General features: G+C 42.8%; 7 protein-coding genes and 1 long non-coding RNA gene across 12 annotated transcripts in view; 1 reads left to right on the plus strand and 7 right to left on the minus strand.

Moving 5' to 3' along the window:
* Positions 1–4,368, minus strand: part of alkbh3 (alkB homolog 3, alpha-ketoglutarate dependent dioxygenase) — a 20,702-nt gene extending 16,334 nt beyond the window's left edge. The window contains exons 1-6 of the mRNA XM_036951019.1: positions 4,243–4,368; positions 3,732–3,843; positions 3,367–3,470; positions 3,154–3,188; positions 2,983–3,030; positions 2,616–2,719 (exon numbers count right to left, since the gene is read on the minus strand). Of these exons, the coding sequence (XP_036806914.1) occupies positions 2,616–2,719; positions 2,983–3,030; positions 3,154–3,188; positions 3,367–3,470; positions 3,732–3,807 (367 nt within the window). The 5' untranslated portion in view covers positions 3,808–3,843; positions 4,243–4,368. The remainder of the gene's footprint in view (positions 1–2,615; positions 2,720–2,982; positions 3,031–3,153; positions 3,189–3,366; positions 3,471–3,731; positions 3,844–4,242) is intronic.
* Positions 4,369–16,700: 12,332 nt separating this feature from the next.
* hsd17b12a (hydroxysteroid (17-beta) dehydrogenase 12a) lies at positions 16,701–42,843 on the minus strand. The gene is made up of 11 exons (XM_021566111.2): positions 42,511–42,843; positions 28,282–28,328; positions 27,585–27,660; positions 25,701–25,808; positions 24,392–24,456; positions 24,027–24,071; positions 23,280–23,314; positions 22,386–22,467; positions 19,954–20,019; positions 19,404–19,553; positions 16,701–18,507 (listed from the first exon to the last, which is right to left on the minus strand). Exons 1-11 carry the CDS (start codon positions 42,686–42,688, stop codon positions 18,352–18,354), a joined length of 1,008 nt encoding a protein of 335 aa, XP_021421786.1. The 5' UTR covers positions 42,689–42,843; the 3' UTR covers positions 16,701–18,351.
* Positions 42,844–44,892: 2,049 nt separating this feature from the next.
* On the minus strand, positions 44,893–75,998 carry LOC110492101. 3 transcript variants are annotated; one of them, XR_002468951.2, is made up of 5 exons: positions 75,706–75,998; positions 74,091–74,165; positions 71,960–71,977; positions 63,463–63,638; positions 44,893–45,075 (listed from the first exon to the last, which is right to left on the minus strand). It is a non-coding gene; the product is annotated as an uncharacterized LOC110492101 (long non-coding RNA). The 3 variants fall into 3 exon arrangements; XR_002468953.2 differs by lacking the exons at positions 74,091–74,165; positions 75,706–75,998 and adding an exon at positions 72,227–72,432; XR_002468952.2 differs by lacking the exons at positions 71,960–71,977; positions 74,091–74,165; positions 75,706–75,998 and adding an exon at positions 68,905–69,065.
* A 20,335-nt stretch (positions 75,999–96,333) lies between these two features.
* On the minus strand, positions 96,334–110,953 carry LOC110492111 (apoptosis inhibitor 5). 2 transcript variants are annotated; one of them, XM_036951020.1, is made up of 14 exons: positions 110,608–110,953; positions 109,583–109,744; positions 109,277–109,370; positions 108,511–108,576; positions 107,956–108,107; positions 107,315–107,521; positions 106,669–106,773; positions 106,470–106,559; positions 105,875–106,059; positions 104,024–104,117; positions 103,790–103,846; positions 103,611–103,690; positions 103,068–103,177; positions 96,334–96,916 (listed from the first exon to the last, which is right to left on the minus strand). In XM_036951020.1, the coding sequence occupies exons 1-14, from the start codon at positions 110,680–110,682 to the stop codon at positions 96,837–96,839; spliced, it is 1,557 nt and encodes a 518-aa protein (XP_036806915.1). In that variant the 5' UTR covers positions 110,683–110,953; the 3' UTR covers positions 96,334–96,836. The 2 variants fall into 2 exon arrangements, with proteins under 2 accessions (XP_036806915.1, XP_021421816.1); XM_021566141.2 differs by having other exon boundaries at positions 103,032–103,177; positions 110,608–110,952.
* A 371-nt stretch (positions 110,954–111,324) lies between these two features.
* LOC110492118 (sorting and assembly machinery component 50 homolog A) lies at positions 111,325–124,337 on the minus strand. Its single transcript, XM_021566161.2, has 15 exons — positions 124,185–124,337; positions 121,392–121,502; positions 121,129–121,230; positions 120,938–121,025; positions 120,693–120,799; positions 120,301–120,431; positions 120,075–120,162; positions 119,688–119,816; positions 119,267–119,338; positions 119,070–119,156; positions 118,772–118,842; positions 115,748–115,815; positions 115,519–115,665; positions 111,936–112,077; positions 111,325–111,690 (listed from the first exon to the last, which is right to left on the minus strand). Exons 1-15 carry the CDS (start codon positions 124,266–124,268, stop codon positions 111,645–111,647), a joined length of 1,473 nt encoding a protein of 490 aa, XP_021421836.2. The 5' UTR covers positions 124,269–124,337; the 3' UTR covers positions 111,325–111,644.
* On the minus strand, positions 121,201–126,230 carry si:dkey-42p14.3 (EF-hand calcium-binding domain-containing protein 10). Its single transcript, XM_021566192.2, has 6 exons — positions 126,091–126,230; positions 125,290–125,454; positions 124,934–125,024; positions 124,185–124,804; positions 121,392–121,502; positions 121,201–121,230 (listed from the first exon to the last, which is right to left on the minus strand). The coding sequence occupies exons 1-4, from the start codon at positions 126,191–126,193 to the stop codon at positions 124,762–124,764; spliced, it is 402 nt and encodes a 133-aa protein (XP_021421867.1). The 5' UTR covers positions 126,194–126,230; the 3' UTR covers positions 121,201–121,230; positions 121,392–121,502; positions 124,185–124,761.
* An 85-nt stretch (positions 126,231–126,315) lies between these two features.
* Positions 126,316–128,420, minus strand: c2h12orf73 (chromosome 2 C12orf73 homolog). Its single transcript, XM_036951021.1, has 3 exons — positions 128,078–128,420; positions 127,498–127,637; positions 126,316–127,095 (listed from the first exon to the last, which is right to left on the minus strand). Exons 2-3 carry the CDS (start codon positions 127,603–127,605, stop codon positions 126,994–126,996), a joined length of 210 nt encoding a protein of 69 aa, XP_036806916.1. The 5' UTR covers positions 127,606–127,637; positions 128,078–128,420; the 3' UTR covers positions 126,316–126,993.
* Positions 128,421–128,456: 36 nt separating this feature from the next.
* On the plus strand, positions 128,457–138,869 carry LOC110492132 (G/T mismatch-specific thymine DNA glycosylase). Of its 2 annotated transcripts, XM_021566172.2 has the most exons (11): positions 128,457–128,598; positions 128,881–128,951; positions 129,739–129,962; positions 130,367–130,566; positions 130,819–130,888; positions 131,182–131,317; positions 131,506–131,588; positions 131,703–131,797; positions 132,061–132,235; positions 138,059–138,184; positions 138,406–138,869. In XM_021566172.2, the coding sequence occupies exons 2-11, from the start codon at positions 128,896–128,898 to the stop codon at positions 138,549–138,551; spliced, it is 1,311 nt and encodes a 436-aa protein (XP_021421847.2). In that variant the 5' UTR covers positions 128,457–128,598; positions 128,881–128,895; the 3' UTR covers positions 138,552–138,869. The 2 variants fall into 2 exon arrangements, with proteins under 2 accessions (XP_021421847.2, XP_021421855.2); XM_021566180.2 differs by lacking the exon at positions 128,881–128,951 and having other exon boundaries at positions 128,461–128,598.
* The last annotated feature ends 5,310 nt before the right edge of the window (positions 138,870–144,179 follow it).

Here is a 144,179-nt window from a genome sequence, read left to right on the forward strand (position 1 = left end):
GGGACGGAAGCAACATTGTTACATAAGGGCGAGACAACTAGAAGACAGTCACAGTAGGCAGAATAAATTCAACCACACGCTTGTTTCATCACAAAACCTGAGAGCAACATCTATCCGGTGAAGTCCACAAAGCAAATATTGAATGTAACAAACGGTTACATGACCTACAGCGTGGTCAACAATTGAATGTTTCCAACATTTTCGGACTACTAAACAACTATTGATTTAGAACCATTGCAGAATTACTGCAAGTCGCAAAAAAAAACAGGAGCTGCTGCCGCAAACGTCTTTCCTCACCATTTCAACATCATCCAATCACCTATGCTTAGTCTAATACCGTAACAACTTAAAGATACAAAAAACAAATTGTCTAATCAACTTAAAGTAATTATCATGTGGCTGTCCATAATACCGTTTTCAAATTAAATCTGTGTGCACGTGCATGTATGTATGTGTGTGTATGTATGTATGCATTCAAGTAGAAAAAAAAACATGTCACCCTACTTGTAGACTGAGGAACGCCAATGCCATTGTCCTCTCTTTCAAGTTAGCAAAACGGTCTATGACTCTGTATAGAGTAGCCTACACGAGTTTTGTTTTTGTTGACCTAGACTACGCTACTTAGCTAAAAGGCTTTGACAATGAGCCAGCTAGTTAATGTGAGCCTACAATGTACATCTCGCTACATTTTGAACTTCCATCCTCTCAGGGTAGGGGCAGATTTTAGCTAGCTAGCCACCGGAGGACAACACAACGAGATGCAACACTTCACGTTGTTTCTGTCAATGACGTTTTACTTTTGATGTGATTGGTGTGAAGCCAAATCCAAACTGACTTCCCTTGATACTTTCTTTTGGTGCACTCAGTTTTGAGCTTACTCAGTTCATCTCAACGCTGATTGGCTTTTCTTTTATATTTTGTTTTTATCAAGGGAGGCCAAATGCTCACTGGCTTCCATTGCTATTGCATTTAAAGCTATGGGCAGCAACAATGTCATACTCTTTTTGACCAGACAGCATCAGATAGATGGACTACACATACCGAGACATAAGGGCGCCGTTTCGCTCACTGAAGTTTTCTCCGGTGAGATACATTCAGCCACTTGCTCTGTGTTTCATAATTGTCCTTCAATTCGCAACTTAATAAATTATTTTATACATTATTTCTTGGTCAAATTTTGGGGAAAGCCTGGCTTCCCTTGGCATCCTAGCAAAAAGGCTTGCAGATGGCAAGAGTCATTTCCATCTTACCATCCAAAAGCATTGTATGCAGCCAGCAATACACTCGTATCCCAGTGGACCAATTCGTACCTTAAACATTTCCTCCTTAACTAGATTTAATGGCGAGAAGGCAGTTATAACAAACAGGGAAAATCTGCATAACTTTCTTTATGAAACACATTTTTCCACCACCACGGAAAATTCCATGGCAATTTCCACCAAAATGCCTTGGAGTGCTAGTACCGGATGTTGCTTATCACATTCAGCCAATCAAGTTGCAGCAGTCTGTTGTTTACCCCTGGCTGTACACAGGGCGCAACATCGGGATGTAGCATTAGCCACTAGCAAGGTGGCGGAAAATTGTGTTTCATAAAGAAAGTATGCATATTTTCCAAATTCTTCTCGCCATTAACTCTAGTTAAGGAGGAAATCGACACCTTGGCAGCCTGACTGGAGAATGTTTTAGGATACAAATGTATTGCCAGCTGCATACAATGTGTTTGGACGGTAAGACAAAACCCTCAATACCAGATCAATATCGCCATCTGCCAGCCTTTGGATTATTGGCATCCATGAATACACACCACTAAGGCTCTGGTCAAAAGTATTGCACTCTTTAGGGAATAGGGCGCTATTTGGAACGCCTATTTAGAGTCTTGCTTGAGTAGGAAAAAGTGAGTCAATGTGCAGAAAGTCTATAAAGAGGAGTGGGTGTATGTGTGTAGTATGTGTGTGCATATAGTGTGTGTGTGTGTGTAGTATGTGTGTGTGTGTGTGTGTGTGTATAGTGTGTGTGTGTATGTAACAGTAGCACCCCCTCTATTTCCTCTTGAACCTAGATGTCACAATTGCCTCGTGTTGACACAATGTGAGGGGCTTTCGCGTTGTTGTCATCTGCTACTGTGTCTTGCTCAATGATGGAACGTGGCTGGATTCAATCCAACAGAGAGACCAATAGGGAATCTGATGCAACTTCATTCAGGGCTGGGTTCCAATTCCACTTAAATGGTCCTTCCTTGTCTCTTTTCCTTCTGTGACCTATGGTTGGAGAAGACTTGTCCTGATCCAGTCCTTCCGTCATGTGGTGAAAATGGGAAGGAACGGTGGGTAAAGGCGGCTATGTAGATAACTATGGTTTTGGTAGGGCAATGAATAGCACGTTAGCTTGAGAATAGGACGTGTTGTCGAGATTGAATCCCGGATCAGCCCGTACAGGGACGGTCGATCTTACATTGATACCAAACGTTCCATGACAATAACATTCTAATTGAGAGAAACTTCCAATGCCAACATGGCACCCATAAAAATAAAAATAAATCAGTTTGCTCACATCTATGGGCTGAGTGTACAGTATTGGTCTGTGGTCTATCCTTGGGGACATGATTGTCGACCTACCTTGTCTGTAGTTAGTCTTTTGAGACCAAGGCAGCTCTGCTAGCAGTTTACTGAAGGCCCAGTCAGCCTCTTCTGGTGGTAGGAACCCATGGATCAGCCTCAGTCTGGGGGGGGGGGGGGGGTAGAGAATTGTTGAATGGGGAAGCATAAGGGAAGGCAGTAGCTGACTGAGATTCTGGATTGTGTTCAGTAGACACAAATGGAAGGAAACAGTTCGAAATGGAGAGTTATTGTCTGAACCAAAAATGTAAAAAAGCACATTTAGATTTTCCATTGTGAAGCGTTTTGCTACGGTGTTCCCCTGTTGTCATTTATATGGTTGACCCAATGTCTATTGGACGTCCTTATGCATTAGATTAGAACTCACCTTGACACTCCTGATGGACCATGGCTGATCTCATAATCACCCCCCATTCTGAGGAACAGGAGCATGTGTAAAGAATTGTTGTTATATTTCCACTAGGCGTAACCATTTTTCATTTGGGGTTGTTTTAATGACGTAGAGTAGAGAAGATGACTGTTTGATCAAGTTACTCACTCCATCACCTTCTCCGTAGGGACATCTCTGACTGGCTGAGCAAGGGAAAGAAAGAAAGAAGGGAAATGTATTAGTTGATCCTTGTCAGCCCAAGGCCGATTTAATCTCTCGTCAATGGCGACACCTCAAATCAAAAACGTCTCCTCTCGGAAAATATCTATTTATTAATACAATTAACACAATAAAGTCCAATACTCCTTTTTTATTTTTTACCTTAGCGGGCTGTTGATACTCAAACATCCGCTGTCCCACTCCCCAACCAGCAGGTGGTGGATTGGCACTTGGTATCACAACAGTGCTGGAATTGGGAATTGCTCCTGCCAAAGAAAATGTATATGCCTCCATATGACCATTTAAAAACATGTATATTACCATGGATGTAATTCTCAAATGACAGTAGGAGAGTTGGACTTGTTTTCACAAAGTGTCTCAGAGTAGGAGAGCCGCCCCACCACCCATATAATCTTTCTTAATCATTAACATCTGAAAGGTAAAAACTGATCCTAGACCAGCCTATTTCGAATCGCTTTGTGAATATGGGCCCTGGTCTAATTTAGTCTGCATGGCAGAGAGAAAACCTGTTGGACGTGGTTGTTTGGGCAGTGGTTTGGCCCAAGAGCCCTGGACCCTTGCACGCTGACGTTTATCCGACATCACATCGAGATGAGGACACCGATTGGAGGTCTGAAACTGGTTGAAACAAGCAGTCACATTTAGTTCGCATATACTGCCACACAGAGGCCAACTTCGTGTAACAACATCAAACTGCATGTTCTCTGAAGCCAGCAAGCTGGTTGTGCTTAAATGCATTTCAAAAGCCATGTAGAATTCTGTTCCAATAACACAATTTATAATAAAAAGGCATAGCATAAATGACATGATTTTATCAGCCACCAAGCTAACGTTACAATATAGCGAATAGCACGGTGGCTAGCATTGTGGCAACCCATTTGGAGTCCATAGCTTGGCAACGTTACTTATAGTGCTAATTTACAGCTTGAGTGAAATGTATCACTAGATCAGTACATGGACTATGGTCTCCAACATATTTTGGTATTAAATATCACCTTCTTGCTTGTTGTTACTTACCAACAGGATTAGAACAATTTAAAAGCTAGCTATCCACATATCAAATTTGACAGCTCTATCCTGTGTTACTCGAAAAAAAATCCCCCTGAAACTTCAACCAAATTTAAGGGTTCCTATTTAGTTATGCAATCCTAAACGGTCCAACAATTGTACAGTGTAGTCCCAAAATAAGTAGTATTATCTATTTCAAGCTGCAAATATTATATCATATATATCACATGTATATATTAGTGCAAATTTAACCCCATGTCTTGTGTCATCAACCTTTTCCCCATCTGAATGTGACGTTGCGAGGCTGTTGCTCAGTAGGTTGGTTCATATGTCCATCAGATAATGAAATGTCCCACTTGAAAGCCTGACTTGAACTAAAATATGTGCCGGTATTCAATTTGGGTGTCCGTACTGTTAATATTTAGGTAAAGGAGCTCCATTATACTTTTGAGATAATATTCTATAAGAGGATCAGGAGCTCAAGCAGTAGAACGTTTTAGGTGCCGGTACTCAGCTCCATTGAGCTCCTGCCCAAGTCAAGCACTTGGGCAGATGTCTCTCCAATCTGTCTCCACTCATATCTCAGGTTTCACTGAGCCTATTGACTTCAAATCAAATCAAATTGTATTTGTGACATGCTTCGTAAACAACAGGTGTAGACTAACAGTGAAATGCTTACTTACGGGCCCTTCCCAATAATTCAGATTAACCAAAACATTTAAATAGTATAAAAATAGAAAAATAATAACTCAAGGAATAAATAGACAATGAGTAATTATAACCTGGCTATATAATCAATCAATCAATCAAATTTATTTTATATAGCCCTTCGTACATCAGCTGATATCTCAAAGTGCTGTACAGAAACCCAGCCTAAAACCCCAAACAGCAAGCAATGCAGGTGAAGAAGCACGGTGGCTAGGAAAAACTCCCTAGAAAGGCCAAAACCTAGGAAGAAACCTAGAGAGGAACCAGGCTATGTGGGGTGGCCAGTCCTCTTCTGGCTGTGCCGGGTGGAGATTATAACAAAACATGGTCAAGATGTTCAAATGTTCATAAATGACCAGCATGGTCGAATAATAATAAGGCAGAATAGTTGAAACTGGAGCAGCAGCACAGTCAGGTGGACTGGGGACAGCAAGGAGTCATCATGTCAGGTATTCCTGGGGCATGGTCCTAGGGCTCAGGTCCTCCGAGAGAGAGAAAGAAAGAGAGAATTAGAGAGAGCATATGTGGGATGGCCAGTCCTCTTCTGGCTGTGCCGGGTGGAGATTATAACAGAACATGGCCAAGATGTTCAAATGTTCATAAATGATCAGCATGGTCGAATAATAATAAGGCAGAACAGTTGAAACTGGAGCAGCAGCACAGCCAGGTGGACTGGGGACAGCAAGGAGTCATCATGTCAGGTAGTCCTGGGGCATGGTCCTAGGGCTCAGGTCCTCCGAGAGAGAGAAAGAGAGAAGGAGAGAATTAGAGAACGCACACTTAGATTCACACAGGACACCGAATAGGACAGGAGAAGTACTCCAGATATAACAAACTGACCCTAGCCCCCCCGACACATAAACTACTGCAGCATAAATACTGGAGGCTGAGACACGGGGTACCGGTACTGAGTTGATGTGATTGGCTCTCAGGTACCTGAATACCCAGAGGTTTACTCTGAGTAACCAGAAAGCTATGCGGGTACAAAGACCTAATCAAATTCAATAGCTCGGAAAGTGAGGAAAAAAACATAAAAAAACACATAAAATCTGTCACGACAAGGTTATTGAAACACTCAGAACGTCAACTGACTATTTCATTGTTGATTCCCCCACCCCTTTTAATTTATGAAATACTTTTGAGTCAGGAAAGTTCACTTTTCCACAAATCCTATTGGCTTGTTTCTTATTTTACTGGAGGAGCCCTTTAAATGAAATAGTTTTGGGAACCTCTTCCCCATCAGAGTCATAAAGACCACTAGGCAAGCTACCCTGCTGCCTTAAAAGCAGCACAATCAGCCTTCATCTCTGCCATGATTGACAGTAACATACCATCAACCACCATTTCAACCCTGCAATCTCATGCTCTCCTGCAGCCTCATCTTTGCAGTGCAATGGTGTCTCAGATTTTTTCAAGAAAAAGATTGACACCATCAGTCACATGCAGCGTCCCGCAGGGGTCAGCCCTGGAGCCTATCTTGTTTTTAATTTACATGCTATGCTCCCTCTTGGGCAAATGCTCAGAGATTATGACATCAACATTTACTGCTACGTTGACGATACCCATGTTTAAATTAACAGTAAACCGGACACCATCTCCGGACACCCAAAGGTGTTAGATGGGGTTGAAGTCAGGGCCCTTTGCAGGCCAGTCATGTTCTTCCCCACCGATCTCGACAAACCGTTTCTGTATGGACCTCGCTTTGTGCACGTGGGCATTGTCATGCTGAAACAGGAAAAGGCCTTCCCCAAACTATTTCCACAAAGTTGGAAGCACAGAATTGTCTAGAATGTCATTGTATCCTGTAGCGTTAAGATTTCCTTTCACTGGAAATAAGGGGCCTAGCCCAAACCATGAAAAACAGCACCAGACCATTATTCTTCCTCCACCAAACTTTACAGTTGGCACTATGCATTCGGGCAGGTAGCGTTCTTCTGGCACCTGCCAAACCCAGATTTGTCTGTTGGCCTGCCAGATGATGAAGCGTGATTCATTACTCCAGAGAATGCATTTCCACTGCTCCAGAGTCCAATGGCAGTGAGATTTACACCACTCCCGCCGATGCTTGGCATTGCGTGTAGTGAACTTAGGCTTGTGTGCGGCTGCTAGGCCATGGGGACACATTTCATGAAGCTCCTGATGAACAGTTATTGTGCTGACGTTGCTTCCAGAGGCAGTTTGGAACTCGGTAGTGAGTGTTGCAACCGAGGACAGACAATTTTTACAGGCTACGCGTTTCAGCAGTCTGCGGTCCCGTTCTGTGAACTTGTGTGGCCTACCACTTCGCGGCTGAGTCGCTGTTGCTCCTAGATGTTTCCACTTCACAATAACAGCACTTACCGTTGACCGGGGCAGCTCTAGCAGGGCAGAGATTTGACGAACTGACTTGTTGGAAGGTTGGCATCCTATGACAGTGCCATGTTGAAAGTCACTGAGCTCTTCAGTAAGGCCATTCTACTGCAAGTGTTTGTCTATGGAGATTGCGTGGCTGGTTGCACGATTTTATACACCTGTCAGCAATGGGTGTGGCTGAAGTAGCTGACTCCACTCATTTGAAGCGGTGTCCTCATACTTTTGTCTAAGCAGTGTATCTGGACAAGAGGAACACATGTGAGAATGCTGTTTACTGACTACAGTTCAGCATTCAACATTATCGTTCCCTCCAAGCTCAGAGCCCTGGGTATGGACACCACCCTTTGCAACTCGACCCTGGACCTCCAGATGGGCACACCACAGGCTGTGAGGATTGGCAACACCCCCTCCACACTGACTTAACACAGGGGTATGTCCTCAGTCCTCTACTGTACTCCCTGTTCACCCACTCCATCAAGTTCTGACGACATCACGGTTGTAGGCCTGATAACCAACAACTACGAGTCAGCCTATAGGGAGTTGGTAAGTGAAATGGCATTGTGGTGTCATCACAACAACCGCTCCCTCAACGTCAGCAAAGCAAAGATATTGATTGTTGACTTCAGGAAGCAGAGAAGGTCACATGCTCCGATCCATATCAATGGGACTGTAGTAGGGGGAGTCACGAGTTAAGTTCCTCGGCATTCACATCACCGAGGACTTATCCTAGACCAACACCACCACTCTTGTATAGAGGGCGCAAAAGCGTCTCTACTTCTTAAAGGCGGCTGATGAAAACGTGGCATTCTGCCCTGGGACCTCTCCCAATACTACTGCTGAACCATGCATCGCGGCCTGGTACGGGAATTGCTCTATCCAAATCAAATCAAATCAAATCAAATGTATTTATATAGCCCTTCGTACATCAGCTGATATCTCAAAGTGCTGTACAGAAACCCAGCCTAAAACCCCAAACAGCAAGCAATGCAGGTGTAGAAGCACGGTGGCTAGGAAAAACTCCCTAGAAAGGCCAAAACCTAGGAAGAAACCTAGAGAGGAACCAGGCTATGTGGGGTGGCCAGTCCTCTTCTGGCTGTGCCGGGTGGAGATTATAACAAAACATGGTCAAGATGTTCAAATGTTCATAAATGACCAACATGGTCGAATAATAATAAGGCAGAATAGTTGAAACTGGAGCAGCAGCACAGTCAGGTGGACTGGGGACAGCAAGGAGTCATCATGTCAGGTATTCCTGGGGCATGGTCCTAGGGCTCAGGTCCTCCGAGAGAGAGAAAGAAAGAGAGAATTAGAGAGAGCATATGTGGGATGGCCAGTCCTCTTCTGGCTGTGCCGGGTGGAGATTATAACAGAACATGGCCAAGATGTTCAAATGTTCATAAATGACCAGCATGGTCGAATAATAATAAGGCAGAACAGTTGAAACTGGAGCAGCAGCACAGCCAGGTGGACTGGGGACAGCAAGGAGTCATCATGTCAGGTAGTCCTGGGGCATGGTCCTAGGGCTCAGGTCCTCCGAGAGAGAGAAAGAGAGAAGGAGAGAATTAGAGAACGCACACTTAGATTCACACAGGACACCAAATAGGACAGGAGAAGTACTCCAGATATAACAAACTGACCCTAGCCCCCCGACACATAAACTACTGCAGCATAAATACTGGAGGCTGAGACAGGAGGGGTCAGGAGACACTGTGGCCCACTCCGAGGACACCCCCGGACAGGGCCAAACAGGAAGGATATAACCCCACCCACTTTGCCAAAGCACAGCCCCCACACCACTAGAGGGATATCTTCAACCACCAACTTACCATCCTGAGACAAGGCTGAGTATAGCCCACAAAGACCTCCGCCACGGCACAACCCAAGGGGGGGGGGGGGGGGGGGGCAACCCAGACAGGATGACCACATCAGTGACTCAACCCACTCAGGTGACGCACCCCCTCCAGGGACGGCATGAGAGAGCCCCAGTAAAGCCAGTGACTCAGCCCCTGTAATAGGGTTAGAGGCAGAGAATCCCAGTGGAAAGAGGGGAACCGGCCAGGCAAAGACAGCAAGGGCGGTTCGTTGCTCCAGAGCCTTTCCGTTCACCTTCCCACTCCTGGGCCAGACTACACTCAATCATATGACCCACTGAAGAGATGAGTCTTCAGTAAAGACTTAAAGGTTGAGACCGAGTTTGCGTCTCTGACATGGGTAGGCAGACCGTTCCATAAAAATGGAGCTCTATAGGAGAAAGCCCTGCCTCCAGCTGTTTGCTTAAAAATTCTAGGGACAATTAGGAGGCCTGCGTCTTGTGACCGTAGCGTACGTGTAGGTATGTACGGCAGGACCAAATCAGAGAGATAGGTAGGAGCAAGCCCATGTAATTCTTTGTAGGTTAGCAATAAAACCTTGAAATCAGCCCTTGCTTTGACAGGAAGCCAGTGTAGGGAGGCTAGCACTGGAGTAATATGATCAAATTTTTTTTTTTTTTAATTTTTTTTTATCCACAACCACAAGACCCTCCAACAGCTGAATACGGCCCAGTAAATCACCGGGACCGTACTTCCACCCATCCAGGACAGCTACTAGAAACGGTGCCTGAGGAAGGCACACTGCATCAAGGACCCCCCATGCCCGAGCTGTTCTCTCCCTTACAAATCAGGCAGACTGTATCGGAGCATAAAGTCCGATACCAACAGGCTCAGAGACTCTCCACATGTTACTGCTGCAGCCAGACTCATTATACTGCTCAATTTACACTCAATTTACACTTGTCCCCCCACCCCTCCCCAAATATTGTACCTTTCTGTATTATACTACTGCAAAAATATTATATTCCACGCCGAGGTAAAGACAGTTTCAAGTTGGATATTCAACGGATATTTGCGCTTTCAAACCTCAATAGCTTTCAAACCACTTGAGCCACAGACTCCAAATAAGTGTCATTACGGTGGAAAAATTGCACAGGTCTTATTTTCACGATTTGAACATTCATTTGCTTTCCAAAGCTAATAAACATGTGGAAATGTGAGCAGCATTTTGTATTCCTAGTTGAATTAGTTAGGGAGCATAAACAGAGTACAAAGGTTTGTTTACATTCGAATTTCAATAGCTCCTTGGTCACTTGAATCAAACAAGGTCCAGAATGTCCACTGACTACCCTTCTATATTGCACACCCTTTAGTTTGTCCATTTTCGTCTCACAAGTTTTGACATTAATTTTTCTGAATGTAAAATTTCAACAGCTCCTTGGTCATGTGACCCACTGATCTCAAACAAGGTTCAGAATGTCCACGGACTATATCTTCATATCGCACACTCTGATCTACTTTCATATCATGCTATTAGACTTAAATCTGTAAGCTTTGCAGGCCTTCATTTCACATGGGTGTTGAAAAGAAATTGACGTTAACAAATGTTCCATCCTCGCAATAACTATCTTTCACATGGACACTGAAAAGATCCGCAAATGGCTGTATGTGGAATGGATCAAGGACAGGAGAGGTGTTCGAACAGAGGTGCTTAAAAGAAGGTGCACAGGTGCTCATGAAAAACAATGTTTCATAAGTTATTTTTAATCACAGTAATAGGCAGTGATTTGTAAGTCAGATTGAGCTTGATAAGGTGAAAGAATCCTTTTCATAGAATCACTTTCATATACTGTACATTAAGACAAATCCTTCTGCGTTGAGAATTAGAAAGCAGTTTCCATAACCTGATAATGACTTGATATTTGAGTGTGTTCACAACAAGCCACCTGCAGACAACTTGCAAAATGCAATATTGCATTTGAGGGTTTGTTTTTCTGATGAAAGTAGTTATTTGATGCATGGCCTACTATTTCTAACTGGGAAAATAAATTCCTACGTCTTTTGTGAGTAAAATCCTTTTTCCAAAATGTATTTAGGTGCATTTTTGTGAAGAGGTATGAGGGTTGTGATGTGGGTCATTTAATAGTGAAATCCTTTAAGGGATCAATACATTTCTATATTGCTTCCCCAGTATCTGCATGAACCATCAGGCCAAGTGTTTTTGGTGAAGGAGGAATCGGAACACGCTGCACTCAAATTCAGGTCTTAGTTATTCCATTGTACTGGATCTAATACATATTAGCATTTTACATACATTCATAAGTGTAATGATTTTTTATTACATACTGTGAAAATCTCTCTTGGCTGCTGGCTCTGTCACTTTCAGACATGCGCAGAGCAAACTGAAAGGGGAAGGGTAGCTCTTGACTTGAACCACAGGGGTTCTCTGTAAAGAGAGAGGAACCCAAAAGGCACAGACACACCCCTTGACTTTCAGTTGGCACCGTTGACCTGTATGTATTCTCTCCTGATTGGCTCTGTGGTGCACAGTCTGGCAGTCTGACTAAAGTGCCAGAGGTATGAGGAGAGACATCCTCCTTTGTATTTATGGGAACAAATATTTCCGAACACTTTGGATCCTATTCTTGGACAGTTAGAAGACACAATGCATCAATGCAAAACATAAATAAATACTAATTACTGTCCATGAGTAACCTCAACCTTGTGGTTCAGTGAGTGTTTGGGCCAATAAAGTGGCAACTCAATTCTACCATTGACTAGTCTCTCATGCCCCTATGAATGGGGACACAGGGCAATAATTTTTAATCTAAACCAGCCCTTTTTTACTGGAGGACACTAACCCCTAATTGGGGCTATTTTCTTGACACACAGTAGAAGTTTACCAGATAACATCCTGTATTACATCCTGTGCTGGCCCCATTGTCATATCCATTCTGAATTCGGAGTGGTAAAATCACAGCTGAAAAATGCCTCAATGTATGTGTATACATTCTCCGCCAAGACAGAACTGCCAAAGGGGGTGGAGTTGCAATCTACTGCAGAGACAGCCTGCAGAGTTCTGTCATGCTATCCAGGTTTGTCCCCAAACAGTTCGAGCTTCTACTTTTAAAAATCCACCTTTCCAGAAATAAATCCCTCACTGTTGCCGCTTGTTATAGACCCCCCTCAGCCCCCAGCTGCGCCATGGACACCATATGTCTTCAGAGTTTGTACTGTTAGGTGACCTAAACTGGGATATGCTTAACAACTACGCTAGATGCCCTCAATCTCACCCAAATTATCATGGAACCTACCAGGTACAATCCCAAATCCGTGAACTCGGGCACCCTCATAGATATCATCCTGACCAACCTGTCCCCTAAATACACCTCTGCTGTCTTCAACCAGGATCTCAGCGATCACTGCCTCATTGCCTGCATCCGTAACGGGTCTGTGGTCAAACGACCACCCCTCATCACAGTCAAACGCTCCCTAAAACACTTCAGCAAGTAGGCCTTTCTAATCAACCTGGCCCGGGTATCCTAGAAAGATATTGGCCTCATTCCGTCAGTAGAGGATGCCTGGTTATTCTTTAAAAGTGCTTTCCTCACCATCTTAAATAAGCATGCCCCATTCAAAAAAAATTTAACCAGGAACAGATATAGCCCTTGGTTCCCTCCAGACCTGACTGCCCTTGACCAGCACAAAAACACCCTGTGGCGTACCTCATTAGCATAGCATTGCTATTGCAAATAGCATTGCTATTGCAAATAGAAGTATTATGTTCAACAACTTTCAGATATTATTTTGACAAACACACTTTGTTGCTTACAATTCATTCTCTATTGTCATAGATTTGGTGGGCACTGTCATCTGTGATCTTTGTGATATGACTTTCTTTAAGCACGTACTGATGAACCTGTCACTTAATATGTTTTTCTTAAAGTCTACAAACGCTCTACATTTATTCACTCTGTGATAGGGTTGGATCCTATATGCTACTTTTATTATTGTCCTGTAATTGGTTCAGTGTCTATAATTTAGGCTGTGTGTAGAATGGGGCATGAAGGAAATTACCTCTACTACTAAATTACTACTTGATTATAGTGATAAGGAAAACAGCACACACATTTGGCCTGTGTATTCATTTGCCTATAACTAATCAGAATCCCATTATGTTTACATAAAAAAGAGAATACTTCAAAATGAGAAGATCCTGCCATGGAAAAGACGACTGGGTGGACATAAAGTGTAAAGGAGGGGAAATAACTCCCACCATGCAGCAGGACACCTTCAGCTGCGGGGTCTTTGTAATGCAGGTTTGATAGTTATATGTTCAATAATGAATGGTTAGCTGTTATGTGACAATTTAGGTAAAAAGCTCTATTTTATTTTTTTGGTGTAGATGGCCAAGGAAGTTGCACAGAACTTCCCCAACATCCTCTCCCAAACTGATATGGAACCTTCAAAAACACATGGAGCAACTGCGGAAAGAAATGGCTGAGGATATGCTAAAAATGTCTGGTATGTAATGACATTTAATTCAAAGTAAATGTAAATTCTTGATTTTTATGGAGTTGTGTCGGACAGCCATATGTTCAGAGAACTCAGCTTGATATGGTGATCAATCAGTTGTCTTGTTGGTAGCAGGTTCTCAGCTAAGTCAATGCCAGACTGGTTTATGATGATTTTGATTTTAAAAGTCTTGGGGGCATGGTTTTTGTAAATTCTTTATTTTTATGTAGTTGTGTGGGACAGCCATATGTTCAGTTCATGCCTATGATTTCAGAGTTCAACAAAGCCAACAACTGCTTCATGTGTGCCACTGATAAAGAACCTGGATGTGGCATCAAAGACTGACTGGGTTAATAACTTTAGTTAACATGTTTATCATCTTTTGACAACAGTGATGGCATGTAAGACAATTTACGTCATTCGTCATACTGCATTGATATTTGATATTATTTATAACGTGTTACGCTTTGTTTTGTTTTAGATTGACTGTTTTGCACTGTGCCTAGGAATGAAGACTAAAGAGTTCAACAGAGTAAAGAACACAAACTGGAAGTGCGGCCTTTGTTGTTGAAAATGTTATACCCCATTCACACTGAAGAGGCTCTGAAATGTACATCAACCAGGGATAAAGAGAAAGTTAACGCTGAAATGTTTCGTGCTTATTTGAAGTTAAGTGTCTGTTGACATGTTGAAAAATATTGAAGGTCTACAATTTCTGTTTAATTTGTCAATATTCCATTTTTATTCATTGATTTACTGGTCACCATTACTGTTGATATTAGGAACGAAAGGAGATATCTCTATTGTGTACCACTGTTATACTGTGGACAAACAAACAGGGAAAATAAGTACTTAGAACTACCAATTATTAGAAATATTAAATAAAAGGGTAAACACTGGACTGAACCCCCTAATTGTCAAACTAATATTAATGTTCAACAATATAGAAGATACATGACTAGAGGTTATGCAATATGGGTGTATATCCACTGCACACTTCTTGGGTGTGTAATTGACATGACCAAGGAGCTATTGAAATTTAAAACTATGAAAAAGGTATGTTACACTGCTTGATTTTACAGCACACAAACAAGAGTGTGCAATATAGAAGGGCACATTCTGCACCATGTTTGAAGTCAGTAACTATTGACATTTTACATATTGAAAAACTAATGTAAAGTCATGTGAGATGAAAATGGACAAACTAAAGGGTGTGCAATGTGTAGGGCCACTGAGTGGACATTCTGAACCTTGTTTGAAGTCACTAGGTCACATGACCACGGAGCTATTGAAATGTAAAAATGTAAATAAATAATTTAATAGTGTGAGATGTAAATCGACCAAAAATAAGTGCGCAATGTGTCTATACCATCTGGTTAGCTAGAACCAGTTTTGAAAATTTTAGGAGTAATGGTTAGATAGCTATTGAAATTCGATCCTTTTGATTTGTCACCATGTTGACGGTCCCCAATTGCTGTTGGTGAACGTAAGGAAGACTACAGGCGAATATCCGTCAAATATCCAACCTGAAACTGTTTTACCTCGGTCTATTCCACCGCCATTTACGTCAGTCATATAATTTATTTGTTGCTTTGAGAAGGAACCTGCAGGTAAGCATTTCTTTGGACGATTAATCCCATGCAGACAATTAATAAAACTTGGGTGGGGGTCTGAAATAGCACCCTGTTGGGATAAATCTTACCATTGTCTTTGGCTATGCCGGATTAAGTGATAAAACACGCTATTCTATAAATAATTTATCCGCAATTAATATTACATGATTGAGCTAATCATGTAAATGTAATTAACTAGAGTCGGGGCACCACAAAATAATATTTATAGAGCTGTTATCTTCAGAATAAACTCTTAAAGACCTAGTAATATTTTACACCAATAGCAATCAATATTAATCGTCATCTTAATTCAGTCTCATCTGAAAGTTGTAAATTCTTGGTTATCTGCACGAACCCTGGCTAACAAGTTGAATCAGCAATACAAAATTGGGTTTAATTATTTATTTACTAAATACCTAACTAATCACACAGAATAACATATACACATAATTAATCAAGTTGATTACAAATTACGCCATAAAGGAAAACGTCCCTAGCGGGCGGAACAGATATGACAGCTTGTTACACAAAAGAAAAGGGTCCGGGTTTAAGTGAAAGAGCTGGAAGATTGAGGAACAAAGGGCGAAGCTGTGCTATCGTAAATACAGTATCTTATGCATTCAAAATTACCACCCATTTGGAAAAGGAAAATGCAATAAATATTTACTCTGAGCTGCGCTTCAGTAGGTTGGTGGTAGATGGAAGGCCGTGTTGCCCAACCCTGGTCCTTTGAAGAATGTCTCTGGTTGTCATTTGGATACGTTGTAGTAACATTGCTGTGTGATAGACGGAATACTCTGTCTGTTCCTTCCTAACCCTCGTTTGCAGCGACTGTTGCTATCTCAACGGCTAGTAGGTATCACTTCTGTAGTGAATAAGAGTTCAACGTTCATACCATTCGCAACCAAAGCTCACACTGATGTTGGCGTCGTTCTGTAGTTCTGAACCATTCTGACAACGGACCGTCGTCCCCACATCCTCGGAACAGGAGGTTACATTGTCGTCAAGGCTTTATATAGGAAGGGAGAGGGCATGTTTGAACAGTTTTTTATAGCCCATGTCCCTTCACAGGGGCAGGCCACTAAGCAGAGCCCTAACTTAAGAAAACCCAAATCTCACATTTTAGAAGCTAAAAATCACATTTCATACCATCACGAATAATTTCATATTCAAACATTTAAATTGAACAATTCCATGTGAATCCAATGTGTAGACTTTCCACTCTAGTTTTTTTTCATTGATGAATGTCTCAGATGACATCATATTCATTAAGTACCACCGCATATGTTCAATTGGTTGGATTACCAGAATATAGTTCATTTCCCCCCACCTTCTGATGTTCCCAGAATCTCTATGTTAACCAAGGTTTTTGCAAATGTAACATCAGTAGGGTAGAGAGGAAAAGGGGTGGGTTTTTGACTGTCAAACCTACCCCCAGGCCAACGTCATGACACCATTAAGGAACAGCTGACATTGAATTCTCTTTATTTAATTTTTTTTAAACAGCATAGTTCTTGTTCATTAATATTCAGAAAGCAAGTCAGAGAGGAAATAAAACAGACCGCATTCTTTATTGTACAGAATTTCTCAAGTAGAAAGTTCAGATTAACTCGTACAGGTGCAAAGCAGCAAGAGTAACAGTACATTGCAATTCCAAAATTCCTGATAAACTGGTCTAGTTTCACACCTGAGAAATCTTCATAAGGCACCATGGTTAAAGTCTGGACATTGGTCAGAACAAGTCATACAGAGATCCAAGTCAAACATAGAACACCACCTAGACAAACAGAAAACAGTTGTGCATGTTGTTGAAGTCCCTCACCACTGCAAAGGCTATTGTGCACAATATATAGTATACAATCTTTGGCAGTAGTCTGAGCCTGTACGGCAATTGTATAGCATTAGCTTGCAATAGAACTACTATCATTTAGCGCATTCACAGCTCCATATAAAGCCTTCAATGTGCAAGACTCCCTCTCATTGGACGTGATCAATGCCAGCATGAGCTGGAAGGCATGTGGATAAGAATGACATTGAGAAAAACAGAAGAAAAAAAAACTTAAAGTTCAGACAACTGGAAAAAAGAGAAATAGATCAGTGCAACAAATCCCCATTTTTTTTTTTTTTTTTTAAATACACAAAAAACGTAAATAGAGTGATCGCTTGTAAACTTCAGGCACAGCCAATGCGTAAACTGCACTTCACTGTGCGAAGTACCTGAAGATGTGCCTGCGGCTTGGTTTTACGTACATGTATAAAAATATATATATATAAAAAAAAACTAAATTTGGCCCGCCACCATTCTGCTTACAACAGCAGAGTCAACGAAAATCACCCTGTTTAAAGGTCCAATGAAGATGTTTCTCAATATCAAATATGTTTTGGGTAACAAGTAAATTGTGATTGTTAATTAAAAAATGGTCAAAAATAACCAAAAATAGTATAGGGCAATTGCTCAAGCAAGGATTTTGCTAGGACTGTCTGGGAGTAGTCAGAGCGAGGAAGGGACTGAAAATTAGCGGTTATTGGCAGAAAGGTTTGGGATGCTTTCTTATTGGTCTATTAACTAATTTACTGCATGGTGACATAGAAGACCACAACTCCATACCACCAAATGATGCTGAAGTTCAGGCGGTCTTTTCAAACAGCATTTACACTAAAAGGGCATTTTCATTAACACAATTTCACAGTATTATTCCATCCTCAGTGTGGAAACGAATATAAAACAAGAAAAAAACCCACAAAAAAAACACATTTGACTGCACTTGGCCTTTCAAGGTTCTTCTCTACAATCATTTTTTGTCACATAGAAAAATAACTATTCCCTGTGCTGAGAGCAGAGTATGTATTTTTGTCGCAGCCACTGTTAGAGCTGCCGTTTTGGTTAGAGACGTTGTCGCTGAACCACTTCATTCAAAAGGACGTGTCATGTGGCGGCAATATGGGCTCCAAGGAAGAAATCCGTTAGCGTCAACATACAAAAAGATCCTCAAAAACACACCCGTGAATCATTCGACATTACTAACTAATGGACAGAGTCAGGGCTAGTCAGAGTGGTTGTATGGTAGTTCTATGGTCAGCTTCCGTTCTGTTATATGGGGGGGGGGGGGGGGGGGTTCTTATTCGCTCTTCAGCCTGTCACTCTTCCCGTTACTCTGGTTGGCCAGCTCCCTCAGCTTTCTCCTCTTCAGGTAGCCAGTACGCTGGGCTCGGTTCATCCTTGCCCCAAAGTAAATGACCAGGTTAATGGGCACCAGGACAGTGGTCAACCAGCCCTGAGGACACATGGACAAAAAGGTCAGAGGTTATTCACTATTCAGTGATGCGGAACTGGTCGCTTCTACATGACAAACAAAAATATATAAAATAGGTCAAGTCTACACACCACATTTCTAAAACGGAAAGTTCGGCACCAAACGGAGGAACAACGACTGAAAAGGGAGGGGCTACGTGGGGTGTACTCAGTTAGGGGTCTTACACACCAAATTGGTTTGATGTGGTTTTTCCAGAACTCTGGTGCGGTTACCCCCTTGGGTATGCAGTTCGCTGCAGGTGAGAACACAGTCCGGACCAAACATTGGTTATTTTCCCCGAGTTGCACATTTACCATTGGTTGTTTTGACGGCAAGCATTTGATGAAATGCATGCAGCGTCATAACTCGGGATCTCTGAAACATTGTGCGTAGCAGAACATTTATGAGCGCATCCGATGCAGATTAGGGGAGACGGGGACACGTCGCAGTTTTAACGGCTATTGCGCCGGTTTCTCCTGCATGTCGCTGGAAGACCAAAGCGAATATATGAAGTTTAGGACACAAGTGATCCTACTGTAAACCGATTTTTAACTTGATAACATTTGTCCAATAAACAAATGACCTGCATCGACACGTGGTTTTGATTACGCATTTCTCCCCCCCCCCCCCCCCCCCCTGTTTGAAGTCTAGCTTGGATTTGAATTGTGTGAAAACGCCCTTAGGAGATGAAGACCATCGCAAACAGTGGCAAAACGTTCTGTAACTTATTGGACAAATTCAGGTAAGTCCCTCCAGGTTTTGTTCCATTTGGTTTACCATTTACTTCCTAGTGAATACACCCCTGGATTTGTCCAACAAGACATTTTTGTTTTCAAAGTTATCAAACAAAAACCGGGAGATGAGCGGTGGAGCCGTACCATGACTGCGTGGGGGAAGTAGCCGTTGGTCTGGTCCTGCAGTCCGATGGTTGTCAGCTCAGCAGCCACATAGCGCTCCGGGGTGGGCTTGTCCAAGGTGGGCTTCCTGATACGGGTCATCTTGGTCGCCACAAAGAAGGGCAGCACGCTCTGGAGAACAGAAGTTTGTTTAATTTTTAAGCTATGTATAAAAACCACAGCAAATGTAGCCACGTTAAAGAGACGAGTGACACCGGTGTAAACAAAGAACAGCCTTGTAGCGTAAGCCACAAAAATAGAGGCATGACAGTACGGTTCTGTGCTGAAGAGCAGTCAGGAAGAAGCCATACTAGCTGACCTTTGTGGAACTGTCACGTGTCACACGAACTGGAAAGCAACTAGTAGCGAACAGGACCGTGTTCAGCACACAAAACATTGCTGAACTTCGCAGATAAAATGCCAGAGAAGCAGGTTCGTTTTTAAAATTTTATTTACATAATACAAGTATCAGAATGGTGGCCAACATTGTGTCCTGCTGAGTGTGGCCCAGGTGAACAGGATAAGTACTCACCTGGACAATGATTCCCTTTGCCTTATACTCCTCCTGAAGTCCCCGGGAGAAGAAGTCCACAAAAGCCTAAAAAGGAGCGAACAAGAAATACTGACCATTACCACCTACGAGAGAAAGTGCTTCCCCTACTGTAACTAAGACTGGGATTAAAAAAAATATATATATATATATTTTTTTTTTGGTTAACACAGCTTTGCCATCGTTTCTATATGTAACAAATCCTACTATGGAAAATAGGCCTGCAGTATGAGGATGGGCACCACAGGAGGTTGGTGGCACCTTAATTGGGGAGGACAGGCTTGTGGTAACAGCTGGAGCGGAATAGTATCAAATACGTCAAAACACATTGCTCCCGTGATTGATGCCATTCGCTCAGTTCTGGACATTATAAGCCGTCCTCCCCTCAGCAGCCTCCTGTGATGGGCACCAATAACACCATTTGTATTGTGCTTTTCTATACAAGTAACAAAGTGCTTCACATCATTAAATAAAAAAATAACAAAAGAGAGAAAAAACAAAAGGAGTAGTACCAATTAAAATCTATAGAAAACAGGGTGTTTCCAGGGCGGATTTGCACTAAAATGTGCAAGCCTGACCACCTCTGGGAGACCATTCCAAAGTCTAGGGACCCAAATGGAAAATGCCCGGTCTCCTTTTTGTTTTTAACCTAGACTTTGGAACGGTCAGTGCTTTTACCAGGGGACCTCAGGCTACGTTTTGGCTCCTACGGGAGAGAAGTTCAGCAATGTAGGTTGGGGCTAAACCAAATCTAGCCTTAAACTTCATTTTTATACAACACAAAAAAAAGAGAAAGTGACTGGCAGCCAGTGTAAAGCAGCTAAAAAAAATGTTATTATTTTTTTTAAGTGTGATGTCACATTTCCTGGTGCCAGATGAAAGCAGTACTGCAGCATTGTGAAATAACTGGGTGGAGGGATTTCTGACAGATGGGTACACAAAGATTTACAGTAATCTAGGCGTGAGGAAATAAAAACATGCATAACTTCCTCCAAATCAGTCAGACTTTACCTATATTTCTTAGAGGTTAAAAAGCAGGACCCGGACCAGTCTAGAGCAACACGAGAGAGTCACACCCACCTCTCCAGCTGGTCAACAAGGACGTTATGATCAATAATGTCAAACACAGCACAGAGATCCGAAAGAACTAGAAGAGAGCATCTACCGGCAGAGACGGGTCATTATTACGGACTTCCAATAAAGCCGTTTCCGTGCTAGGACGTGAGCGGAAGCCTGACTTCATACTCAAATTGCTTGAAAAACAACTAACATCTTGGATAAATAAGGAAGCTAAGAGAGGAGTCTATAATTATTCATGGAAGAGGGTGGGGGGGGAAACTGGGCATTTTAATTAAGGAGAGGTCGGACCAGAGCAGTTCTAAAATAGTCTGGAAAGGAGCCAGAGGTCAGGGAGCTATTTACAATAGACAGAATGCTGGGGACAAAAGTCATAACCTCTAGTGGTCTAGTAGTGATCACACCCAAGGGGCAGGTCTTCAGTATCAAGGAGGGACTCAACGGATATGCGCAAAGGAGCACAAAGGAAGCAGTAGACAGTCAGGGTAGTTGTCTCAAGTGCCTCCTGACCAGAAACACTATGGGGCCCAGCTACTGTCAATATAGGATCTTATCTTTTCTGTAAAGACTCAAAAACAGTTTGAAGAGATCCGGGGATGCAGGCATGTCATTGTTGTGTGTAAGACACAATCGTCTTCCACAGAATTGGATTTTGGAAGTACTCAGAGCAGGGCAGCGAAGTAGTTCACCCTTGCCTCTTCAACAGCAACAACGTAACTTCTCAGATCCTTAATTAGCTCAGAATACTTGGAAGTTAGCAGGTCTTCCATTTACATTCAGCGTTTCTGAGTTACTTTTTAAAGCACGAGCGTGGCCATTTAACCAGGGTGAGCCACAGGGAGACAATTTTTGGGGGGTGGGGGGTTATATCTGGTGCCTAGATAGCTAGTATTAGAGTTTGAGGTCAGGCTAGAGAGGAAGGCAGCCGGCGCATGGGAGAGAGAATCTGTAGAGTTCAAAAAGTACTGGCACTCAAAACCATTTAAAAAAAAAGGAATAACCTAAGGAGGCCCAAGATGCAAAAACAGGAACTGAATCCATCCTCGAAAGAGCGAAGTGCTATGTAAAAAATAAAAAATAAAATTTTTAAAGCATAAGTTTCAGCTTTGCCTTCATCAGTGCTGTACCATATCTGCTGCCACAGAGTCTGAAGTCAGCAGACATGTTACTGAAGCTGTTCCACCAAATCAGTGTGAAGACAAACTGAAATCAGTGGTAGGGGACAGAAAGGCATACTCAGACATTGACTAGCAGTTGTGCAGTTAAAGGATGCAATGTATACAAAGTGTGTGCATTTAAGGTGTAAACGTGTGTGGAGGTCTAAGACTGGCACTTGCCTTGGAAGAGGAGTACACAGTCAGAAGAGGGACAGGGTACATGCCACTGGCAGAGGAGATGTTGAGGACCACACCTTTGGACCTGAAACCACAAAAACCAAAAGGGAATTAGAAGTTGTTTTTTCCTGCCATGGAGTGCCAAAAGAGCCTCCTGTCCATCACAAGAGTACAAGCAGCCTAGTGCCACTGTAGACTGCCATACACACTAATCATAGTCGCTGTGCGGGTTGCCATGGCAGCGGCTTGCTTACGCATTTAGCACTCCGGTTGCTGCAGTGATGTAGTGAAAAAGGGGTTGGTTTGCCCCTCACGGCACCAAATGTGCCCCGCCTTCCCATTGGCGCAGAGAGCCCATGTGATTCGTCAGAGCCAATCGGAAGAGGGTGCACTTTGTGTGAATTGAAAAGCAGCTGGTCAGATCGGGGAACAAAGGGATAGAAAGAAGCAGGGTAGAAAGGCATCCTCTGTATAACACTGTTGAACTCATGTCCTGAACATTTGAAGCCCATGTCTTCATTTCATGGTCATTCTAAAAAATAAAAATGGAGAACATTTAGGCTTTTCTGATGTAAGTTCCAGCGTTAGGACAGCCTTGGTGCCGGCCTGTTCCTTTATGGAAAAGGAACAGCAAGCAGTGGGATGATAGCTGAACAGACTGGTACCCAAAATAAAATTGTCTACAAAGGATTTGATTTAGTGTTTGTAGTTTTACAGTGCAGCACAGCTTTGTCATGTGGATGAGCGTGTAAACCCCTTTTTTTATGATTTACATCCGAGACAACCTTTTTCGACCAGTCAGACACACTTGAACAGACTATCAATAGCATCAAAATGAATAAAAAGTTATTGTTCATTTATAATGTGGCAATAGCACTTAAAGAAAAACAAACTCACCTCTCCACCATTCTGGGTAGAACTAGACGAGTCATCTGAAAAGGGAGCAGGGAAAGAAAGGTGAACTCCTGAGCAAACAGTTCGATTACCTGACAAAACAGCATGGTCAGGAATCACACATGAAATAAGTCAAACAGGACACCATTATATGTAAATATTCAACTTCAAGACAAATTTCCATTTCGATAGATGCTAACACAACCTATACATTGTTTCATTTTTTAAAATAAAATACTGAAATGGCAAGGGAATGAAGTCACACAGGACCAGCGAGGAAGTTCACATTACCGCTACAGATTCCACCCAGCGGCATTATGGGAGATGTATAGCACACTGGTACATTTCAGCCGCGTAGGAAGCAAGGGCGAGCGAGAGAAGGAACGAGAGAAATCGGGGGAAGAAGTGGTGGTGCGTGGGTGGTGAACACAGACAGTGTTGGTGTAGTTCACCGTTGCTCTGGGAACCACAGGTAGCACGGCAGCAACAGTGGCAGAGAGGAAAGAGGATGAAGAGGAAGCGTGAAAGATGGACGCCCATCGACATGCCACCTGCGCCACTGTACGGTTGACACATTGTAACACTAAACTCCCTGAACTTTGCCGCAGACTGACAAGGTGCACACAACCTGTGCACTAAAAATAAAATAGCTGAAAAACTAGATGAATATCTATGGTATAGACATGCATAGCTGCCCCGTGGTATAGATTTATACACACAGAACTGCTACAGAAGCAAGAGAACTCTTACCTGGCAAACGGAGGTCATGTTGACATTGATCATGTTGGTGATGAACTAGAAGAAAAAGAACAAGGATCTTTGACACCTACTCTTCCCCTCTTAACTCCAAATGCAAGTGCTTGCTACACATAAAGTACAGCTAGGAACTTTAGCAATGTTAAACAGGCAGCCCTGTTTAATATTGATATTTTGCCCAATTACTGGTTAAAAGTAAAACGATGATCTAATTGTTCAAAAGAACAATTAGTAATTGTATTAATTACTGAATTTGGCTGCCTGTGTAAAACACAGCCTAATTGACACTCAATTGGTTTCGAAGAAGTCTCAAGTAACATGTCCCTCAACTACACAGAATTAACTCCAGAAAAACTCACATTGTCCAGGTCAGGAATATGCAGGAAGTACTCAGGGTAGGGATAGGATATCCCCACATTATTCACTGCAGAATAAAAAAAATAGAAGCCAACGAGGCCATTGTTACTGCAAATAAGAATTCTAACTGATGACGTTACACTTCCGAACCACCAGGTGGCAACAGGACCTCGGAGAGCCAGGCATTTCATTTAAAGAAATATACATTTTTTTTTTAACGGGGCATATAACCACACCTTAAAAACTGGAAGAGCAAGCCAAGCAGCACATGAACTTATATGCCCTCAAAGAATTACCTGAATGTGAGTCACACACCAAGAATGTGGACAGGCATCACTTTCTGTACGAACACATCCTAATAAAAACGCCTGAGGTAATTAAAATGACAGTAGTAGGCGGCTAATTGTAAATGACGACACTGCCCCAATTGCATACCACTCATACTGCTTTGGCTTCATGTCTCCTAGGTAACTCCAGGGTTAGAACTCAAGACTGACTATGGCATGTGTTGAGGTGTCAAGCAAAACGCTAACATGCATTCCACAACACGTTGTCAGTGTTCTGGAAATGTACTTTAAAAAAAAAAAAACTGACAGAATTTTACACACTTCTGCACGATTATGGACAAATAAAAGCTCAATGGCAATAGTGTGTACAAGCAAGTGTAGTTTCTCATTGTTGAGACCGATGACAGTATGGCCTTGGCAGGGGAAGGATGTCATTGTAAATAAGAATGTTCTTAACAGACTTGACTAGTTAAATAAATCATTTGTTTGTGGGTGAAATGTACAAAACATTAGGAACACCTGCTCTTTCCATGACAGACTGACCAGGTGAAAGCCATGATCCCTAATTGATGTCACCTGTTAAATCCACTTCAGTGTAGATAAAGGGGAGGAGACAGGCTAAATAAGGATTTCAAAGCCTTGAGACATGGATTGTGCATGTCTGCCATTCAGAGGGTGAATGTGCATGACAAAATATTTTATTGCCTTTGAACGGGGTATGGTACGCTCAGTTGGGGTATGGTACGCTCAGTTTCCTGTGTGTCAAGAACGGACCACCACCCAACTGTTGGAAGCATTGGAGTCAACATGGGCCAGCATACCTACGGAAAGCTTGAGACACCTTGTAGAGTCCATACCCGGACAAATTGAGGCTGTTCCGAGGGCAAAAGGGAAGTGCAACTCAATATTAGGAAGGTGTTCCTAATGTTTTGTACACTCAGTGTAAAGAGAGGATAGTGTAGTGTGGGGACAAGGGGTATACACAGCCACACGGCGACGAAGGCCAGACCAAAGGAACACCTACCCAGGACTCCGATCTCCAGTCCAGCCAGTCCAGCCTCGATCTTGGGGTAGATGTCCGATAGGCCAAAGTCCACGGCGATTGTCTTGGTCTCCACCTTGTACTGCGTCTCTGTGGACAGGAGGCAAATAAAAAGATAATCACACTCAGCAGTCACCCCATAAAAAACAGATGGTACCCTTTTCAACACCAAAAATTCCATTGAAAAATGAGCAGTAAAAAGACAACTTCTCAAACAGGAGAGGGCGCCGCGTACCCACTAATAAAACCTGAAAACGCCCGACGCTCTCCTTCCATCGATATGCCTGCTGCAATTAGCATGTATAAAACTTGTTTGTCTGATGGGCAACCCGGTAAGTTCCAAGAGGGGAAAAGAAATCCCAGGATGTGCCACTCGGAGGGATACGCAGGCAAGCGTTACCACTGCTGGATAGGGTTGAAATTTCCACAAGAGAGTAGAGAAGTCTAGTGGAGAGATACAAGGCTGGGCTGGAATGTCCCCATGAACCGACACACCCTATTCATGAAGCTATATTTAGCGCGTAACATTCTTTTTTTTCATATCCTGGACTAAGGGGGAAAAGAGTTGGAATTAGTCACAGGGTTTGTTATGGGGATTGAGACTGCCAGATTAAATAGGTTTGGGTTACCAGGTTCATTGTGAGCCAATTGAAGAAAAAAAGGTGACTAGAGGTACAGAAAAGGGATCGTTTGTTGGCACAGTGATTGGGGATGCCAGATTTGGGGGGGTGGGGTTAAGTTGCCAGGCTGATTGCTGATTGAGGGGGAGGAGTGCCAGCGGTTTGGAACCTTGAACCCTGCACGTGACAACCCATCAGCCCACTCTGAATCGTCAGCACGACAGGGGACATTGCACCCAAGGTGAAGGCTTAGGGGACCAGAATCCAGTCGCTTTTACGGTTGCATTATCGTAAGGCCAGAATGTCTAAGATTAGGGTGCCATTTTCCAAAATAAAAGGAGCATTCATTCAAACGCAGTGAGGAAACGAGACCACTGACTTACGCAACCAAACAATTTTGGTCATTTAAAATGAAATCTCGCCTTTAGTCAGTGTGCCGGTATCCTTTATACAGTTAATATACGGCACCTGAGAAACAAAATTGCACAGCACTGAGAATTTGAGGGTCTTCAGATCAACTAAATATACAGCCAACTTCACACCCCAAAAGGGAAGATAAGGGCTCCACCCAGCACAACCAAAAGAGGACTGGCCACCCCTCATAGCCTGGTTCCGCTCTAGGTTTCTTCCTAGGTTCCTGCCTTTCTAGGGAGTTTTTCCGAGCCGCCGTGCTTCTACACCTGCATTGCTTGCTGTTTGGGGTTTTAGGCTGGGTTTCTGTACAGCACTTTGAGATATCAGCTGATGTAAGAAGGGCTTTATAAATACATTTGATTGATGGATGAGTGAAGGGCTAAGGGAATGGGGACAGACATGAGTCAAGGCAGGCCTGCCCATATGGACATCCTCAACTTCCAGGCTTTCACGGAGGTGCGTGTGCACATCCCAGTGTCCTGTAATGACATACACAGGCTTGCCTTTTAGAGAGGGCTGGGGAAGCTTTTTACAGTGGCCATATTTGGTACATCAGCAGACGTAGAGAGTTGGCTGACGAGGCACACACTATACTCCATCAATTAGCATGTCCGACAGACAGAAAGGGTCACACCTTTTGCTTTTAACACCTTTATTTAACTAGGCAAGTCCGTTAAGAAAAAATATATATCGGCCTAGGAACAGTAGGTTAACTGCCTAGTTCAGGGGCAGAAATACAGATTTTTACCTTGTCAGCTCGGGGGTTTGAACTTGCAACCTTTCGTTTACGAGTCCCACGCACTAACCACTAGGCTACCTGCTGCCCACTTACCAAGCTGCCTGGCGACATCATCCAGCTTGTCCTGGGAGCGACTGATGAGAATCATGGCGAACCCTTTACGAGCGAGCTGAGAAAGGGGAGCAAAAAAGATGGGATGATTAGACGAACAGTACACCACAAATCACTGAAGACGATATTGAACCAGGGAACTCTACGATTCTTTTTTTTTAAAATGGAGACTAATTTGATTCCTATTGAACCATGTCACAGTTGCCTCGGCCAACTACGTTCTTGACCGAGCCTTCACTACTGCTCTGAACACATGCATGGCCCATTGACAAGGCTGCTCCAACTCAACAAGGAACGGCGTGAGGAGCTCAGTGGTAGCCTTGTTACCACCGCTCTTGTTCTTCCATCCTCGTGGAGACGGGAAATCCCTCAACGTCCCCACAAGGATAGTAAAACAAGAAATTATTCCCGGGTGGGAACATTTCCCAGAAGGACAAAGGCTATTTTTAGCTTAGGGGTTAGGTTTAGTGTGAGGGTTACAATTAAGGTCAGGTGTAAGGGAAAATAGGATTTGGACTGGAAATTTTAGGTCCCCACAAGGACAGAAAAAACAAGTGTGGGTGGTGCAAAAATCATTTTAAAACAATAGACCTGGAAGAGCCCTCCCTACCATGGCCTGTGCGTCACAAAGATTTTCCAATGGAGGAAATTAAATAAAGGGGTCATGCAGGAAACTCACCTCCTCCGCATAGACTTTACCGATGCCGTCTGTGGCTCCCGTCACAACTGAAGAAAAAAAAAATAATAATAATCAGTACTCATGGTTGCATGTTTCGTACAGTCGTTTTGGACCGATGCCTCGACTGAGCAGTCAACATACATCGTCAATGAGAGCTGATGAAGATGGTCCAAAGTGCATTACAGTGGTTTGGAAATACAATGCCATTCAAAAAAGAGGAAAACAAATTGATGTCACCAGATGACGTTAGCTAGCTAAGATTGAGGGGAGGCCACCAGATTTTAGCTAACCAATGTTAGCATTGCTAGCTATTTTTGACAAACTTTGCTAGCTAGTGACAACATTTCCATCAGTCTCAAGTAGAGTTCACATGCTGCTGGCAAAGTCGTTTCCTACTAAATATATGACTACTTTGGCAATGTCATCGTATTTCCAGGCACTATAGTGGAATTCAGACAGTTATTCTGGACAGAGGCGATCACCACTTTGGTGCCATCGAGGGCAGCTTGAGAAATTTCATAACGCAACAAAGTGACAGACGTGCAACCTATGAATAGGTTCCGTTTTTAAAAAAATTGCAGCCTAGCTCCAAGTCACTATATAACAGTGTATAACGCTAACATGTAGTGGGGAATATACAATATATTGGGGGTCCAACATAAACACACAAGTGTCAAGGCTTTCAAAGAAACTAATTGCAGAGAAAATTCTTGTCTTAACCGAAATTATGACACGCCTTCATTTCTGGTCAGACTGCTTCTTTGGGGGATGCAAACAGCAACAGTTTACATAGTACTGTAGCCTTCACGGGTGACCGGATAGCAAACAGTAAAAAATAAATGACAAAAACCAGCTGAGACGCACCCAACAACCTTGTTCGTCCATTATCATGTGGTACCGAATAAAAACATAAGTCTAAATGTAACCATTAAGCTAAAACTACATTTTTAAAACAAGGCCTCTCGACAATGCTCTTTTACAGTTGGCTGAAGAGAGTTCCATTCAAAGTGGTTGCAAGAGACTAGACAGTGGAGGTACAAGGAGTCCGGACAGATGTCCCTGTCATTCTCAGCTCACTTTGTCAAGACATACAGCTATTTTTAGCCAGCCTTCTGCCCATCACCCCTATTCCATGCCTGAACAATCGTCAGTCTCACACACACCCCTCTTGCTAACACTAACCAAAGCACCCAAATACAGGATTTTTAGGGTGGGAAGCTAAGTGGGCACCAATACGTACTATACCCCCAGCACAAACCATTGTGCACTATGAAATAGCACAGAGGAACCAACCCAGGGTTGATGAAAAGATTCAGACAGGTAGTAGCCATTCTCTGGCACAAAGCTGGAGGGGGAAACAAGGAGAGGGAGGGGAGGAATGATGACGAACAAGGAGCACAAGAGAAAGGAGGGGAGGGAGGACAGGGATCCTGGGGGTGGCTAAAAATAGAAACAGAGAGGAAAATAACGAGTGAAAGGAGGGAGAAGAAAGAGAGCGCAGTCAAAAGTGGAGAGAGAAGCAGATTGTTTTTTCCCCCCGCCCATCTTAAGAATGAAACGCTTCTTGGCAGAAAAGCCTCAATGGGCAACTGACTGTCGCATCAGGCTGAGACGGTACACTCCCCTGTACAAGGGGCTACATGCAGAGTATGGCCAGGCTAAAGATGACAGTATACCAACATCTCTCAAGAGATATGCCATAGTGAGCTTCTGTACATGAGCAACAGAGGAGCTGTATGCTAGATAGTGAACCACGCAGTTGGTCGTGAGATCTATGCCAGATTAGGAATACACCAGGAGAGTGCATGATGCCTACACAAATTGCACATGTAATTTCATCTGCGGTTTGTTAAATGGTCGCACATCGTTTTGTGAACGCAACCGCATTAGGTTCATTATGACAAGGGCAGTGTTGTCAGGACTGGAAGTTCCTGCACTCAAGGACTCCTTGAACTTCCTCCCCCGCCCTGCTTCACCTGAGACTTGACCCAAAGTTCAGAGCACATACACCCAACTCCGCAACACATTCTCTTTCGGGGAACAACGACCATACAGTCCCATGAATTGTTTGGATGAACCAACAAAACCAGATGGACAGAAAAAGAGAACGGAATGGGGGGGGGGGGGGGGGGTAGGAGCGGTTCTGAATCTGCACCGACCACATTCCACAGAGATATTAACATGTGGAACAAAGGGTATGCAACGCACTAGAAGTTAAATGCCTATGGAATCCCACAGGAACTGTAGGGCACATGTTTCTCTCTCCACCTGTCAGGGGATGAGTAGTGTATGTACACTCAAGTGCATTACCGCTTGCACTTTCGCCACTGCGGGTTTTCATGGTCGCCGGAATGTAGTGCCTTCATGTGGGACTAGAAGACACAGGGTGAGTGGGAGGGAGGAGGAAGTGCCATTGGTCGCATACCACGCCATCTGCCTACAAGAACAGTGAAGAGGAGAGAGGAGACGATGGGAATATGAATTGGGTTTTGAACCCCGATTCCACCTCCACAAAAAAAAAAGAATAATGTAAAAGACCATTGCTGATTCAAGTTAGTCCGATGGTTTTGCAGCTCAGAATGAAATGTAGCCGCTTCACGCCTCCCTTCTGTAACTCCTGAAGGGCTACACCGCTCCCTCATATCAGAAGAGAACCATGTACCCTCAAACTCATTTTGGCAAGGATGAGAGAAGGACAAATAACATTTTTTGGGCAAGTGGATATCGTAATTCATGGCACCCGCAGTGTATAGGTGGCACGTCAGGATCATTATTCCATATGAAGTGCACTACTTTTCGACCAGGGCCCAAAATAGGACTCAAACGTAGTTTACTATATAGGGAATATATCATATGCAGCCACAGACTTGACATCCCCGTCACCCCCATTGTGTTGTGCGCTACATCTACAATGGACAACCAATGTTAAGACTTGCATTTACTCATGCCAACCAAAATACTCTATGTAACAGAAACTAAATTAAATAGATTCAACTCAAATCTGTTAAGATCCTGGAAAATTTTTTTTTTAAATTATATAAACATATATATATATACACAGTGCCTTGCGAAAGTATTCGGCCCCCTTGAACTTTGCGACCTTTTGCCACATTTCAGGCTTCAAACAAAGATATAAAACTGTATTTTTTTTTGTGAAGAATCAACAACAAGTGGGACACAATCATGAAGTGGAACGACATTTATTGGATATTTCAAACTTTTTTAACAAATCAAAAACTGAAAAATTGGGCGTGCAAAATTATTCAGCCCCCTTAAGTTAATACTTTGTAGCGCCAAACATGTGGAAGAAGGTGCTCTGGTCAGATGAAACCAAAATTGAACTTTTTGGCAACAATGCAAAACGTTATGTTTGGCGTAAAAGCAACACAGCTCATCACCCTGAACACACCATCCCCACTGTCAAACATGGTGGTGGCAGCATCATGGTTTGGGCCTGCTTTTCTTCAGCAGGGACAGGGAAGATGGTTAAAATTGATGGGAAGATGGATGGAGCCAAATACAGGACCATTCTGGAAGAAATCCTGATGGAGTCTGCAAAAGACCTGAGACTGGGACGGAGATTTGTCTTCCAACAAGACAATGATCCAAAACAAAGCAAAATCTACAATGGAATGGTTCAAAAATAAACATATCCAGGTGTTAGAATGGCCAAGTCAAAGTCCAGACCTGAATCCAATCGAATCTGTGGAAAGAACTGAAAACTGCTGTTCACAAATGCTCTCCATCCAACCTCACTGAGCTCGAGCTGTTTTGCAAGGAGGAATGGGAAAACATTTCAGTCTCTCGATGTGCAAAACTGATAGACATACCCCAAGCGACTTACAGCTGTAATCGCAGCAAAAGGTGGCGCTACAAAGTATTAACTTAAGGGGGCCGAATACTTTCGCAAGGCACTGTATGTATGCATGTATGTATGTATATATATATATATATATATTTTAAAATAAATATTAAAACACATCACCCATTCAGTCAACATTTCCACACATTAGACCCAGAAAGGAACATAGTGTCCAAATTTCCCCATTGTTAAATTCACACAGAGCAGGATTTTAAAATTACCCTCACGTGAGTGGAGCATTACGGTCAGTGACGGCTGCACACAGGAAGGAGCTACGCGAGCAGGCACACAAGTGACACCACAGCGACTGACGTACCTAACAAAAGATGTGGGGGGGGGGGGGGGGGGGTCTTTGTCCATGGGCACCTTTTTACTGTTGAATTTGTTTTATTCCAATTCTAAAAGTTGACCGAGTTATTTTCCTTTTTATATGAACTCAGGCAACTTAAAATTAGGCACTAATCTATGGATTTCACATGACTGGGGCAGGGCTGCAGACCACTTGGGAGCCAGGCACAGCAAATCAGAATTTTAATTTCTACCCACAAAAGGGCTTTATTACAGACAGAAAGTCCTCAGCACCCCCTGGTTACACTTGGTCTGTAGTGGAGGCCGGTTGGACATGCTGCCAAATTCTTTAAAAACGAGGTTGAAGGCAACTTATGGTAGATAATTAACCATTAAATCCTCTGGCAAAAGTTATGGTGGACATCCCTGCAGTCAGCATACCAATTGCACACTTTGTGACAAAATGACACATTTTAGAGTGGCCTTTTATTTTCCCCAGCACAAGGTAATGATCATGCTTCTTTTTTTTCAGCTCATTAAAAACATGGAACCAACACTAAACATGTTGCGTTGATATTGTGTTCAGTGTAGAACGTCTCAGAGGCTCAAATGTGTCACTCACATCTCTAAACATTTACGACAATAACACATTTTCAATGCCATTTTGGTTAAGTTATCCCCTGGTGGAGGGGGGGCTTAAATTGCACTCGGCGCTACACATCACGTAGTTGCTGCATATCGACGTTCCCACCTCAGAGGCACAGTGGAGCTGCCCCTGCCTGTCGCCTGCTCAATATTCATATTGAGGGCTAAAAAAAGGAGCACGAGTTAAAAATAGCAGCGAGGAGCCGAGCGCAGCCTCGTCTGGTTCTCGCCTGCCTGCCGCAGCACCTGAATACCAACAAGGAAGGAATGGACAGGGGAGGGGGGAAACACACCCGTTATGGCTAAAAACGGGGTCTACTCTGCAATGCATCCCAAAAGAAAATACAGAACGGCATTGGAGCAATCATGCTTATTTCAGCATCCTATTGCAGCACCGTTAATGGCTGTATATAATATAGCGCTGTAGCTCCAGAAAAACTGCGCAAATCAAAATGGTTGCCAAACTAAAAGTGGATCTCTATCCCTCACTAAAGCCCCAATTAACATTCGTGGAGAGGATGCGGTCCTCGTGTTGCCCCTCCTTTCCTCGGGAGCGGTTAAGTCATTTGTCGTACCCCTGTCCCTCCTATCAACGAGCCAGCCCTTCCCTGTCAGAGAAAGGTGTGTGGTAGGGAGGCGGGCTGCAGTAGAAAACCCAACGCGACCGCCATCCCTGCCTTCACCCACCTCAAAACAAGTTGCTTTAAATAGCAAGAAAAGCAGCAAGTCACGTGGGCAAAAAAAAAAGTCGACAGCTACTGCTTTATGAGCCGAGAGCAAAAATAAGTCTACTTCGAGCCGCCCACGACCAAATATAGCGTCTATATTTGAGTACAGTGTAAAAATTGCCTCCCAGTCACAGGCTTGTTATTTTTCTTCATATGAAGAAAAAGTTGAGATAACTTACTAAAAAAAAAATAAAGAAATTAATTCCTTCCATCTCAATGGGTAATAAACTGTCGCAGATATGAATTTGATGACCAGAACAGGCTTTCCTTTACAACAGTGTAACTATGAATCCCAGTGGCGGTCAGTGGAGTTTAGGATGAGCGATAGGACGATTATTTTTCTCATGAGCATGGCCTTATGTCCATTACAGCATGTTGGATGACTCATTCATATTCCAGTCACCCAGTTCAATGTAACATCGATAGGTTTAGGCTACTACATGATACTCAAAATGTTCCCTATACCCATCATAAGGTTGCGATAACCTAGCCTATTAATGAACATTTGCAACGTAGGTGCACACAGGTCTAGATTAACCTTGTGCGAGACTGACAGCTAGCTAGCTTGTAATCATTAGTCCAGTGGCAAACAAGATATTCTATTTTTTTTATCCGTTTCATTTTACATTTAAGGAAAAAAAAAAAAAAAAAAAAAAAACAGAATCAGTAGAATGAACACACCCTTGATCATAGCAGCCACGTTGTATTCATTCTAGCCTCACATTTTCCCTTTGTTTGTGGACTTCAATGTACAACACATCAGCTGTATGTGACCAGGCAAAAAAGCCTTTCCAATCAAAACCAAATAACCGCTACACAGCCTAGATCGTTGTCACCATATTAGCTAAAGTAACGTCCTAGTCAACATAGCTTGTAGAACTAAAGCGTTAGTAAACACGCTACAATCATGCAGTTACTAGCACGCCCAGGTGGCAACAAATTAATACAACCAAAAGCTTACCTTGACTTGGAAGAGTTCCAGTATTGTGTTGGATAGTCAGCTAGCTAATATAGCATCCCTCTATTTGAGCCACTAAACTAGCCAGTTGCATTCATTTGCTAGCTAAGTGAAACTGAAAAAATAAAAGAAACTTGCATTTCTATTTAAGAAACCTATTTGTTGAAACTGTTGAACTATTGTCTTTGAGTCAACTACTTATCACATTTTATGCAATGCTAGCTAGCTGTAGCTTACGCTTTCAGTAGTAGATTAATTCACTGATCCTTTGATTGGGTGGAGGACATGTCAGGTCATGCTGCAAGAGCTCTGAACTTCCGGAGGACATCCCCCATCCTGTCATAATTACTGTGTAAGTCTACGGAAGGGGGGTGAGGCGCAAGAGCCTCCTACGTTTTGTATTTTAGTCAATGTACCCAGAGGACGGATGCTAGCTGTCCTCCGGCTACACCATGGTGCTACCCTACAGAGTGCTGTTGAGGCTACTGTAGACCTCCATTGCAAAACAGTGTGCTTTAATCAATTTGGTCATATGTTATCCTTTAGATAAAACTATTCTAAATATATTCACTTCAATGTGTTTCCATTTTTATGAAATTCACTGAGGATGGTCCTCCCCTGAGGAGCCTCCATGATGAATCCCTGTCATCTGCAACAGTTGTCCATTACAATGTCACATTACCTCCTGTGGCACCTGCCAATCATACAAATAAAATTGTATTGGTCACATACACATATTTAGCATATGTTATTGCGGGTGTAGCAAAATGCTTGCGTTCGTAGCTCCAACAGTGCAGTAATACAACTGTAGAGCACTACAATTGTAAATAACTACGGCGGCACATTGCATGAAAGTCTACACTTGAAATTGTAGTTGTCTAGATTTAGATGAACGTATGTTAATGTTACCTAACCTTATCTGCAAGACAAACTACAACTTTAAAAAGTCTAGATTTAGCAGGTTTTTCTGCAGAGGGGTTCCAGAGTGCACTAGAGAGATTTCAGACGCCTCAACAGGAGACAGCAGGAAAACCCAGTAGGACAGCGTTATGCTGCTCAGACAGAGTCCGAGAGATCAGAGCCCATGTAGTGCCATTTGGGACACAACCCTTGCTTCACTTGAACCCTAACCCAATTCCCATCTTACATACTCTTCCAATAAGGTCTTGGTTATCAAACATAGTGGAGACAATACTCCTCGTCAACAGTGTGTAAAGCTCTGCAGTTAGCACTTTTGCCAAAAAGGTAATCAATAACCCAAACTCAACTGTAGAGCTTCACAACGTCAATGCAGGTATTTAAATCTTTCCGTCAACGCTGAGCAAATCTACACAAGTTTCTCAGACAACCAAGACATCATAGGAAGTCTTTGCAAGAGGAGAATTGGGTTAGGGTTCAGAGTTACTGCCTAGAGATGTACCTATTACAAAACCCAAGAACTCAACTGAAAGAGCCTAGGCTTTAACGAAGTTAATTTATGATGCAATACAATCACAGGTGGTATCACATTGTGTTGTGCATGCAAATGCACTGATGGACTCTAGTTCTGGGCATGTTGCACTACCAAAATCAACAAGAACCTTGTGCAGTTCTATGCAGTGAATAGTATTCAATTCACCCCATTACAACTATACTGCTAAGGTGGGCTCTAACTTTATGAAATGTATTTCATGCACCTGTGCCCCTAAGCACCAACACCACCCATTACTAAAATAAAAAAGGTGGAATTTATTTTAGCCCAATTTAACTAGGCAAGTCAGTTAACAAATTCTTATTTTCAATGATGGCCTAGGAAGTGGGTTAACTGCCTTGTAAAAATCTCTCGTTCTGCCCCTGAACCTTGTCAGCTCGGGGATTCGATTTTGCAACCTTCCAGTTACTAGTCCAACGCTCTAACCACTAGGCTACCTGCCGGGAGAAAAAAAAAAAAAAAAAAAAACTGGCATTAAACAAAAGGAATTTGAAAACAGCAGGTTTACACCAGCCTCATTCATACACATACCGACTGGTCTGAGCAAGTGGACTGGAATAGCAGTATGTGTTTGATAGCATTTCTTTTTGAGATTAAGTGCAAACATGGGATATATAAAAATATATTTTATAAAGAAACCGATGAACTTCCTTTTCTAACAAATAAAGTAACACGAGTCGTGACAGTGGAGCGAGAAGTGGGGGGCTCGCAGAGGGCAAGAAATGAATGCGAAATTGATGGGAAGAGAGGGATAGAACAAGAGGAGATGAGAAAGGCTGGCTAGGGAAGGAGTGACAGGGGCTTGAAATTAAGAGCTACAGCTTTCTCTACCCAGCAGCCCCGGCTGCAGCACGTGTCTCAGCGCGTGTTCGTCACATGAAACGCAACGCTGCTCTCCCTCAGTCTCCAACCATCCACCCCTCGCATTTATAACACTAGGGGGAAGCACATTCACAAGCATAGATGGAGCTGCTGACCCTTCCTCAGTGACCGGCACATTTCATTCACATACATTACCAGCCAAAAGTTGACACCTGCTCAATAAGTTTTTTTTTTTTTTTTTTTACATTGTAGAATAGTGAGCACATCAAAACATATGGAACAAGTGTAAGACAAAAATATATTTTATATTCTTCAAAAGTAGCCACCCTTTGCCTTGACGACAGCTTTGCACCCTTGAATTTTTCCTTCTTAACGCATTTCAGCCAATCAGTTGTGTTGTGACAAGGTAGGGGTGGTATACAGAAGATAGCCCTATTTGGTTAAAGACCAAGTCCATATTATGGCAAGAACAGCTCAAATAAGCAAAGAGAAACGACAATCCATCATTACGTCAAGACATTAAAGTTAGTCAATCCAGAAAATTAGGAAAATTAAGAATTTTGAACGTTTCTTCAAGTGCAGGCGCAAAAATAAGCAAGCGCTTTGATGAAACTGGCTCTCATGAGGACCGCCACAGGAAAGGAACACAGTTACCTCTGCTGCGGGAGGATAAGTTCATTAGTTACCAGCCTCAGAAATTGCAGCCCAAATAAATGCTTTACAGAGTTCAAGTAACAGACAAACTGTTAAGAGGCATGAATCAGGCCTTCATTTATTTTTTTAAACCTTTATTTAACTAGGCAAGTCAGTTAAGGACAAATTCTTATTTACAATGATGGCCTAGGAACAGAGGGTTCCTAGGCCATCATTAACTGTCTTGTTCAGGGGCAGCAAGACAGATTTTTACCTTGTCAGCTCGGGGATTTGATCTTGCAACCTTTTGTTTACTAGTCCAACACTAACCACTAGTGTGCCGCCCCCAAATGGTCACATTTCTGCAAAGAACCCACTGCGACAAGACACCAAGAAGGAGACTTGCTTGGGCCAAGAAATGCAAGCAATGGACATAAGACTGGTGGAAATGCATCCTTTGGTCTGAGTAGTCTAAATTTGAGATTTTTGGTTCCAACTGCCATGGCTTTGTGAGACGCAGAGTAGGTGAACAGATGATATCCACATGTGTGGTTCCCACTGTGAAGCCTAGAGCTTTGCTGGTGTGATGGTGCTTTGCTGGTGACACGGTCTGTGATTTATTTAGAACTCAAGACACTTAACCAGCATGGCTACCACAGCATTCTGCAGTGATACGCCATCCAATCTGGTTTACGCCTAGTGGGACTATAGGACAATGACCCAACAACTCCAGGCTGTTTAAGGGCTATTTGACCAAGAAGGAGAGTGATGGAGTGCTTTATCAGATGACCTGGCCTCCACAATCCCCCGACCTCAACCCAATTGAGATGGTTTGGGATGAGTTGGACTGCAGCGTAAAGAAAAAGCAGCCAATAAGGGCTCAGCATGTGGGAACTCCATCAAGACTGTTGGAAAAGCATTCCAGGTGAAGCTGGTTGAGAGTATGCCAAGAGTGTGTAAAGCTGTCAAAGGCAAAGGGTGGCTACATTGAAGAATCTAAAATATATTTTGATTTGTTTAACACTTTTTTTAGTTAGCGCATGGAATCATGTAGTATTTCATAGTTGATGTCTCCGCTATTATTCTACAATTTAGAGAACAAAAACCCTTGAATGAGTAGGTGTCCAAACTTGACTGGATGTGCATGTTCCTTACAATGAATGAAACACAGCGCCTATTCATGACAAGTACACCAACTGAAAACCTTTTGACATGTCACTTGCCAACAACTTTCCCCTTTATCAAAATACGAATTTCCACACATCCTTAGGCTGTTGCCATAACAGTCATAACCAAAGTAAAAAGGGTCCTTTACATTTCGGAACAACTGACCAGTCTTCCATGTCACGCTGACACTAACTCCTGAATGGCTACACCCATCCCTCATAATATGCAACAGTTCCAATCGCTGAATAAACTAATTCAGCGATAAGGGATAAGAAAAAGGGAAAAGACGAGCTAGAGGTTGTGACAAGTTCCATGTCATATGCCCTGTGGGAAGTCTCTGCCTATCAACGGATGAAACACACCACAGAGAACCTAGTGGCCCTAATGTTGAATCCAATGGCAATGACCTTTTCAGGAGCCACATCCTAAGAATAACCTTTCAAAGTCTCCTACACCGTAGCGTCATCCGTTCAGTTAGATTTACAGAGGCAAACCCCCCCCCCCCCCCCCCCCCTAAAATCTTACTCGTTGGTTTGATCCATGCCTCTAAAAAAGGAATTAGAAGCTTCTGTATATCATCTGCAACACACTGGTATCCTTATGCAAGATGTGCTGCTCTGTGAACTAATGAAGAGGTGCGGAGAATTTCTACAAGACAGACCAGTCGAGTCTAGAAATAACTTCTTTATGTTTCACATAAAATAAAATAAAGTAGGGATCGCTGAGCTCTATGAAAAGTATATTCATCCTACAGAATATGTTGGTCATTTCTAAAACAGCCTCAACTATTCATTTTTCCCCGAACCACAACATCACATTTTTGGATATAAATCTGTTACTTATATATGCGTAGATCACTTGAATTGTGTAACTATTGGAGGACACTGCATACCACATAAGAGGTTATCGTTAAGCAAGAGCTTTAGTCTTTTACAGACGATGGATAAGGCAGGAGAACAAGAGGGGATGCCTCCTTGAGTCAGGCAGGGTGTATGACTCCAAACCTACCACCAGGAGTCCCCTCCACTCAGGGAACACGACAGCCTCACTGGAGCATCCAAAGGAACGCCAGTGAAATTCTTGCGTAGCTCGTAAATCAAGTATGTGCACAAGAGATGTAGCCAATGTACTGGCAGGCTACAGCACGACACATATGAAGGTTGAAAAAGGGGGCATAAAACAGAATGGAGATTTGAGAACGTCTCCTTTCTTTAATGAATTTCTTCACTGGTGACCTTTTAGTAATACGCTCGGGCCTGTATCCCAGAACCAGATTAAGCCTAGTCCTGGACAACAAGTGTGCAATTGAAAATCGTGTTTTTGTAAATGTACTTTTAAGCCAGCTGTCTGCATATTGCAAGACATGGCATATCCAAAATGTGACGGTCCCGTTCTGTGAGCTTGTGGCCTACCACGTCGCAACTGAGCCGTTGTTGCTCCTAGACGTTTCCACTTCACAATAACAGCACTTACAGTTTGACCGGGGTAGCTCTAGCAGGGCAGAAATGTGACAAACTGACTTGTTGGAAAGGTGGCATCCTAAGACAGTGCTATGTTAAAGTCACTGAGCTCTTCAGTAAGGCTATTCTACTGTCAATGTTTGTCTATGGAGATTGCATGGCTGTGTGCTCAATTTTATACACCTGTCAGAAGAGGGTGTGGCTGAAATAGCCAAATCCACTCATTTGAAGGGGTGTCCACATAATTAACCTAAGTGTGAATACATAATTTACAAAAGTGTATGCATACACCTTTTTAGTCCAGGACTTATGTCTGAGAAACCTGGTCCAAGATCTGTTGGTGTGGTTTAAACAATGACCATATGAGTTGGCAAGAGAGCACAAACAGATGTGGGATCAGGCTATAAGAGAAGAGGCTGTAAAGTGACTTGAGAGTGAGCGAGCATGCATGCGTGGTGCAACCTGGCTGCCAGACCTGTGCTTCAGGATCAGGAACCAGTTTCCCCATACCCTGGGGCATTGTCACCTCCAACCGCTGTGCATACTCTAGGGACTGACATTGGAAATTAATGTGAGAAGAGACAAGTCAGACTGGTATTCCTATGACTGTTGGTTTCAGGGTGAGGCATGCATATTTCACAAGAACAAAAAATACCACGGTAGCACTTTAAACAAAAATAGCATCCCACAAAAAACATGAAATCCAATTATCAGTCAGAAATTATGAATTATAACATTTGTATATAGTGATGTGGGCTAGCAGCATGCCGAAGTGGGCTAGCAGCATGCCGAACCTCAGAATATGCAACAATAAATTCGGATATGGGCTGCAAGGGTTATATAAATGGTTACATTCAAGCGACCATTCAACGTGAGCGCCAAGACATGATTTTGGGAACGTGTCGCAATCTATGACAAGGCAATGACCGATCACATAGCTAGAGCGCCGATGTACACTGGTATCCCGACGCATATAAACCAAGAGAACATCAAACTATGCCATTACGCATTCAATAAGCATTCCACCAATGCGACACATGTTGGAATCCTTCATCTAACGCACATGACATTCATTTTAAACCAAATAAACAAAGCCATCCAAACCCAGAAACAACTTTAGACAAACGTAGGTCATGATGCAGAGATAAAAGCGTAGCTTTAAAAACAATACACTGTCATCGTTTTGGATAAGAGAACGTAGAGGATGGTATGGGGGGCGCTCGGCAAATTGCGCAGCAAGACGAGAACGAGCTTTTGCTCTAGACGCAGCAGTATTCTCGAAAGACAAGACTGGATAACTGGGTCAAGATAGGCCAAGGCTATTTCAACGAGACTAGGCTCCACATTATGCAAAGGCACGATCCTAAAATGTCTTAACAGCGAATATACTCTTATTTGACCAGGACGGCGACAGAAGCCCCTAGTTTGAACAAAAATAAACTTGAAAAACACAGGATACGAGTTTGACCAAATACAGCTGGCTGCTTAGAATGTGGGAAACTCAAATCAATTTCAAGCTAATCAGATAAGAATATCGAAAAATTAAGATCAATCCATTTGATAACCCATTTTAGGTAGCCTATTAATTGCGTAAACAAAAAACATATGGCAACAATGCACGCATGACCAAAATATAGCCTGGGGTTTATTATAAACTGTTGAATAAACTATGAAAATGTTAACATTACAGAGAGGAATCTATATTTGGGGTAAATCCAAATATAGGTCACGTCTTAATTGGGCATATCAGGTGGATGGGCTAATGTCGTTCACTGTGCCGCTGGATGAATTTTCACCCACATATTACCTATCTCTAAATGAGCGCACAACCTGCGGAATTTGGTTTGTGGTTTATCTGTACTGGACATCATCCTTTCGAATGGACGGCGAAAAACAATGCTGGTTCGGGTTCTGGAACTTCAGTCATGGGTGCTGAAGTGCGGCTGTTGCACACTGGAAAGCCAATAAGCGTGATCTTGTTAACATGTTAGGGCGTTTACGCGATAGTCCTGATACACAACTTAACTTTCTAAAGTCGGCGATACGTCAAATATGATGAGAATGCAGTATTTTCGTTGATGTATAATAAAGTTGGAGTAAATATCCTAATTTTTTAAAATGTTCTTGTCGAGCTCAAGGCTTCTTGAGCAGCCTTCGTGACTTTTTGTCGTAAGGAATCCATGTGACCAACTCACCTGCCCATTTGCCCAGTTTCGGCGAGAGCAACTGGCCATTTCCCCAGACCCAAATCCGAAAACCTTGGAGGAGTCGGTGGAGCACCCACAAAGACAGTGAGGCCACGGTGAATGCTCCGACCCAGAAGAGTGGCGTCTCGGCCACAGGAAGCATGTCCTCCACGTTCAACGAATACATGACAGCTGTTTTTCTGTGGAGACCTCAAATTTAGGCAATGTGCTCTAATTTCAAGGCACAACGTGCGAATCCCTTTATAAGGAGGTTGTAGCATCACACTCCCACAACACTAGTCTATCCTGATTTAAACACACACCCACCACCTACTCTATAGCCTGCCTGCAAACCCACCTCTGCTCGTGATTGGTTACAACAACTGTCTAACAATAGAAACTGCCCACCCTTTGGTGAATTTACATGCCAATCCGCAAGACTCCATTCCCATTCATGCATTGGGCGCATTCGTTTTCCATGTCCCGGTGCTCCGGGTAAACGTAGTATGTACATTATAGACCATTCCACTGGTCTCCAATGGTCTCCATTCCCCCGAGGCACAGGGCCATGCAAAACAAATGTGCCCAGTGTTCTTTATGAAGCAGGGTGGCTCAAATGTGGTCCTAGGTGAGGAGCGATTGGGCGTACAATACGGAAACTTCTCTTCCGAGCCTTTCATTGGTTCCTGTTGTAACAGGTTTTTCAGGTTTAGTCAGGATTATGAAACCCTCCAAACCCACGCGTTCCAAAAAAAACTGCCCACACCACTTTATGAATGGAAGGATGCTCCGATTGGTGGAACAATAATCTATCCACCCGCCTCCCGGAGAGTTTTGGGAAAGACGTCATTCGATTACGAAATCAGTTCGCACCCTTCTAAACATGACTCATTCACCCATTTTAAGCACCCTGGTACCATTATATTGACAATTACAACAAGTGATGGGACACACCACACTGATTAACGCTTATATGCGCCCTAAAACAGAACAAACACATGCGCCCGTTTTTTTTTTTTGCTTACATTTTATGAGCACAAGAGCACCTGTCCCCCCAAAAAACTACAAACCCCATATGGCCATTTAATTCTATTCTCACGATTCGCGAGACCGTTTACCCTAGTCAGAGAAGACGAAACGAAGCGAGATTGTTTACTCCATCCAAAATCTGTACACGAAAATAAGACCACGAAGTGAGGAACATTTGTATGGAGGTCAATGAGAGAGTGCCGAATTTGGTCAACAAACAATATATCTGCTAATTTGCTGCATGAGGCTTATTTGATTGAATATAAGTTTTGTAATTGTCAGGTTGTTATGAATGCACTGATATAAGTGGACACGCGTGGCATTTCGGCAACTTTGGGGAAAGCCTTTATATCGGAGTAGTACCTGTTGTTCACAAGCGATATCTGCCCTCTCAATGGATAGAATAGTCCCACATGATCTCGCCTCCAGCTTGCCTTCCATCTTTCAGGACATGTATCTCCATTGTTAGTGCGGTCACTCGATTATCTTGTCAATATAATAGAAATTCTTTGCCATAGTACATTTCCCAAACACGGAAGAGATGGGAGGCTGTGTGATTAACGGGGTGAAAAAAGTGTTTCCCCTTACATAAACACAGAGACAGTCAGTGGATGTCTTAACACTTTATTCCATCGCACTGTACATTTGTGAACCACACGACTCGAACAGGATTGTTGAGAGAATATGCGTCTCCTTGGAGGGATGTCACGACTCGGGAGAGTTGGCCATTTTTTATGTTAAATGCATTAGCTTGTAATCCAGACGGAAAGTCTCACAACAGTGTAGCCTAGGCTGCTTTTGTCTTCAAGACCCCCCCGCCCACACACACACACACTATCGCCATACTAGCTGTATGCGTACACCGTAATGTAACTAAACATAAAGTATGGACCAACCAGAACTGCCTGAGTATAACTGACAGGTGTAGTGTACTCATCAAAATGTGCTTGTTGGAAAAATCAATTGACTTGTAGAAATCGTCATGTCGTCATTTGCATTCTTTTACAGAAGTGAATATACCCGGAGGCTTGTGGAGCCGATGGGATTGGGCCGATGGGATTGGGTGAACTGGCTTTTCAGCAGTTTACAACGAAATCCCTTTTGTAGCCTATCTGACATATCACCAAACATATATTTTTTACATGCATATCTCTTAACATGACAGGCTATTAATCCAAAATTGGTAGTTCATTAAAACGTAGCCTATTCTTTTCATCCTGCTTAGATGACCAGGCGTATGAATAGGATGTAATTTAACGTGGCCAACTACAGTGTTATCTTATAAAGGTCCTTCAGAATTCATCTATAAATGAAAGACAGCAAAGAGCCAAATAAACACACCAAGCATGTATTTTGACAGGATCTTTCAGCATTTGAGATTTTATGAAGAGACGTTCTAAAAGCATCAAATTAATACAGCAATTCCATGTGTACATATTAGGATCTAAATACATGGATATATTCAGCACATTTCATACGTTACGTCCATCTGTACGGGTTGCACCTGTAGTTGTTCACATTGCTCTCAGATCCCACCACGAACATCTGAAAAACAGTCATTCAAAGTAATACTTAATGACACCGCAGCCAAAAATAGAGGATTTAAAAATAAATAAATAAAAATAGAAGTGAAATCAACAATTCATCACCCCATTCACACACGCATATTCTGAATTATTTAAAACAGCAACAACCTCAATGCTGAAAATATGCGACAGCTTCTCAATCTCCAGCAAAGAAGTATACATATTTACCCAGCTATAACACAACATAACTCACAGCTGTCATTATCAGCCATGATTTCAAATATGACAATTTGTAAATCAAATAAAAACAGCAGCAAATTGTAAAGATTCTTCTTTTGATACAATTTTATACTGCAAAAAAAAACATATTCTCTTTTGGAGAACATGTTGGCAACATGTAATTTTTCAATGGATCATCACGTCCGAAATTAGAGACAAGCATGTATTCACACATGCCTATAGGCAAACACATACATCGATTATACATCAACAGAAAGTGTTCCCAGTATCACATACAACATATGGAAGTTACTGAAATTGCAATATCTCCTTTGAGGGGAAATATAAACAAAAGAGTCTTGTGTAGTTGGAATGGGACAAACTCACTCAGAATTATAGAAAATATATGGACTCTCATCTTGACAATATTCTGAAACTCCTGGGTGTTGCATACATTTCCACTGAAACACACAGCCACTCCCCTAGTATCGATACATTCAAGTGTGCCCATAGCCCATCCACATAATTGCTGACGAGGTGCCTGACAGTGAAAACTAGGCTGCAACTTTCCCTCATTTATGTCCAGTGCATATAACTTTGCACCCATTTTTTTTATTTAAATCACATGTGCATGTTTATCTCTGTTCTGCACTAAAAGTCCACATTTGACATTTGTTATATGCCAATTAATAATTTCCTTGATGTGTATGTGTTTAAAATGGCTTCCAACCGTCATACGAAGAGCGCTACATTTCAGCACCACCGTTCATTGGACAGCGAAACTCGTCAACAGTCCCCACCTCTGCCACTCACAAGTTCCCAGACTTCGAAACGTTTCCTCGATATCAATGCAGTTGTTTATAAAAAAAAATCTGTAACTTTTTTGGGGTTCCAAAGACCGGTATGAACAAAATATGCACAGGGCCTGCATTTTTTTCGAGCTCTTCACTGCTACCACGTGCTGCACGTGCTTTAAAATTATATTTGAATTTACAGACCTGCACTTCAAGTATCGGATCAATTCTAACCTGGTCACACAATGAAACTGCCATGTTTAGGCTACCGAATTGCTCTAATATTTCACAACTTTTGAAACAGGCTTACAAAATATTAAAGTGGTAGTTGTACACCATCCTTTGTGTAGGGGTAATGAACAAAAGACTGGTGTCCTGACAAACGTCTGCAACATCTGTCACAGTACCACACACGCAGGGTTTTCAAATAGGCTACCACAAAACCGCCTGCTCCTTCACAAACGAGTAAACCGCGTTCTAACTGAGAAGAATAGCAATACTCTACAGATCCCAAGCATAGTCTTCTTGCCATGTAGGTTGCTGTGTGTATCAATCATTTCAGTTCTAACTTTATCAAACACTTTTGAAACTAACAATCTACTGGGCACACACTGGTTGAATCAACGTCGTTTTCACGTCATTTCAATTAAATGAAGTGGAATAGACGTCTGTGCCAAGTGGGAAGCAATGTACTATTCTCATACTATTACTGCACAGAACAAATGGCATTTTATGTGAAATTAACTTATTTTTATTCTCTTAAAAATTACAGTATGGTGATGATACACACACACACACACACACACAGAGAGAGAATAATTGCAGTTCTAACTTTATAAAACAATCCTAAACAAACTAGCCATTTTCTATTGTTTTAGTTTTACTACATAATTTAAGTCAATCTGAAAAATGACAGTACAATGATCATATTTGTGTGGTCAAATCAAATCACTACACAAGGCCGTACATAAAGGCCACATGATTTTGCTAGCAAAAAAAAGTCTAACTGTCTATTGCTAAAATCGATTCCATTTCTTCAAATATTTTTCTAGCAAGATATTCATGCACACCCTTTTACAAGCACAGTCCCTTTCACAGACTCCTCTTACACACTGTCACACATACACTCTCTTCAAACACACACACACCCTTTCACAGACTCCTCTTACACACTGTATACTGTCACACACACACACTCTCTTCAAACACACACGCACCCTTTCACAGACTCCTCTTACACACTGTATACTGTCACACACACACTCTCTTCAAACACACATGCTCCCTTTCACAGACTCCTCTTACACACTGTATACTCTCACACACACACTCTCTTCAAACACACACGCTCCCTTTCACAGACTCCTCTTACACACTGTATACTGTCACACACACACTCTTCAAACACACACACTCCCTTTCACAGACTCCTCTTACACACTGTATACTGTCACACACACACACTCTCTTCAAACACACACGCACCCTTTCACAGACTCCTCTTACACACTGTATACTGTCACACACACACTCTCTTCAAACACACATGCTCCCTTTCACAGACTCCTCTTACACACTGTATACTCTCACACACACACTCTCTTCAAACACACACGCTCCCTTTCACAGACTCCACTTACACATTGTATACTCTCACACACACACTCTCTTCAAACACACACACTCCCTTTCACAGACTCCTCTTACACACTGTATACTGTCACACACACACTCTTCAAACACACACACACTCTCTTCAAACACACACACTCCCTTTCACAGACTCCTCTTACACACTGTATACTCTCACACACACACTCTTCAAACAAACACACACACACACTTTTCTCTCACACTGAATATTATTTGAGAGTTCAAAGGACATTTGTGTATTCTAGCAATCAAATCATAAATTATCTGCATCAAAATTGACTTCCTAATATGTGCTGGACATAGCCTATATATTAATAGCCTAATATACACTACCAGTCAAAAGTATGGACACACCTACTCATTGAAGGGTTTTCTTTATTTCTACTATTTTCCACATTGTAGAATAATAGTGAAGATGTGAAAACTATGAAATAACACATATGGAATCATGCAATAACCAAAAAAGTGTTAAACAAATCTAAATATATTTAATATTTTAGATTCTTCAAAGAAGCCACCATTTGCCTTGATGACAGCTTTGCACACTCTTGGCATTCTCTCAACCAGCTTCACCTGGAATGTTTTTCCAACAGTTCTTGAAATTTTCCGCATTGACTGACCTTCATGTCCTAAAGTAACGATGGACTGTCGTTTCTCTTTGCTTATTTGAGCTGTTCTTGTCATAATATGGACTTGGTCTTTTACCAAATAGGGCTATCTTCTGTATACCACCCCTACCTTGTCACAACACAACTGATTGTCTCAAACACATTAAGAAGGAAAGAAATTCCACTTTTAACAAGGCACACCTGTTCATTGAAATGCATTCCAGGTGACTACCTCATGAATCTGGTTGAGAGAATGCAAGGAGTGTGCAACGCTGTCATCAAGGGTGGGTACTTTGAAGAATCTCAAATATAACATATATTTTTATTCGTTTAACACTTTTTTGGTTACTACATGATTCCATATGTGTTATTTCATAGCTTTGATGTCTTCACTATTATTCTACAATGTATAAAATAGTCGAAACAAAGAAAAACCCTTGAATGAGTAGCCGTGTCCAAACGTTTGACTGGTACTGTATTTATTTATTTTTTTTAAGTATAATCATATGTCAAAAGACATATGGAGTTACAGTATTAACATTCGGAATGTTGTCTGTACGTTTACGGACAATCAAATTGTACAATTGTGTTTCATCCCGTGGTTATAGCATAGACAAGGGTCGTGTCCCAAACGGCCCCCTATTCCCTTTATTTGTGAACGACTTTTAACCAGAGCCCACAAATGGGACAGGAAGCTTGACGACTATTCGTTATTTTTTTCCTGTTCTAAGAATGCTTTCTGTTATAACCTCTTTACCAAACTTGATATGTTTTAGAGGGACATGGAGGACAAGAGCTTTAAATCAATTAACAATTCACTATAGCTACCTACTGTAATACAGTATTTGGACGAATTTGTGCATTTTCTGTTAAGAACATATATGATGTATAGTTGTACATGTGTGGCTTCCTATCTGGACTTACACAAACTTATATCTGTACTTTCAGTAACTTATATCTCTACTTACAGTAACTTATATCTGGACTTCCAGTAACTTATATCTGTACTTACAGTAACTTATATCTGTACTTGCAGTAACTTATATCTGGACTTACAGTAACTTATATCTGGACTTACAGTAATTTATATCTGTACTTACAGTAACTTATATCTGTACTTACAGTAACTTATATCTGTACTTACAGTAACTTATATCTGTACTTACAGTAACTTATCAAACGAAGCATTTGAAATATAAACCGTTTTTCCCGACGTAAAGTCAGGACCACCACAATACATGCGTGATTTGCTTGTTCACACACAGCATCGTTTTATGAGAACTGGAGCAGCAGGAAATGACGGAACCTGATGGCAAAATGTCTGCACAATGGTAGAAATGTGCGTCGTACCGTCACGGGATGCTGTGTCCAAATCAAAAGGTGGCACATACACCTGTCTCCCTGGACCACATTAGAACCGTTATTTTAACCATGTTCCTTTTAGTCCGTTTCATCGCAATGCATGTTGGGAAAGATGCTCCTTTTTGCCATGTTTTATACCACCCTGGTTGACACCGACACACACCCAGCATATAAGGTAAAAAAGGGAAGATTTTATCACATCAACTCGGTGATAAAAGAAACATTTACTGTTTATGTAAATATATAATGAAAGTTCACATATCATAAGAATCCCTTCCCTGTTTTTCAGGCGTATGCGTGCGTCACTTTCAGCACTAGGAAACACACACACACACTCCACAATCATGAACACACTGATCCGTGCACTGACGACACCCCTGAGATGAATGCTCTCTGCCAGACCTGTGTGTTTGTGTGTGTGTGTGTGTATGAACCTCATTCTAACACCCTTCTACCCGTCTCTCCGTACAAACTGTCCTCTTCAGCATACACCGAAACCATACTGTGTCACCCCACTCTCCAACCCTACCCCAAATCAGTCACCACCCTTACCACCTATATATATATATATATATATATATATATATATATATATATATATATATATATATATATATATATATAGAGAGAGAGAGAGAGAGAGAGAGAGAGAGAGAGAGAGAGAGAGAGAGAGAGAGAGAGAGAGAGAGAGGGTGGCGGTCGTTACCTACTTATACCCCCTCTCTGTAACTTTCAGAACTCTTCTCCTTCTATTCGATCCTCCGGCTACTTTCGTCCTTTTCTTCTCTCAGGACAGACACATCCCTCTGTATCACCACTCCCCCCCCCCCCCCCCCTTTACGAAATCATGTATTTTACAAATCTCCTACGAAAACACAAGAGAAAAAGACAGAGAGCATAAGACTCTGCTCATAACAATGCGAGTAATGCTCCTTTTTTTGTGGACAAATACAGTGCAAAGGACACACACACACACACACACACACACACGTGTCAAAACAATCCAGACACAAGCGTGTGCCGTCTGGCCCTCCAAGCATTTTTTTAACGTCTCCTATTTCAAGAAACTGATATACACACACAAGTTCCAGATTGGTGAACACTATTTCTCCTGAACCATTTGGGCATGACATGCTGTCTTAAAGCACTCTTCTGTGCCTTGACGTTACATTTTCAGTCAAAATACCCTGTGAAACGGAGATACTTTAGAGTAATGAGGATGGTTGCCTAAATTCAAGGAAAAACAGGAAAGTTACCAGGAAAGTAACAGGAAAGTTAGCAGAGTTTTGCATCCCTAGAAAGGCAGCACGTGTGGTGCTGTGTCACACTCCGTTTGACATTACTTACAAGGAACTGCGTCATCGCCCCAAGCGGAGCACATGTTACATGGGGGTACAGTAATTAACGGAGCACCATTCTGTTCGTGTCCAGGTAGGGAGAGTGGTGCTCCTCTTCGGGGCAGGACTCTGACTGTGGATGTCACAGTCTTAACAGCCCCCAGACATCTCTGGACAGGCTGTTTACTGTTCCTGAATGTGTTGGCAAGATCGGCTTTGTTACTTCGGTGGGGAGGACACACACACACTCAAATGCATAAACACAAGCATATACACACACAAACACACAAAATGGCTGCCATGTTCCATCAAGAAGGGTGCTGTTGAAAGGAGTCCCCATGCCACAATATAAGGTACAGTGAGGCTGGATAAAACGTTCTATATCAGCGAAATCATTGCCGTGATTAGTTCCTCTAACAAGTTCGCAAGTGTAGAATAACCCGGTGACTGCACAGACGCACTCTGGTATTGTTTACGGGTGACCACATCCATCTGGTGAGAGCAGAGACCTTCGGGCCAGTCCCCGCACACACACTCATCACACACATACTCATCACGCACACACACTCATCACACACACACACACACACACAACACACACACACGCACATCACACACACACACTCATCACACACACACTCATCACACACTCATCACACACACCGTTCATTGAAATTGTTTACAGCTCCAATTTACCTTTGGCCTCCTAAAAAATGTACGTCCCCTTTTGTTTTTAGTTTACAAGCTACTTTCCAGAAACAGCTTCCAGTCAGAATACCTGTCACTCATGTCTGTGTCTTTGTTAAAAAAAAGTACAAAAAAAAAAAAAAAAACAGGACTTTGACATTCAGCGTTTCTTTCTCTGTTTCTGGAGACTAAAAGGCAAATGTACTATTTCCCAGACTGAGATTAAGCCTATTCCTGGATAATTAAAAGCAAAAAAATATTCTTAGAAGAATCGCCATTGATATCGTTTAGTCCAGGACTTGGCTTAATCTGTCCGGGAAACCGGCCATAAGAGTTTGCATCTATAGAGTTATCTTTTATATAAGGGAAAACAAAACTAACGGCGATCATTTGCTTCATTGGTAGTTTACCTTAGTCAAATATTTATCCTCCCCCACCCCTACCCCCCTGTAACTCTTCCCCAAGTCGTTGCTGCTGGAGAACGTGTTCGCATTTAAAACCTTCATCAACCCAGCATGAACTGTCAATCATTAGAATAGTTCAAATAGTTAAAAACCTTATAGCGATCTGGTGCAGACCTACAGAGTAACTATTTGAAAAGGTTCAAATACCTGAAAATCTGTGGGAAAGTTATATACAGTCGACATTGTAATTAAGAGAGTGCACTGTTGTGTTTAGTGCATATATTTATTTTATCTTTATTTAACTAGGCAAGTCAGTTACGAACAAATTCTTATTTTCAATGACGGCCTAGGAACAGTGGGTTAACTGCCTGTTCAGGGGCAGAACGACAGATTTGTACCTTGTCAGCTCAGGGGTTTGAACTTGCAACCTTCCGGTTACTAATCCAACGCTCTAACCACTGCGTGTATGTCCTTGTCTACGCTTGATTCTGTGTAAGAAGGCCACAATAACTAACCTCTAACTGCATACATCTACAGTACAACCAGAATCATATAAGTCAATGGTTCCACTTGAACGAGTTACAGGGATTTTGTAAAAGGGACGCAAACTCAAAATGACAATCCCGTGTTTTCGTGTATGCACAGAGCCACAACCAAAATGTCCCCGCACGGACAATAAAGTAATCTTATCTTTACAACCCGATTAACGAAAGTGGTTCAAATAGTTGAAAACCAGTAGAAAGCCAGCAGGCACAGCAATTACTAACAATGGATAAAATATAGAAACCCTTTTCAAAACGTGTAGACAAATACATGATTTGGAATGGTTCAAAATTGTTCAAATAGATCCCAAGGAACTGTTTTTTTTATTTTTTTTAACAAACCTTCCTTCGCATCCAATTGTCTTTTCTTCCCTCGCCTCTCGGAATCTAAAATCTTCCCCAACTCATTTGTTTCTCCTTTCGCTTGCTTTTCCGTTGTGTTTTGCCCTCTCTATATTTGCCTCTATTCTCATCTCATTTATTTGCATCTCGTCGCACCTCTGTACATGCTGGTTTTGTAGAAACAGACGCTTTACTTGACGTTTGAACAAAACTACGTTGATCCGTTCGCTGTGGAATGGTAAGAGCATCGACATACTGCTTTGACACCACCTTCACAGACAGACACATACACTCACTCTAAAGGATGCATCTGTTGGGGTGTCATGCGTTCTGTACAGGCCTAATACACACACAGGATCCAGGAGCAAGTAAGACGACTTGTTTGGACAAGTGTACAAACCTGCCCAGTAAAAACGATTCTTCCTATGGCTGCAACAGAACTTGTCAAGCTCAATGAAACAGAAAGAGTAACATGTTTTCTTTGGTGGGCGAGAGAAAAGGTTAATGCAGTTTATTTTGGAAACGGACAGTTTGCTTTGTTAGCTTCAGCTATGGACTAATTGCAGGTTGAATAATGCTGTAATCTACAGTGTTTTGCACATGACTATTACTGCAACAATGTTGACCACATTTCTTTGTGTTATCATGCTGTATATACAGACTAGCAATAAATAAATACACTCTTGATATTGGTTGAGCACAAAGATACAATGGAAACCAATTTCAACAACCACTGCAATGGTTAAAAACCCTTCTAAACGTCTACAACGTATTTTTTTCTGTCAGAACAATTGTCTTCGATAGATATTAGATATACTTCTAATTTCAGCGTCAATGGTCAGTCTTGAATTTGATCCTGTTTCCAAATAAAATAAAATAAAATACACAAAAAAAGGATTTAATCTGTGATTCAATTGTACATTTATTGTATCCAATGAAATGATGTCCTTAAATAAAAGCTCTCAAACCTTTTAGAAATAATTGGTCATTTTCAGGTCGCTTTTTATTATGACATATTTCCTTATAAGAGCACGAGAAACAGCTGGTCGCTCATTTTCTTGTGATTTGAACGAGTCCATATCACACACATTTTTGTCGTCTCAATTTACTGTGATGTGATACATAGTACTTCTCAACTGACGCTACATACAGTGCCTTGCGAAAGTATTCGGCCCCCTTGAACTTTGCGAACTTTTGCCACATTTCAGGCTTCAAACATAAATATATAAAACTGTATTTTTTTGTGAAGAATCAACAACAAGTGGGACACAATCATGACGTGGAACGACATTTATTGGATATTTCAAACTTTTTTAACAAATCAAAAACTGAAAAATTGGGCGTGCAAAATTATTCAGCCCCCTTAAGTTAATACTTTGTAGCGCCACCTTTTGCTGTGATTTCAGCTGTAAGTCGCTTGGGGTATGTCTCTATCAGTTTTGCACATCGAGAGACTGAAATGTTTTCCCATTGCTCCTTGCAAAACAGCTCGAGCTCAGTGAGGTTGGATGGAGAGCATTTGTGAACAGCAGTTTTCAGATCTTTCCACAGATTCTCGATTGGATTCAGGTCTGGACTTTGACTTGGCCATTCTAACACCTGGATATGTTTATTTTTGAACCATTCCATTGTAGATTTTGCTTTATGTTTTGGATCATTGTCTTGTTGGAAGACAAATCTCTGTCCCAGTCTCAGGTCTTTTGCAGACTCCATCTTCCCTGTCCCTGCTGAAGAAAAGCAGGCCCAAACCATGATGCTGCCACCACCATGTTTGACAGTGGGGATGGTGTGTTCAGCTGTGTTGCTTTTACACCAAACATAACGTTTTGCATTGTTGCCAAAAAGTTACATTTTGGTTTCATCTGACCAGAGCACTTTCTTCCACATGTTTGGTGTGTCTCCCAGGTGGCTTGTGGCAAACTTTAAACAACACTTTTTCTGGCTATCTTTAAGAAATGTCTTTCTTCTTGCCACTCTTCCATAAAGGCCAGATTTGTGCAATATACGACTGATTGTTGTCCTATGGACAGAGTCTCCCACCTCAGCTGTAGATCTCTGCAGTTCATCCAGAGTGATCATGGGCCTCTTGGCTGCATCTCTGATCAGTCTTCTCCTTGTATGAGCTGAAAGTTTAGAGGGACGGCCAGGTCTTGGTAGATTTGCAGTGGTCTGATACTCCTTCCATTTCAATATTATCACTTGCACAGTGCTCCTTGGGATGTTTAAAGTTTGGGAAATCTTTTTGTATCCAAATCCGGCTTTAAACTTCTTCACAACAGTATCTCGGACCTGCCTGGTGTGTTCCTTGTTCTTCATGATGCTCTCTGCGCTTTTAACGGACCTCTGAGACTATCACAGTGCAGGTGCATTTATACGGAGACTTGATTACACACAGGTGGATTGTATTTATCATCATTAGTCATTTAGGTCAACATTGGATCATTCAGAGATCCTCACTGAACTTCTGGAGAGAGTTTGCTGCACTGAAAGTAAAGGGGCTGAATAATTTTGCACGCCCAATTTTTCCGTTTTTGATTTGTTAAAAAAGTTTGAAATATCCAATAAATGTCGTTCCACTTCATGATTGTGTCCCACTTGTTGTTGATTCTTCACAAAAAAATACAGTTTTATATCTTTATGTTTGAAGCCTGAAATGTGGCAAAAGGTCGCAAAGTTCAAGGGGGCCGAATACTTTCGCAAGGCACTGTAGCTGTATTTTAATACCACAAAACCCTTTAGTAATACAAGTAAATCAACTGGCATGAGTATTTTTCTTTCTGTTTTGGAAAATGAAAACATAACACTGCAAACTCGAAAAGTAATTACACACCTACAGTATAAATCAAGATACTTTCAAAGTATTTGGGCAACATCTTCTGTAGCACTGGTCAAATTCATAACTAACATTGTTTATGTTGAAGTGAAATTTCCCCCAAAAAGGTGACAGAACAATGTCATTCTTTCAATTAGGCACTCTCTTAAATGGTTATTTTCAATGCAGTCGTCTTCTTAGAAATATGACTCTATAGATTAGATATCATTTAGTGATTTGTTTTGCTAAAAATGTACATCTGCAGCAATGAATACTTCAACTATACTCAAATCAGAATGGATAAATACGTTCTGTTTTGAAACTCATTGTGTGTGTGTGTGTGTGTGTGTGTGTGTGTGTGTGTGTGTGTCCAAGAGAGAGAAAGTGTGTGAGTGATAGAGTGAGTCATCGTGTGCGAACATAAGGGGCGTCGTCATAACTGAGAACTTACAAATGAATGTGTGTATGCACGGCATATGTATGTTTCTGAGCCTGCGTGTGTGTGTGTGTGTGTGTGTGAAAGACGTTCACTTATGTGTCCACGTGTGAGTGTGTGTCAGATCCATCTATGTCAGAGGCTCCATAGAGGGTTAGAGTTAACCCCTAACCCCCCTCCCAAAGTACCGCCGCCCCCCCCCCCCCCCCCCCCCCTCCCTCCAGGAGGCTGAGTCATCCCTCAGCCTGCCCCATTTTCCACAACCGCCTTACAATGACAGGCACCTCTCCTTCCGTCAGAGATGTGAGAGAGAAAGGGAGAGATGGAGGGGAAGGCCGGGTGAATGGCAGCTGCCAGCCTGGTACAGAAAAGTGCCCCGTGTTTTAGTTTGACCTAGAACTCACTTTCCACTAAACCAACTATCAACCACCCTAGCATATGCATGGATAATGTGAAACGACGTGACGTCTTCCTTTTAGCTCCTAACTGCCTGCGACAGAAAACAAAAATGAGCTTTTGCTATTTGGAAGAATCCAAGGGTGTATTCACAAGGAACCAAATGGAACCTAAGCTGAAAACGTTTGTTTTTATTGCAAAATGTTCCCGTTGAAAAAAATGTTTTGCTACGGTGTAGGACTAATTAATACACCTCAGGTAGTCCCTCCCATCTGTCAGTCTATTGTCTTCCCTTTGGTGCCAAATGAACACAGGTTCAGTATAGGCTGGGCACACACAGGAAGTGGATCATGATTGAGTGCTTTCACACTCACTCAACCAGGTGACAAGTGTACAGTGTGGAGGAGTAGTGAACTACTAATTTAACTGCATTTTGCAGTAGCTTGGTGGTAGTTTATTAACTAAATTCAACTTTTGGTATCGTTTTCAGTAGTTAATTTTTTTTAAATTGCCACGTAGCAGTGTAGCGAACTACTGGAACTACACACTACTTTTTTTGCAAAAAGAAAAGAAAATAGGACTGAAGTAGGCAAGAATTTCCTTTCTTTTTCAGCATCCGACCTTCCCAACTCTCCCTTGAAACATAGTTTTTGTGTTTAATAGGCACATTCTGTTAACGTATGACCTCAAAGTGATCTGCCCTTGCAATTTGTACTCAAATATGATCATTTTTCAAGAAGCAGTGTGGATGTCGTGAACTATTTTCCCAAAGTAACTTGAGTTAAGTAAAATATATATTTTCTTAAATGTGGCTTCAGTGTAGCTTAACTTCTGTCAGTGTGAAGTAAACGGTAGCTTGGTAAACGGCATTTTCACAGTAGCTTGGCCAACACCGCAAGTGTAACAGTAATAGTCCGAGCCGCCGTGCTGCATTGTAAGAGTACTAGAAACAGGGATCTTTTTTGGGGTGGAACCTTTTCACTGATAGCAGCGAGCATAGTTGCATTGCAAAACGATTGGAACCTACACTGGGGCATCGTCTAAGATACGTTAAGTTCCAAGGTATGGAACAGTACAAATAACGCTCCTTCTGCAAAATACATCCCTCCTATTGGTCCGTTTCAGAACAGCAACATTTGAGGGAAAGTGCTTCATTTTTTGGGGGACTTTTTGTAAGTCTTTGAAATGTTTGTGCAGCTATAGTGATCATACCTTAATAAGAAGCAGCCGGGAAGATGTGTGTGTGTGTGTGTGGGGGGGGGGGGGGGGGGGGGGGGGGGCGGTAAGGCATCGTAGAGTGATTCACGGCGTCACTCAGGACTCTCTCTGTCACACAGTCAGGAAGGCCCTGGCAATAGGAAATAAAAAGAGAAAGAGGTGGAAAGTGTGAAAGATGAAGACAGAATGAGAAGGAGAAAGAAAGGGGGAGAGAGGGGAAGAAAAGAAGACAGAATAACAGCAGGCTCAGAGACGGTTTCTACCTACAAGCCATCAGACTGCTGAACACTTGAACTGGACTGACCACCTGCTCTGGTTCTCCACACCTTAGCACACATGCGCTCACTCATTCACTCACGCCCACACGGACACACACACACACACACATTCATGCTACACACACAAACATCACAACTGCCGCTACAAGACTCTTATCTACTATTGCTAATACTGCACAATTTAAACACTTGCCCCTCAATCCCCCCTTCCCTGATACATGTGTAAATATTGGACTATAAATGGTTTCTTCCTGTATTATACGTATGCTAAAATGTTTATTATATTCTACTGAGCCATTTACTTTATGTTAGAATTCTTATCTTTTATTATTTATTATTATTGTTGCATTGTTGAAAAGGAACCTGCATGTAAGCATTCCGTTGGACGGTGTACACCATGTGTATCCTGTATAGTCGTGGCCAAAAGATTTATGAAGAATGACACAAATATTAATTTCCAGAAAGTTTGCTGCTTCAGTGTCTTTAGATATTTCTGTCAGTGGAATAGTGAAGTATAATTACAAGCATTTCATAAGTGTCAAAGGCTTTTATTGACAATTACATGAAGTTGATGCAAAGAGTCAATATTTGCAGTGTTGACCCTTCTTTTTCAAGACCTATGCAATCCGCCCTGGCGTGCTGTTAATTAACTTCTGGGCCACATTCTGACTGATTGCAGCCCATTCTTGCATGATCAATGCTTGGAGTTTGTCAGAATTTGTGGGGTTTTGTTTGTCCACCCACCTCTTGAGGATTGACCACAAGTTCTTAATGGGATTAAGGTCTGGAACGTTTCCTGGCCATGGACCCAAAATATCGATGTTTTGTTCCCCAAGCCACTTAGTTATCACTTTTGCCTTATGGCAAGGTGCTCCATCATGCTGGAAAAGGCATTGTTTGTCACCAAACTGTTCCTGGATGGTTGGGAGAAGTTCCTCTCGGAGGATGTGTTGGTACCATTCTTTATTCATGGCTGTGTTCTTAGGCAAAATTGTGAGTGAGCCCATTCCCTTGGCTGAGAAGCAGCGGGGTGCACATGAATGGCCTCAGGATGCTTTACTGTTGGCATGACACAGGACTTTTTTCCGGATGCCCCAAACAATCGAAAAGGGGATTCATCTGAGAAAATGACTTTACCCCAGTCCTCAGCAGTCCAAACCCTGTACCTTTAGCAGAATTTCAGTCTGTCCCTGATGTTTTTCCTGGAGAGAAGTGGCTTCTTTGCTGCCCTTCTTGACACCAGGCCTTCCTCCAAAAGTCTTCGCCTCACTGTGCGTGCAGATGCACTCACGCATGCCTGCTGCCATTCCTGAGCAAGCTCTGTAGTGGTGGTGCCCTGATCCCACAGCTGAATCAACTTTAGGAGACGGTCCTAGCGCTTGCTGGACTTTCTTGGGTGCCCTGAAGCCTTCTTCACAACAATTGAACCGCTCTCCTTGAAGTTCTTGATGATCCGATAAATGGTTGATTTAGGTGCAATCTTACTGGCAGTAATATCCTTGCCTGTGAAGCCCTTTTTGTGCAAAGTAAGAAAAGTGAGAGAAAACAGTCAGAGAAAGACCAAGAGAAACAAGTTGTGGCCAGCTCTAATTCTGCCTGTAAGATATAACACCAGGCTCATGACAGAATAGTGTTGGTTCATTACTGTGTCAATGTACACACTCACAGTACAATGAACATCGTCATGACACTAGCTATAATCATGAGTGAACAGCGCGTGAACCGAGCGTGAACATGCACATGAATATGAACGTTAACAGTGAATATGAACGACCCCTACACACAACCTTAAAGAGGAACAGTTTGCAAAATAGAGAGGCCATTGCCTCAGCTCAGCATAAGACAGACATGGAAAGGAGCATGAACTTCTGACTAGAAGACAGCCCTCATCACCAGTCATAGTACGTATATCATAAAAAGTTCATTATGTCTCTAGGGCCACGATCTGTTGTGACTAAGTAAAAGGTCTGATGGCAACAACAACAACAAAAATGACACGCAAACAGGGGGTATTAAAGATTCAGCACCGCTCGAGCAGACAGCGACGGAATCGGCATCCCAAAGTTCAGCGCCACATGACGATGGACACCGACTGTCTCAGGTGCAGCCAGGAAGGCCTAAAGAGGAAGTGAGGAACTATTTGAGGTTCAACACCACTCAAGTCAAAAGAGATGGGTCATTGACTAATATGGACATTAAAAAGAAATCACGTCTTGAAGCCTTGGCCAAATCACAATCAATGAGTAGATGGATGTCCATTCAGGGTCCTGCGGCTTGGAAAGAAAACTAGTTTGAGGACAATTTTGTCTTGGCACTACCTGTTGATTGTACCTGTTCAGAGGTAGAATACCCTCCTGTCCAGTCTATAACCCACGGTGCTCTTTTGTATTCAAGGGAACTTTAACTATAGCTTAACTGAGAAGTTAACAGGTCTCCATCGTGTGTTAAGAGGAATCCCCACTGTTCTCTCCTGTCCAAAAGTGGTCCATTCCATTCAAACGCTGATTGGCTTCACAAGTATGCAATATGTAACCATCTCCTGAATGCTAGACATTAATAGGCCTCTGAACACCCCCCCCCCCCCCCCCTCCCCACCCACCCACCCACCCACACACACACACACACACACAATACAACATCCTTTACAAATAAATGGACACAAGTGACTATCATCTTACAAGGGTTGAGTTCTTCTCATTAATGAGACTGGTATTAAACTACAATAATTACAACCACAAAGAACAGGACCTAAAGCCTTTGACTCTACTAAATATCTGTGTGGCCCACAGCACAGAGGCTGTGTAGTCCTTTGTGTATTAAAACCCAGCTACAGTGTGTGTGTGTGTGTGTGTGTGTGTGTGTGTGTGTGTGTGAGTGAGTGAGTGAGTGAGTGAGTGAGTGAGTGAGTGAGTGAGTGAGTGAGTGAGTGAGTGCGCACCTACATGTACGTATGCATACCTTATGTTCATGTGAGCAGAACACGTTTCCCCTAAAAATAAACAAAGACATTTGGAATGAGGGAAAAAGAAGAAGAAGAAGCTTTGTAATGATACGAGTCACGACAGAACTGAGTGATGACGTTCTTCCATTCAAGAGGAGAGGTCCCCATTCTTATCTCTGTTTAGATGGCTAGACAGTCGCCTCACCCCTTTTGGCTAACAAATCAGGCATCTGGAGGACAAAAACAGGTATTTCTAGATGTTGTGACCTATACGGTTGTATTGAACATAGAAAGAGGTCCTTTATGTCCTAGATGGAAAATGCAACACTATATCAAATGACTGATTCATTCAAGAGTATTTTTAGCAATTGGTTTTGTTACAAGTTCTGGTCTATTGTAGTTTAGGCTAAAACAAAATGGAGGCATCATTTTTGTGAGTGGAAGTTTTTGATTGTGTGCTCATTTCATTTTTTTATTTTTGCATTTGATAGGCCCTATTCATCTCTCTTGCACAATGAACACACTGAATCAGTGAGAAAGGTTGAACGTTCTAAATATCCTTGAATGGTTTGTGCTTTTCGTAATAACAGGAAGCTCAAGAAGGCATTGCTCAACCTGACTGTTTCCTAAACCCATACATACTGCTTCCTAACGTCACATATCTCTCACAGAGACAATAGGAAAATGCATCCTGAATAACAAATACTGTACTAGTCATACAAATCTCACTATTAACCGGTATATTTTGAGGGACACACCTTGATAAGCCCAGCCCAGAGGTTTTACCACAAACTCACAGTCTTTGAGACCTAAACCTTAGTAGTCATAAATGAACAAACCCAGTGGGCATAATTTGACACATGACGTCTTGATAACGTTGTTTTCTTGTCGTAAACTGAAGACAAACAGGTCTCTGTTACAAACAGGTAAAGACTTTTCATGACAAAATCAAGGCTTCATGGGAAAGACTTCATATGTTGGTTGATATCTAGTCAAAAGGCGTATTTTTCTGGTTGCTAAAAATACACTTACAAAATGATTTTACAACCAGCATAGAATCTGACCGTAAAAGACGTCATAGCAACAGTTTTGCTTTCTGGGAAACATCTGGAGACAAGTGTTCAAAATGAAGCGAATTCCCCAAAGAAGTCTGAACATTGAAGAGTTCTGCTTGTCACGCTCTGAACAAAGACAGGAGTTGCATGGACACCATTTTGCACACCTTTACACGTAACTACATGTGCACTGTATTTGGTGAACTACACTGTATTCTACTGAATTTAGTCCTCCATGCAGGTCAATAAGTCTGACTCTAGAAGTGCTTGATTGACCAACATTTTGATCAGATTTCAAACTGGATTTATGATCATAACCAGTTATCAAATTGTGTATCCCAAATGGTGCACAATTCCCCATAGAGCCCTATGGGCCCTGGTCAAAAAGTAATAGGGAATATGGTGGTATTTGGGAGGCAAACCCACAACTATTATTTTGGCGCAACTGTTGCTCCACTATAGACTTGCTATTCCTTAACAAAGCCCACAGCTCCACCTCTCCTCTCCTTCGCGTTATCTCTGGGTTCAGACATCCTACACTGCTAATGGCATGGTGCAAGCCGTCAGAGAAACGCACTTAAAAAACATTGCAAAGCAAACTCTTCAGAAATACAGTTTTCATACATGTCAATCAAGTGTGTAGGTCCAAGATATCATTTCGAGACTGACGTTTCCCCTCGGTGAAGATCTAGGAAATGCACGACTGACCCAAGACCAGTGTCTAGGAGCAACTTCACCCTGCACCTCTCATGCATCCCCTCATTGGCCCTCCTTCTCATGACTCAATACATGTCCTTCTTATTTTCAGTGATATTCACTAACTGAATAAACATGTAATGCAATTGGCCCATAAACGTTGTGTGGTAGACAGAGAGATATATAGAATATATGTTTTGTTTTGTTTCCATGATGTAGAACACAGTGCTAACACACATTACCCACCAAAACACTATTATATATTTTTTTAAGTAGGGTCAGACAGGCCTATATGGGAACTATAAATAGGCCTACACATGCCTACAGACCAGTAAAATGAGGCATATATTGCCTACCCCTCACACATGCAATGGAATAGGTCAAACCTCGACAAATACAAGTGTCTTTGTTGCATTGACGTCTGTTAAATCTATAAAGTATGTTTCTCACAAAGGACTGCAATGATTGGCCATCTTGATGCCAAATTAATGGGCGGTCAACTTCTGCTCACGTGCGCAGCGGTGAAAATGCCCGACCAAAAAAAAATGCAATTTCAAAGGGAAGTGATTTTTGTTTGACGTCATCTTTCCAGTTGCCTCTGTTAACACTCTCGGGTTAACAATTACCTTGCGCTGAACACGAGAGAGGAAGGACCAAGAGGTGGTGATTTTAGTGGTCCACGGGTGATAGGCCGGCTCCCTTTCTCAATGGAGATGATGAAATCCCAATCGAGTTGACGTTTCTGGCCAGGATGTCACATGGCGCTCGAGCCCTTCACGGTCGTGCCTACTTCTTCCCTCACCTGCAGAAAACAAAAAGACAGAGGTATCATTATGTCTGTAAGATTGATAGAGCATTGCCATTAAAAGTGTACTACATAATTGGGTGGAAGAGGGGCGTCCCGTGCGCACAAATACAGAGTCTTCGAAAAGATGTGGAGCGGGAATGAAGGCCCTACGTCACCGACGCCCACTGAAACATCCTCAAATCGCACTAATTCAAATGACTGACTCGAAAGGTTTTAAAACATGTAAACGTAGCCTTGTCGTTTGCCCACATCTAGTTCGAATCTCTTCCGAGACACCTTTTAACAATTGTTAGAGAATAAAAGTATGCATAGTTAGGCATAGGCTTTGTCCATCCATACTGCACCACGCAACAACAAAACAACTACAAAACAAGACATCTATATTTGGGCATTGGCATTTATTGCATGCAGTTGTACAAATACAAAAACAAGCAATAGGTGGCTTTACTTATCGGAAATGCACCCATACAATACCATGCAAAACAGTGGTTTTGTCTCCACTGTCAAGTTTTAACCATTGTATGCTGCTTTCTACTATAGGCCTATGACTACTTGTTACTCTTTAGTCACGGGGTGTTGAGGGTTTTTACAGCATTAGTGAATTGTCAGCTGTCTCCTCAACCTGAGTGCCAAAAGGTGACATGAACCTTAATTGATGATGATTATTTAGAGACTTGACTAACTTGAGCTGCAGAGTGACCGAGTGTGACGCCACTGAAATCGGGCTGAAGGCCCGTGACGCTGTCCGTGGTGCTGAAATATTGAAGGGACGCAAGACCGTGGTCAGATTGGTGAAAATATGACGCTGTCCATGGTCCTGAAGTGGAGTGCACTGTGCTAACATCGCAGCGAAATGGCACTGTCCATGGTGCTTAAAAATTACGCGGGTGTAAAGGTTACGCAAGTTGGGACTCCCCTACACGAAACAATTCTGCTGTCTTTATCATTATTTTGAGTTAAAACAACCTTTGACCTCCAGAGATAATCACAGGGTGGAAATCCCACATCTTATATATTGGAATGTTACACTCTAAGCTTCAGCTGAGTTTGTATGCATGTCGCTATAGGTCAGAGATGCTTGTCAATTGATAAAGCCAAGGAGATATGTCATTCACCTCGAGAGGAGAAGTAGACCGCAATGACTTCTGTAGCCTAAGCGAACTGCACGCACTGTTTTTACCACAGTCACTTTACATTCGTGTATGTGACAATAAAACACACACACATACATATATTTATATTTTCTTTCCTGGCAAAATCACTGATACGTTATATTTCTATGGGCAGCCTATAACAGGGCCCTCATCGTGGTTTTAATCGTTTGTTTTTATTTGATTATCGATTTTTCTCACTTTGAATAGCAACTATGTCCACGTGACCAACATTTACGCCAGCGGTCACCGTAAGTGAGCAGTTATGCCCAGGATTGCAATGCTATAGCAAACACCTGACTGTAGGGATTAGTAGCCAAATTTATTTAATTAAAGAAGCAAATACTATTCCCACATTCATGTAAATGCCCCTGAAACGGTTGCACTGATGCTAATGGCCGGGTATATCCTAAACTCAGGGACATTATACAGTAGTCTCCGTAATTATTGGGACAGTGAAGCATTTTTCTTATTTTGTCTCTATACTCCAAAAGTTTGTATTTGAAATCAAACAGTGCAGACTGTCAGCTTTAATTTGAAGGTATTTTAGGTTCGAAATTATAGTACTTTTTTTCATAGCCCCCCATTATAGGGCACCAAAAGTATTAGGACAAATTCACTTATATGTGTATTAAGGTAGTCAAACGTTTAGTATTTGGTCCCTTATTCCTAGCACGTAATGATTACACCAAGCTTGTGACTCTACACACTTGTTGAATGCATTTGCTGTTTGTTTTGGTGGTGTTTCAGATTATGTTGTGCCCAATAGAAATGAATGGTAAATAATGTATTGTGTCATTTTGCAGTCACTTTTATTCATTCGGGACTATCAGTAATCATAGTAGCATCATAGTGTTTACAAACATATTCCATTCTTATTTGTAATAAAAATGAATGCAAAATGTCACAATACATTATTTACCATTCATTTCTATTGGGCACAACATAATCTGAAACGCCAAAAAAACTGCAAATGCATCCAACAAATTGGTAGAGTGACAGCTTGATGTAATCATTGCGTCCTAGGAATATTGGACCAAATACGAAACTTTTGAATTATTTAATACACATGTAGGCCTAAGTGAATTTGTCCAAATACTTTTGGTCCCCTAAAATGGGGGGACTATGCACAAAAAGTGCTGTAATTTCTAAACGGTTCACCCTTTATGGATAGAAATTCCCTCAAATCATAGCTGATACTTCATCCTTATAGTCATTGTACCACTTCAAATAAAGAGTGCTAGAGTTCATAGCCAGAAGAATACAAAATGCTTCACTGTCCCACTGTTCACTGACTGTAGTATAGGGCAACATCGTATCATTAAGCTACCGGTATAGCTATGCTTTTTAACTTTGCTTTTAGGGTGTAAATCTAATTGTGTCATCACTGCACTATTTTATTCTATCGAACTGGACAAGGAGTCAAACACTGGGAGTTCTGTTTTCATGGTTTTGCTTACAAGCGTGATGGACACGAACGACACTCCATGCTTTTGGAAACAAACTCGAGGAATAGGTCGGAGTTCGTCAACTGATCAGATGAGTGTTCCCAATCAACTTTTTTCTCTCTCTTACGTGGGCCAAATATAGAAGGACGTGCTCTATGCTTTAAGTTTGATGAAAGGGGTAATGGTGGGCGATGCTCGAGGGTGAATAGGCTATATCATGACATTAAGGGGAAAAAGGTGTGCGTGTGTGCGCGTGAGAGAGAGAGAAAGAGAAAGGAAGAGCGATAAAGAGAAAGGAAGAAAGAGAAAGAGACAGCAGGCTGAATAAAGCATTTCAGTCTCTCTGCTTGTCTTAGAGAACGGCCGCACACACAGCACGGCTCGTTCTCTCTCTCACACATTCACACGCTCTCGCTGCATGGTCATGTCTCACCTATTCAAGTGTGTGTGTGCATGTTCAATTCCCGCCACACTTAACTATTTGGAGATTGGAACATTTAAATAAATGTTGTATTTCCCAAGTGCACGCAGGGCAGAGAGGTCCAAGTTCCCACACCCCTCCTCCTCATTCTCCCCTTCCATCCTCCCACCGTCTCTGAATGGAATCACTCTGTTTCCCCACGTGCAACTTGTTCATTCCGAGGGTGTCCCTTTGTTTAGACTTATTCTGCGTCTCAAATGATATCCTATTACCTATATAATGCAATAATAGTACACTATATAGGGAATAGGGTACCATTTGGGTCCCAGATTTATTCATCAGCAGGGCGTTCTGTGTAATGCTGAGGGGACTATGCACCGATCTTGTGGATTTGGGGGGTGGGTTGCTATATGGACTGATTGGTATCACATTACTCCAAGTTGAGTCCAAAACAATTTCGGAAACTCTGGAGCTGAGAAATCTTTTAAGTATCCCCGGGGGTGGGAGACATACCAAAGTTTAGAAATGGGACCTAAGCCTAACGATACAAACACATACAAAATAAATTACAATTAGCACTTAACAATTATATCAATACTAAAATCTGAATAAAAATAAGTATGAAAATAGTATGAATAATAATTGTAGTAAAATTATCATGTGAAAAGGCAAGAGGAAAAATATTTTTTTTTTTAATCCACGAAGCGTGCTTGCAAGACGTCTTGCGATGTGACTCGACGAATGCGCCCTCCGCAAATGCTTTTTGGGGTAAGGGCTTCCCAGCTTGTTAGTTATGTACAGCAAGCCCAGACCGCAAAAAGATTCGCGAAGGACTGATCGGCTTCTGCCTCTACGTCCTGTCGAGAGTCCATGAGGTTTAAGAAAGTGACATCAAGAAAGACCGCTTCCATCGCCAATCCCGGATTGGGTCCATTCAGCCATCGGCAACCCGAGGCAATTGTGTGTCTCCAACTCAATCACACACTGCGAGGCGAGAAATAGGGTTTCCAAGCGAAGCTACATACGAATGCCAACGCTACTGCTTTCTACCGCTGTCCATGGTCCTAAATCGCATTGCTTCCCTGTAGTTGAATTTCTCCCCGACCTCCCCTCGAAATTCTTCCTACTCCCTCTCACTCCCTCTCTTTCAAATATAATTTGGTCTAAATGCACACATGTTTAAGATAGTGTGGTCATTTAGGCTCCGAGCATCGGAAAGCAGTACTGTTTTAGTTGTTATTATGGTTCTATAGATATGTATACATATATACAAAAAACACATATTCCCCTCGTTCATGAAGTCTCCTGGAGAACTAGCTCGCTCTAACCGCTCGAACCGTCTGGGTAAGGCGGGAGCAAGCAGTAATCTGCTAGCAATAAATATAGAGCAGCGAGGGACCTTATTGGAGCAAACGAAAACTCGTCATCGACCAATCCGTGTCTTGCTCATATAGGGGCCCCCCTTTTTTAAAAAAAAAAAAGGGAAACCAAATTGTGTTCTAGCTGGCAAAAGTGACTTGATAAATGCGAGCGAATAGGGTTATGTGCACAGAACATTTGGGTGGATTTATTATATCGATTGATTGATTCTCGAGTTGTGCATTTATTGCAGCTTGGCTACGGCTATGCATGTGGGAGATACACGTATCGGATCACAATGAATTCTATTGAGATTCAAATGACGAAAGAATAAACGACAACAGGTTCGCTGGTTAAATCCTTACTGCATTACAACCCGTCATGTTAATACAATTGTATATAGGCTGGACATTAACCATTTTGAAACGCTAATATAAATACGGCCCCCTGAACGCATGTAAACCAATCGTGGGAAAGCGCGGTGCCTCGTCCACGCGATAACAACAACACGACAAGCATCTGAAGCGATTCTATTGCATGACCAGCGAGAGTTCACTGGAGGATACCACCAATAGTGACGACACGGGGGGTCTCGGAACACACTTGTTGTCAAAGTGCCACGTGTCAAAGATTCCGAATTTACAGCGCAATATATTGCAATAAATGCAATGCAGAACGACAATTAAAAGGCACCTACACAGTAGCATTAGCAGGAGTCGGAACAAAACACTAGAGTGATAGTGATAACAAGTCAATGACAACAATAGTCACCCAGCCCAATGATCAAACTCTGCACACACCAACAGTTAAACAACCTTTAATAAACTTCATTAATTAAGATGAATCGGGGAAAAGCTACAGAATAGTAGAAGTCTACTTACCCTTGAGGTTATTTAGTCAGTGTTTTTAGACCCCATCATTGTTTTGGAGAGAGAAATACCACAGGAGGCCCGGTATACCTACTCCCCCCTTGGAACTGGACAAGTTACTGTACCGAGTAGGAGGTCGGGTTCACGAGCTATATCTGGATCCTCCCACCTCAAAATGTGTATCGTTTTTATCCCAAACCAACCCCACCCCCCTCCTCCTCTTTCCCCCCTTCTCCTTCCACCCCCACTATCCTTGTAACTCTTCTCCTGCATTCAAGTTGGTGCCAGGATCAGTAAAGCAAGGTAAAGGAACGAAGTAGTATTCAGGGGGACAGCAATGCAAATGTATTTAAAAAAAAAAAAACGTTTCCCAATCCCCATTTGTCGCCCTGTTGTGGATTTTTATTGGGTGGTCTTTTCGTTTGCGACCGTCTCTACAGTCAGTCACGAACCCCCCCCCCCCCCCCCCCCCCCCCCCCCCCCCCCCCCCCCCATACACACACACCCCTCCCCTCCTTCAGTCTGCACTGCACTGCACAGTGACTGCCTCTCCTGACGCAGCCAACGCGCGCATTACTCACTTTAGCAGTCACGACTCAAGAATCCGTGTTGTTTCCACTGAAATTACACGGCCCCGGCATTTAATTATTGAAGGAAGGGGATCTGGCCCTATCTGGTGCTTCGTTTGGCAAAAGGAAGGCTAAAAAGCGGAGTTTTTTTTTAAAGGTGGAGGTAATATAGCAGGTGAATGGTTCCACAGTCTATCACAACACGAGCCAGCCATTGAAGATTTATTTTTCATGACAACGTGGATGTCGTGTACTGCAACACTTCTCCCGCGGCGAAAAGAACGCTATATATAGACTTGTGGACAAAAGTCGTGCGAGGACTGTAGCTATGAGTGAGTGAGCATGATTATTGTGTGGCGTGAACGAAACTGCAGGCAGATACGAGCGTTGTTTGAATTCAATTCGACATTTTGACATGCGAGTCGTCGCTTACTTTATTTTATACATTATCACTAAGTTGGCTCTGATTGCCTCGACATCCCACTTGGGCAAAAACTGTTTGAATCAACGTTGTTTCCATGTCATTTCAACACAGACAATCTATGTGATGACGTTTAATTAACGTGGAAAAGTAATTGGATTTTCAATAAATCGTCAATGTAAGGGCATTTCGTATTTTTTTCACCCAACTTCTAACCTAAATCCAATGTCATGATGAAATTGTTTGTTGATTTGACGTTGAATTCACGTTAGTTGACAACTCAACCAAATGTAAATCAAAACTAGACGTTGAACTGGTGTCTGTGCTCAGACGGATGACACTGTTGTAATTGGATCGGTGATTCCTGGCCCATTTGGCAGCCCAATATCTTGTTGTGGAACCATCAATATAGACCCCCCCACCCCCCACCCCACCACACACACACACAATGACAGTCCATGACAGTCTGACCAGGTGAATCCAGGTGAAAGCTGTGATCCCTTATTGATGTCACTTGTTAAATCCACTTCAATCAGTGTAGATGAAGGGGAGGAGACAGGTTAAAGAATGATTATTAAGCGTTGAGACAACTGAGACATGGATTGTGTATATGTGTGCCATTCAAAAGGTGAATGGGCAAGACAAAATATTTAAGTGCCTTTGAACAACGTATAGTAGTAGTAGTTTTTGCCCAAGTGGGAAGTAGGTACCAGGCGCACTGATTTGAGTGCGTCAAGAATTGCAACGCTGCTGGGTTTTTCACGCTGAACAGTTTCCCATGTGTATCAAGAATGGTCAACCACCCAAAGGACATCCAGCCAACTTGACACAACTGTGGGGAAAATTGTAGTCAACATGGGCCTGTGGAACGCTTTCGAAACCTTGTAGAGTTTAGGATGTTCTGAGGTCAAAAGGGAGTGCCACTCAATATTAGGAAGGTGTTCCTAATGTTTTGTACACGTAGAGAATAGCGCTGCCTCCCATCTCTTCCCAACGAGGTTGTACTTGTCATGAAGTCATCCATATCCGATTCAAAAGCAGCATAGCCGAAAAGCAGCAATGAAACGCGTATTGGCCAGCAGTAGTTAGTTAAGCCATATGAAAACTTTCACATTGCTTTATGCAAAGGAACAAAATGACTGGGGATGCTGCAGATTATGGTTTTATATTGAAATAAATACAATCGATCATAGCATACGGTATAGCCAAATACACTGACGATAGAAATGGATGACGTGGGCAGAAGGGTAATCCAAGTCTATCTGCCTATAGCCTCCCTGTCTGTGCCTGTACATCATCTGGTAAAACTGTTCAAACGACGCAGGCGGGAAATCGGTAGTTTCCCTGAAGTAAAGGATTCAGCCTCCGATAACGCTCCGTGAAAGAGCAAACGTTTTCAGGCTATCATTCATTGAAATTACATTGTTTTTTTTGTCATATTCAGTTCTCTCTCTAAACGCGCTTGCCTATGGTTTGGTGAATCACGGAACGCTCCCCAGTGCCATTCGATGTATTTTCAGCACCATTACTGTTGGACAGCTACCGGGTTTCCCCCAAGTACATGCAACGTTTCGGGATACTGCTGCTCCCCCTTTCCTAGGTGCTCGTTTTCTTCCTCTTCAACCCCCCTCCCCTCCTCCTTCTCCATTCCTGTCTTTATGCCTCCTCTTTTTTTAATACAAAAAATAAGGACAAATTAGTGCCCATTTAGCGCTCATTAGAGAAGGGTTTTCCCTTGCAAGCATATGGTTTTTGCGGGAGGAATGAGATGTGAAAAGAGACTCAACAGCGCCAACAAACAAAGGAGTTTTCACTTATTTACCATTGCGGCGATTCCCTTTCTTTAGAGAAAGGTGCATGGTTTAATTTGAATGTTGTCAAAAAAATTACAAAAACATGCCGATGCATCCAAGTCAAGACCAGGAATGATGGCATTTTTATGTTACTGCACTGTGAGCTAAATGTGATGGGAAGCACGACAAGACACGACAGCAGACACGCACCGGAACATGCAAAAATGACACACAGAGAAACTACATTGAATTAAAAAACATTGCACGTGCAAAGTATCACTTACCGTAGCAGGGACCACTTGCTGAAACGAGGGAAATAAAAATCAAATGCATTTAGAATTCATACATGAACATGTTTTACAGAAACAGAGGCAAATAAAATTGGATATGACCAAATATTCAGTCCATGGTTAATATAGCCTAAATCATGGCACGTCCAAGTTTTCAGGGTCGCCTTCCTTTTTATACAAGTGATACCCTCCGTCTATTTCTGGCGCACGATCAAACCCTGCTGCTATTTTTAGGTGGCAGTAAGGGGGAAAAACACTCACAAAGGCATCGCTCAGGGACGTTACGTGTAGTGCATGTAATGTACATTATTTTGCCTCTCCAACTCTGCACAAGAGCCCCCTCCCCGTATCTCAAAGCACAGTACTTTACTCCACTAATATCCCTCTCACTCTTTCTTTTCATATATTATTATTATCGATATTTGACTGCGCCGTGCTCTCGCTCAGCTCTTCGAAGCCTTCTCGCTCGTGTGTATCCATGCAACTTTCGCTGAACAATTCACTACGCAGCTGTTGGTTGGTTTGCAATTCACAAAATAGCCTACATACGAAATGGAATAGGTACCTTCACATAATAGGGATAACCCCACGTTATCCCAGTGGTTTTTGCTTAAAAAAAACAACAACGAATAATTAAAAGCTTGCTGACCAGAGAGAATAAAAGCCGTATTTTTTTTTGTGAGGGGCTGCGTCAGTTACTAGGCATTGACGTCACGTTTAGATTCTCCCCACTTTACAGATATGGCCTACAGCGCCTGATTAAAGACGCTGCTTTTGGTTTGGAGAATAAAATGGTAGGGGAAACAGCCTATGCGTCTCATATAGCTCCTTAGTATGAATGAACAATTCTGGAATCTCCTTCTCTCAATCTCCCCCTCCACTGTTTATCATGCGCTTTTCTCGTCTACTGGATTGGTATGAACTGTAGTCTTGAGGCTTGGTTCCCATCCGTGTATTTTCTAGGCAAACATTCTAGTCGAGCTAGTGAGAATAACAATGCGATCTCTACGTGAACTGGCTCCTCTGTTCGCCGCTGCCCGTACCCACGCGCCAGACTCGCTCACCCACTGCATCGTTAGCGCAAGCACAAGCACACCAATACGACGGATACAACCTATACACACACCCTAGACATAAATAGTCACTCTCGCTCTAAATAGTCTCTCTCGTATCCTTACACCCCCCCCCCCCCCACCACCTCTCTCTACAATCTACATCCCCTATAATTCCTTCCCTTACTCTCCTCTCCCAGGTTCATCCTGACGTCCTGCCAGCATCCCGCGTGGAAAGTCACGAGACCAGTGTGTGTGTGTGTCTGCCCAGAGATTGGCGGTTATCATCGAAAAATCATCTCAGATTAAAAAAAGGGTTGCCCCTGTCTGTCTCAGCGGTAGATGCTATTTATATCGCGTATTGGCTTGAATTACTATAATACAAGCCAATACTGTATGTCCACTTGATGCTGCAGGTTTTACCCCGCTGTGGAGTGCAAGTTAGGGCAGCCCCTGACACTAAGGGCGAGGGGTGAGGTGAGATGGGGCTTTTGGATAGCTATAGAAATGCAATTCCTAATTAGAAACCTTATGATCATAAACGACTCTTACAGTTATCCTTTGTTCTCTAAACTGTTGAACAGTACTCTATGTCATCTGTAATGTTGTTTGAAGTTCCCCCCTTCCCTCATCTCTTCCATCCCTCCATCTCTCTGTCTTTCAGCCGTCTTTGCTGCAGCTGCAATCTTTCAATCAGTGAACCAGCAACAAATATCAATGAGCGGGTCTATCAGTGAAGCGCACTGAGTTCGCCGCACGATGTCGCCACACTCAGCCCGAGACCTCTCCTTCCAATCCCCCCTCTGGAGAATGGACTTCTGCTAGTTGCAATGGACCTTTCTCTCCGTTTAATGAAAATGTCAGCTGGAGAATTTGTTTTTGAAGAACCAGTGATTCCCTGACTCTGAGCGCTGCCCGACCCGGCCACCCGCCAAATGCCAGACATGCCAGACGCACGGTGGGGGCGTGACGTGTCCTGCTTGTTGGTTATCCAAAGCAACCAGCTGACGACGGACCACAGCACACACACACACACACACACACACACACACACACACGGGCATTTTTCTTACCTGAGACAGCTGTAAGAATACAGTCTCCCACCCCTACTCCTCACACAATTGACACCAAAGTTATGGTACAAAGCCCTGAAGAAAGAAAACAATTTATGCAGGCTAGCTCCTCCCTTAAGGAACTGTACTCTTTGAATGATGTATACTGCATAGAAATCTATTTTTACAGGATCTTATCAATGCGCCAGCCCAGGTGTATAGTCAAACGTTTGCCTAAAATAGCTAAGCTCACATTTTTGTGTGTTGAGCTATTCTTCTTCAAATCTTGGAAACGCCCTATGTTGAAAATTGTTATCCAAGACATTTCACATGCGTTTTTTTTATCTGCCTTCTTCCTGAAGTTATCTACACTCAATGTTAATTTCAGTTGGAGCCACATGACGCCTAGTTAATAACAAGTTGTTCAACTTTTCAGTTTGTGTTCCTTTACGGGTTTTAAAAGCTATTTCAATTCACCTCCCTTAGCACGGTGTCCATGGTGCTGAAAAGGTCAAACGGCGCAAACAAAGCACTTAGTCAAAACCGATGTGAGAATGGCGGCACCGTAGCGCTGTCCGTGGTTCTGAAAAGTTAAACGGGACGCACTAACGTACTGCTCGACAGTGGTTATTAGCAACAAGGTGACGCTGATCATGGGTCTGAGAAGTTAAGCGGCGCAAAGGTTTTGCGTTGAACGGAGCTCCTGCACCATATAGTTTACTGCGTATGTCTTCTTCATTATCTCATGCGTGTCCATAAGCGAGTAGACCTATAGCCTATATTGACCAATTGCAAGTTAGTTGTTTCTTTGTCATCATAACAAGACTTATAGGTCCTTTTCATTTGCCTTTAGGACACGCATACAGTCTAGCTAAATAATTGCTCGAATACTTTTTTTTTCACACGCTACAAGGCAAAGGGGGTCAACAAAATAATCTGTGACCGATCTACGCAACTTCTAAGGTAAACTAAACGGTCAAATAACCCCGTCTATGTAATTCGGATGACTTGCATCAGCGGGATATACAACAAGTGCTCACTGACCGTATTATCAAAGTGTAGTAGCGTAGCCTACAAAAAGTGCATACCTCTTAGCTCCTGAATCAACTTTACAGCTTTGTCTATTATGCACCGTGTGTGGAGCTGCCATGGACAGCTATAGGCTATGTGCCATGCTCTCTGTTACTAGGCATCCCAGCAGAGTAGCCGGCTAAGCGGAGGAACCCCGGCACGTGAATACGCCTACGCATTAGCTCAGCCCGCACGGTCTTAGACTCACAGTGTTTATTGCGGATCTCTCCCAAAGTGCAGAACTCACAGTAACTCTGAACAACATATCCACTGTCCATATAGCCAGTGTTAGTTATCATAGCCTAAACGATAACAATAACGGTTTTGCACATGCATGTGTTCAGATGCCTCAGATATAAGGCTTTGTAGCCTAGGCTAAAACATCTGTCCATGTAGGATATCAGTGCAAAGGCTACATAAAATAGCATGCTTCAAGATTATGCTGAACTAAAGTCTCATCATAACTGCGTGTAGTGGGCTACCCTGATTGCCAGGGTTAAAAGAGACAACTTCCCGCACCTCTGGGGTAGTCACGATTCCCTCTGGTACAAAAGAAAGCGCTTACCTGTGTGAGAAGTATTGTCTGTTTGTGCTCGAGTAGTCTGCAAAAGGGCTTCGTCTGAATGAGATACTTTTTGAGACAAAGAAAGGGAAAGAGTTCTAGGTCGGAGCCCAAAGCAGGACGGCGAAAGGGGGTCAAGCCGTGCGCGTCGTTTCAGTTATCTATCTGGGGCGAACATATCTGGTGTTGTTCTTATTCAGGAACAGAGCGCGGACGGGAACACCGAGTTAAGCGCGAAAACCAACTGATGAAAGAAGCCCGCCAAAAAATGGGGTAATTTTAATCATCCTCATAGGCTATGCGATGCGCACCGCAATAAATGTGAATGACTAGGGAGCAGGGAAGTATGAATGATCCGTGCAACATGTGATATTGTGATGCAGATCGACTTATCTCCCGCTCCATTCACAGTGTTAGACGACCAGGTCCAACCAGCTCTCACAGCAATTGAGTCAAATAACGAAGTTTAGTGTGAAGGGAATGATAGCCTATCAATAGGCAATCTTTCTTATAATGGCTATACCATGGGCAACCAAACGGGTTTACCGCGGAGACTCGTTCCCGTGTATTGGGAGACAACTACATTAGTTCACACGCAGCCACACCGTAGCCTCAGCCCGCCAGTCCGCTTCGCCAGTGTGCTATTGACCTGCATTGACGTCATTGCGTCATTAGGTAGGCATATCCCTGAGAAAGAGTGACTTTCAAAAAAAGTATCGAATGAATTCAGCTGGCAAGGGGAGAGGGGCGAAATGGGTGGCAAGGGGTGAAGGGGAGAGAAATGGGGTAAATGTTGGGTGGTTTACGTTTCCATTTAACCCTTTTTAACCCTTCGTGCTGCAAGGCAACTCAGACCCAGGAGACAGGTAGGCAAGGCAGGCCTGCAGGCGGGTTTGCCAGACAAACTACAGCCTACACACAAGAACAAGTAGCCTCAAAGACTGACGTACTACAGGTTGCTGCTGCCTTTATGAGAGCTGAGCTGGGCGTCACATCTGTATATAAAGTAGGGGAGCCTTTGTTGATGGGATGTATAATCTAAAAGAAAACTACAAAATCCATTCGCATATAGCTTTTCGTTGAGATTATATACCATAGATATACATTATAGATATTACTTAGCTGCAATTCATTCACCAACTTGACGTCATTGTGTGATTCTCTCTCAGATCATGTAGGGGAGGCAGGGTTCTTAATCTCATCCAGACTGCAGTTTGTCAAGTAAAAAGCCACAGCCCCCTCCCTACCTGCCAACGATTCTGACTTAGTTTGCCCAAGGGTTGCAAAATTCCGACAACTTCCAAGGAATCTTCCAAACAGGATTTCTGAAAAACCTGGGAATTTGTGAACTAAAATAATTATATCATAGTGAGAATTTGCACCATTATTATGTTGTTCTTAACAGTTTTGTTACAGACAAATTGTTACAGGCTACTTACTGCACGACCGCTAACGTCGATATTGAGGTGGCGCCCTAGAAAGGCGAGGTGCCGCTGTTAAAACGCTAAGCTCCTGTGCGTGTTGAGACAAACGGTAAATCCCGGCTCCAGTAAGGCTACTGTATCACTTTAATACGTAACCATTCGCCACATGAGCATACCCTACACAACAACCTCTAAATAATTATGATCTAACCAAATTACAAATAGGCTGATATTAGCGAAATATGAACATTGGAAAGTCACATTGTACCAAAAGGCATCCTATTCCCTACACAAAGGACTACTTTTAACCAGAGCCCGATGGGCCCAGGTCAAACTTAATGCACTACGTAGGGAATGTGATGCTATTGTGACGTAGTCATACGCCTCACCTCAGGAGTGTCTGAAAACTTTCAAGTATCACCAAGTGGGCCCTGGTTAAAAGCAGTGCACTAGGGTATAGGGTGCTTTCTGGGACGCAGTCATACATCTCACCTCGAGAGTGTGAGGTACCCGCCAAGTGTCACTCATTTCGCCCCTTTATCATTTCATCCTCTGCCCGCAGGGAGTTGAGATCAGCACATTTCGGATCCCGCAGAATGTTGCCCATCACCCTTTAGACGTGACCTACAGGATCATATTTCGTAGAGTTGCCAAGAGAATCGTGCCTATGGGTCACCCATTACTGTATGTCTGGGTGAAAGGCTATGAGCGACTCGGTCCGGTGCTGAAACGCTAAGGGGTAGAGCAGACTTGGCCTACTTCAATGGGATATGATAGCTCCGCGATTTAATGTGGAACCAATTTGTTTGAGATGAAATCATTGGGGTGAATAAGATTTTCCTTAGCCTAAAGCAAAGGATTCCTTGTATGACATTGTCAAGTAAAATATGAACTAATAGGCTATATAGCCAAGGCCGATAAACGGTCAATACTCAAACATGGAGAATAACATGTAGTAATAAAAACACATTTCAGATATGATACGCTGTGTTTTTATTTACTTGCATTAGGCCTATATCATGAAATCTAAGACCAAATTACCAAGGGTGACAAGCCTATATGAGTGTTTTGGCGTAAAGCAAATGTGTCTTCATCCTTGCCTTTCCAGAGCTCGAGGGAAGACTTGATGTGTGATAGGGGGCCAACGAGCAGAGATGGATCATAAGACGTCATCGGGAACCATCAGGAGCCAAGCAGCAGCAGCACTCAGGGTTCAGAGCCAAGGCTGTCTGGAGAGAACGATTCAGGAGATGACTAAGAACCACCGACCATGGAAACAGAGTGCTGTCCTCCTCTATGAAAACATAAACAAACCAGTCACCTCCCGTTTAAACTCTCTCGCCATCATAACGGAAGCATGACTTGATAAATACATGTAAATACGGCCGCCATCTAAAAACGGTTGGATTTTAAAGTATGTCAATAATACATGGTTTCCATTAACATTATTTAAAAAAAGCCATCCAAAACATTTGCCTTATGGGTGGCCCCCGCGTCTCCCACATGTGACAGTGTGTATACACGGCTGCTTTTCATTTGTTTGCTGTCCCTCCCATCTGCCTTCGGGTTTCCATTCCATCTCGTATTGGGAGACGCATAGTCGTTCTAGGAAACGGACAATGTTTTTTTTATTTTTACTATGGGTGGGGGGGTGTTTGAATTTCAAGCTCAGATTAAGGATCCCTTTCCTCCCCTCCCCGATTCCTGCCTGTTTATTTTTCCATCTCTCCTGCCTAAATGATGTCAATGGAAGCTGAGCTATAGGAGCTATTTATAGAATCCCCCCCCCCCATCACGTGGTCCAGAGCTGCTGCACAATAACCACCTCAAGAGAAGAGTCTGCATGAATAGAGGCGGTGGATATTTATCAACGGACGGGTGCCCTGCCATTGTCACATTTACCCGCTGCGCAACACCCGTTTTTTTTTTTAAGTGCGTGGGTGTTTTTGCGAGTGGGTGGGTGTTTCTTTCTTCATTTACCCGAAACCTTTATGTGCAATATCGCCCCCGCAAACGTGTAGCTAGCTAGCTGCCTGCAACTCGCACTCATTGACAGGGAATGCACACACACACTCTCACATTGGGTTAATTCATTCATCCCTTCACCCAGTCATTCACATAATTTCCCCCGAGTTCCCCGAATGAATAGATTCATGAATTTGGGAATGCACTTGTTCTTCTGATGAGTATAGTTTGCAGTATAGCGCTGGTTGCTTAAAAAAAATATATATATAAATCAAACACCCGCATCTTCGAGGACACAAAGTACACAGTGTTCCCTCGTTATGAGTGTTTGGATCCCTTTATGCATAGACCACATAGCATGGTGCTTCTTCTCTTATCACTCCCCCTAACCCCCTCCAACCGGTTTCCGTCTCTCGCCGTTCACATGCTATGTTACATAACGAGGCTTTAAGTCTCCCTCCCATCACAAATAAAGTCACGGTTTACTGCACAAGCGTCTTCGATTGAGAACTGAAGTCTATTTTTATTGGCTTTGTATTTCTGCAATGTGTCAGGTAATAAAAATATACTAGAACCCCCACAGAGCTTTCAAACACAAATCCTTTGTGTGAGATATATATACACACACATATACGTATATATATATATCCATCGTTGATCAGCTAGAGCACCAACACTACAACAAAACATTGATGATTTAACCGAGACCTTTGTCAGAAATACTTAACATAAGGAGAGTAAATCCCTTCTAGATACGCATATGGTCGCAGTATTTACGCAATGTTGCGTGTTTTTGTTTTGTGCTCAATCTCGGTTATAATTCGAACATTGATGTGTTCACATGCGATGGGACATCTACGGGGTCATAACCACGAATCGTGTTCAACGCATGGCGAGGTTGATATTTATATTTATAGCAAGCTGTGTATATTCACTACAGTCACACGTGTAGCAGCACTCCTGCTGAAGTTGACAATGCTAGCGCTCACTGGCTGCTATATTTAGCATGCCTAGCAGTGCTGTTACTATTCCCAGCATTGTACATGCGGGGCGGGCAGTGTTCTTTTATGAAAGGTAAGAATAAAAAAAAGTTTTTGTTCACAATTGATGTATTTATTTCTGCGTGTTGGTAAGTCCCTGCCCTGGTGTCTTGTCTGCATTTGCAAACTGCTGCATAGCTACGTTAATCACTTCCGCATCAATCACTAGAATCTGTCCATGGTGGTGAACTGTACAAGGCCCCTCTCAGAACTTGCAAAACTATGGCGAGATCTTGCTAAACAATGCATTTATCTGGACAGGTCACGCAGCCTACAAACATAAGGATATTCAAGGTACCCTTGTTGCACACGGGTCCTCTAAGGATAAAGACTGGGATTCGACAAGAAGTTGCGTTTTGGGACTGAATGCCTTTATGATCTGAGGCTTTAGAGGCAGGAGGTACTGTTGTTCCTCCAGGGTCCTTTCCATAAAAACCTATCAGAGTAGGACTGCTGATCTAGGATCAGATCCACCTTGTCCATTTAATCTTATTCATTGTGATCTAAAATACAAAACGGATCCTAGATCAGCACTCCTACTGAGACGCTGGATTTACATATGGCCCCAGGTACGTGACGTAGAGTTTTTCGGAGCAATAGAGCTCTATTGGGGTTCGACATCATATTGTCTACCACCATCAATTCAGGCAAGTCCACCAATAGAGGCCAGATACGTGTCACCATTTGAGAATGATCATTGAGTTTCTCTACGTCTTTAGGACTCACCTGGTTCTCCTGCTCTCTCCTCATGTTGACTACTTACTGAGGAACTGTATCAGCGCTCAGTCTTTCTCATCCTCTGCTTTTGTCTTCCACTCCTGGTGTTGCTGCCACCCACTCCTTCCCCACCTCCTGGTTATTTTCGGGCTGTGTGTTTGTGCGCGTGCGCGCGCCAGGCTCCGGATGGCTGGTTTGGGAAATACCTGGGTCACGATCAATCAGGGGGAGGTTTAGCTAAGAGCATGTCTCCCCCTACTGCCTGGAAAAGAGAATTGCATGCACACACAGATGGTAGTTTTGTCGGTGCATACAGTGCAAACACACATCGCAGGAGGTTGGTGACTCCTTATTAATTGGGGAGGATGGGCTCGTGGTAATGACTGGAATGGAGTTAGTGGAATGGTATCAAATACATCAAACACATGGTTTCCGTGTGTTTGGTGCCATTCCATTTACTCCGTTCCAGCCATTAAAATGAGCCGTCCTCCCCCTCAGCAGCCTCCACTGACACACAATATACAAAACACCCCCTTTTGCCCTCAGAACAGCTTCAGTTCATTGGGTTATGGACTCCACAAGATGCTGGCCCATGATGACTCCAATGCTTCCCAAAGTTGTGTCAAGTTGGCTGGACGTCCTTTGGGTGGTGGACCATTCCTGATACAAATGGGAAACTGCTGAGCGTGAAAAACTCACCAGTGTTGCAGTTCTTGACACAAAACGATGAGCCTGGAACCTACTACCATATCCAGTTCAAAGGCACTTAAATCTTTGGTCTTGCCCATTCACCCTCTGAATGGCACACATAAACAATCCATGAAGTCAAAGTGGTTTGTAAGACAAGAGAACCCGGGAGACAATGGTTGCATCCCAAGTAGCACCCTATTCCCTATTTAGTGAACTCAGTATTGCCAAGAGTATGGCAGCGGTAACTTGTGCAACTCAAACGGCCCGAGACTAATAGACTGAGTGAACACATCCAATCAGAGGACTCTTCTTTGTATTGGTCCAACCCATGTCATGACATAGTCATATTGCCCTTAAGTGAATCTTCAGGATGAGTCTCCCCCGCCATAGATCTGCATTTACTGACACCTACACCAGTGCATGACAATGTCAGCCAAGAAGGTCATGATGTTCTGTCTCCACTTGACAAACAGGGATTCTCTCTGCCAGACTACCAGGGCCGTGTTCAACAGGGCACAACGTTGCGCAACATTTAATTGGGTTGTTCTGAACGACCAGTTGAAGAGCGTTGTGATGATGGTGGCTCAGAGGGTGACTGTGTGCTGTGTATTGCACTGCTTGTGTGAGCTGCTGCACACGTTTTGGGATTTCAAAAGGCCACGCTCATATGGATCAGTTCACAACCCGCTACACCCACAAAATGGGAGCAGCGTTGGAGAACAGTGTACGCAGCTTGGGGGAAAACGTTTTGTTCAATTGACACTGTTGCGAAATGTAGCAAAACGTTTCACGAACTGAACGCGCCCTGAGTTTCAAAGCTTCTCTTTACCAGATCACAGCGGTCTTAGAGTGGGATGGAATCTGTTCTGCAACGCAAAGAGAAACAGAAAGACATCACGAAGCTTAAATTACTAGTTTGTACTGTAGTTCTGATCTAGGATCAGTTTGTCATTTTAGGTCATAATGGATATAATTAGGGGGTACCTGATCCTGGATCAGCACTCCAACTTTGAGATGCTTTATGAATATCGTCCCAATTGTTCAAACTCAATTATAAACTGGGTGGTTTGAGCCCTGAATTCTGATTGGCTGACAGCCTTGGTATATCAGACCGTAAACCATGGGTATAAAAAAAAAATACTATTTACTATTCTAATTACATTGGCAACCAGTTTATAATAGCAATAAGGCACCTCAGGGTTTGTGGTATATGGCCAAAATACCACAGCTAAGGTGTTAGCAAAATATCCAGGCCTGCGCATAAGAACAGTTATATTGGCCATATACCACACCCCTTCGTGCCTTATTGCTTAAAGAATGTTCTTTGCTGCATCCCAGCATCCCAAATGGGCCCTTATTCCCTTTATAGTGTACTTACCTACTCAAAAGTAGTGCACTAAATAGGTTATAGGGTGCCATTTGGGATCTGAGCCCTGGACAAAAATAGTGCACTTAATAGGGAATCGGACGTAATTTCGAACACAGCCTCGCCCGTCTATTAAAGATTCCTCAATGAGAAATAACCGCAGACTAGAAATCCCAAAAGCTTAACTGTCCAGCTACAATCTCACTTTTAAAAGTTCATACTCTGTTAACTCATGCCCAAATACTGTGATTTACTCATCTTATACTCATATTTGTGGCCAAAACTTAAACTTAAAAATGCTTGATATTTCCTCATAGAACATGACGTCATGTTGGCTCATTGGCTGAGCTGGCCAATCAGCGGTCTAGTCAGATTAATATTTTTAATGACCAGAATACCCTTGAGGTACATGCACACAATTCCAACACAGAAAATCTGCTTTGAAAATATTGAAATAAAAAATGTTAAAAGTACATTTACATCACTCATATTGTAATTACTTCTAGGTTATATTTCATAGAAATCTGGAAACACAGAAACGTTACTTTAAAAACAGTATGGTACGTACTGTATGTTTACTTTCACATTGATATCATCATCACTGTCATTTGCTCACGTGAGTTTGATCTTATCCTCATCCTCAGGCAAATTGCTACTGCATGTAACAGAGAGAGCCCAGTTTGGTCTCAATCAAAAGAAACAAGAAGGGTCTTTATTCAGGAGACTATTAATGATACTGCTTGCCTTTCGCAAGCAGTCTTTCTCTTTACTGAAAAACAAACAATCTATTAATATAAAGAGGTGAAGTGAAACTACCATCCGATTCAGATACACACACACACACGTCCCTACATGCAGACCTGTAGCTCCCACCGTGAGCCTGTGTGTGTGTGTGTCCGTGCGTGTCGAGCCAAGCCAGCATGTGTGCGATGAGTGAGTGAGGGAGAGAGCGAGTTGGCGCTCCATCTGGGTGTGTAAAATAAAAAGCTTTCTAAACAAGGCAGGTGCTATTTTTATCTCCTTCAATTATTGAGTGCCGATTCTACACTCCCTACTTCAAAGCAGCCCCCCCCCCCCCCCAGTCCTAACGCTGGGGTAGCTGGAGGGAAGGAGGGAGGGGGAAAAGAGGGAAAGAGAGAGAAAGAATGGGAGGGCAGGGGTGAGAATGGGCCCTTGGTGCTCTGGTCCAAAGTAGTGCACTATATACGGATTAGGGTGCCATTTGGGAGGCACAAAGAGGAGGGAGAAAGAAAAAAAACAGAAGAGCGTCCAAGCAAACCTGGGAGCAGACTCAGCAGGTAAGGGGAAAAGAGAGAGGAGGGGGTGTCAGGGAGAGAAAATTAGTGAAGGTGAAACGGGGAGGAGGGGACAGACGGAGAGGGAGACGGGGGAGTGTCGAGGACAGGAGCATACAGGTGTCTATGCTGTCTTTTTCCACTTGTCCTTCAATCACCTAGGGTTTCCAAAAGACATCTTACACAGACATTTCTCTTTCCGACCACACACCGAAACGCATACATTTACTTACGATCGAGCAGTCTTGCCTGCCTGTGCTTAGAAACATCCATGCTGTGGGACAAGACATGGCATTGAATAGTGAACTAATGCATTCTGCCAGTGTGTGTGACGCCATATGATTCTGTTCACTCTACTCAACAAGTCCTCGGAGAGGCCCTGCCATGTGGTGTGGTTCGGTTGAGTCCCTGTCAACAGCCGTTTCATCTCGCCCTCCGCGAGTGTCCGTTCTCTCCTCGCCAGTGTCCAAGGTGCTGAAGATAAGGATTAATGGTTGCTTGTGAGGCGAAGGTCTTCAGAATTATCAGCAATCAAAGCACAATGTTTGTTCCCACCTTTAGATAGGGGTCACAGTAATACACTACATATACACAGAAGTAAGTGGACACCCCTTCACAGTAGAGAATTTGTCTATTCCAGCCACACCTGTGGGTGACAGGTGTATAAAATCGAGCACACAGCCATGCAGTCTCCATAGACAAACATTGGCAGTAGAATGGACTTTTTTAATTTCACCTTTATTTAACCAGGTAGGCCAGTTGAGAACAAGTTCTCATTTACAACTGCCACCTGGCCAAGATAAAGCAAAGCAGTGCGACAATAAACAACAACACAGAGTTACACGTGGGATAAACAAAAGTACAGTCAATAACAAAATAGAAAAATCTATACACAATGTGTGCAAATGGAGTAAGGAGGCAAGGCAGTAAATATGCCATAGTGGCGAAGTAATTACAATTTAGCAAATGAACACTGGAGTGATAGATGTGCAGATGATGATGTGTAAGTAGAAATACTGGGGTGCAAAACAGAAAAAAAGTAAATAAAAACAATATGGGGACGAGGTAGGTAGTTGGATGGGCTATTTACAGATGGGCTGTGTACAGCTGCAGTGATCGGTAAACTGCTCAGATAGCTGATGCTTAAAGTTAGTGAGGGAGATATATGTTTCCAACTTCAGTGATTTTTGCAATTCGTTCCAGTCATTGGCAGCAGATAACTGGAAGGAAAGGCGACCAAAGGAGGAGTTCTCTTTGGGGATGACCAGTGAGATATACCTGCTGGAGCGCGTGCTATGGGTGGGTGTTGTTATGGTGACCAGTGAGCTGAGATAAGGCGGAGCTGTACCTAGCAAAGACTTACAGATGACCTGGAGCCAGTGGGTCTGGCGAAGAATATGTAGCGAGGGCCAGCCGACGAGAGCATACAGGTCACAGTGGTGGCTGGTACAGTATATGGGGCTTTGGTGACAAAACGGATTGCATTGTGATAGACTACATCCAAATTACTGATTAGAGTGTTGGAGGCTATTTTGTAAATGACAACGCCGAAGTCTAGGATTGGTAGGATAGTCAGTTTTACGAGGGTATGTTTGGCCCCGTGAGTGAAGGAGGCTTTGTTGCGAAATAGGAAGCCGGTTCTAGAATTCATTTTGGATTGGAGATGCTTAATATGAGTCTGGAAAGAGAGTTTACAGTCTAGCCAGACACCTAGGTATTTGTAGTTGTCCACATATTCTAATTCAGAACCGTTCAGAGTGGTGATGCTAGGCGGGCGGGCAGGTTCGGGCAGCCATCGGTTGAAGAGCATGCATTTAGTTTTACTAGCATTTAAGAGCAGTTGGAGGCCACGGAAGGAGTGTTGTCTGCGTAGATGTGGATCAAGGATTCACCCGCAGCAAGAAACACATTTTCTTGATTGATGAATCATCATTGATATATACAGAGAAGAGTCGGCCCGAGAATTGAACCCTGTGGTGCCTCCATAGAGACTGCCAGAGGCCCGGACAACAAGCCCTCCGATTTGACACACTGAACTCTATCTGAGAAGTAGTTGGTGAACCTGGTGAGGCATTCATTTGAGAAACCAAGGCTGTTGAGTCTGCCGATAAGAATACGGTGATTGACAGAGTCGAAAGCCTTGGCCAGGTCGATGAAGACGGCTGCACAGTACTGTCTTTTATCGATGGCGGTTATGATATCGTTTAGTACCTTGAGCGTGGCTGAGGTGCACCCGTGACCAGCTCGGTAACCGGACTGCACAGCGGAGAAGGTACAGCGGGATTCTAAATGGTCAGTGATCTGTTTGTTAACATGGCTTTTGAAGACATTAGAAAGGCAGGGCAGGATGGATATAGGTCTGTAACAGTTTGGGTCTAGAGTGTCACCACCTTTGATGACCGCAGCAGCCTTCCAATCCTTAGGAATCTCGGACGACACGAAAGCCCTTCTTACATCAGCCGATGTCACAAAGTGCTTGTACAGAAACCCAGCCTAAAACCCCAAACAGCAAGCAATGCAGGTGTAGAAGCACGGGGGCTAGGAAAAACTCCCTAGAAAGGCCAGAACCTAGGAAGAAACCTAGAGAGGAACCAGGCTATGAGGGGTGGACAGTCCTCTTCTGGCTGTGCCGGGTGGAGATTATAACAGAACATGGCCAAGATGTTCAAATGTTCATAGATAACCAGCAGGGTCAAATAATAATAATCACAGTGGTTGTTGAGGGTGCAACAGGTCAGCACCTCAGGAGTAAATGTCAGTTGGCTTAACATAGCCTGTCATTCAGAGTATCTTTACCGCTCCTGCTGACTCTAGAGAGTTGAAAACAGCAGGTCTGGGACAGGTAGCACATCCGGTGAACAGGTCAGGATTCCATAGCCGCAGGCAGAACAGTTGAAACTGGAGCAGCAGCACAGCCAGGTGGACTGGGGACAGCAAGAAGTCATCAGGCCAGGTAGTCCTGAGGCATGGTCCTAGGGCTCAGATCCTCTGAGAGAAAGAAAGAAAGAAAGAAAGAAAGAAAGAAAGAAAGAAAGAAAGAAAGAAAGAGAGAATTAGAGAGAGCATACTTAAATTCACACAGGACACCGGAAAAGACAGGAGAAATACTCCAGATATAACAGCCCCCCGACACATAAACTACTGCAGCATAAATACTGGAGGCTGAGACAGGAGGGGTCGGGAGACACTATGGCCCCATCCAATGACAGGGCCAAACTGGCAGGATATAACCCCACCCACTTTGCCAAAGCACAGCCCACACACCACTGAGGGATATCTTCAACCACCAACTTACCATCCTGAGACAAGGCCGAGTAGAGCCCCATCTCCGTCACAGCACAATCCAAGGGGGGGGGGGGGTGCCAAGCCGTACAGGAAGATCACGTCAGTCACTCAACCCACTCAAGTGACGCACCCATCCAAGGGAAGAGCTCCAGTAAGCCAGTGACTCAACCCCTGTAATAGGGTTAGAGGCAGAGAATCCCAGTGGAGAGAGAGGAACCGACCAGGCAGAGACAGCAAGAGCGGTTCGTTGCTCCAGTACCTTTCCGTTCACCTTCACACTCCTGGGCCACACTTCACTCAATCATAGGACCTACTGAAGAGATGAGTCTTTAATAAAGACTTAAAGGTTGAGACCAAGTCTGCGTCTCTCACATGGATAGGCAGACCATTCCATTAAAATGGAGCTCTATAGGAGAAAGCCCTGCCTCCAGCTGTTTGCTTAGAAATTATTGGGACAGTAAGGAGGCATGCGTCTTGTGACTGTAGCGTACGTGTAGGTACAGTTGAAGTCAGAAGTTTACATACACCTTAGCCAAATAATTCCTGACATTTAATCAGAGTATAAATTCCCTGTCTTAGATCACCACTTTATTTTAAGAGTGAAATCTCAGAATAATAGTAGAGATAATGATTTATTTAAACTTTTAATTCTTTCATCACATTCCCAGTGGGTCAGAAGTTTACATACACTCAATTAGTATTTGGTAGCATTGCCTTTAAAATGTTTAACTTGGGTCAAACGTTTCGGGTAGCCTTCCACAAGCTTCCCACAATAAGTTGAGTGAATTTTGGCCCATTCCTCCTGACAAAGCTGGTTGGTAGGCCTCCTTGCTCGCACATGCTTTTTCAGTTCTGCCGACAGATTTTCTATAGAATTGAGGTCAGGGCTTTGTGGTGACCACTCCAATACCTTGACTTTGTAATCTTTAAGCCATTTTGATACAACTTTGGAAGTATGCTTGGGGTCATTGTCCATTTGGAAGACCCATTTGCGACCAAGCTTTAACTTCCTGACTGATGTCTTGAGATGTTGCTTCAATATATCCACATAATTTTCCATCCTCATGATGCCATCTATTTTGTGAAGTGCACCAGTCCCTCCTGCAGCAAAGCACCCCCACAACATGATGCTGCCATCCCGTGCTTCACAGTTGGGATGGTGTTCTTCGGCTTGCAAGCGACCCCCTTTTGCCTCCAAACATAACAATGGTCATTATGGCCAAACAGTTATATTTTTGTTTCATCAGACCAGAGGACATTTCTCCAAAAAGTACAATCTTTGTCCCCATGTGCAGTTGCAAACTGTAGTCTGGCTTTTTCATGGCAGTTTTGGAGCACTGGCTTATTCCATACTGAGCGGCCTTTCAGGTTAAGTTGATAAGGTACAAATCTGTCGTTCTGCACCTGAACAGGCACTTAACCCACTGTTCCTAGGCCGTCATTGAAAATAAGAATTTGTTCTTAACTGACTTGCCTAGTTAAATAAACATAAAATAAAAAAATAAATATAGAACTCGTTTTCCTGTGGCTATAGATACTTTTCTTCCTGTTTCCTACAGCATCTTCACAAGGTCCTTTGCTGTTGTTCTGGGATAGATTTGCACTTTTCGGAACCAAAGTACGTTCATCTCTAAGAGACAGAACGCTTCTCCTTCCTGAGGGGTATGACAGCTGTGTGGTCCCATGGTGTTTATACTTACGTACTATTGTTTGTACAGATGAACGTGGTGCCTTCAGGCGTTTGGAAATTGCTCCCAAGGATGAACCAGACTTGTGGAGGTCTACAATTATTTTTCTGAGGTCTTGGCTGATATATTTTGATTTTCCCATGATGTCAAGCAAAGAAGCACTGAGTTTGAAGGTAGGCCTTGAAATACATCCACAGGTACACCTCCAATTGACTCAAATTATGTCAATTAGCCTATCAGAAGCTTCTAAAGCCATGACATAATTTTCTGGAATTTTCCAAGCTGTTTAAAGACACAGTCAACTTAGTATATGTAAACTTCTGACCCACTGGAATTGTGATACAGTGAATTAAAAGTGAAATAATCTGTCTGTAAACAATTGTTGGAAAAATTACTTGTGTCATGCACACATTAGACGTCCTAACCGACTTTCCAAAACTATAGTTTAATAACAAGAAATTTGTGGAGTGGTTGAAAAACAAGTTTTAATGACTCCAACCTAAGTGTATGTAAACTTCCAACTTCAACTGTTTGTATGGCAGGACCAAATCGTAAAGATAGGTAGGAGCAAGCCCATTTAATGCTTTGTAGGTTAGCAGTAAAACCTTGAAATCAGCCCTTGCCTTAACAGGAAGCCAGTGTAGAGAGGCTAGCACTGGAGTAATATGATCACATTTTTGGGTTCTAGTCAAGATTCTAGCAGCCATGAAGTTTATTTAGTGTTTTATCCAGAAAGTAGAACATTGCAGTAGTCTAATCTAGAAGTGACAAAAGCATGGATACATTTTTCTGCATCATTTTTGGACAGAAAGTTTTGGATTTTTGCAATGTTACGTAGATGGAAAAAAGCTGTCCTTGAAACAGTCTTGATATGTTTGTCAAAAGAGAGATCAGGGTCCGGAGTAACGCCGAGGTCATTCACAGTTTTATTTGAGATGACTGTACAACCATCAAGATGAATTGTCAGATCCAACAGAAGATCTCTTTGTTTCTTGGGACCTAGAACAAGCATCTCTGTTTTGTCCGAGTTTAAAAGTATTGCCGCCATCCCCTTCCATATGTCTGAAACACAGGCTTTCGCAGGGAGGGCAATTTTGGGGCTTCACCATGTTTCATCGAAATGTACAGCTGTGTGTCATCCGCAAAGCAGTGAAAGTTAACATTATGTTTCCAAATGACATCACGAAGAGGTAAAATACACTGCTCAAAAAAATAATGGGAACACTTAAACAACACAATGTAACTCCAAGTCAATCACACTTCTGTGAAATCAAACTGTCCACTTAGGAAGCAACACTGATTGACAATAAATTTCACATGCTGTTGTGCAAATGGAATAGACAACAGCTGGAAATTATAGGCAATTAGCAAGACACCCCCAATAAAGGAGTGGTTCTGCAAGTGGTGACCACAGACCACTTCTCAGTTCCTATGCTTCCTGGCTGATGTTTTGGTCACTTTTGAATGCTGGCGGTGCTTTCACTCTAGTGGTAGCATGAGACGGAGTCTACAACCCACACAAGTGGCTCAGGTAGTGCAGCTCATCCAGGATGGCACATCAATGCGAGCTGTGGCAAGAAGGTTTGCTGTGTCTGTCAGCGTAGTGTCCAGAGCATGGAGGCGCTACCAGGAGACAGGCCAGTACATCAGGAGACGTGGAGGAGGCCGTAGGAGGGCAACAACCCAGCAGCAGGACCGCTACCTCCGCCTTTGTGCAAGGAGGAGCAGGAGGAGCACTGCCAGAGCCCTGCAAAATGACCTCCAGCAGGCCACAAATGTGCATGTGTCTGCTCAAACGGTCAGAAACAGACTCCATGGGGGTTGTGCTTACAGCCCACCACCGTGCAGGACGTTTGGCATTTGCCAGAGAACACCAAGATTGGCAAATTCGCCAGTGGCGCCCTGTGCTCTTCACAGATGAAAGCAGGTTCACACTGAGCACATGTGACAGACGTGACAGAGTCTGGAGACGCCGTGGAGAACGTTCTGCTGCCTGCAACAGCCTCCAGCATGACCGGTTTGGCGGTGGATCAGTCATGGTGTGGGGTGGCATTTCTTTGGGGGCCTCACAGCCCTCCATGTGCTCGCCATTAGGTACCGAGATGAGATCCTCAGACCCCTTGTGAGACCACATGCTGGTGCGGTTGGCCCTGGGTTCCTCCTAATGCAAGACAATGCTAGACCTCATGTGGCTGGAGTGTCAGCAGTTCCTGCAAGAGGAAGGCATTGATGCTATGGACTGGCCTGCCCGTTCCCCAGACCTGAATCCAATTGAGCACATCTGGGACATCATGTCTCGCTCCATCCACCAACGCCACGTTGCACCACAGACTGTCCAGGAGTTGGCGGATGCTTTAGTCCAGGTCTGGGAGGAGATCCCTCAGGAGACCATCCGCCACCTCATCAGGAGCATGCCCAGGTGTTGTAGGGAGGTCATACAGGCACGTGGAGGCCACCCATACTACTGAGCCTCATTTTGACTTGTTTTAAGGACATTACATCAAAGTTGTATCAGCCTGTAGTGTGGTTTTCCACTTTAATTTTGAGTGTGACTCCAAATCCAGACCTCCATGGGTTGATAAATTTGATTTCCATTGACAATTTTTGTGTGGTTTTGTTGTCAGCACATTCAACTATGTAAAGAAAAAAGTATTTAATACGAATATTTCATTCATTCAGATCTAGGATGTGTTATTTCAGTGTTCCTTTTATTTTTTTGAGCAGTGTATATAGTGAAAACAATAGTGGTCTTGAGGAACACTGAAATTTAAAGTTGATTTGTCAGAGAACAAACCATCCACAGAGACAAACTGATATATTTCCGACCGATAAGATCTAAACCAGGCCAGAACTTGTCCGTGTAGACCAATTTGGGTTTCCAATCTCTCCAGAAGAATGTGGTGATCGATGGTATCAAAAACAGACTACTAATAGGGGTTGCAAAATGGAAGCAGATCATTTTAGAAAGAGAAGGTCCAGATTGTCTAGTCCAGCTGATTTGTACGGGTCCAGGTTTTGCAGTTCTTTCAGAACATCTGCTATCTGGATTTGGGTGAAGGAGAATCTGGGGAGGCTTGGGCAAGTATCTGCGGGGGTGCGGAGCTGTTGGTCGGGGTTGGGGTAGCCAGGAGGAAAGCATGGCCAGCCGTAGAGAAATGCTTATTGAAATACTTGAAATTACTTTAGAGCTCAGGGACTTTCAATGTGGCACCAACAAGTCAGTTTGTCAAATGTCTGCCCTGCTAAAGCTACCCCGGTGAACTGTAAGTGCTGTTATTGTGAAGTGGAAACGTCTAGGAGCAACAACAGCTGCATAGTGCAAACTGTAAAGTTTGGTGGAGGAGGAATAACAGCCTGGGGCTGTTTTTCATGGATCGGGCTAGAACCCTTAGTTCCAGTGAAGGAAAATCTTAACGCTACAGTATACAATTACATTCTAGATGATTCCGCCCTTCCAACTTTGTGGCAAGAGTTTGGGGAAGGCCCTTCCTTGTCATGACAAAGCGCCTGGGCACAGAAATGGTTTATCAAGATCGGAGTGTAAGAACTTGACTGGCCAGCACAGAGCCCTGACCTCAACCCCATCAAATACCTTTGGGATGAACTGCAAGCCCAACCTCACTAAGGCTCTTGTGGCTGAATGGAAGCAAGTCCCCGCAGCATTGTTCCAACATCTAGTGGAAAGCATCCCAGAAGAGTGGAGGCTATTATAGCAGCAAAGGGGGGACCAACTCCATATTAGTGACCATGATTTTCAAAGGAGATATTCAACGAGCAGGTGTTCACAAACTTTTGTTCATGTAGTGTATTTTAGGTAGGAAAATAAATTAATGTAACTGAACAATACTATTAATCTCTGTGTTTTTTGTTATTGCAAACTATGTTTGAATTTGTTGTGGTGCGCGTGCTACGTTCCCCAGTTTCTGTGTTGTAGTTTGTGTATTTATGAGTGTGTTGCAGGAAATGGCTTTCTGAAATTCTCCCCAAGCAGCTGATTGGTCAGCCCTATTCATGATTGGAGAGCTGACCCCACCCCCTCGTCAGGACGCAGCTGTCTTCAATTACCAAATCCTGCTGAAGCTATTTAAACCAGTGTTCTGTTACTCAGAGAGGAGATGATTGCTGAGAGAGAGGAGAGGCTGATGACTATGTCATGTTGGTTGTTGCTGGGAGCAGCTTTGGTATGAACTGTGTTAGTTTGTTGCTCAGTCAGATGGCGCTTATTTGATATCCTGTGTTTCTCTTTTTTTTCTAAATGGTTTAATATTCTGTTTAATTTGTTCCCAGGGGGGAAGGGACCTAGGGAGTGCTTGGGCAAGAGGCCCGCGGGCATACATATACCCACCCGTAGTATATTCACTGTCTAGACACAAGGTAAGACCTGGGCGGACCACTCCCTGTATTTTGGTTAGGACACCAGGTGGTGCAAGGTAAGTAGTGTGTAGGCAGGTAAGATAGGAGAGGGGGCTTTGACATTTACTTTCTTTGCTTTGGTTCCGTCCAGCCCCTTTTCCCCGTATTACCGTGTGAAGGAACACATTCCTAGTAAATGGTAAATTCTCTGCCTTTTGTCATCCTTACTCGCACCTACAGTCCCATACCTCTTTCACACCATGGGGAGTTGAGTTGTAGCAGGGTGTCGCGTTCCCTCTTCCTAGAGGCGTGCGTAACAAACTACGTATACCCATTCCTCACCGTGGTGCTATGATGTAAGGGACAATTTCACCTCATAACTGCAGAATTCCACTGTTTGCTGTAGACCTGAGGATTGGTTAGGTGGAAGCAATATTTCCACACAGCGAATTTGAAGGCAGGATGAAGAATCACCATAATATTGTCTATTCGCTCCGACGTGGCACAGGTCTAAGGCACTGAATCGCAGTGCTTGAGGGATCACTAGACACGGTTTGGAAACCCATGAGGCGTCGCACAATTGGCCCAGTGTCATCCAGGTTAGGGAAGGGTTTGACCAGTCAGGGTTTCATTGTCTCATCGCACTCTAGCGACGCCTTGTAGCAGACCGGGCACCTGCAAGCTGACTTCGGTCGCCAGCTGGACAGTGTTTCCTAGGATCCTTTGATGCGGCTGGCTTGCGGGGTTAAGCGAGCAGTGTGTCAAGAAGCAGTGTGGCTTGGCAGAGTCGTGTTTCAGAGGACGCATGGCTCAGACCTTCCCCTACAGCAAACAGTGGTCAGGATACTTTCATCCTCCTTTGACAGCAAAGTAATTTGGTTCACTCATTCACTAAACAAATCCTAGCAAGTGAAGCTCATCTGAAGAAAATAAAATATGGGGTGTTCAGTTGGTTGAAAAAAATGTGTTGCTACATTTTACAACGGTACATACCAAACATGTTTTCCCGAAATGGTGCAAATACTAGGAACTTGGAGGTTAGCTAGATTGGCTAAATCCCATCTGGTGTAACCATTACTGGGAATTCCAGGTTAGGTAGTGTTTGGTGTAACACAGAATCTTTGACTAACCTTAGCGATACTGTCCTCCGATTCGTGGAAAAATATCCTCATAAAATGTCTGCCTAGTTGAAGGTCCCTTTTGAATTTAGAAAATGCTCCTTTATTAAAATACAGTTCTTGCTCAATGTGTACACCGCCATCTTGTCTTTCAAGTCTTCTCACATTGAGACAGGTGGGCGTCCACCCCAAAGTGCCGCATATCATGAGACAACTGCCTTGGCTACTAGCTACTCAAATGTTAGACATGTTCATGTTTTGCGCCTATATGACAAAATCCCACAATTTTGAATGTTTCACACACATCCATGAAAAAAATGAGGTCCAAACATTTAAGTTAATTGTACAACATTTTTAACCCGGAGGCTTATGGATTTGTCAAATAGCATTAATGTGGGCTACCATTATCATTCTAGGTGGCGCACACTGCTAAGGCAGTGGGGCGGCAGGTAGCCTAGTGGTTAGAGCGTTGGGTCAGTAGCTGCAAGGTCGCTAGATCGAGTCCCCGAGCTGACAAGATAAAAATCTGTTCTGCCCCTGAACAAGGCAGTTATAACCCACTGTTGCTAGGCTGTCATTGTAAATAAGAATTTGTTCTAAACTGACTTGCCTAGTTCGACTTCAAGTCGGGACACTTTAACCATGTTTTTGAGCCTCTCCCTCTCAAGCTTTTTTTTCTTGAGGAAAAAAATAACACTGCTCGATTCAAAACCCCATAGCGTAGGCTACTACTAGCCTACAGTCTCCTCCCCAGGAGGGCATAATCACCTTATGGGTAGGCTCCACCATGCTTTCGCCTCCCCTGGCCTGGAAGCCGAGGCTGCATATGGAATTAAGGGGGTCAATTGGGTTCATCATGAATTGAGGTGTCCCATATGCATTAGCAGGTTATAACGCAGACACTATGAATGAAAGGTTATATTGTTGATTGGAGTTCCGATAGTAACCTAAAGTAAAGGATCAGTTAGATTAATACTGCCATCTGTAGGATGATGGGAGTGCAACCTATACTACTACCGGGCACTTTAACGCATGTGACAGCAGGTGATAAGATTGCATATAAAGCATTGTAATCCTACATTTAGGAGTACCCGCCCATGTAATATAGCCTATGCAATATGATTATTAGGCAATAGCAGTGTGTTTGTGTACCAAGGCTGAAAGACGTACCTTAAATGTATTAGTCTTCTGTAGACTACGTCCCTATTTCCACACACAAACACAACATACGCAAATCCACATTTCAAAGGGGAGGGAAAAACGTGCGATTCGAACCCTTGCCACAATCTGCGTCAATTAATTTCCTAGGTCACTTCCCAGAGAGCAATTTGACCAGTCAGTCAAATACGCGTGATAGTGAATGTGCAGTTGGACTGAGGTATGAACAAGTATTGGAAGTCCAAGTAAATCTGCGATTTTAATTGGCTGAAATGCATTGAGCCGGAGAAACTTTAAAATGGTTGCTTATGTTCATGGGGGCAAGTATGGCCGCCCCCATGTCCTCAATCTGCCATGTCTGGTTTGAATGACAACCTATGTGCAATTAATAACCATCTGTACTATTGGGCATCACACAACCTATTTTGTGGAGGAAATAATCTAGTTTTACTAACAAAAGTCAGAATACATCGAAAACCAATGTAACGGTCTTATTTTAACAAGGTGTTACACAAACAAAAGGGTCAAGGTGTTGAGACTTCAATACAAGTTTATGATAAAATTCTGATAAACTTCATTATCGATCAATACAAAGTAGGGAAGAGAGTAGGCCAATCCAAATGAAAGAATGCATTCGTCACCATTTTGTAAAACAAAGAAAACATTTCAGACATGACTAAAATATCAAATCAGGTACAACTTGGCAGTCTCTGGGTCCACAAAAATACATTCACAACGATAAAAAAAAAAAAAAACACGCTGATCTACTTGAACAACCGCTTCGTCGGGGAACAGTGTCGGGAGTAGAAACGCCAGGTAGAAAAGTCTGAAGCCCGGTCGTCTTGAAGTAGATTTACTTTGAAGGGAAAAAACAGCAAAAAAAAAAAAAAAAAACTTCCTTTACCACAGGCGTTTGGAGCCAGAGAAAAATATAACAAGTGGACACAAGTTGAGGAGCAGTGGTCGTGGAGACCACCTCAGTTACGGCAGGGATTCTGATGTGCTGCAGTTCAGTGTGTATGTGAGACGGTGGACTCAGTAGATTCGGCCTCGGCTCCTGCCTCCCCTGCCTCCGAAGCCTCGTCCCCGGCCTCCCCTGAAGCCTCCGCGCTGTTCTGGAATCACAACAGAGGGACAACAGGTCAGTATGAGGACTCATTAGGGCCAGGAGTTTTCCACATTGCCTGACCTGGCCAGGAAAGACTGGGCCCTAGTTTGAGTAATTTAGCATGTTTGAGGGGAGAAAACACGATGGCAATGTGATATATCTCAAACAGCCTATTAAAAGTAAGAAATAAATTGGGTTACATGGTCAGGGGAAAAAAACTACCGCCCAGACTCAATGTATTGAAGCTAAATGGCACAGCGCAGGCATTTATCTCTATCAAATCCTTTCTGGGTAACAATTAAATACCTTACTGTAATAGTTCTCCACTCAACTAGTCAAGAATTAAAAAATAAAACTATTTCTCAAGCAAGAATTTTGCTAGGACCGAGGGAGTTCTATTAACCTGAGGTGCGGTGCACCGTCTATGGGCCGTGACATGAATGGGCAAAAGTGGTGACGCTGCGTTTTCATGGTACGAGAGAGGGCAAACCGGATGTCATTGTTTTCAATGAGAGCACGACGGTAAATACCGTTGAGGCTGTCGATGAATGCCGTCGATGAATGCCGTCGAGGCTGGCGGTGAATGCTGTCGATGAATGCTGTCGAGGCTGGCGGTGAATGCTGTCGATGAATGCTGTCGAGGCTGGCGGTGAATGCCATCAGCTGCCAAGGTAGAAGGGACTCGCCCGCCCGAGTTTAAATATTTCAACTTTTGACATCTTCATGAGCATAATTTTCAACCGGATGTTAATTTGCACGGTTTTGTTTACTGAAATCACCATAGCAACGGATACCATCACGCTGGCTTGCTTTTGCCGTCATCAACTTTCTAATCCACTATGCCGACTGGTATGCCGTTTTTTTTTGCGTTCCTAGTCTAAACGCTGCATGAGGGAGGAGCGCCCTTCTCAAAACGAACAGGAATCTGCGCCGTTCGGTCATATTGTCAACAAGGCAGCATGGTGGATCATCCAGAAACATACAGTAGCAGTCATAAGTTTGGACATATACTTCAAGTGTTTTTTATTTATTTTACAATTTTCTACACTGTTGAATAGTGAAGACAAACTATTAAATAACACATATGGAATCAGTAACCAAAAAAAAAAAGTGTTAAATGAAAATATTTTATATTTGAGTTTCTTCAAATAGCCACCCTTTGCCTTGACAGCTTTGAACACTCTTGGCATTCTCTCAACCAGCTTCACCTGGAATGCTTTTCAAACAGTCTTGAAGGAGTTCCCACATATGCTGAGCACTTGTTGGCTGCTTTTCCTTCACTCCGCGGTCCAACTCATCCCAAACCATCTCAATTGGGTTGAGGTCAGGTGATTGTGGAGGACAGGTCATTTGATTCAGCACTGCAGCACTCTCCTTCTTGGTAAAATAGCCCTTACACAGCTTGGATGTGTGTTGGGTCATTGTCCTGTTGAAAAACAAATGATTGTGGGACTAAGCCCAGACGGGATGGTGTATCGCTGCAGAATGCTGTAGTGGCCATGCTGGTTAAGTGTGACTTGAATTCTTAATAAATCACAGACAGTGTCACCAGCAAAGCACCCCCACACCATCTCCTCCACGAAGGGAACATGCTTCACTACCCCTGCGTCTCGCAAAGACACATCGGTTGGAACTAAATATACCAAAATTGGACTCAAACCAAAGGAGAGATTTCCACCAGTCTAATGTCCATTACTCGTGTTTCTTGGCTCAAGCAAGTATTTCCTTCTTATTGGTGTCCTTTAGTAGTGGTTTCTATGCAGCAATTCAACAATTAACAGTTGATATATGTGTCTGTTACTTGAACTCTGTGAAGCATTTATTTGGGCTGCAATCAGTCAGGTAACTCCAAATGAACTTATCCTCTGCAGCAGAACTAACTCTGGGTTTTTCTTTTCCCGTGGCGGTCCTCATGAGAGCCAGTTTCATCATAGAGCTTGGTTTTTGAGACTGCACGTCCAAAGTTCTTGAAATGTTCTGGATTGACCGACCTTCATGTCTTAAAGTAATGATGGATTGTCATTTCTCTTTGCTTATTTGAGCTGTTCTTGCCATAATATGAACATGGGTCTTTTACCAAATAGGGCCATATTCTGTATACCACCAGAACTGATTGGCTCAAACACATTGAGGAAAGAAATTCCACAAAATAACTTGACACACCTGTTAATTGAAATGCATTCCAGGTGACTACCTCATGAAGCTGGTTGAGAGAATGCCTGATTGCGTGAAAAACGTTTTTTTTTACAGTACAGTGAAAATTGGTTAACTTTGTTAAAGCAAGGCCCCTGAACTCTCGTATTTTCTGCACTATGCAATGATATGGGCAACGACCATGTAAGGCTTTCACAACATACAGAAGGGTGCTGGTTATCAAGGGGCAAAGTACTGACACACAACAAAAAAAAATGAGACAAGCTTAAAAGTTCTTTACTGACCAGAATTTTCACTTGTCTGACCACTTGCATGATGACGAGTTTCTCACATGACTGGCCTATCTGGGTGATGTTAATTCTCGCCTGAATGATCTGAATCTAAGATTACATGGACTCTCCTCGACCATATTCAATGTGCGGGACAAAATTGAGGCTATTATTAAGAAGTTGGAGCTCTTCTCTGTCTGCATTAACAAGGACAACACAGTTATTTCCATCATTGAATGTTTTTTTTTGTGTGCAAATTAACTCAAGCTTACGGACAATGTCAAATGTGATATAGGGAAGCACCCGAGTGAGTTGGTTGTGCAATTACGCAAGTACTTTCCCGAAATGGATGACACAAACAACTGGATTAGTTATCCCTTTCATGCCCTGCCTCCAGTCCACTTACCGATATCTGAACAAGAGAGAGCCTCAAAATTGCAACAAACGGTTCTGTGAAAATTGAATTTAAAATCAGAAACCGCCAGATTTCTGGATTGAGCTGTGCTCAGATAACAGCGCGATTTGCCAAGGCAGGATTAAGACACGGATGCCCTTTGCAACCACGTACCTATGTGAGAGTGGATTCTCGGCCCTACCTAGCATGAAACTGTAATACAGGCACAGATTGTGTGTGGAAAATGGCCGACTCTCTCCAATTCAGCCCAACACTGCAGAGTTACAGTGCCTTGCGAAAGTATTCGGCGACCTTTTGCCACATTTCAGGCTTCAAACATAAAGATATAAAACTGTATTTTTTTTGTGAAGAATCAACAAGTGGGACACAATCATGAAGTGGAACGACATTTATTGGATATTTCAAACCTTTTTAACAAATCAAAAACTGGGCGTGCAAAATTATTCAGCCCCCTTAAGTTAATACTTTGTAGCGCCACCTTTTGCTGCGATTACAGCTGTAAGTCGCTTGGGGTATGTCTCTATCAGTTTTGCACATCGAGAGACTGAATTTTTTCCCATTCCTCCTTGCAAAACAGCTCGAGCTCTGAGGTTGGATGGAGAGCATTTGTGAACAGCAGTTTTCAGTTCTTTCCACAGATTCTCGATTGGATTCAGGTCTGGACTTTGACTTGGCCATTCTAACACCTGGATATGTTTATTTTTGAACCATTCCATTGTAGATTTTGCTTTATGTTTTGGATCATTGTCTTGTTGGAAGACAAATCTCCGTCCCAGTCTCAGGTCTTTTGCAGACTCCATCAGGATTTCTTCCAGAATGGTCCTGTATTTAGCTCCATCCATCTTCCCATCAATTTTAACCATCTTCCCTGTCCCTGCTGAAGAAAAGCAGGCCCAAACCATGATGCTGCCACCACCATGTTTGACAGTGGGGATGGTGTGTTCAGCTGTGTTGCTTTTACGCCAAACATAACGTTTTGCATTATTGCCAAAAAGTTCAATTTTGGTTTCATCTGACCAGAGCACCTTCTTCCACATGTTTGGTGTGTCTCCCAGGTGGCTTGTGGCAAACTTTAAACGATACTTTTTATGGATATCTTTAAGAAATGGATTTCTTCTTGCCACTCTTCCATAAAGGCCAGATTTGTGCAATATACGACTGATTGTTGTCCTATGGACAGTGTCTCCCACCTCAGCTGTAGATCTCTGCAGTTCATCCAGAGTGGGCCTCTTGGCTGCATCTCTGATCAGTCTTCTCCTTGTATGAGCTGAAAGTTTAGAGGGACGGCCAGGTCTTGGTAGATTTGCAGTGGTCTGATACTCCTTCCATTTCAATATTATCGCTTGCACAGTGCTCCTTGGGATGTTTAAAGCTTGGGAAATCTTTTTGTATCCAAATCCGGCTTTAAACTTCTTCACAACAGTATCTCGGACCTGCCTGGTGTGTTCCTTGTTCTTCATGATGCTCTCTGCGCTTTTAACGGACCTCTGAGACTATCACAGTGCAGGTGCATTTATACGGAGACTTGATTACACACAGGTGGATTGTATTTATCATCATTAGTCATTTAGGTCAACATTGGATCATTCAGAGATCCTCACTGAACTTCTGGAGAGAGTTTGCTGCACTGAAAGTAAAGGGGCTGAATAATTTTGCACGCCCAATTTTTCAGTTTTTGATTTGTTAAAAAGGTTTGAAATATCCAATAAATGTCGTTCCACTTCATGATTGTGTCCCACTTGTTGTTGATTCTTCACAAAAAAATACAGTTTTATATCTTTATGTTTGAAGCCTGAAATGTGGCAAAAGGTCGCAAAGTTCAAGGGGGCCGAATACTTTCGCAAGGCACTGTATGTGCATCCTTTCAAGCACACCCTTCTCATTAACCTGTGGTGAGTTATTCACAATTTGACGAACAAATTAAGTTGTATATGTAATATGGCTAAATAAAGAGCAAAATTATTGATTATTATTATATTATTTGTGCCCTGGTCCTATAAGAGCTCTGTCACTTCCCACGAGCCGGGTTGTGACAAAAACTCACATTCTTATGTTTAATAAATGTATTTAATAAATGTATCATTTAGTGTGTGTGTGGTAGGCTTACAATGATGGCAAAAAACAACATTTGAGAGTGCGCTGACCTCGGTGCTATAGGGGGTACGCAGCAGGAAAGTTGAATGTTTGAAGTGGTACGGGACTATAAAAAGTTTGGGAACCACTGGTATAGAGTGTCTATACCAGAAGTTAATGGTTATCTGTAGGAGGAAGGTACATGGTGTGTGCAATTAAGCTTGGAATGTACTGAGTGTAGCGAAAACAATCACGTGGCAGGCACTGATATGGGTAAAAAAAAAACATGGATTAGTGATGAAGGGGGTTGAGGTCAGGTCACGTTAAGGGAGAAGGAACAGTTTATTACCCGCTTCACTTAATTTCCTGCCGAGCAACAGAGATGTGGTGTTTAGAGTGGAGGAGGAGATTCCACCCCAACTTGGGGTGGGTGTATGCATGCATACATACACCACTAATGGAAATGTGTCTGTCTGTTCAGCTGTTCAACCCTTTGGGATGAATAAACTTAGTTTAACTTAGTCATAGTGTCCGTCGAGTTCTTACTCTGATATTTCAAACCTAACACCATATGTAGCATTAATTTATAAAAACGTTTTCTATCTGTATCCATGTTGTTTATGAGTTTCTAGTGGATAAATCTAATGGTTCAAGAGAACATTGCCTAATTAAATGGAGAAAAAAAAAGCATCTCAACAACGGCATTATTTTCAATTAAATCTGCAACACTTTAGTAAAATAGAACGTTTTACAGCTACGCCATTCTATTGTCATTCTAAAAATCACATTATTTGATATGTTTTCCATGTGATACGGCACACACAGAGGGCCAGAGATAATTAGACATCTGTGTTCATTGGAGTTCCCCAAAAGGCCCTCTGGTAAACTTAAAATAAACTTGAAAGTCACCAAAATTCTAGTCATTTACTGGTCAACTTTGAAAGTTTCCAGTAATATACCCTCCCTTTGCAACCCTAGGCACAATGCAAGGTGGAAGTGAACAATATCCACCACACACACACACACAATGGATAGAAAAAGTAGGCACCAAACATGTTTATAGTTCAGTAAATGACTCTCATACCCAGAGTGATTAAGTTACACCAAGTGCAGTCGACTAAGGTAGGTGATACCAAACGAGAAAACACAGATACAATGTCCGTGCAACGTTCTACTGTTTAATTAACATGCTACCCAAGTGCCACCCTCACCGTTGGTGAAGTTGCCAATGGTGGCGCTGTACTTGCCGCTGGGGGGGTTGTATATCTGTCGCGCGTTCCTTCGGGGCAGCGGGGGGGACAGAAGCTTTTTCATGGTACTGCCCGTGCCCATCTCCTCCCCGGATGGGCGCTTCAGACTGTGATGGGCACAAAGGGCAAAGGTCACAGAGGTCAGTTGGGGGTTATAACGCTAACACTACTGTTGCGTTTGCAGTCTTGTCTGACTAGGTGCTTGTACTGAGAAGTTGGTAGTTTCCTTACATTGATGTGGGCGGGTCAGTTCAACCACGAATTAACATTAAAACGGACATTGTACTCAAACATCAACTTTTGTCAGATGTTTCCCCATACCATCCACAAAATCTGGACCCTACATGGTACTCATAACTTTCATTTCTTTTAGATTGCGGAAAAGAGATGGATTTACATAAGATGGTCTGGGATGTGAACTCAAGACTACTTTTGAGGTCTGAACATTCTGGATTTTAGAGTGTAAGGTTAATAACACTCCATCAGAAACCAGGTGTTCTCGGTCACCAGATAACCCGTGACAACATGAGAGAGGCTTACGCTACAGCCTCAGCCTTCTGGACAGGCCTCCAGGACAGAGTGACCGTGCTCTTGTACGATGGCGGGTTGTGGAAGAGATCCTGCAGAGAAAGGGGAACAGTAATGAGAATGTAAGAGACGCAACTAGCTACATAGGGTCGGAACCCAGTGTTTTAACACATTGATTATGAACGTCTCACCTTGATCAGAACGTTGATGTTGTTAGTGATCTTCAGAGCCACCACTTTGATCTTGTTCTAAGAGGGACGACAACAACTATTACACTAGAACAGAAGGAACGCACGGTTAACAAGGTCTACAGAGACCTCCTGATTGAATCTGCGCGATTCTTTGCGGCTCGTGAGATACCGTCAAGAGGAAACATGGCAATTTCTCGTTCAGAGCGCCAAAACAGCCGGTGAGACGATACATACCTCGTCGGTCTTCAGTGCATCTCCCGTCTTGCCTTGAAGGGCTACTCGCAGCTGGCGAATGTATACCTGCAGCCCTCTGGCAAAGTACTGTAACCTGAAGGTGGGAGAGAAGACCAAGTAGGGTTAAAGTGACTGAAGAAAGAAACAAGATGACTAACATTACTGGCATCCAGACTCTACAGTGGAGACCAGGGCCTAAAATGTACTTTGTGGTCCACCAGACACTGTGGCAGGTAGATTAAATACAATTACCAGCCAAAATATTTTACCCCCATATTTACATTTTAAAAAAATATTTAAAAAACACATGTTCATGCTTTGTAATGTTTCTAAAACAAGAAAAGTATTACTAAGAAGTAATGCGGAATATTGCTCAATTTCATGTCATTTTTTGTGACCCAAGTTTTAGTCAAAAGAGAAACCGTTCAGCTACTACTTGAAGGTCTGGAGGTTACCATGGTAACGGGGCTGATATTTGTGATCTGAATAGGCTAGGGCGTCTATTCGCCATCAGTTGAAGCAGCAGAATCAAGCCAATGTTGAAAAACAGCAGCTTGTGAACAAAAAGTTAAATTGCCAAGAAACACAAAGACTAAGTGCCTTTACAGTATGGCTGACCCCATTTAGTTGACAGGCTGTTGGTCGGCCGAGATTTCTTCAGTCGAGCGGTAGCAAAAACATTTTTATAATCTATAAATACATTTAAATCGCATGGTGTATAAGACACCTGTCTGATTCACGCCTGTCTGAGTGGACAGATCCACTGTGGAGGCTAAGACGTGTGCTACTGAAAATGGTATATAGTTATATTACATAAGAACAATGGTGCAACACTAATCAAAAATATATTTAACAAATGCGCTTTCTCCCTCAGTGTGCTGCTGAATTGCCACCTTTTCCTAGACTATGTTGCTACGTGCATAACAGAAAAGTTAAACCCGCATATTGGTGTTGAGCACAATGCCATGGAGGAAGCAGCAGAATGAGGTGAGAAAACAGCCCTTGCCTTGCCTAAGTGAGGAGAGAGGAAACCAACGTAACTAGGTCTATAATTAATAGCCTAATTGTTAAACAGGCCTGGCTTCGTAAATCATCAATATGTCTACAATATGTCTACAGAAAGACGACAGATCCTGCATCTGTTGCCTGTTTGAGTGTTTGAGTGTTTGAGTGTTTGTTTAATAGCATACTGATTCCGTGACCACCAAGCCTCGCGCAACATGACAGCATACAACTGACCCAAACGATTGGAAATGATAACTCATCCATAGCGTTAAAATGCATCTGTTCAGTGCATATCTGAAAGCTGGTGGGGGGTGTATTTAGGACGTACTGCGGATCGCTAAAATATCTTAACGATTATGATCTCACTTCCTTGACTCAAACATTACGGCGACACTATAGGAAAGAAAGGTTTAGAAACTTGGGAACCAAGCTCGAGTTATCAGTGTGACCCTGCCACACAGACATGTTGATATACTATTGTCACGCCTAAAATAAAAACCTCCAGGCTTCAGTCATAAGTCAATTTATTGGGAAAAAAATGTATAATTACAGGGGGCAGTTTGAAGAAAAAAAATTATCCCGTCCAAATCGTCCTTCTGGAACGACGGTCATTCTGGAGTAAATTACATAACTAACCCTCTCTACGAGTAATACTAGTCCCGGGCATGCGATGCATACATGCATCACGTAAAGAGAGCAAGGGTTGAGGGAATAGGAAATGTTTCTCCTAAACAAATTAAGGATTTCAGTAAAATAACTTTTACGTCAGAAATGGCTGTAAATATGGTGCAGATTCAGCCAGGCAGACAGCACGATAAGCACTGATGATCTGTAGCCTCCTTCTACCTGATCTTGAAGTCTTTGAGGCGCTCTGCATTTATCTTGTCGATGAGGAAGTCGGGCAGCTTCTTTCCCAGCTGGTGGAAGCTGAAGAGAAGACACTCCACATAGCTGAACTGCAGCTTGGGTTCCTCGCTCATCGTGTTCTCGCCGTTCTCACCCTCCGCCTCTGGGGGAAGCGGCATGAACTCCTATACACAGGGAGGAAAGGGTTGATCAGTTCGTCTTATACCAGCCAAGACCAGTCAAGGACAACACGGACCACAGCAAACATTGACCGGGCACACCAGAGCACCTCGTGTGTGTTGACGAACGGTGGCGATTCAACATGTAGGATCTTCAGTAAACAAAAAAGAAAATGACGCCCAATGTTCTGTGCTAAGAGGCGATAGGACGGCCACTCGTTGCTTTTAGCGGTCGTTGGCACGGTCCGTTTTGGCCATTAGTCTTTTACCAGTCTAAACAAACCAGATTAACGTGTCCTGGTCAACTCCTAACCACTATCCCTCAATAGTGACACATCTGAAGGTACTAGAGGGGTATGCAGTACAGTGAAAGCACATTGAAGTCCCTTAGAAGGCTGAGCTAGGCTGTTACTTACCAGCAGCTTCTCAAACAGCATGAGGAGGTTGGCCTCCACCTTCTCCATGTCCCCACAGAACGGACTCATCTCAGCAAGCAGCTTTAGCACCTACACACACAACATATGTCAATGCTATTATCCTGGCATGTTGGAGCCAACATGGAGGACTAGTTGCCGGAACACTGTATGGTCGGTACAGGGGAGGGCGGTAACTGACCTCCTGCTGAATGTCCAGCTCTGCCACAGGACTTGTCAGGGTACTGAGGTTGGGCAGGACGTGGTCACAGAAGTAGGTCACAAAGCGGGAAGAATGGACATTTTTCTGGAAGGGTAAAAAAAAGTTGAAGTCTCAGAAGAAAACGAGTTCTAAGAGGTGGGTGGGGATTGTCTACTTGATGTGGTTGGTCAAATCAGTTCAGAACCTCGACCAACAAACATGCAGAAATAGGAATGAAGTAACAATGGGAGGTAACGGCACAAACAAACACTGAAACGCAGCGCTCTCATTACGAGAGTAATTAGCCATTGGAAAACAATTGACAGTACGTGTGTTTGGTGATACTGTGTGTGTTGTGAGTGTGAGATTGCAGTTCTCAGTTGGTAAAAGTGTGGAGCTAGCAATGCCAAGGTTGTGGGTTCAAGTCCCACAGGGGGCACACACAAAAATTGTATGCACTCTATAAGTCCCTAAGTGAAGTATATTATTATGACTTGGCCTGTGTGTGTGTGTTTTATAACACACACAGAAAAGACAGGCAGGGCCTGGCACGTGTGTTATAATGCGTGTGTGTTGGGAGTGTACGGATCACTCACAGCGAAGAGGGGCCTGGCCTGACCCGTCAGCTTGTGTATGCATCACTCACGGAGAAGAGGGGTAGGGCCTGGCGCGTGCACTGCAGCAAGCGGTCCACGGTGTCGGGGTCGGCGGGGTTCAGCGCCTGCTCCAGGAAGGCCTGCTCCACCACCAGCTCCACCAGCTGCTGCCGCCCGTTCACCGTCTGCAGGCCCTTTAGCGCCATCAGGATGCGCATCAGCAGCACAAACTCCTCCCCTGTCACATCCTCCAGCACCTGGGGTTGGAGGGAGAAGGGTTCAGAGGTCAATGTGGGTCAGAGGTCAATGTGGGACAGAGGGCTGAGAAGTTTAGTGGGCACAATGCAAAAACAAAAACAACTAAAACGGGGAGGGACTATATGGAATCATCCAATAAGAAAGTAATTCTCGCTTGCAAGACATTTGCTACGTTGTGCCCTAATGAACATGATCAAGGAGTCAATGTTAGGCTGACCAGTTACAAATACATCCAACACGCAACTAGATTACAGATCCTTCCTATGGAGATCTTGTATTCAGTTGGCCAATAATAGTAATAAAAACACATTCTACTTCATCCTACTTCAGCCCTTTCACAAAGTGCTCTACTAACCAGCCCCCAGAATGGAGTGTATCACTCCAGGTGATTCACTTTGATAGCTGTACAAAAGCAGAGAGATATGGAACAGACCTTCTTTGTCTCGGTGAACACGTAGTCCTCCACCTCCTTGGTCATGGTGTCCTCAGGCAGTGTCTTCAGCTTGATGGAGAGGAACTTGATGGCCCTCTCCCTCACTATGTCCTCCCCCTGCAGGATCTGAGAGAAGAGGCCTCGCAGGGTAGCTGAGGCAAAGCGGAGATACAGGTTGGCTAGACAAAGAACTTAGAGGCTATACAGAACTTGTGCCTTGGGAGGGGGCTCTTGAGCCAAATGAGGAATAAGAAGCATGTTATGCTCACATCAACAAACTACATCTTCTAACTCTAATCCAACGCCCGTTTTCCCCCCTTCATTTGGGATTGAGGCCTGCCAAATCTCTCTTAAAGCGTTATGCGAGGTTCTACACAACAGATCACGTGGAGTAAAGCCAGCATCAGGTATGAAAACATCTGAAAAACAGTTCTCTTCGTAGAGTCTTGCATGAATACATGAAAATGAGCCACATTATCCTGACTGTTCACTCGTGAAGTTGTCCGTCTTCTCACAATTGAAAGCCAATTCAAGCATGAGAGAAGAGACGCTTACCCTTTGCGTCCATCTTGAAGATCGAGACCAGCGCTGTGTTCACTTGACTGAATTCGGCCGAATCATCTGTAAGCACCAACGTAGAAGAGAGTATAACAATTGGTCCATCACTGTCACAGAGAGCACATATCTTCTATTGACACAAACTACACCGTAGCATACATAATGTCCACTCCCACCATAGCATACATAATGTCCCATTAGAGGGATGGAATGTAGGAGCATCAAAGCAGAGGGGTTGACCCAGGAGTGGCAACGTGAGTGGGAGAGAGTGGAGAGGGGGAGGCAGTGTCTCTCTATCCAGAAGTCTGCGAGGAAGGTCAGTAGGCATTTGTGGAGTAACAGGGGGATGGGGTTCTGTTGTGAAGGCTGAGGTTGGGCCATTGTGGATTGGGAAGTGTGTGATTGCTAGCTGGGAAACACCCAGGTGGGAAGTGTGAGGAATGTGGAGAGGTAGAGAATGTGAAGCATGTCCTGTTATATTGCTGAGGATAGGAGGACTTTTTTCTGTGAGTTGGCCAAGTTGGGCGTAACCAAATTTTCGCTTGTAACAACTTTGGGTTCAAATGACAGGCAGAGTGAAATACCAAGGACGTTGTGGTTTCTCCCTTCCATTGGCCTGCACCCACGGGTGTGAGACTATTAGATAATGGAATGTGTCATTTGAACGACAACCTGAGAAAGGCAGCAATACGGAACGCAGCGTCTTTCCCGGGAAACGTACAAGAATTAGTAGTCTAGGTGGGTTAGCTCAAGAGTACTGTACCGGTCTGGAGAAGCTGGGTCAGGATATCTGCTACCCTGACAATGTTCTCCCCGGCTGCGAAACGGGGGAGCTCTTTGATGGCCTGCCTCCGAATCTACAGGAGGAAGGAAGAAGAAAAACGAACAGGTAAAAAATAGAGCGCGACTACTCCGACCAGGCACTTCTACATCGATTGATTTCTCAAATCTAACTTTGTTTATGATTCAAGTGTGTATAGTGGTATATGCATGTTATGTTTTGTCAACTCCATTGTGCACAATGGTATTTTCCAAATGGAAATGATAGTCCCAATGATATAATCCTTACCGAGACATCTTCATCCTCACAAAGGTCAAGCTGAGCATTGATTGCCGCATCTGCCAGCTCTGGGAAACTGCTGAAGAATTTGGGAATGAACTGTGCAGCCAAGCGCTTCTCCTTGGGACCCCCTTTCACGCCATCAAGGATCACCTGATAGGCATATTTGTGCTAGAGAAGAGATGGAAACAAATTTATACATTCACACGCTTGATACATCACTGTACAACATTAATTTCAAAAGCTTCCAGTGATTTGGTCAAAAGTGTTCAGTAGAGGACTAGAAAACAGAGTTCTGCCAAAGAAGCATGCAATCTTTGACGCCATTGGCATAATAGTTAGCTAGTTGCCAGCAGTAGGAACTAGCGCTGGATGTTGGCGGCATCTTAATTGAGAGGGACGAACTCGTGCTAATGGCTGGAGCGGAATGGTATCAAATACATCGAAAACACATGGTTTCCATGCGTTTGAGGCCATGCCATTCGCTCCGGCAATTACTATATGCCGTCCTCCCCTCAGCTGCCTCCTGAGCCAGTTAGCCTTTGAGTTTTACATTGTAAATCTTACCAACGTGACAAGTGGCCAGAGTCATGGCATAACTACGTTTTCGGCAGCAGCTGTGCGTGGGAATCAACTCATATTTTATTTATTTCACCTTTATTTAACCATATTGGCCAGCTACAGTACTCAGTTAGCTACCACCTAAAACCGTCGTTAAAGTTGTTTGCACATAACTAACTACTGTAGCTAGCGTAGTTCCATGGCCGAGATAGCTGGCAAGCTAAACTAAAAACGCCGGGAAACGTTCACTGAAATGAAACAGGATTAACGTTAGCTAACGTTACCAAGCTAGCTAGGCCCCTTTTAGCTAGTTAGCAAGCTAACGCTAGTTAGCATGTCCAGACAATGCGGGCTATGTAGCCAATACGTTGGCCTAACTTTCACATTTAGCTTCCACTGCTGATATACCGGATATGAAAAGGTACCTATTCTGGAAGATATTTCAATTAGCTAGCCAGTCATCTGATGCTTACCTGGCCCAGGTCCTCTGGCTTAGCATCGGCAAGGATCCCATAGTTACGATACAGCTCCTCGATAGTGACCGCCATCAGCGTGCGTCGGACTGCTTGTTGTCGAGATGAGAACGTCACCAACAATATTCCACAGATATGACTTTCAATTCGTCACCTTTCGTACAGAACTTCTCCAAACGTAAACAACACTACGTTCTGGTAGTACGGTGTGTCGGAAAAGGGGATGGGGAGAGGAAATGTCTAGTAAGCTCGCTGTGAACGAAACCCCGCTGTCCGTTCCTTTGCTTCCACAATTAACATCAGGAAGAACGTTAATGCGCATGGGCCCGCTTCAAACAACATCAGCGTTCTGCAATGTTAATCTTCATCATATTCCTTAAAATACTGTTGTTTTCATTTTACGAGTGCCGAGTGAAGTAATACATTTGAAAGCAGTGATGGCAAACACATATCCTATACATAAAGTAGGGATACTGGCCCGTTCATTTACATAATTATTTATTGGCACAGCTCCTTTATATTTTATTAACCAGGCAAGTCAGTTAAGAATAAATTATTTTTTACAATGACGGCCTAGGGACAGTGGGTTAGCTGCCTTGTTCAGGGTAGAACGACAGATGTGTTTTACCTTGTCAGCTCGGGGATTCGATCTAACGAATGCCATGCAAAATCAAGCGGAAGGTAGGTCAATGCCAAAGAATGACGCATACTAGTGTGGTTTTTGAATACCTGTAGAGGGGATGATAATTTATTACCGAACATAATAATCCAGACCACATTATTTGACTCATGGTAAAGGCACCCATGGCTGATATGTCACTTTTGGCTTCCACATCTTGGAGCACTGGTGGCTCCAGTCATTCATTAGTACTGGAGGAAAACCTCCATTGTTGCCTCGTCCATTATACAATAGTTTGGTTGTGGTATCCATTGCATTCCCAGCAACCTTTGGTGTGCTGCAAGGGTCCCGGCGTCTCACTTACTAAAACCAATTAAACAAACTCCTGTAGTCCTCAACTCAATTCAGCAAGACAGGATCACAGGAATCGGACTCCAGCTCCAAACTGAAACCCGTCGCATATCCTAAACAAAAATACTTAAGTGTTATTTTTAACAGTAACTCAATACCCTTTTCACAATATTGTGATCAAAGCCGAGTTGTACTGGGATGGCCTGGTTATGCATCCACCGTAGTTGCTGAAACCATGCTGGAAAGGACAACACGGTTCGAGTCGGCCTTATAGTTTGAATCAGGCATACAAGTGTACTGCTCATCTATATACTATCATGCCATGGTTTGACAACAGAATGGGCAGATATTAGCCTACCTGTCTCCACTCTGGACGCCCGTGGGAATGCAATAGTTGAGCTCCAGCCGGGCGATGTTTCCGAGTCGCAGCACAATTCCCGCTCCGTAAGACCAGCGGATACACTCTGCCAGTTTCCTCAGGTGTGCTTGAGGCCCGTCACCTACAGGAAAACACAGCGTGAGTAAACCTAGAGCAGTGGTTCCCAAACTTTCCCCCTCAGGCTCCCCTTCCAGCATTGAGGAACATCCCGCGCGCCCCCCCCCCCCCCCCCCCCCGCGCCACATCTATTTCTATGGGCACAAGCACGGTTTATGACACAGCCTGTTCACATCCCTCTTGTTGGCAGAGAATATTTTGCAGGTTTAAAGCTCACTTCGCACAATTCTGCACATTTTGTCATGAGGTACAGATAATATTTTGCGGTTTTAAAGCGAATCGTTTTGCAATTCTATCTATGTCTAATGTGTATTCATGTGATATGAGTGACTCAAACATTACTACACAATCTACGGGCTAGAAAAACATAGCTGAAAAAAAAAACATTTTGATCTGGACATTTCTGACAAGTTATAAGTAGCTCTCTAAGGTATGCAATGACTGACATGACCAGAGAACAACTGATGATGCACTACCCAATCTCGAAATTGCACATTGTGCATTCTACTGCAACAAATTTTAAGAGTAGGTTGAAAGCCGAACTGAGTTGCCCTACAGTATGGGAACCACTAAGCTGGTTCCCATACTGAAAAGCGCAGAGGATTCTCTTTCCCTGTATAAAGTCGCAGAACAGACCATTGTGCAATCAACTTTAATTTCTAGCAAGCAGGGAAGTTAGCGATCACCATTGTGACCTCAAAGCTCATCCCTAAGCTAAGTACCCTGCGACTAGACACCTCCCTCTGCAACTGGATCCTGGACTTCCTGACGGGCCGCCCCCAGGTGGTAAGGGTAGGCAACAACACATCTGCCACGTTGATCCTCAACACTGGGGCCCCTCGGGTGCGTGCTTAGTCCCCTCCTGTACTCCCTGTTTACCCACGACTGTGTGGCGAAGCACGACTCCAACACCATCATTACGTTTGCTGACGACACAACAGTGGTAGGCCTGATCACCGACAACTATGAGACAGTCTACAGGGAGGAGGTCAGAGACTGCCAGGACAGCAACCTCTCAATGTGAGCAAGAGAAAGTAGCTGATTGTGGACTATAGGAAAAGGAAGGCCAAACAGGCCACTATTAACATTGATGGGACTGAGGTGGAGCACATCACCAACCAACTATCATGGTCAAAACACACAGACAGTCGAAAAAAAGAGGGCACAACAACACCTTTTTGACTGAAAAAATTTGGCATGGGTCCCCAGATCCTCAAAAAGTTCTACAGCTGCACCATCGAGAGCATCCTGACCGGTTGCATCACCGCCTGGTATGGCAACTGCTCGGCCTCTGACCGGAAGGCGCTACAGAGGGTAGTGCTTACGCCCAGTACATCACTGGGGCCAAGCTTCCTGACATCCAGGACCTATATACTAGGCGGTGCCAGAGGAAGGAAAGCGGTACCAGAGCGCCAAGTCTAGGACCAAAAGGTTCCTTAACAGCTTCTACACCCCCAAGCCATAAGACTGCTGAACAACTAATCAAATGACCAGCCGGACTATTTACAGCTACTCAATGTTTATCTATGCATAGTCACTTTACAAATTACCTTGATTAACCTGTACCCCTGCACATTGACTCAGTACCCCCTGAATAATGCCTCGTTATTGTTATGTACATTTCTTGTTACTTTTTTATATACACTGCTCAAAAGAATAAAGGGAACACTAAAATAACACATCCTAGATCTGAATGAATGAAATATTCTCATTAACTATTTTTTTCTTTACATAGTTGAATGTGCTGACGACAACAATCACACAAAAATTATCAATGGAAATCTGGATTTGGAGTCAAAATTAAAGTGGAAAACCACACTACAGGCTGATCCAACTTTGATGTAATGTCCTTAAAAGAAGTCAAAATGAGGCTCAGTAATGTGTGTGGCCTCCATGTGCCTGTATGACCTCCCTACAACGCCTGGGCATGCTCCTGATGAGGTGGCGGATGGTCTACTGAGGGATCTCCTCCCAGACCTGGACTAAAGCATCCGCCAACTCCTGGACAGTCTGTGGTGCAACGTGGCGTTGGTGGATGGAGCGAGACGATGACCCAGATGTGCTCAATTGGATTCAGGTCTGGGGAACGGGCGGGCCAGTCCATAGCATCAATGCCTTCCTCTTGCAGGAACTGCTGACACACTCCAGCCACATGAGGTCTTGCATTAGGAGGAACCCAGGGCCAATCGCACCAGCATTTGGTCTCACAAGGGGTCTGTGGATCTCATCTCGGTACCTAATGGCAGTCAGGCTACCTCTGGCGAGCACATGGAGGGCTGTGCGGCCCCCCAAAGAAATGCCACCCCACACCATGACTGACCCACCGCCAAACCGGTCATGCTGGAGGATGTTGCAGGCAGCAGAACGTTCTCCACGGCGTCTCCAGACTCTGTCACATCTGTCACATGTGCTCAGTGTGAACCTGCTTTCATCTGTGAAGAGCACATGGCGCCAGTGGCGAATTTGCCAATCTTGGTGTTCTCTGGCAAATACCAAACGTCCTGCACGGTGTTGGGCTGTAAGCACAACCCCCACCTGTGGACGTCGGGCCCTCATACCACCCTCATGGAGTCTGTTTCTGACCGTTTCAGCAGACACATGCACATTTGTGGCCTGCTGGAGGTCATTTTGCAGGGCTCTGGCAGTGCTCCTCCTGCTCCTCCTTGCACAAAGGCGGAGGTAGCGGTCCTGCTGCTGGGTTGTTGCCCTCCTACGGCCTCCTCCACGTCTCCTGATGTACTGGCCTGTCTCCTGGTAGCGCCTCCATGCTCTGGACACTACGCTGACAGACACAGTAAACCTTCTTGCCACAGCTAGCATTGATGTGCCATCCTGGATGAGCTGCACTACCTGAGCCACTTGTGTGGGTTGTAGACTCCGTCTCATGCTACCACTAGAGTGAAAGCACCGCCAGCATTCAAAAGTGACCAAAACATCAGCCAGGAAGCATAGGAACTGAGAAGTGGTCTGTGGTCACCACCTGCAGAACCACTACTTTATTGGGGGTGTCTTGCTAATTGCCTATAATTTCCACCTGTTGTCTATTCCATTTGCAAAACAGCATGTGAAATTTATTGTCAATCAGTGTTGCTTCCTAAGTGGACAGTTTGATTTCACAGAAGAGTGATTGACTTGGAGTTACATTGTGTTGTTTAAGTGTTCCCTTTATTTTTTTGAGCAGTGTATTTTTTTGTTTTTAATAAATATTTTATTAACTCTATTTCTTGAACTGCATTGTTGGTTAAGGGCTTGTAAGTAATAATTTCACACCTGTTGTATTTGGCACGTGACAAATAACATTTGATTTGCTTATAAAAAAAATGCTGCTTATTAACAGATGGTGCCACTCCTTCCAATATAATGCTGATTGAGTCCTGCAGATTTCTAATACGGATGAATTTGAACAACATTGATTGTGGGGTGAATTACATCTTTAAACACCCACCATAGTTGAGGTTACACAGGTTCCCGGCATTGAGGAAGAAGTGGATCCTGAAGAGGTCTCCGAATCCCCCTTTGCCTGGATGGAAGGGCAGCGGAGTAAACAGGTGGACGGCTCCAGCCCAATACACCTCACCTCCTAGGTAGTCACCTGTCATGCCAACAATAAAACCACACACGTGATGTGAGAATGTAACCTAAATCGGACTTTATTGAAATGGATAACATCTCACCTTCACTCTGAGGGCCGATGCTGTACATACTGAAGCCCCTGACGCTAGTAGGACCACCGAGATAGAACCTAAGAGACGAATAGGTCAAAAATCTAATCAAATTGTATTTGTCACATGCTTCGTCAACAACAGGTGTATACTAACAGTGAAATGCTTACGGGCCCTTCCCACAATGCAAAGAGGGGGAAAAAAGAGAAATAATAGAAAAACAATAACCCAAGGAATAAATAAACAATGAGTAATGACAACTTGGCTATATACACGGGGTACCAGTACCGAGTTGATGTGCAGGGGTATGAGGTAATTGAGGTAGATACCGTATATATAGGTAGGGATAAAGTGACTAGGCAACAGGATAGATAAGAAACAGTAACAGCAGCGTATGTGATGAGTTAAAAGAGTTTGTGCAAAACGGGTCAATGCAGATAGTTAAATAGTTAACCAATAGCTACTTGGACAAACTATTTAGCAGTCTTATGGCTTGGGGGTAGAAGCTGTTCAGGGTCCTGTTGGTTCCAAGACTTGGTGCATCGGTGCCGCTTGCCGGGCGCTAGAAGAGAGAACAGTCTATGACTTGGGTGGCTGGAGTCTGACAATTCTTGGGTGGCTGGAGTCTGACACTGCCTAGTATAGAGGTCCTGGATGGCAGGGAGCCCGGCCCCAGTGATGAACTAGGCCGTACGCACTACCCTCTGTAGCGCCTTGCGGTTGGTGCCGAGCAGTTGCAGGTAGAAACCATTTAAGGGTCAAGAAACAACATGGTATACAGATAACGTGGCAGGCCACATTAAAACCGTCTCGCGGGCCAAGTTTGACACCTGCCGTGGATATTCATACTGACAGAGACTTTGTCATTTCCTCAAACAATCGTCTATATTTACTATCGATTAATTATTGCAATAATGAAAGTAGTCAACCCGAGTAGCCTAACTTTTGAGCAAATGCAGAGTACTATAAAGTGCTGTGAAAAATGATTTGCCCCCTTGCCGATTTCTTGTTTTTTTTGCACATTTGTCACACTTAAATGTTTCAGATCATCAAACAAATTGAAATATTACACAAAGATAACCCAAGTTAAACACAAAATGCAGTTAAGTGATGATTTTATTTATTAAGGGAAAAAAGCTATCCGAACCTTCATGGCCCTATGTGACAAAGTAAATGCCCCCCCCCCTTTTTAAAATATGAATTTACTGTGGTTGATCACATTTCTTGGAAAGCTGAGTTCAATTTCACTAGTCACACCCAGGCCTGATTACTGCCAGACCTGTTGAATCAAGAAATCACTTAAATAGAACCTGTCTGACAAGGTGAAGTAGCCAAAAGATCTCTTAAAGCAAGACATCATGCCGCGATCCAAAGAAATTCAGGAACAGATGTAGATGTCAATGACTTTGTTTCTCCAGTCTGGAAAGGGTTACAAAGCCATTTCCAAAGCTTTGGGACTCCAGCGAACCACGGTGAGAGCCATTATCCACAAATGGAGAAAATTTGGAACAGTGGTGAACCTTCACAGGAGTGGCAGGCCTACCTAAATTACCCCAAGAGCGCAGCGACGACTCATCCAAGAGGTCACAAAAGAACCCACAACAACATCTAAAGAACTGCAGGCCTCACTTGCCTCAGTTAAGGTCAGTGTGCATGACTCAACCATAAGAAAGACACTGGGCAAAAATGGCATCCATGGCCCGAGTTCCAAGGCGAAAACTACTGCTGACCAAAAACAACATAAAGGCTCATCTCACTTTCGGCAAAAAACATCTTGATGATCCCCAAGATTTTTGAGAAAATATTCTGTGGACTGACGAGACCAAAAGTTGAACTTTTTGGAAGGTGTGCGTCCCGTTACATCTGGCGTAAAAATAACACAGCATTTCAGAAAAAGAGCATCATACCAACAGTCAAATATGGTGGTGGTAGTGTGATGGTCTGGGGCTGCTTTGCTGATTCAGGACCTGGACGACTTGCTGTGATTGATGGAACCATGGATTCTGCTCTCTACCAAAAAATCCTGAAGGAGAATGTCCGGCCATCAGTTCATGACCTCAAGCTGAAGTGCGTTTGGGTTCTGCAGCAGGACAATGATCCCAAAACACACCAGCAAGTCCACCTCCGAATTGGCTTAAAAAAACCAAAATGAAGGTTTTGGAATGGCCTAGTCAAAGTTCGGACTTGAATCCGATTGAGATACTGTGGCGTGACCTTAAAGGTGGTTCATGCTCGAAAACCCTCCAATGTGGCTGAATTAAAATAATTCTGAAAAGAAGGGTGGGCCAAAATTCCTCCACAGCGATGTGAAAAACTCATTGCCAGTTATCGCAAATGCTTTGATTGCAGTTGTTGCTGCTGAGGGTGGCACAACCAGTTATTAGGTTTAGGGGGCAATTACTTTGTCACATAGGGCCATGAAGATTCAGATAGCTTTTTCCCCCTTAATAAATAAAATCATTGCTTAAAAACTGAATTTTGTGTTTACTTGGGTTATCTTTATGTAATATTTAAATTAGTTTGATGATCTGAAACATTTAAGTGTGACAAATGTGCAAAAAAAACAAGAAATCAGGGAGGGGGCAAATATGCTCAGTCACAGTTGGTTCCACCCCCTTCATGCAGATTGGGGGCATCATAAGCCACTCTGGGTTCATCCGGTCGTCATCTGCACAGGGTGGTTGTCTTAACCCCACCCTGGCTTAGTTTCCCAGATGCAAGAATGATTTTGAGACAATGAGGGACTGTTCTACTCCTAAGCTATCCCTAGTAAAACACATTATTGTCTATGCAATGCAGTCTTTTAACTAATTTGTCAGCTCAAGCCATCTCTAGTGAACATACGCCCAGATTAGCTGCAGGGAACTAGAGCAGAGACCATAAAAACACAGCATTAGCAGGACAGAAATGTCTTCCCATTCGTTACGTATTCATTGCTAACTATTAATATCCAACAAATCAGGTAAACACAATTTTTCTCTCACACACCCCTGGTTTTTCATTGACGACATTGTGGAATAGAGAGTATTGTCTTACCTGTCAGCAATGCAAGTTGGCTTATCTCCAATGGGCAGGAGGCATCCCCCCCAGAGAGATGCAGACAGGACCTGGAAGATAGAGGAAGAGGTCTCAACAAAAGTGCTCTCCCACTTGCTCTTTTATCCCAACCTGTCCAAAACCATTTTTCAACCCTCCATCAACAAGCTGTTGGTGTTGTTATAACTTGTGTTTACTGTAAAGGTGACTATTACTATTCCAACTAGAGATCCATGTGTGTAACTCAAGTTCACACGCAAATTTCTCCCTGATCAATAAAAACAATTCAGGTTCTCACCGAGTCCCAGAAGAGACGTCTGTTAAACTGGATCTCAAAGTCCTCCTTCAGGAAGCTGGCATCTCCTCCAGTGTATCCTGCCAACTCCTGCAAAACCACAGCGATGCATCGGCTGAATGTGTTGTCGGTTCAAAATGGTTTAAATAGGAAATCATTACTGGCTGCAACACCGGGTCAGGTAATGTCAACCCACACACCTGGTTGATCTTCAGCAAGGCCCCCCTCCTGGGAAGGATTGCCGAGTTCCTGGTGTCGATGACCATGGAGTGCTGCGATCGCAAAGGAGAGGATACATGTTGATGAAAAGTATTGTCTCAAATGTCTCAGTGGGTCGAATCCTAACTTGAGATTTTGGCAACATCAATGCAAGATATACACAAAAACCCACATTTTTAGTGTACAGATCTCAAAATAGGATTTGAGTCCAAATGTATTATCACGATTAGGCAAGAATGCAATCAATGTATTGATTGTTGCTGCCTTCTTCGCCCGGCCCCCATTGTAAAAGAGACACTGGGTCTCAATGGGCTTTTCCTGATTAAATATATATATTTTTAGTGTTTTATCTACTAAAGGTAGTTGTGTGAGGATTGTGAAGCGGAACTGAAGTCCCGGTACCGAGAGTGATGACTTGAGGGAGTGGCCGCTCTCCTCCCGGACTGCAAACGAAGCGGTACGCTCCAGACAGCCCAGCTCTCGCCACACCCCCTCCCACTTCAGGGTGTGGTTGGTCTTCCAGAGAGGGAACTGTTTGTATGCAAAACAGAAAGGGAGAAACCCAGAGAGGATCAAGCATTAGCAAAAGCATTGCCGGCAGGATGAAATTGAATAGAAAAGTAGCTGAGAAATTCCATTCTACTCATATTAGTTAGCGTAACAGCAGCAAAAATGTTAAAAAATCACCTTGGTTGTTTCACACAGAGTCCAGAGGTAAACACAGAGCACAGGAGTATGCCAAATGAGAACTTGTACAATAATGATAGATTAATGGAAAATGATCTTTACACTGAACTCTGTGGAGACACCGCGATCAGTCTCTCTCAGCGAGCTCCATGGAAATTGGCCTGCAACTTTGTACAAGTTGACAGCGAAACTGCAACAGCCAGAGAAAGTCAATTAGATTGATCCCAAACAAAAATAACTCAGGGAAATGCAGCATAAACAACAACACAATTCACTGTTTTTGAAGCATTGCTGATGATGGAATTAGCAGCTTTGTTTTGTCTCATACCTGCGCTCAAAGTGGCCAGGTTGGGGCTTGAAGAACGACAGCCCGTAGGAAGTCTCTTTGGTGCCGTAGGAGACCTGGAAGGTGAGCTTTTCTGCAGAACCGAAGATATTGGGCAGCTTGAGACCAAGAACCTAAAGTAGGAGGCAGGTAAACTAATAAAAACAGAGGATGGAACCTCAATTGCACTTGTAATCACCACCATGGTTCAACCTAAATTAATCTTTCCTCAATTCCTGGTATCCGCTCACCTCGCTTCCTTCTCAAAAGGCATTGGAGAAGGTCCTAGGGGACGGATCTTGGACCTTCTCCTCCAATACGGTTGAGAAGGAGGCGAGGCGATAGGACGTGAGGAATGAATTGAAACGATGCATTGAATAGAGCCCATCACTCACCATGCAGCCTTCGTTATTTCCAACCATGGTGTTATAGCTACCAGTCATGCGTCTCAGCTCAGTCACATCAAACGTCACATCTAGTCCATTAGGCAGAGCATCCACCCCTGAAAGGAAGTATTGTTTTTGTTGTTGTTTTGAGTGCTTTACCTACTTTCCCATTGATTTTAGTCCCTTCCAAAGTAAAATACAACATTTTGGACAGACACTGTGATCAGAATAGATCCCCTTTCTAACCACTGTACCTTGTGAGGTATCGATGACAACATCCACTTGTCTGAAGATACCGAGACGCAGGAGCTTCTGTCTGGCTTCGTGGGCTCTCCTCATGACCTAGAACAAACAGTAAACAAAGTCGATCCTACTTTTGCTATAGTCTCTATACAGACTCCACGTGAATAAACATGGTCTGTACTGTACTGATAGATTCACTCACATCAATCAAGTTCTTGGCACGGAAGACATCAGCAATCTCGTATGTTAAGCAATCCTCCTTGGTTCTTCCGAGACCATCTATGTGTACACGCTGGACTATGACCTACAGGGCAAATACATGAAATGTTATAATCAGCAGTGACAGCCAACAATGTAAAAGGTAACTTTTACATTCAACCACACAGAAATTCTTATGGATTAAGTCACAACTTGAGTCAATGCGGTTTTCATTCAGAACTGAGTGAAAAAAAAAAAAAAACATACATCTTTGTTTTCAAGGACCTCTTGTTTTGACTCCTGCTCCATATCTGGCCTCTCAATGTCATCTGCATGAAACCCCAGCTCAGGTCCCTGCATTGGTAGAGGATCAAGACTCTGCAACACAACAGATTTAGTGATGAATACGTTGACTTATCAGGCTATATCTTCAATATTAAATCTATCTGTACAAAAGGCATTCGCTGAACAGGTAGTTGGGTGGATGTTGTGTTTTGGTCATTATGAAAAGGTACGAGTTCATCTCAATAGTTGTATTTTTTATTATGGAGTAGTGGCCCTCAAGCCACAACTCTACTACCATATACAGTTGAAGTCGGAAGTTTACATACACCTTAGCCAAATACATTTAAACTTAGTTTTTCACCATTCCTGACATTTAATCGGAGTAAAAATTAGGTCAGTTAGGTCTTAGGTCAGTTAGGATCACCACTTTATTTTAATAATGTGAAACGTCAGAATAATAGCAAAGAGAATGATTTATTTCAGCTTTTATTTATTTCATTATATTCCCAGTGGGTCAGAGGTTCACATACACTCAATTAGTATTTTGTAGCATTGTCTTTAAATTGTTTAACTTGGGTCAAACGTTTCAGGTAGCCTCCCACAAGCTTCCCACAATAAGTTGGGTGAATTTTGGCCCATTTTGGCCCATTCCTCCTGACAGAGCTCAGAGTCAGGTTTGTAGGCCTCCTTGCTCACACACACTTTTTCAGTTCTGCCGACAAATTTTCTATAGGATTGAGGTCAGGGCTTTGTGATGGCCACTCCAATACCTTTACTATGTTGTCCTTAAGCCATTTTTCCACAACTTTGGAAGTATGCTTGGGGTCATTGTCCATTTGGAAGACCCAAGCTTGCGACCAAGCTTTAACTTCCTGACTGATGTCTTGAGATGTTGCTTCATTATATTCACATCATTCACACCCCCACAACATGATGCTGCCACCCCCGTGCTTCACGGTTGGGATGGTGCTCTTCAGCTTGCAAGCCTACCCCTTTTTCCTCCAAACATAACAATGGTCCTTATGGCCAAACAGTTCTATTTTTGTTTCATCAGACCAGAGGATATTTCTCCAAAAAGTACGATCTTTGTCCCCAGGTGCTGTTGCAAACCGTAGTCTGTTTTTTTATGCCGGTTTTGGAGCAGTGGCTTTTTCCTTGCTGAGTGACCTTTCAGGTTATGTTGATATAGGACTCGTTTTACTGTGGATATAGAGACTTTTCTACCAGTTTCCTCCAGCACCTTCACAAGGTCCTTTGCTGTTGTTTTGGGATTGATTTGCACTTTTTGCACCAAAGTACGTTCATCTCTAGGAGACAGAACACGTCTCCTTCCTGAGCGGTATGACGACTGTGTGGTCCAATGGTGTTTATACATACGTACTATTGTTTGTACAGATGAACATGGTTCCTTCAAGCATTTGGAAATTGCTCCCAAGGATGAACCAGACTTGTGGAGGTATCCACATTTTTTTTATGAGGTCTTGGCTGATTTCTTTTGATTTTCCCATGATGTCAAGCAAAGAGGCACTGAGTTTGAAGGTAGGCCTTGAAATACATCCACAGGTACACCTCCAATTGGCTCAAATGATGTCAATTAGCCTATCAGAAGCTTCTAAAGCCATGACATCATTTTCTGGAATTTTCCAAGCTTTTTAATGGCACAGTCACCTTAGTGTATGTAAACTTCTGACCCACTGGAATTGTGATACAGTGAATTATAAGTGAAATAATCTGTCTGTAAACAATTGTTGGAAAGATTACTTGTGTCATGCACAAAGTAGATGTCCTAACCGACTTGCCAAAACTATAGTTTGTTAACAAGACATTTGTGGAGTGGTTGAAAAACAAGTTTTAATGACTCCAACCTAAGTGTATGTAAACTTCCGACTTCAACTGTATCTACGACAAAATCCATGTGTACGTGGGTATGTTATCATGTGTGTGTGTCTCTTCACAGTGCCTGCCGTTCCATAAAGTGTATTTGTATCTATTTTTTTAAATCAGATTTTCCTGCTTGCATGTGTTACTTGATGTGGAATAGAGTTCCATGCGGTCATAGCTCTATGTAGTACTGTGCGCCTCCCATAGTCTGTTCTGGATTTGGGGACTGTGAAGAGACCTCTGGTGGAATGTCTTGTGGGGTATGCATTACATGGGTGTCTGAGCTGTTTGCTAATAGTTTAAATAGACAGCACAGTGCATTCAACATGTCAATACTTCTGACATAAACAAGTAGTGATGAAGTCGATCTCTACTTTGAGCCTGGAGAGATTGACATGCATATCAACGTTAGCTCTCCGTGTTCATATGTAAGGACCAGTCGTGCTGACCTGTTCTGTTCTTTCCTTCCCTCTTTGTGGCACCTGACCACAAGACTGGTATTTACAAGTCACATTCTTCAAAGTGTCATTAGTTGAATTCACTGGAAATTTCAGCTTGTTGTTTAAAGCATCTAATAATGCAAATGATTAATGCACCCCCATGCATATGATCGGTGCCCTCACTATTTCAGATCAGTGGCTGTAGTGCGCACAATACACGAGCAACGTTCACCAATGCTGTTGTTACAACTATGCAGCATTTGATCATGTTAATTTCCTTCACTTCCTGACAAGGTATGGACAGTTCGTGTTTCTGGAGTTTAGCTAGTTGCCATAGTTGGCAAGCTGTCCAACTGGACCCCTTTCGCTTTGCGTGCTGACTACGCTAGCTACTCCGGTTACTGTACTCAGAGGTCATGCGTTCACCCTTTGCATTTTAAGCAGTTATCCTTACCCTCGCGTGGACGGTTCCCATGATTACGTCTAGAATGTACCGTACTTCAAATGTTGGTGTTAATTTTAAGAAATGAAGGGACATTTAATTCACACTCGGCACAAGAGAAATGTAGCTTCGTGGACGCCATGACACCACCAACACCACGCCCCCTCATCCACCCTGGGGGTGTTCAAGATGTCAACGTTTCACAATATATTGCAGAACTAAAGAAAAATTGCAAACAGTTGCTTACTGTAAACACAAAACAATAGTGTACACACAAAACCTCTTGATAGCCAGTAAAATGAATATTTTCAAAACTGAAGTGTTGCTGAGTTAACATATAATAACATGTACTTGGATTTGTGTAGGACTTTTGGAACGGGTGCATGCCCATTGATGTATGGTGGACAAGCCGAGGCAACTTGCATTCAAGACTGTGACCATACTGGGTTCAGACAACACACATCTGACTGTATAACTAATCCAATTTGACCATTACTTTCATTATTATGAAGAGTTCGTATAGCCATCATAGACATATCATTCACAATATCACACACTCAGAGTGATGGGACAGAGATCTCCAATTTTATTAAGATATAAACGTTGCTGAGCTTCTCTGTAAGCCCTCCTTCCTGTAAAAAAATATATAGAAAAAAAGACAAAGATAATCACATCACACAGTGTCTCACAATAACAAACATTTTATCCACTGAATGAATATTTGTCTTATGTTTGACTTAAAAGAGATCCATAGATCTTACGCCTCTCTCTTGAAGGTCTCGTGAGATATCTTGTCCTTGGCCACACCTTCAGGACACGCATTAAACTTCTCAATCCCCAAAGTGGTTAGTGCTGCGAAACAGAATCATACATAGTATGTTGAATGAGTGTTTCCTTGGGAGTGATGGAGAGGCATAAACATTGGGTTGTGGTAAAGTATTATTAGACTTACAAGCTTAGACTTATATAGGCTGAGTCCTCGGTATTCCCTTGGTATGCCCCCTACTTGTTTTTTATACACTTATCTGATACAGTAGGTACCTCACTGTCCTATCTCCTCCAAATTATTTCTCGGCCATTGCCTCGCAAATGATCAAATGGCCCATTTCTGACTCACCCTCCTTGTACTGAACAAAAGTGATGTACCCTTGGTTGGTAGGGTCCAAGATGCCCAAAACGGCATCCAGGTTTGTGTCATTGAACAGGCTTGGGCAATCCAGTGACCGCATTTTGGATACTCTCAGTTGTTCAAGCTGTGTGATCAGGAACTCGTTTGGTCTCTCTGTAGTAGAAACAGCACAGATGATGGGGAAAAAGACGTATGTCATGTGTCAATAGTCCACAATGCGTTGCCTGCCCTGCTAGGTAGGCTATGTCATAGGAATGATCCTCCTGTTTTGCAGTAGATCACACATTGTCTCTGTACCTATACCCCCTGTATATGGCCTCGCTATTGTTATTTTACTGCTGCTGTTAAATTATTTTTTACTTAACGCTTTTTTCTATTTTTTTTTTACTTCTCAAAGCATTGTTGGTTAAGGGCTTGTAAGTAAGCATTTTACTGTAAGGTCTACTACACCTGTTGTATTCGGCGCATGTGACAAATACAATTTGATTTGACTTTAACCTGACCTTATCTCAACCATTCTTTTTGCAAACTAGTGTGAAACAGATCATGAAAAACAACACTATAGTATAAGAAAGAATACAAAACACGAGATTTGGGGAGGGGGGTTTAAATAACTAATGTTGCCAAAGAGGATGCTAGTGATGAGATTATTATGATGACCCTCTTTCCTAACGTTAGTCAAGCAGTCAGTGCAGTTAGCGTTAGCACAGCAGGCTAGCTTACCTTTTACTTCAGCCACCACACAAGATGGGAAGAAAATGTTAACAAATGATGAAAAATAAGTCTAACCTGGTCTGTAAAAGAAGAGCATGCTTGTTAAATTATCCATGAGTTCGATAATTTTGTGTTTTCTAAGATAATCTGCAGCCTCTTGCTCTCTTGGTGTCGCCATTCTTCTGAAAAGTATATGTAGCTAGCTACATTGGTTGCTATCGGTGGTTGCTATGGATACGCCAAATCGCCTGACGCTCCTCCTCGTCTAGCGCTCTGAATAATCAAAACCAGAATGATAACTATCAGAATAATTTAAAAGTTTATTCATTAATAAATAATGAAATTCAGATTTGGATATATCTATATTTTTTGTTGTTGCGTGTGGACCCAACATAAGTCTATTTAAAGCATAAACACAAACATTTGATTCACATCTGTTGATTAAAAACCCAATGAACAGTTACATACATACAGTATCTGACATACTCATACTAGTCTGCACAGAAGTTACATGAGTGATCCATCAGACATGGTTAAAACTTGAGCTCACTTTGCTATGGCTCTCGCATCAAGAACAGCAAAAGGTTGTCTGCTCTGCAAGTTGTCCCATACTCAAGACCTCATGAGCTCTCCATGACAATAGGTTCGATAAACGCAATTGTAGGCTCCTGACCTAAATGTAAATAAGAACTTGTTATTAACTAACTTGCCTAGTTAAATAAAGGTTCCATTTCTTTTTATAGTCTGAGGAGCCTGAAGCGCCATCCAGCCATGTGAACACATCATTGAGTAACTTTGAATAGAATTGGCACACGTCAATTTATACCACATTCGTTTCATAACAAATGTGATACGCATATGTCCATCCAATTTCTTATTCACATTTGTCCCTTTGTGGTTTTTAAACATGTGCAATATGTACAAGGATTGCTCTAGAGTTAGATACTGTACAAAAATGTAATCAGTCAACGGAAAGGGTCACTGTCTTTGGGCAGCAACGGCAGCAGCCTCTTCTCTGGCTTTAAATCCCAGCAGTTCAGTCCTCAATTCACCAGGTTTGGGAGGGATTTCTGGAATAGTCTGGCAAAGGGAAATAAAAAAGGTGCATGCATTACATTGGAGTATCAGCAACATTACAAGCAATGCATTTATGATCTTATGAGCAAGTACGCAAAACACAAGACCATGTGGACCCTTCATTTTACAACACACGTGGTCATATAATGAAAAAGCAAAAAAAATAAAATAAAATATTTTACCTTTATTTAACCAGGCAAGTCAGTTAAGAACAAATTCTTATTTTCAATGACGGCCTGGGAACAGTGGGTTAACTGCCTGTTCAGGGGCAGAACGACAGATTTGTACCTTGTCAGCTCGGGGGTTTGAACTCGCAACCTTCCGGTTACTAGTCCAACGCTCTAACCCCTAGGCTACCCTGCAAATGAAGAAATGGGGGAAGGATAGGAGTTTTTCCATGCTTACCAGATCGGGTCTGTAGTACTGATGGACAACTTCTGCTCCGACAAACATAGATAGTACACTGGCACCAAACATCCTCAGGTACCGAGGCCATGACACACCAGCAGGCATCTTCACATCAGCCAAGAGGACCAATCAGTTACCTATACAGGGGAGAGACAGACAGTGGTATAGTGGTAGTCATTAGCAGAAAGATTTGGATTGGTTCCAGGTGGGTGGGCGTTGTGCTAACCCTAACCCAGTACCATCATTGTATCGAATAATCAACACAACATGCTAAGGCGTTGTAGTAGGGTACATTCATTACTTTCGATAATCACAGCCACAGGAAACACAGTTTACATGTTAAACACAGATTTTCTGACATTACATGGCACGTCATCAGGGATCCATTGCCATACTGCTACAGTAGTTCTAGGTCTCCAAAATCTCTTATATCTCAATCCTTAGCTAGCTATGTCACTTGGCATATGTAACGTTACCTAGCTAGCCAAGTAGCTAGCCAGCTAGCAGTAGATATTTTGTCTTTGCTCCATAGTCATACCACCCAAAATAAACACTCGCACTCAGCTATTGACATTACCTTGCTCTATTCTGAAACAGACAAAAGGCGAGTTTGAAAAACGGTCGTTTTCCAACAGAAATCTATTTATCATTGAAGCACATCGATAGGTCACTTAACGTAACAGCACTGCTAACACAGCCTTCTTCTTCTTTTTTTAGAATGTTATGTTACCGCTGTGGGTAATATTTGGGCGCTACTGCCACCTATCTCGTTCCGTTTTCGAGAGATGGAATCTTTAGTTGTGAAATTCTGAAACTACTTTTCCCATTCTGGTAAAACGCGTAATGTGCCTACAGTGTGTAGATAAGCTACATTTAAATATAATGGGTTAATGGCACAAAAAGCCAAGTTGATGTGAGCCCAGATCCATACTCCAACCCAGTAGGTGGCGACAATGCAAATACTTTTGCTAAGAACAAGCCAACAAACTGAAGACAGATCCCCCCCCAATGTTCCTAAATGGTCTTTGTTTTGGGTGCATTGATCGCCCTCATTCGGTGCATTTGCTGAAAAGGGAATTGTAAACATATGTATAACAGGTATGTCTATACACAACATCTTTTATTAGTTACGCTAGCACGTTTATATACCCTCCTCACAATTTTCCAGAAAGCTTTTTTTAGTATAGTAGACTGTGTAGCTAGAATTAATGTTGGTTGTCCGTAGCCCTTCCTACCACCAGACGTCTTTGTGGTGCTATGATAACAATCCGTTTGCCAAATCTAAAGACCTACAGCTTGTCAATACTCCTATTGTGGTAACTTAGAGCGTAAAGGCATATCATTGTAGCTAACAGCAACATGAATATTAATTTATTTAAGTAAATCCTCGTAAAGATGGAAGAAAAGCAGTATACGTCACTGACGGTTCCTACGGATTATCTCCAACAGTGGTGAGTTGTCCTCCAAATGTATTGGTGTTGGAGGGTTTGCTTAAAATAAAATTATTGTGGAGTGTCAGTGCAGTCTATATCATGATGAAATAAATAGCATTTTGTAACAACTGACAAAACAGTTACTATTGTCGAGGCCTACACTAGGCAATTCTTAATTGTCATCACAAACACATTCAGAAAAAAAGCATGCTTCTTATTGCAACACTACTTTTAAAATGAAGAAGCAATAATGGTCCTGTATAGACGGACAGACAGACAGGCAGGAATTCAGAAAAACAGACCGACAAAACAAAGACATCTCTCTACATGTTACATGATCAAATGTAAGATTTGCAATGAAAAAAAAACGGTAATTGAAAGTGTATATGCAAAGTTACTCTGTTGATGCAGAGTATGAGGCAACGTGTCATTGATAGGCCATTTACATTTAACTAAAGTAGTCCTAGACCTTAAAAAATATGCTTCATTAAAACATGGTCATTAATAGCACACATCCATATCAAATGATTGGCCCATAAGTAGGGCCATAAGTTTTTTTTTTTTCTGACCAGGAAACGACATGTCAAACCAATGTGTGTGTGAAACGTATTCTTTGAAGGCCGCTATCATTGATGTAAACTCATTCTCAGATCCTAGGAGCATGAACAATTTCTCTATGGGTCCTCCCATCGTTGGTGCGCCATTTGTTTGTCATCAGTTTTGTGTCGGGACAAATCCCATGAAGACAAAAGAAGATAGTGTCACCCCAGTCTGCCTCTTGTCCTGTTGTCTTCTCGACCTGTAGGTACCAGTCCACCCAGCAGCACCCCCAAGCTCAACATGTGATGCAGTACCATAACACAGGTCATATGGGCCATTACATGGAGGGATCCAGAGAGGACCGGGTCATGACAGAGCTGTCGGTCCACCAGGAGCTCCCAGTCCACCAAGAGCTGGACTTCCATCATGACTTCCTCGGCCATCAAGAGCCAATTGTCCAACATCATCAGCCTGTGGATACATCACAAGGTATGTGATTACTGCCCCTCCCCCTACTTAGCCATGCAATCTACCATGTTTGCTTGGTAAATATTTGTACAGCTCGATTTGCCACTCTGTGCTCTCTTTCCTCCACATACCGTAAACACATTTCCACCAGTCCCCATCTCCCTGGTATTAACATGAATTCACCCATCCTCGTGCAGTGCTGTTCCTGTAATCAATTGGTCAATCAATTCAATTATATTTGTCTCGCACCATTCGCAGAATTAGCGGGCATGTTTGAGAATACATTGCAGTTGGACTGCACAGGATCACTGATCTAGAAATCACCTTGCTTCCCAGATAGGCACTCATTATATGATCAAGATAAGCGATTCTGCACCTGGCCTGAAACAGATTCACCTCAAACGTGTTCATTTTCTTTCTTTTAGCTCCAATGCCAGGGAAGAGAAAGAGAGGTAGGCCTCCCAAACAGAAGCCTGGGGAGGGCCAACCGCAGGAGGAACACGATCAGGCAGAAGCTCTGAAGAAAGCCAAAAGGACCCTTAACCGCTTCAATGGCATGTCAGTGGATGAGGTCATGGCCAAAACCCTGCCAGACATTATTGACCACAACCTCGACATTTTGATAGTGAGTTTTAACGTCATTCAACGAGTGACATTTTTGGAGTGGGAATGTCGAGTAGGACTTTTGATGTGAAGTTTGGCTACATTTTGCTTTATCTATACCATTTTCCCCTAATGATAGCCCGTGGATCAAACGCAAATGTTAATTAGATTAAAGCTATGAATTGTGTAAATCTCAAAAATTACTTTTTTTTTTATTAAAAAAAAAATCTCTAGCATGTTGCAATAATAAGGTATTGTATTATCCCTTTCTCAGATTGGTATCAATCCAGGACTATTGTCAGCCTACAAGGGACGACATTACCCAAACCCAGGAAATCATTTTTGTACGTTTCACTCAGTATTCTTTTTTTCACTTCTATTTCCATATATCCAGAATACTGTAATATGACACTCTGACTGCTTGATCAGGGTCATGTTTATTGGGGCACACCGTAGCAAAACGATGTGCAATGGAAAACAAAAGCTAGCTGTTCTTGTTGGACAAGTTCAGATAGTACCTCCCTGCTTAACTCATTTGAGACAGCTTTCTTCCGTTTTGTACCTAAGTGAGCACGGCCCACGTTATTAGTAACATTACGATGAAAGTGATTGAGCTTGTTCTTGTTTCGGAACTTAGGGAAATGCCTGTTCCTCTCTGGTCTTACTGATGAGCAACTCAACCACATGCACGATCGAAACTTACCGGAGAAATATGGCATTGGCTTTACCAACATGGTGGAGAGGACAACGCCAGGAAGCAAAGACCTCTCAAGGTGTCAAACCCCCTTCTTTTTTTTCCAAATGTATAGTTATTGTCAAATGTATGTTATTTAACGTGCCATCACAGTAGTATTTATAGTAATAAAACTACCTTGCATGATGTGTTTTCTCTTCAGTTTAGAATTGCCATCATGGTAAATTGGCTGTTCATTGTCTAGGCTAACTGTTGCTATTTCTACAGCAAAGAGTTTCGTGAAGGAGGCCATCAATTGGTAGAGAAGCTGAAGAAATACAAGCCGCTAATTGCAGCTTTCAATGGAAAATGTGAGAACATTTTTAGAGGATATCAGTAATTAGAATTGTATTTTTTTTAATGCTGCCTTTTACACTTAACTTACTATTAAAAATGATTTTCATTGCATTGCTCTTCTTTGGCAGGTATTTACGAAATTTTCAGCAAAGAGATCTTTGGAGTGAAGGCAAAGAAACTCGAGTTCGGCTTACAGCCGTACACAATCCCAGAAACCGAAACGGTAAGTAGTTTTACCAAAATAGAAAGAAGTCGCAAATGTTTGTATTTTGATGTTTGTAGCCATTCTCTCATTGGCTGTTCTTCTAATTGGCTCTTCCTACTGTTGTTTTGGGGTCTGTTCAAGAGGGTGCAGCGTTATAGAATATTCAGATAGAAATGTATTGTGTGTCGATCAAGTTTAGTGTTTGTGAGTCATGTCGGCTCTACACATTGCATTCCTACCTGCAATGTTGCGAACGTTTTCACTCATTAAATACACCCCAGGTGTGCTACTTGATGCCCTCGTCAAGCCCCCGCTGTGCCCAGTTCCCCCGCGCTCAGGACAAGGTTCACTTCTACATCAAGCTGAAGGAGCTACGGGACAAGATCAAGGGTGTGGCCCCAGTCGCCCGTGAGGTGCAAGAGACAGAGTACCACTTCGACTTGGGACTTGCCAAAGGTAACTGAATTAGTCTCCCTTTGCCACACTTCAAAGTCTCGTTCATTTGGCTATTTCAGAACGAACGTGTGAAAGCCGGATACTGAATCTCTTATACAGTGCATCAGAAAGTATTCAAACCCCTTGATTTATTCCACATTTTTGTTGTTACAGGCAGAAATCACAATGGATTACATGTATACAGTACCAGTCAAAAGTTTGGACACACCTACTCATTCCAGGGTTTTTCTTCATTTTTACTATTTTCTACGATGTACAATAATAGTGAAGACATCAAAACGATGAAATAACACATATGGATGTATGAATGTAGTAACCAAAAAAGTGTTAGACAAATCAAAATATAGCCACCCTTTGCCTTGATGACAGCTTTGCACACTCTTGGCATTCTCAAAACCAGCTTCACCTGGAATGCTTTTCCAACAGTCTTGAAGGACATATGCTGAGCACTTGTTGTCTGCTTTCCTTCACTTTGAAGTCCAACTCATCCCAAACCATCTCAATTGTGTTGAGGTCGGGTAATTGTGGAGGCCAGGTCATTTGATGCAGCACTCCATCACTCTCCTTGGTCAAATAGCTCTTACACAGTCTGGAGGTGATTTGCTTCATTGTCCTGTTGAAAAACAAATGATTGTCCCACTAAGTGCAAACCAGATGGAATGGCGTATCGCTGCAGAATGCTGTGGTAGTCATGCTGGTTAAGTGTACCTTGAATGTTAAATGAATCACCAACAGTGTCACCAGCAAAACACCATCACACCTCCTCCTCCATGCTTCACGGTGGGAACCACATATACGGACATCATCCGTTAACCTACTCTGCATCTCAAAGACAGCGGTTGGAACCCAAAATCTCAAATTTGGACTCATCAGACCAAAGGACAGATTTCCACCGGTCTAATGTCCATTGATCGTGTTTCTTGGCCCAAGCAAGTCTCTTCTTCTTATTGGTGTCCTTTAGTAGTGGTTTCTTTGAAGCAATTCGACTATGAAGGCCTGATTTACGCAGTCTCCTCTGAACAATTGATGTTGAGATGCTGTCTGTTCCTTGAACTCAGAAGCATTTATTTGGGCTACAATCTGAAGTGCAGTTAACTCTAATACACTTATCCTCTACAGCAGAGGTAACTCTGGGTCACTTGAAGAAACTTTCAAAGTTCTTGACATTTTCTGGATTGACTGACCTTCATGTCTTAACTTTTAACAAGGCACACCTGTTAATTGAAATGCATTCCAGGTGACTACCTCATGAAGCTGGTTGAGAGAATGCCTAGTGTGCAAAGCTGTCATCAAGGCAGAGGGTGGCTACATTGAAGAATCTCAAATATAAAATATGTTGTTTTGTTTAACACTTTTTTTGGTTACAACATGAGTATGTATGTATGTGTTATTGTATATATATATATATATATATATATATATATATATATATATATATATATATATATATATATATATATATATATATATATATGTATATATGTATGTGTTATGTATGTGTTATTTCATAGTTTCGATGTCTTCACTATTATTCTACAATGTAAAAATAAAGTAAAACCCTGGAATGAGTACAACATTTTAATTGGTGCTGTGTGTGTATATATACATTATCTACACACAATACCCCCTAATGACAAAGTGAAAACATGTTTAGACATTTTTATTGAAAATTAAATGCAGAATTTTATTTCCGTAAATATTTACACCCGAGTCAATACATGTTAGAATTAACTTCGGCAGTCTTTCTGAGTAAGTCTCTTAAGAGCTTTGCACATCTGGATTGTACAATTATTTGCACATTCTTTTAAACATTTCTCAAGCTCTGTCAAGTTGGTTGTTGACCATTGCTAGACAGCCATTTTCAAGTCTTACCATAGATTTTCAAGCAGATTAAAGTCAAAACTGTAACTAAGCCACTCAGGAACATTCAATGCGGTCTTGGTAAGCAACTCCAGTGAATATTTGATCTTGTGTTTTAGGTTATTGTCCTGCTGAAACGTGAATATGTTTCCCAGTGTCTGTTGGAAATCCGACTGAACCAGGTTTTCCTCTAGGATTTTGGCTGTGCTTTGCTCCATTCTGTCTCTTTTTTTTTATCCTGAAAAACTCCCCAGTCCTTAACGATTACAAGCATACCCATAGCATGATGCACCCACCACCATGCTTGAAAATATAAAGAGTGGTACTCAGTGATGTGTTGTGTTGTATATGCCCCAACAGTTTAATAGTTTAGCAATGTCTAACAATTCACAACAATACACACATCTAAAGTAAAAGAATGGAGTTAAGAAATACATAAATATTAGGACGAGCAATGTCAGTGGCATTAACTAAAATACAGTAGATTAGAATACAGAATGTACATATGAAATGAGTAAAGCGTTATGTAAACATTTGACCAGTGATTCTATGTACAGTGCCTTGCAAAAGTATTCGGCCCCCTTGAACTTTGCGACCTTTTGCCACATTTCAGGCTTCAAACATAAAGATATAAAACTGTATTTTTTTGTGAAGAATCAACAACAAGTGGGACACAATCATGAAGTGGAACTTTCAGTGCAGCAAACTCTCTCCAGAAGTTCAGTGAGGATCTCTGAATGATCCAATGTTGACCTAAATTACTAATGATGATAAATACAATCCACCTGTGTGTAATCAAGTCTCCGTATAAATGCACCTGCACTGCGATAGTCTCAGAGGTCCGTTAAAAGCGCAGAGAGCATCATGAAGAACAAGGAACACACCAGGCAGGTCCGAGATACTGTTGTGAAGAAGTTTAAAGCCGGATTTGGATACAAAAAGATTTCCCAAGCTTTAAACATCCCAAGGAGCACTGTGCAAGCGATAATATTGAAATGGAAGGAGTATCAGACCACTGCAAATCTACCAAGACCTGGCCGTCCCTCTAAACTTTCAGCTCATACAAGGAGAAGACTGATCAGAGATGCAGCCAAGAGGCCCACTCTGGATGAACTGCAGAGATCTACAGCTGAGGTGGGAGACTCTGTCCATAGGACAACAATCAGTCGTATATTGCACAAATCTGGCCTTTATGGAAGAGTGGCAAGAAGAAAGCCATTTCTTAAAGATATCCATAAAAAGTGTCGTTTAAAGTTTGCCACAAGCCACCTGGGAGACACACCAAACATGTGGAAGAAGGTGCTCTGGTCAGATGAAACCAAAATTGAACTTTTTGGCAACAATGCAAAACGTTATGTTTGGGGTAAAAGCAACACAGCTCATCACCCTGAACACACCATCCCCACTGTCAAACATGGTGGTGGCAGCATCATGGTTTGGGCCTGCTTTTCTTCAGCAGGGACAGGGAAGATGGTTAAAATTGATGGGAAGATGGATGGAGCCAAATACAGGACCATTCTGGAAGAAAACCTGATGGAGTCTGCAAAAGACCTGAGACTGGGACGGAGATTTGTCTTCCAACAAGACAATGATCCAAAACATAAAGCAAAATCTACAATGGAATGGTTCAAAAATAAACATATCCAGGTGTTAGAATGGCCAAGTCAAAGTCCAGACCTGAATCCAATCGAGAATCTGTGGAAAGAACTGAAAACTGCTGTTCACAAATGCTCTCCATCCAACCTCACTGAGCTCGAGCTGTTTTGCAAGGAGGAATGGGAAAAAAATTCAGTCTCTCGAACTAAGGATCCAATTCGGGAAAGTCATATTCCTTGTAATGCTGGGGAGTTACCGCCGCTCTGATATCCAAAAGTTATTTCCGGCTGTATGAAACAATACAAACTTCTTGGGCAAATAATGTAAGAAATAACACACAAAAAAACAAAATACTGTAAAGTTGCTTAGGAGCTAGAAGCAGAGCTGCCATATCTGTCAGCGCCATCTTGTCATCAAGTCAGTTAAGGACAAATTCTTATTTACAATGAAGGCCTACCCCCCCCCCCGGCCAAACCCTCCCCTAACCCGGACAACGCTGGGCCTGTTGTGTGCTGCCCTATGGGACTCCCGATCACGGCTGGTTGTGACACAGCCTGGGAACAAACCAGGGTCTGTAGTGACGCCTCTTAGACCGCTGCGCCACTCGGGAGGCCCCTTTTCACTCTGTAATTTAGGTTAGTATTGTGGAGAAACTACAATGTTGTTGATCCATCTTCAGTTTTCTCCCATCACAGCCATTAAACTCTAACTGTTTTAAAGTCACCATTGGCCTCGTGGTAAATTTCCCTAATCGGTTTCCTTCCTTTCCGGCAACTGACTTAAGAAGGACGCCTGTATCTTTGTAGTGACTGGATGTGTATATATACACCATCCAACGTGTAATTAATAACTTCACCATGCTCAAAGTGATATTCAATTTCTGCTTTTTTTCCCCCTTTACCATCTACCAATAGGTGCCCTTCTTTGCGAGGTATTGGAAAACCTCCCTGGTCTGTGTTTTGAAATTCGCTGCTTGACTGAGACCTTACATGTGAGGGGTACAGAGATGAGGTAGTCGATTAAAAGTCATGTTAAACACTATTATTGCACACAGAGTGAGTCCATGCAACCTATGTGACTTGTTAAGCCAATTTTTACTCCTGAATGTATTTAGGCTTGCCATAAAAGGTGTTGAATACTTATGGACTCAAGACATAATCTATTCATTTTTTTAAATTTAATTTGTTAAAAATTCTAAAAACATAATTCCACTGACATTAGGGGCCATTGTGTGTAGGCCAGTGACACAATCTCAATTAAATCCATGTTAAATTCAGGCTGTAACACAACAAAATGTGGGGGAAGTCAAGGGGTGTGAATACTTTCTGAAGGCACTATATACACTGAATATAATGTCATTGTTAAGTAGGGTGTCCAATCAAAAACAGATATTTTGAACAATGGGTAACATGTGTTAATTGTGTAGATAACCCTCAAAGAAAAACAATGGTCCAAACATCAGGTCTCTATCATAAACGGTTTAAAAGTTGTTGGAGTGTTTACCCTTGTAATATGGTCAGAATTAGGGTGACAAAATCCATGGCAGTGGAAAAAGTGGTTAAAAATCAAATCTGGAAAGTTGCATCGTGTCAGCTACGCTAAATTCTGTGCAAGAATTAAGGCGATTGGCTACGAGACAGGCTCACTTTCCCATTGAACTCATGTTTCTTCTTGAATCCGCAGGACATAAAACAATATAGAGATAGGATTCTGAGTCATGACATGTAGTATTTTAGTATACATTTCATATTAATTAGACATTCCTGTTCTTTTTCAAGGAGTTCTCACAGAAACAAGCGTATCTTTGCGAAATGTCAACGGAGCATTGAGCGAATACCAAGCTTATTTTCAAAAGCCTTTTACATGAATTCAGCTCATGTCATGCTAATTTTACTTTCTGCGACCCACGGAAACTACTTAAGACAACGACCACAAATTTGTAAAATCCTCAAAAGTTCAAAAAAAAACCTGCATGGCTATGTCAGAGCTCTGCGTTTATTATCGGATCTATTATCTTACGAAGTCCAACTTTTTAGATAATAATGTTTATTATATGTTAGAGAAAGATCCCACTGAACGATTCAGAACATGAATAATCATTTGTCTTGCTAAAATGTATTTTTGATAACATAAGGAAGTGAAATTTCATCACCAAAGTGCATTTTCACCCACTCTGGGCACAGTGGGTGGACACCCTTGCATAATGAATATGACTGATATGATGATAATCATACCCTTCATGTTAGGCAAATTATATTCAGTCGTTTGGTGTACATGCAAAGGAGAAACGAATGTCATCCGTTTGTCAAGGCAGTTCAGAGTGTTGAAGATGAGTAACCTTGTATTTCCTGTATCGCTGCGCTACAGAAGATGCTAAGAGGATGGCCATCAAGGAAGAGCAGGTGGATCCGGAGTACGAGAACTGCGGTGGGGCGTCCCAGGATGCAAAGCAAAGCACCAGCTACTGCAACATTTCCTCCACCAAAGAGACTGGTGAGAGTAGGTTTCTGTCGGTTTCTGAAGACCAGAGTGCTTGTGTTTTTAAAAAAAAACTTTCGTTAGTTAACCTGGGCCATCTGAGGCTGATCGAAAAGTAGATCCGAAAGATGAGACAAGTTAGCATCACTAGTCATACAGGTTTTTAAGTTTGTTAATCTAAAATGACATATGTAATGAAATATATTCTCTTTGTTTTTGTTTTTTGCTTCTTTCAGGAATGCCCAGTAAGGACCAAGCTACAGCAATGAGCCACATGCCATACGACCAGTGGATGACACAGTCGTTTGCGGACCAGATACCGGACATTAGCTGTAACAGTAGCAATGTACCTCAACCTCAGTTGGGAGCAGAAACCTTTTGAAGAAGGTCCCACAAGAAGAGTCATTGGGTCATACCGTTTGAGGCATCATAATGCATGCGTCACACTAGAAGGAAGACGGAGGGGAAGTGGCCCATCTTGACTGGACTCCCATTTTCAAATCCTCTTTAAAACACAGGCCATTTTTTTTCTTAATTTTGTAACTATTTATTGCATTTCATACAGCATGTGTCCAGTGTCTTATTTTTATATTTTTAAAGAATGGGAATTTTGTCGTATATCTCACTTGTGGAAGTGTAATTGTGCTCTGGAATTTTCAAGTTTGTTATTACCGAGATATTAAATCAGTTGTAAAACTGAGTTATTTTGTGTGATCGCAGAACTTATTGATGTACATTGTTCATGACTCATTAGGGCACACCGTATGAAAACCTATGGCAACGGGACACGAAAACAAGCGTTCCTTTTGTTGAGATATTCAGATAGTTACCTCCCCGTTTGCTTCCGTTTTCTGTTCAGTGACTTCAACTGCTGAAAGGTTTGAAGAAAACAGAACAACGGGGATGAACTGAAATGTAAAGTTTTTTTTAAAATTTATTTATTTATTTATTTTTTTACCGTACCGTGTGCCCTAATGACCATGATCCTAATTTCCATCTTCTGGATTCACGGCCACCTTGTCAGCAGTTCCAGCGGGTCTCTCAAGGCCTTTTTGCACACAGACAGTTTCAGTTGCTCAAGATCAGGTGAAGGCAGCCCCAAGTTTCCTCCTTGTGGCGGATGTTTATGGCGTTTGTATCACTCATTTTAATACTGACCCATATATTTCACTTCAGCAGAGCTGCAAAGTAATTGCCAAATAAATGAGACCCGGCGACTTACAATTTCACATGCGAAAGTGTTAATGCACCCAGAATTGAATCACGCCTTTCATTAAACAGAAATAAGCATGTCTTACCGTAACCAAAATGGTTAGGTGGAGGTGTTTTATAATTTACATGGATTGTAACTTTATTTTTTTATGTGACTAGGCAAGTCAGTTAAGAACAAATTCTTATTTACAATGATGGCCTACTGGGGAACAGTGGGTTAACTGCCTTGTTCAGAGTACAGAACAACAGATTTTTACCTTGTCAGCTCAGGGATTTGATCCAGCAACCTTTTGGTTACTGGCCCAACGCTCTAACTGCAAGGCTACCTACAGCTGAGTCAAGCTTTCCTGACACACCTGTGAAAAACATTCTGGCTACATCATGTCAATCAGTCTATAAAGTGTATGCGAGTGGCCGAATTCTACTCATGGATTATGAGTGTGTTTCAATTTACTTACTGGGTTGTATCTTTTTGAGGAAGAAATCTGGCTCCCTGTAAATCAGTCTTGTTTTGAGGCTACACTTTGTTGTGTAAGGATTGAGGATTTATATTGACCCTAAAGAAAATATAGATTATCCCATTCAAACCTTAAAGCCTGGCCTGAATGAATGCTGGACTTATCTGGTGTTGATGATGATGTTGGGTTTAAAATCTTCAATATCAAACACAAATGGTAGACATTGGTAAGTTCAGTTGTTCTGATACTAATACGATATTGTCGTACTGTTGTAATTGCATAGTTTTTATTTCACAGCCACAAGTGGAATAGGGATTGTCCATATTCCTATAGAGGACCACAGTGGGAGTCATAATACCCATAAAACCTAGCGGTCAAACAAGGAAAGGGTTCTAATCGTTTTTCCACTATTCATTTTTTCCCATAGGGGATTTTAGAAACACTTAAAATAAGGGATGTCTTTTGTGTAGGCTTACCCTGGTGTGACATTTTGATAAGTGGAAATCTCTCTTGGAACACCAGGTGACATCAATAGACGCCTGTATTTACACCCCCCCCCCCCCCAAAAAAAAATTAAACGCTAATTAGCTGTTATTGTGGCTATCATAAAGAACTACAAATGCCATAATCGAGATGAGACTTCCGAATTGAGGCAAAGGTAAGAATTGGCTACATTTCTTGGAATGGACAATTCTGTGAAATGTCTTGTGCAAGTTTTAAATTAACACAATACCTGTTAGCAAACGTGTCAGCTGGAGATGACATGCAGGAGCTTGCAGGGATTTGTAGTCTTGCATGATGTCTACTTTGATGCTAATTAGCATTTTTGAATCAAAGTAAATAGAGATGAACATATTGATAAAAATCCCCTTGTCCGAGAGAAATTTACATGGTTTTCAAAACGTCACGCCAGAGTAAGGCTACACGAAACACAGCCCTTATTTGAAGTGCTACTAAAATTCCCCATGGGAAAAATGAATGGTGGAAAAAACAAATGGAACCATTTCCCTGTTTGACCACTAGGTTTTATGGGTATTATGACACCATTGTGGGGCTCTATTGTGTAACAAATCTTTCGACACAATGCAAAACATGGCTGAAGTAGTAAAGAGACATGTTAATGCAATGTTGTTACTACACACAAAAAAATGTTGAGGGGTTCTTTGAGGGTGATGTGTAACCATTTTTCAGGTAGGGTGCTTAAGTGGTTTATGGTTATGCTGTCAAAGGTTGACCACCTCTTTTATCAATGCCAGTTCTGCAATCTTTGTAAGAGCATGTGACAATTATGGGTCTACAGTGCATTTTACAGTAAATACATGGAAGTTAGTAGCCTGTAAGTTGCTGTGAATTTTGCTTTACCTAACTGGCAACTAGCTATCAGTAGGGCTGGGCGACATGGCTAATAAATGATGACGATATATATATTTTTTTCATTCGATGACAATAATTATCACAATATTAATCAAATAATGTTTAAAAGGTGCATATCTGCCTCAGACTCTAAACGTGTTTATATCGTTATTGGGGGTTAGTAATTACCTCAACAAATTATTGATTTATCGCCCAGCCCTAGCTATCAATGTCAAAAAGCTATCCAAATTCACAGTAACTTAATAACCAGTAACTGCTAGTAACTTATCTGCAACTAGCTGCCATTAACTTACTGTACTTTCACTGAACTTTATTGATTACAAGATAGCTTAACATTAGCTGACAACTACTAATCATTCTTTGTGGTGAGTACACTTGAGACTCAGCCTCCCTCACCAGACCTCAACATTTTGGTTGAGAGCCAACTGACCTTCCTGTCACACCAACAAGTCAGTGAGCATGACAGGGATCAGCCACAGTACGTTACTGTGAATTTTACAATAACTACTTGCAGCAAGCTGACAGTAATTTATTGAAAAATAAACATGAACTTCCTGGTGACCAACTTCCATTAAGTTACTAGAAAATGCACAGTAAACCCTCTTAACAGTGCAGCTCTTGATTGTCACAGGCTCTTACAAAGCTTGTAGAACTGGGAGTGGACAAAGGAGGTGCTCAACCTTCACTTAAACTGGTACACACTACCACTAACAGTTGCCACAAATACACTATATATACACAAGTGTTTGGACACCCCTTCAAATGAGTGGATTCGGCTAATTCAGCCACACCTGTTGCTGACAGGTGTATAAAATCGAGTACACAGCCATGCAATCTCCATAGACAAACATTGGCAGTAGAATGGCCTTACTGAAGAGCTCAGTGACTTTCAAAGTGGTACAGTCATAGGATGCCACCTTTCCAACAAGTCAGTTCGTCACATGTCTGCCCTGCTAGAGCTGCCCCGTCAACTGTAAGTGCTGTTATTGTGACATGGAAAAGTCTAGGAGCAACAACGGATCAGCCACGAAGTGGTAGGCCACACAAGTTCACAGAATGGGACCGGCAAGTGCTGAAACACGCAGCGCGTAAAAATCGTCTGTCCTCATTTGCAACACTCACTACCGAGTTCCAAACTGCTTCAGGAAGCAACGTCAGCACAATAACTGTTCGTCGGGAGCATCATGAAATGGGTTTCCATGGCTGAGCAGCCGCACACAAGCCTAAGATCACCATGTGCAATGCCAAGCATTGGCTGGAGGGGTGTAATGCTGACCGCCATTGAACTCTGGAGCAGTGGAAACACGTTCTCTGGAGTAATGAATCACGCTTCACCGCCTGGCAGTCCAACGGACAAATCTGGGTTTGGCAGATGCCAGGAGAACGCTACCTGCAGCAATGCATAGTGCCAACTGTACATTTTGGTGCAGGAATAATGGTCTCGGGCTGTTTTTCATGGTTCGGGCTTGGCCCCTTAGTTCCAGTGAAGGGAAATCTTGACTGGCCCGCACAGAGCCCCGACCTCAACCCTATCGAACACCTTTGGGATGAATTGGAACACCGACTGCGAGCCAGGCCTAATCGCCCAACATCAGAGCACGACCTCACTAATGCTCATGGCTGAATAGAAGCAAGTCCCCACAGCAATGTTCCAACATCTGGTGGAAAGCCTTCCCAGAAGAGTGGAAGCTGTTATAGCAGCAAAGGGGGGACCAACTCCATATTAATGCCCATGATTTTGGAATGAGATGTTCGACGAGTAGGTGACCAAAAGTATAACATGTTTTAGAACATGCGCCCAAGTATGCTAATGAGCCCCTGTTTATTCTCGCTTCTCTTCCTCGCGAAGAGCATCTCTACTCTAGCGCTCATATTGGATCCCTGGTTTCTGGCTTAACGGCTCACAAGTGAACCATGAAAAATATCGCTGCAGGGCGTAGGTCTTAGGACTCTGTCGAGAGGTTGGGTACTAACCATTGTGTTCCTCACAATGGCCAGTGCTATCCCGTCCCAGGATGAACCTAGTCCGTCACTCAAACCCCCCACGTTCTAGTGCTTGCAGTTCCATGATTGCGGGAAAGATTCCCACCCTCTATGCATCAATTCCTTGGATTAGGAACACGCCCAAGAGGTGCTCAAGGACCCGGAGTCAAGAGAGCAGGCCTGAAAAGGAGGCTTAAATGGGCTTCTATCTCGATAGCCCCTCTTGCCTCCGAGCCAACAGTGATAGCTGAGGCTCAGCTCTCCGCATCAGAGCCCAGTTGGGCCGAGGTCATGGATAACCATAACTCCCCCCTCCTCACTGTCTGACGACGTAAGAACCGACTTGCCTAGTTAAATAAAGGTTAAATAAAAAGGAAGACGAGGATGACTATGGGATTAATATTATGGATATCCTTGAGATAGCACAGGTAATGGGGATGACCCCAGCCTGGAAATGCGCAACAAGGAGGAATCCGGGTTTGGCAACCCTCTCACTGGCTCACCACCTCAGCCTCTCACGACATGTTACAATCGACACCAGCGCCTCACTCCCTGGGAAGGCGGAACACTTTACTGCCTCTGTTTTTGTCAGAGGACTTACAAGCCCTCAGCCCAAGCAAGAGCTTCTAATGAGACCTTTTTATTGTTATGATGTCAGGCTTAGCAACTGGACTCAATACACCCTAGACCCAGATGCTTGGGAGGTTATTTGGCCATTGGCCCAGCTTTATTGCAAGGAATTATAACTACATCCTGTCCCTTTCTTCACTGGGGAGAATCACTGAGGACAGGGAAGGAACGACCATCTACCTCTCAGCATAACATCTATGATTCATCCTCTTTGAATAAACCAATTGTCCTCCCCCTGATTTGCTTTGGGGTCTGTGTTATTAAAGAATAACATCAACTGCTAACACTCCTGTAGTGCCATCCAAGGCTGTGGTCGTATCACGAGCCTAGCGGTGGTGGGAGAAAGGGCTAAG

The sequence above is a fragment of the Oncorhynchus mykiss genome, chromosome 2 (assembly GCF_013265735.2).
Source record: "Oncorhynchus mykiss isolate Arlee chromosome 2, USDA_OmykA_1.1, whole genome shotgun sequence".
Lineage (NCBI taxonomy): Eukaryota > Metazoa > Chordata > Actinopteri > Salmoniformes > Salmonidae > Oncorhynchus > Oncorhynchus mykiss.

Bases quoted from the DNA above. Each gene is read 5' to 3' on its own strand.
- LOC110492132 (XM_021566172.2), top strand. From the start codon at position 128,896: ATGGAAGAAAAGCAGTATACGTCACTGACGGTTCCTACGGATTATCTC. The intron at 129,963-130,366 runs GTATGTGATTAC...TCTTTCTTTTAG, and splicing joins GCCTGTGGATACATCACAAG to CTCCAATGCCAGGGAAGAGA. The intron at 130,889-131,181 runs GTACGTTTCACT...TTCGGAACTTAG, and splicing joins AAACCCAGGAAATCATTTTT to GGAAATGCCTGTTCCTCTCT.
- LOC110492118 (XM_021566161.2), bottom strand. From the start codon at position 124,268: ATGTCCCTTCATTTCTTAAAATTAACACCAACATTTGAAGTACGGTAC. The intron at 121,503-124,184 runs GTAAGGATAACT...GTTGTGTTGCAG, and splicing joins TGGGAACCGTCCACGCGAGG to AGTCTTGATCCTCTACCAAT. The intron at 119,157-119,266 runs GTGTGTGGGTTG...GTGGTTTTGCAG, and splicing joins CCTTGCTGAAGATCAACCAG to GAGTTGGCAGGATACACTGG.
- c2h12orf73 (XM_036951021.1), bottom strand. From the start codon at position 127,605: ATGCCTGCTGGTGTGTCATGGCCTCGGTACCTGAGGATGTTTGGTGCC. The intron at 127,096-127,497 runs GTAAGCATGGAA...TCCCTTTGCCAG, and splicing joins AGTACTACAGACCCGATCTG to ACTATTCCAGAAATCCCTCC.
- si:dkey-42p14.3 (XM_021566192.2), bottom strand. From the start codon at position 126,193: ATGGCGACACCAAGAGAGCAAGAGGCTGCAGATTATCTTAGAAAACAC. The intron at 125,025-125,289 runs GTGAGTCAGAAA...TCTGTTTCGCAG, and splicing joins TTTTGTTCAGTACAAGGAGG to CACTAACCACTTTGGGGATT. The intron at 124,805-124,933 runs GTAAGATCTATG...ATTTTTTTACAG, and splicing joins GAGACCTTCAAGAGAGAGGC to GAAGGAGGGCTTACAGAGAA.
- hsd17b12a (XM_021566111.2), bottom strand. From the start codon at position 42,688: ATGTATTCGTTGAACGTGGAGGACATGCTTCCTGTGGCCGAGACGCCA. The intron at 25,809-27,584 runs GTAAGTGGGCAG...TCCTGTCCACAG, and splicing joins TGATGTCGCCAGGCAGCTTG to AGACGCAGTACAAGGTGGAG. The intron at 24,457-25,700 runs GTAGGTGTTCCT...TTTATTCTGCAG, and splicing joins ACTGGAGATCGGAGTCCTGG to TGAATAATGTGGGGATATCC.
- LOC110492111 (XM_021566141.2), bottom strand. From the start codon at position 110,682: ATGGCGGTCACTATCGAGGAGCTGTATCGTAACTATGGGATCCTTGCC. The intron at 103,847-104,023 runs GTATGTATCGTC...CGTCCCTCTTAG, and splicing joins ATGCACTGAAGACCGACGAG to AACAAGATCAAAGTGGTGGC. The intron at 103,691-103,789 runs GTGAGACGTTCA...CTTTCTCTGCAG, and splicing joins ACATCAACGTTCTGATCAAG to GATCTCTTCCACAACCCGCC.